General features: G+C 42.5%; 1 protein-coding gene across 7 annotated transcripts; it reads left to right on the top strand.

The window, feature by feature from the left end:
- The first annotated feature begins 40,392 nt into the window (after positions 1–40,392).
- On the top strand, positions 40,393–130,974 carry BCL11B (BCL11 transcription factor B). 7 transcript variants are annotated; one of them, XM_069858781.1, is made up of 4 exons: positions 40,393–41,297; positions 54,551–54,916; positions 82,290–82,505; positions 128,407–130,974. In XM_069858781.1, the coding sequence occupies exons 1-4, from the start codon at positions 41,240–41,242 to the stop codon at positions 130,416–130,418; spliced, it is 2,652 nt and encodes an 883-aa protein (XP_069714882.1). In that variant the 5' UTR covers positions 40,393–41,239; the 3' UTR covers positions 130,419–130,974. The 7 variants fall into 7 exon arrangements, with proteins under 7 accessions (XP_069714882.1, XP_069714881.1, XP_069714886.1 ...); XM_069858780.1 differs by having other exon boundaries at positions 54,548–54,916; XM_069858782.1 differs by lacking the exon at positions 40,393–41,297 and adding an exon at positions 43,635–43,744 and having other exon boundaries at positions 54,548–54,916.
- Positions 130,975–144,179: the final 13,205 nt, after the last annotated feature.

Genomic DNA, 144,179 nt, shown 5'->3' with positions numbered 1-144,179 from the left:
CATGGAAAATCAACACTTGTTGTGTCAGTTCAACTCAGTGCTGAGGCACACTGATGTGCCCGAGTTATACATGAATAAACAGATGATTTCAGCCACCAGGGCTACAAGTCCCTGCATTTTTCAGAAGATTTTTAACTCACTCTGAACATAAAGAGAAATCCTGCACTGTGTAGGAATGTAGTGATTAAATGCCCAAGCAAGAACTGCCTTTTTGAGTGTTTGAGCCTTAGTCCTTTCACAATCGGTTGTCATGTCCTGATTGGCAACTCTGAGCATTAATGTAATTTGAATAAACAGTACTAATAAATCAAGAGGTAAAGTAATAACAAAACCCAAAATAACTGTAAATGTCAGAAAAGATCTTCTGAATTTTCCATAGTGAACATTTATTCCACAACACTTTAGTATTCCAAGGTATTAGAATACTAAATACTTTATTTCATAGAATATACATCTGAAAGTGTTGAAAGATCAGATTCCTAGAATTCATCTATTCTCGGGCTGGATGCTAACAACATGTTAGTACTAGATTGAGGGCATTATCTGAGTTCCATGTATAGCCTGAATTCCAGACAAGACTGAAGTCAATTTTATTTATGTTTGGTCTTGGTATAATATCTTTCCATCATTCAATTGTCTTGGTCTAAACACTGCAGGAAAGTTGCTTTGAAATGAATGCCTGGGTGTCAGGGGCTAGCGAGCTAATAGTATAATTACTTTTGTTGTCTTTATTAGTTGAAATGTTTATTACAAAGGTTACTTTTTATCCAATGAAAGATGACAAGCTGGGTTTGATTGAGCACTGTTTGTTGTTTTAATATTGTTAGCTCTGTGAATGGGTTAACACACTTCTCATCTTCCAGAAGCTGAAGGCTATGAGAAATCCCAGGGGTAGCCACTCCTCAGCCCACATTTGCTGCCTTTGCCAAGGAGAGATCCCATAAGATTTCCCCCCTCCATCACTTAAGGATTGTGATGATTTTTAATGTCACTGCCTAGATGGCCTCGAGATTTTTATCTATTGCACTTACAGGTCACCTTAATATTATCTCACTCAGAGGGGAGAAAAAGTTTCTAGTGGGATAATATTAAGTTATACAGCATGACACAAGGTCAGACTGTGAGAGACAAGAATATATGAATAAAGCCAGTGGCCATGAGAGTCACCAGTGTGGAAAAAAAAAAAAAAAGAGAAAGAAGAGAAAGAGGAACAAAGAGTAAGAAGAAAAAAGTGCTAGTGGAGGAGAAAAGAAGCAAGGAGGGGGAAAGAAGTAGGAAAGATTAAAAGGGAAAAAGAAAGGATCAGGGTCAGAGTGGGTAATGGAAAGTCATGCTTCTTACCCCAACCAGCTGCATACTGTATGATTTTGGTGGCCGTGTTCATACTGAATTAGCTCCAGACTGTTACTTTTCTCTGGGACTCCATCTTTTTGAAAATACATCATCAGTACAACTCCATCCTGAAGGCATATTACGCTAATGCATCATTATTGCGATGGCTGACTGATGATGTGCTAGTGTCATACATCACCAGAGCTGTGCCTTGCTCTGATGAAATGTTGGTGTGATACATAATCAAGGAGAAGCACACAGGTCCCACTTCTAATGACTCCAGAGATGTAAGCTACCCAGAATTAAAGACAGGAATGAGCCTGGATGTGGGGAGTTGGTGATTGGGAGAGGGTGCGCGGGCGAGGACCACCAGTACCTCACCGCACAAAAAGTGGGGGAGAACACACCTCGGGGTGTTAAGGGAGATGCAGGCACTCTGGTGTCAACTGATCCAGTTACCAGGCAGTTGGGAACGAACACTGTTCCCTCTAGGAGGGCTGAAGGCTCGGCAGCTCAGCTGAAGTGCATTTACACCAATGCACGCAGCATGGGAAATAAGAAGGAAGAGCTGGAAGCTGTCGTAGGGCAAGGGGCCTATGATGTTGTTGCCATCACGGAAACGTGGTGGGACGACTCATATAACTGGAGTACGGCTATGGTGGGGTATAAGCTTTTCAGGCGGGACAGGAAGGGTAGGAGAGGAGGTGGGGTAGCCCTCTTTGTAAGGGAGGACTTGGACATCACTGAGATGGATTGTGGAGATGAGGAGGTTGAGTGCCTGTGGGTCAAAATCAGAGGAGCCCACCAGAAGGTAGATTTTGTGATGGGAGTCTGTTACAGACCACCCAACCAAGGGGAAGCAGCTGATGAGCTCTTCTATAAACAGCTGGGGTTAATCTCTAGATCAATGCCTCTCGTTCTGGTGGGAGACTTCAATCTGCCTGATATCTGCTGGGTGTACAACACAGCAGAAAGGAAGCAGTCTAGGAGGTTCCTGGAGTGCGTGGGAGATAACTTCCTTGCACAGTTGGTGAATGAACCAACCAGGGAAGGTGCCCTCCTGGACCTCCTGTTGGTGAACAGAGAAGGCCTTGTAGGGGATGTGGCGGTAGGTGGACGCCTAGGACTAAGCGACCATGAGATTATAAAATTTTCTGTTCTAGGTGAAGTGAAGAGGGTGGTTAGCAAGACAGTAACATTAAATTTCCAGAGGGCAGACTTTGATCTCTTCAGCAGGCTGGTTGGTGAAGTCTCATGGGAGACAGTACTCAAGGGCAAGGGAGCCCAGGAGGGCTGGGAGCTCTTCAAAGGGGTGGTCCTAGCAGCTCAGGAGAAAGCCATCCCCGTGGTCCGGAAAAAAAGCCGGCAGGGGAGAAAGCCAGCTTGGTTGAATAGAGAGATCTTGAGGGATATCAAGAAGAAAAGAAATGTTTATGGCCTCTGGAAGAAGGGACAGGCCTCTTGGGTGGACTACAGGAGGGAAGTGAGATTGTGTAGGGAAAAAATCAGAAGGGCTAAGGCTCAGCTAGAAATTGGATTGGCCAAGTCAGTGAAAGATAACAAAAAATCTTTCTACAAATATATAAATAATAAAAGGAGGACTAGGGAGACCATACAGTCCCTATTGGACACAGAAGGGACAACAGTAACAGGGGATGAGGAAAAGGCTGAGGTACTTAATGCCTTCTTTGCCTCAGTCTTTAGTCGTAAGGAGGGTCGTTCCGCCTGTGTACAAACCCAGGAGCTAGAGGAGCATAATGAGGCTCCCATGATCCAAGAGGAGGTGGTCAGAGCCTTGCTAGCCCGACTGGACAGTCACAAGTCTATGGGGCCGGACGGGATTCACCCTAGGGTACTGAAGGAGCTGGCGGATGTGCTGGCCAAACCCCTTTCCATCATCTTCCAACAGCCCTGGAAGACTGGGGAAGTCCCACTGGACTGGAGGCTGGCTGATGTTGTGCCCATCTACAAAAAGGGCCGCAGGGAGGACCCAGGAAACTACAGGCCTGTCAGTCTGACCTCAGTGCCAGGGAAAGTCATGGAACAGGTGATCTTGAGTGCTATCATGAAGCACATGCAAGAGAACCGGGTGATCAGGCCCAGTCAACATGGGTTCACAAAAGGCAGGTCTTGCCAGACTAACCTGATCGCCTTCTATGACAAAGTGACCCGGCTACTGGATGAGGGAAAGGCTGTGGATGTGGTCTTCCTGGACTTCAGCAAAGCCTTTGACACAGTTTCCCACAGCATTCTGCTTGAGAAACTGTCAGCCTCTGGCCTGGACAGGCGCACACTCTCCTGGGTGGAAAACTGGTTGGATGGCCGGGCCCAGAGAGTGGTGGTAAATGGTGTGAAATCCAGCTGGAGGCCAGTGACAAGTGGGGTTCCCCAGGGCTCAGTGCTGGGTCCAGCCCTGTTCAATGTCTTCATCAATGACCTGGATGAAGGCATCGAATGCACCCTTAGCAAGTTTGCGGACGACACTAAGCTGGGTGGAAGTGTCGATCTGCTGGAGGGTCGGGAGGCTCTGCAAAGGGATCTGAACAGGCTGGACCGCTGGGCAGAGTCCAATGGCATGAGGTTTAACAAGGCCAAATGCCGGGTCCTTCACTTGGGGCACAACAACCCTATGCAGTGCTACAGACTAGGAGAAGTCTGGCTAGAAAGCTGCCTGGAGGAGAGGGACCTGGGGGTGTTGGTTGACAGCCGACTGAATATGAGCCAGCAGTGTGCCCAGGTGGCCAAGAAGGCCAATGGCATCTTGGCTTGTATCAGAAACGGCGTGACCAGCAGGTCCAGGGAGGTTATCCTCCCTCTGTACTCGGCACTGGTGAGACCGCTCCTCGAATACTGTGTTCAGTTCTGGGCCCCTCACCACAAGAAGGATGTTGAGGCTCTGGAGAGAGTACAGAGAAGAGCAACAAAGCTGGTGAAAGGGCTGGAGAACAGGCCTTATGAGGAGCGGCTGAGAGAGCTGGGGTTGTTTAGCCTGGAGAAGAGGAGGCTGAGGGGTGACCTCATTGCTCTCTACAACTACCTGAAAGGACGTTGTAGAGAGGAGGGTGCTGGCCTCTTCTCCCAAGTGACAGGGGACAGGACAAGAGGGAATGGCCTCAAGCTCCGCCAGGGGAGGTTTAGGCTAGACGTTAGGAAAAAATTCTTTACAGAAAGGGTCATTGGGCACTGGAACAGGCTGCCCAGGGAGGTGGTTGAGTCACCTTCCCTGGAGGTGTTTAAGGCACGGGTGGACGAGGTGCTGAGGGATATGGTTTAGTGTTTGGTAGGAACGGTTGGACTCGGTGATCCGGTGGGTCTCTTCCAACCTGGTTATTCTGTGATTCTGTGATTCTGTGAAAGCTAAAGCCTTTGAGAAGGGCAGCCAGCTAAACTGGGGATCCCTAGGAGTCTGACAGCATCCTGAACCACTGGAGAAAACCCATGGTAGCTTTGAGTTACATTAGTGCAAGTGCCTGAAAAGCTGCCAAAATCCAGGTGCTAGGCTCGGACAAGTCATGAAAACACGTAGTAAAGAAAGGCAGCTACTATGACCCGGTGAAGGCTTGGCTGACAAGCAGATCCATAGCAAGTGAAGGGCAGGAATGGAGAAGATAGAGCAAAGAGGACACCTCTCCTCAGGTGGATGGCTGTGGCTCCTTTCCAGATAAGCATCTCTCCTCCTCTTCCTGAAACACACTCACGATGCCTCTATGACACCACCCCTACGCCCCACCCCGTGAAAGCCAGTGGCTGCCTTGACTGACAGGCTTGCGGAGTCTGGCCCTGGTCAGTGGGAAACTGCATCACCTTGTTGTTCATCTGAGTGTTTTGGGAGGGGAGTGGAAGAAGAATGGAAACTTGGCTGAATGGCAGCCTGAAACTTGGCATGAAACAATCATTTCTCGATCCCCACATGCACACTCTTCCCGTCCTGCAAAGAGTTTGCCCAACCATTTGCAAAAGCCCAAGCAGTTGATTTCTACACATCTATCTCTACCTCAGTGCTTCTTTCCAATACAGCAAATGCACCAGCCTAACCTTCCAAACTAGACTCTGGTCCTCCCTCTGCTTGTAACTCCTCAGCGCTCTGGAGCAATTTCTGCCTCTATGCCCCAGTTCTCACCAGGCAGAGTGGGAGCAGTGCCATGACCCCCCGTTAGATGCAAGAAGTTGCATGACTGAGCAAGGTCTCTGTTTCTTACATAGTAAGTCTAAAATAAGGCACTTTCCTCTCAGAGGATTGGTCTCTCACCTCAACAGATGTAATTCTACTGGGGATAAACACAAGCAATGTTCAAGCCATTGGCAATCATCATTTCATGAGCTGGATTCCCCTCTTCGTCTTTTACCATCATGTCACCTGTGTAACAGCAGATATAGAGTATGTCTGAAGTAGCTCTGTTGTTCAGAATGGAATTATTCCAGATCTACACCCACATTGCTGAGAGTTGAATTTGCTCCAGTGGTGCTAACCAAAGAGGATTTTTACCAAATAGCTCGGAAATGTAAACTGTCAAAAATTAGAAAAGGCCTCAACTCAGCATATCAAGGTATCATTTTTTTCCCTCAGTTTTGCAGAATTGCTGTGCACCTGCCATATTTCACATATCTTTTAATGGACTTAATATCCTGCTTTTTCACAAGGGAAATAATCCCATCACAAAGCTGCAACTATATTAAGGAGCACTGGTTTGCAGTGTACATCATATAAATACCAAATTGGTCTGCGTGCATGGAGTCTGACATTTAACAATGAATGTGCTGCAGCAAGAATATCTAAGGCTTTGCAAGAATGAATGAATTTTGGTACCAGTAAACAATAGTTTTGCTTTTCAAGCATGATTCCTTGTAAGTCATTGGTGGCAGTAAGATCTTCTAACATATTCATTTGTAAATTCCCTTCTAATACAGAGGGCCCCAGAATGGATCTCTGAAAGATTAGTTTCAGGTCAATTTTGAGAGAGTCACTGACAACTGGGGTTGTTCATCTGTAGGAACGACTCGCAGAGAAAGCTTTCACTGCAATACCACAAGCATGTGCTCAGCCACATACTTGAGGAGTTGACTCTTTGCAAAATAATAATTGTCTCTGGGTTTCCAACGCTTAATTTATACTTCCTGTATGTCCATAACCAAAAGCTGGAGCCACTGTCAGTGGGTCAGTGGTAACAGGACTAACAAATAACAGCCACAGGATACCTTGAGGCAAACCAGCCTTTGACAGGTTCATCCCTTCTGTTGAAGGTGGTGGGAGACAGACTTGGCCAACAGCTATGTTCCTGCCTTCCCTGCTTAAACCTGACAAAGTTCTCTTCAAGCTAATGAGAAGCCTGAAATAATTTTTTTATAAAATTGACAGTTCAGTTCAGGTAAGCACTCTGAAACGCAGATGGCTATGTGGGCTGTCCAAGTAGCTCTGGCCAGCAACAACAGGGACTGCAAAATTAATCTGAAAATATCTGCTTTTTATCCTGTCAAAAGCCCTGTAAGAACAGTAACTTCTCAGCTGATTTTCCAACACTGAGACTCACTTGGTTTACAGCTCTGCCCCTCCAGTACTGGTCAGTATCAGGAGAGACATTCAGAAAACAATGATTAAAAGTCAAGGGTTGGTGATACCCTCAGGGACACACAAAAGAGGTAGCAGAAGACAGGGCAGGCAGGAAAGTACTATAATTTTCCATACTGCACTGACACATTTACTTGGATTTAAGGTTCATTTTAGCCAATGGTTCATGTTGCTGTTTGCCAGAACACTTAGAGGTCTGCAACATTTTGATATATCCTTCATAGGTTGTGTCTATGTCCAGCAGTGTAAGAGGGCAACATGGAGTAGGTACCCAAAGGCAGCTGCTGAAGAGGTCGGAAGGCTTGTATAGCTTTTGTATCAGTGAGAAACATCTCTTGGGAAATCAATAATGCAACTTCTTTCCTTTAGATTTAATTAAAGTAACATTTCAGGCTACAATCAGAAAGCAAACACAAACAAGAAAACCATTGGCTTTCTCTTACAGCTACTATCTCCCCAGTGCACTGGAAAGTGAGGGGGAGGAATCATTCTCACATAACATGTAGAGAACAATTTTTTAATGTTGCAATTATTTCCCGTGTGCATAAAGCATCTCAGTTCTATTGTTTCTTTTCACAATCTGTTTGGGGTCATTGGTAAGCAAATCACTTTACCCCTCTAGAGGACTGTGAAACTCCAGAGAAAGCTAGAGAACTGCATGTATGTGTGCTAGTCCAAGGTTGCCACTCCTGATATTTACAGACTCCTCCATGTTCTCTGACAAACAATTTTTTTAATATGCCGCTTGAGTTTAGTTAAAAGCTCAGTCAAGACAATGCAGTTGGTATGAAACTCTACAACAGTGCACAAATTATCAAAAATATACCAAATCCTCCATGATTTTTGGCTCTCTACTAGGTAAACATCAAGGGAAATGTCAAGCCTCAGATATTTCCTCAAATTACTGCTCCCCCAAAAATCCAGACTATTGTTTCAACTCTCAGCCTTGGCTCCTGGGCTGTTGTAAGACTGAAACCGGACTGAAGATGGGCTGAGGTCTTGTTCAGCCATGGAAGATAGAGCCAAGATGGTCCTCTGTTGCCAGGGCACCATGCACCTCTTTGCTGTCCTCTTCCCAGCGTTATGAAGAGACACCTGAGTTAAAAAGCAATTCAGCGAATTCACTTTATTCTAGAACAAAGTACCCATGAGAGATGTTAGTCAGAATCTTAGTGCACTTCTGTTTACATCCATGGAAAGAAAGAGTGGGTAAAAGCCTGAATTTCTCCACATTTTGAATCTCTAACGAATTAGATTTGATTCAACGCATTTCTAACACCAACAGTGTATCATGTAGGCCCAAACCAATTAACTAATTCTACTCAAGTACTTTGTGCTTAGGAGTGTAGAATTCCTTTCCATCTTCCACGGCATTTAACATATTAACTGAATTGTAGTCATCAAATCCAAATTATTACAGTTAACCTTCAGTCTGTCTCTGCCTTCTCCGTAAGTCATGTTTGAAGATATTCCATAGATATATTAATTCCAAATGGAGGTAAATAAGTGAATGACTATGGTGTAGGTGGGATCTGTGAAAAAAAGACATCAACTGTGGAATATCTTCTGGAAAAAGTAACATATATTAATCTTTAAGATATTTATTTATAGTAGGCACACAGATATACATGTCTCCAGGGATTATTCAATCACATGTAAGTTAACCTCCCTTTCAGTAAAAGACTTTCTCAAGGAACAGAATAAGCAATTGAACGCTTAAAAATTTCCTGCTGCACTATGCAATGTCTCCTCATTTTCCAGTTTTACTACTTCGACAATTCTGAATTAGCATTTATTCATGGCAATTCTTGAAGTGTCACCAAATAAATTCTGCGCTGAAAGTCTATGCAAATGAAACTCCTCTGTGTTACCTCCCACCCCTATTTGCAAACACACTGGGGCAAAGATCTTTCTCCTTCTGCAACTTCTGTCAGTCTGGAGCTGAGACAGAGGGGTTGTGCAACAGAGCAGCTTTGTCGCGGTTCTCACTCTTGCTTTTCAAGGACAGGACCCTGAGCACCCAAAGCACCCTTGAGCACGGAAGTTCAGGACAAAGAATTTGCAGATAGATGTGGCAGTAACTCTACTACGTTTGAAAAGCAGCTACCTCTGCCGCTTTAATCTGTCAGATTTAAGACCAACTATTTGGTTTTTTTTCCTCTGTGTGAATAGCAATAGGAGTTCAGCAGGGAGGCACAACATATGAACTCGAGAGCTATTTAAATTCTGTTTTTTTTCACTAAAGGAGTGAATTTGTCCTGGTATCAGAATTAGTCTTGGAGATGAGAACAAGGGAAGCAAAGTTCAGACATGTAGTTCTTGGACATGTCATTGCCTTCTCCCCAGCAGCATCTGCTTCTGAACTGGCCCAGCTGAGACCTGTGGCCACCCTGTGCTCCTGGGTCTGTGCACCACACTGGCTTTGTATGACTATATTCATTAGCTGTTGTCCCAAGCTCAGTCACTAGTGGAGGCTACAAGTGTGAAAGCACTAACATGAAAGGTTGTTCAGACATTCCTTATCTTCCAAGCCAGGGTTTGCACATCTACAAACAAAGGCTGTAAATTGCCAGAAGCTCTTGCCAGATTTCTTGAGGAAGGCTCAATATATGCGATGGGCATGATTCAAAACATTTTGCAGTAAACATACAGGAGGCTTGGGGAAAAGCAGCAACTTTTAATATACTTTGCTTCTAAAATCTTGGTTTATTTCTTTACACAGTCAATAAACGTAGGAGGTACTACAAAAAGTAAATTTCTTGGGCAAGAGGAGAAAAAATTTCAAGGGGGTCCTAGGGAATCTGAGCTTTCCTCATCAAGAAAGAAGGTACTTTCTGAAGCCATGGATATGATGGCAGCTGTGCATGTTCCTGGGTAGAATTACAAAAAGTTGGAGCTTCAGTTTAATGACACAAGATGGGAGGAGAGGGGGGCTGGAGAACAGCATATGGGAGAATTGTTGCTTTCATCCCTTAGCAGTATCATCTAATAACACAAAATTCTCCACAAGGATTATTGGGGTTAGGACCTATAACATGGCAAAAACATCTTTCCTAACCGAAGATTATATGGAAACATGCTAAGGTGTTTGGAAGGTCTTTCTGAAAAGCGAAGCTGCACAGAAAAGCAGCAATCACCCCTGCGACGGGAGGGTATGTGTGCTTCAGGTCAGTAGTTTAAGACAGGAATAAAAAGATACTATCTTCTTTCAGAACATGTAGAAAGAATATGAATATTTAAAATGTATTTACCCACCCTGGCACCCTGGAATTTAGCCAGGTCCAAGGAGACAGCATTTTTGACACTCACATGGTCAGTATTTCAGCCTTACACCTCCTAAAGGCCCGGGCCAATGGTCTCTCTGAACAGGCAAATGGACTTGCAGCCCAACCCTGGGGAGCTCTTGCATCCCTTGTCGGATGCTTCCAAGATGAAATGCCTCTGTATTGTTTAACCAAGTAGTGAGCACATGCATCTAACCTCCCAACAGCTCCTAGCACACCTGTGCAGCCTGAGGTGACTACATAAAAGAAGCTAATAAAGCAGTGCTTACATTTCATTCATTTTATTCACCGACTCGAGATTTCAGGGATGGAACGGAGCACAGCTGGCCTTTGGATGTTAAATATGCTTCATAAGCCAACAGCAGTTCAGCACACAGGCAGAAACCTTCTTGTCTCGTGGCTCTCCACAGGCAATAGAAAGGAAGTATGTTGGCACTCTCACAGCTGGCAGTGGGGCTGGCACAGGAGAGCTGTAAATACTGTGTAGGCATGATGGTGCAAGCTGCCAGGGTGAGAGTGGGTCATCGTGCCTTGAAGGGGCTCTTAGCCACCCTCAGGTAGGCACAATGAGGAGTGTATTTCTCTTTTTCTAATTGAAGTGAAGGGCAAAGGGTAGGGTGGGAAACTGAGATGTTGAATCAGGTCTGGCCTGACATGGACAGATGCTGCTGTGAGTGGAGATGCATCTCAGGAGGCTTTGGGGCTTTTTGATGTATCACTGGACCAAGGAGTTGCCTGTAGTTTTGACCACAAAAAGCTCTGTACTCAGAGGCACTGTCTGGTGTGGGATTTCTCCCTGCCCTGACAGAGGTACCCTTGAATGCCTTCTGTCCTGTACCTGCTCTAGTGTCTGGTCTACTTACCCATTCACTTGGCAAAGGGAATCTTCCATTTCCACTCCATCCCACTTGGGAAAATGCAGCAGGGTGGGTATGAGTCTCACTGAAAGCCTCATCATCTATATATGATTTGGGCAGCTGCTACAGAGAAAAGGAGCACACGAGAAAGAGCTCTGTTATGTCCTTTGACTTTTTTTATTGGTTTGCAGATCAGAACATATTTCGTCAACTCGTTCTTCCTCAGAGTCAAAGAAATTAAAAGAGGGCAGAGGTACATCTCCTAGGGAAATGGAGGAAAGCTCAGGTAGTGTTTGTATCTAATTCTTGACATGTAATTTGCTCTTTACAACTATGTGCACGGTCCCAGTGAATTTCTGGGTTTATTAAATTATCCCCAGTTCCTCCAGGGGAACTTCCTCTAAACAGCTGTTTCCCAAAGGAGGATGACCACATGCAGGATGTGCTTGCCGTGGCCAGATGCCTCTGCTGGCTGAGTGTGATATCAGGGGCTTCCTTTCGTAGTGGAGCTTAGCCCCATCAGCTACTAAAATCAGTGTCTAGATACCCAGACCTATGGGCTGAGTGCAGACACCTCTCCAAAATCAGCTATAAACATTGAGAATGGCTGGTGTGGAGAACAACTGAGAGGTGGCAACCAAAAATGTCCTACCGTTGAACTTTAATGTCTTTATCAAAACCTTTTTTTCTCCCCAGGCATAGCCTCACATATCTTCATGAATCATGTGAATTGCCAGTTTTTTGACTCAACAGCAGAGCCTTTCTTCAGGCAATCGTACCTGCGCAGGGTTCACACTGAAGGACAAGGCAACCGAAAAGCAGTCAATACGCCACATTTCACCTAAAGTAACACATAATGTCTTCTCATCAATTATTAGTAAATTTAAGACTGTTCTGAACTTCCTTGATGGTAGATGACAGGCTGACAGACAAACAAATAGCATTATACAATCCAGTCTCTATCAGCAAATAAAAAAAAAAACCCAACAACACCCCCCCCCTCAAAAAAAACCAACCAAACCCAGAAAAACCCTAAAAGGCACTAATATTCAAAAGGGCTCAAACTGCAGGACTTGTCTCCTCATTTCAAATGCTCCCAAGGCCATGGATGCTCAAAACTGAGATTCCAGCTTGGCCTCTTGTGAAGCTGAAGTCACATGAAAAATTTGAAGCTGAATTGCTTAAATTCAATGCTTTTCTCAGACAGACGGTTCATTTGCTCCTCTCCCTTCCCTCCACCCCTCTAAGGGTAAGATAAGAGTCTTTCCTTAGAGCTTACACTGCATGCTAATCTCAGTATCACCTCCAGCTCATTAAGGAATGTTTTCACCACATTGCCCAGTCGTTTAGCAGGATTGTCCATGTGGCTGTAGAGGAGCAAATTAGGGTCTAACTTCATGACAAGGGCATTTTTCAGGCAATAATGAAAGTGTTCTCATCTGCTTCTGTTCATGGCAACCTACTAATGCATCCATACCACAATTAATTTTTTCATTATATACACGTAAGACACCTGAAGAACTTTATCATTTTAAAAAATGATTTAAAAAGCCCTTAGTGCCTCCAAGTTCTAACACTGCAAGTATTTTCCCCTGGGCACTTGATTACACTAGAAAATTGTCTTTTTAATTTGCAGAACTCAGAAATGTCAGAAGATGGCAGCAGTTCATTCATGCATTAAGCAATCCCTAAATTTCACGAACAGAACAGCTCTTCCTTAAAGTTATTTGTTATGCAACCATCTCAGAATAAAGATGTATAATTTAGTAAGCAAAATAATTTTGCTTTACCCAGATTCTACAGTCATCGAAGCTATTATTTCTCATATTATTTTGCCATTTTTTTTTTTGCTTCTATCACTGCAGTGTACAAATTTTCAGGGGGCAGGGAAAAGTACATTGTCATGGGAAGAGTTTTTAGGTGGATATTTTTAATTCCAGACATATGTTTTCAGGAACCCTAAACTTCCTTTTTTATTTTTTGTTCTATTTTACAAATATCACATAAGGAAAAAAGTCATAAGATGTTTTTGATATTTCGAAATAACACGAGCTGCTAAAAGGAGTTGGTTTTCCCCTGTTTCTACAGTAGAATGTTTTTATCTTACTCTGTGCTAATCTACATGCCTCATCATTTTCACACCATCAGCAGTGGGATATCTCTTCTCTCCGAGGATTTAATAGTGTTAATGTTGCAGTAATGACCTATATTACTAAATTTTCTCTACCTTGAGAAAATATATCATAGTACATTTAAAGCATGGCATAAAGGGTTAGCATAAATAATTAAACTAAATTACCATCATCAAAAAACAAAGCAGGCCAGCTCCAAGCTGCCTCAGAAGAAATCTAGTGTAACTCCATTGCTGTCAGTGGAATTATTCCCAACTGACACTGGCTTAAGGGATGCTTAAGAATCTGGCATCCTAGCTTTTGTAACGCAACCTCCTTGTCATTGTGTGTACACTTATTCACTTAATTCATAAAATTCAATCAATTGCAATGGGCCACCCAGCCACTGGAGTGAAGAAAAGAAAATCTATTGTATATGATATTTCTTTGATCAACTACATCTGAAAGTGTATTGCCCCCCTCCCACCCCCCAACAAAAGAATGCATCAGAGACAAGGGCTGACATTGTGGTGCTGGGAGCTGATATTTCCCTCCAGCCTCATTTGTATTGCTTTATTGACATGTTAATGATAAAGTACTTCCCCAAGTCCTATGAAGTACAGAACAAGTCAGAGAAATTAGAATAATACCTAGTCCTAATTAGAAGCCAGGTATCTGCCTGACATGCTCTCTTGTTGTATTTAGCAGCTTCAAATACTTGTACGTTGATTGATTGCCTACTTCCTTGATTGATTGATAGAGAAGCTCCACTGAGCTCATAGACACACACATGAGGGGAAGCTTTTGATGTCAATATGAACAAAGATAATGATAGACTTACAAACAATGCCAAATGCCGAGTCTATGAATTAAGCATAATGCAAATAGAAAATGTGCCTGGCGCTGTTCTAAGAGCAACGAGACTAGAAGGAAGATATGTTGTGTATGACTGAACCTCATAGCTACAGGCAAAATTGTACTGTCAGGAAGATTTGCAGGTGATGTTTCTGATTGCCTGAAGATCTCTGCACATAAGCAAGGCAAAAGAAATTAATCCAAATCCTTCCTTTGCAGGGTTTCAAACACTGTTTTGGAAATGGGCTGCTAGAGCTGGTCCATTCTGGGAGACAAAAGTTTATCCAGAAAGGAATCAGGTTAATTTTCTGTATGTGAGGATCACAAACCTACTACTATACAGGAGCTAGGGCGTTAATTGATGAGAAGCCTCAGCATGCGAAGGACAGAAATGATCAGCAAAACACAGAACCAGAGCGCTGCAGATTCCTCTCTGCATTCCCCCCATCCACCCCCAAATAAAAATATTTAACAACAAACAGAAAAACACAGAAACTTTAAGGGGCACCTTGATCCTCAAATGCTGCTGAGCCCATCTTTCTCTGCTGCCTTTGATCTGTACTCCCCTCCTCTGTTCTGCACAGCGACAAATGCACTGCACACAGGGCACAGAGTGAAGCACAGCAGGACAGATCCTTTTAGCTAGAGCTGTGCAAAATGTTCATAGCAGAGCCCCAAATCACAAGAAACTTGCCTGGCTTCAAGTTTCATTGCAAACTTGGAACTCAGACCACGTTTGTCAAAAGGTTACTGAGATTTGCTAGCCCTTTGAGAAATTTCTCTCTTTCCCTTGTGCACTTCTTTTCTTTCTTCCTCTCTCTAATCTGCCTGAATTTCTAAAACTATTTCCACAGTGTTTAGGACCTAGGAGGACTCACAGGTTTGGATTAAAAAACCTGCCAAAAGTACTCTCTCATGGTGTCAATTCAAAACCAGGTGAAAGTAAGTGATTCATTCCAAGAGAAAAAAACAAGCCATCAGCCAGCTAACGACGTCCCAGTTTCTGCAAATTTGTGAGCCATAGAATAGGTTCATCAAAGGCTTGAACCTCTTCTTTGAAAGTAATCCTACTGGTTGTCATAGTATTACTGCCAAAGCTGGATTTTTTTAACCCCAAAAGTCAAAGTGAGACATGACTGTGTAAAGCCTTTACAGACCAAGGTGAAATGAACCCCTGCAAAATGAAACAATAGTTTCACACAGCTCTGTTTTTTCAGTATTGTGTTTAGAGACTCTATAGATCAACAAATATTTGGATCACCTTGCTCTTAAACCATCCTTCACTCAAAGATCTCGTATCAATTTACAAAGACTATCTAAGCAATTCATTGACATGTGGTCCAAAAGAAAGTCACCGCTAAGGTTTGAACCCAGATCTCCTTAGAGCTTTAAACTCAAGCTCATCTGCCTTGCCGGTACAAGAGCTGTCTAGTTCTGTTTGTGCCAATGACATTTCATGATTCAGTTTGCATATTTAAAGAATAGGTGAGTGATCTCGCTCTGGACATACCTTATGTGCTCTGGTGCACATAATATCAAGTGGCATATGAATTCAGCACAGTGATGTGCACTTTTTTAGAGCTTTTTGCACGGTATCTGAAGTTATCTTCCCTTTCAGTACCTAACAAGGAGGCTGGAACTTATGTACAGAGTCAGTCAGACTTAATGGATATCTTCAGTTCAAACCAGACCTTTAAGCTGTGTATGAAGTCATCACACAGTAGTAGAATCATCATAGAATTGAATCATAGAATGGTTTGAGTTGGAAGGGACCTTAAAGGTCATCTAATTCCACCCCCACTCCTGTCGGCAGGGGCACCTCCCAGTGGTAGAAGACGCTTTTGGTTTGGTTGACCAAACACACAAATTTCAGAGAAGCTAATGCTTTCACAGATGCTCCATGAGCAAAATCACTATTAGGCTAACACATCTTGCATTCTGATACAGGTGTCAAGCTTCCTTTAGAGGCTTGGAGGGATATTTAAAGCAAAAGAAGAGAAAATATTGCCTTAAACTAGCCCAGGTTCAGTTGAGTCATTATGTTTTAATGCCCAACCCTTGTTTGTTTTCTATTTCTCTTTGGAGATCTTTTGCCATGGAAGGTTAAAGATTACTGAGATAACTAACAATAAATGTGTCTGGTGTTGTGACTTTTGACCAATAATTATAACTTGGGTTGGCTGAAATAATTCTGTATCCAATTTCATTTTGCATCCTATTACAACAAAATTGACAAGGGTGTGAATTAAAGCCTTAGCCCTGTTGATTAGTATCAAAGTGAGGATGGCCATTCATCTGAACTTTGACAACAACCAGAAGCCTTCTCTTTTATCAGCAGTGTGGACTGCAGTGCTGCAGTAATTGCCTAACTGCTCCTTTGCCCGTTACGATTCAAATGACTTGGCTTTGGAGTGGACTTGAGAAATGACTCAGAGTTTCAACAGACAGACCCCATTACTGGCTTTGTAGTAAACCAAATGCTTTCCAATATAATGTATTTTTCAAAGAAAGGCTGTGTATTGCTCTCTGTAGACCTTAGGACATATATTGAGTCACAACATCTGTACAGGTTGAATGACAACTGTGCAAACTGCTGTCTCATTCCCTGCCAGCCTGCTTCGGTCCTACACTGAATGGGTACCTGGCGTGGGGAGAAGAGCCCCTCTGCATGTAAGACCCAGCTTAACTACCGCACCTACTAGGTCTAGCGACAGGGATGCTTACACAGGAGGCAGTGCCCTCACATCCTATGTACATTAGAGGCTGCAGCTGCAGGTGGCCAGTGACACACTTCCTGGTACAGAGACTAAGATTAGGTGAGATTTGTGTAGGTGGTCAGTCATTGACAGTAGTCACAGCTTGGCTGGTCTACACTGAAAAGAAGCACCTTATAGCCATACCAATTTGTAGAGTTTTAACTAATCCCATTCTAGTGTTGGTCATGTCTGAGATGGCAATCAGTTTATTGAGAGCAGCCAGCAGAGGTGGACAGTTACGAACTACAACTCTGTTGGAATCAGTAATTTACGTAAAAAGCGTCAGTAATTCTCATCACCAAAGCATCCTGTCACTCAAGTCACGTAATCTTCACTATCTAGACTGGGAGTCAACATTCCAGTCTACCCTGGGGAGAAGCAAACTGTAGGCATTCTGAAAAAATAAACATAAATTCTTGAATATATGCTTTCTCCCATTCACAAATTTTCAGACAAAAGAGTTTGACAAAAATAAATGAATTCAGTTTCCAAAATGTCTTAGATTTCCCCAGCTGTCCTTTGTTTTTAATACAGATTAGGTTCTACCTCAACAAGAAAAGCTTTAGAAGCAGTCTTCTGCAGTCAAACATGTTTATTGAATAGATTATTATCTTTTCTACTTTAAGTAGTTTCTAGCATTTTCGTGCCACAGAGGAAGAACAACAGCAGGTTTAGTTATTAATAATATGTTGTCATGACAATTTTTTTTGCAACGTTGGAAAAAAGCTCTCAGTAGCTTTATAGGTACAGCCAACTTTCAAGGTAGCTACAGTGGCTAGTTTCTTTGGGGAGGGTGATAAGGGGTTGGACTTTCCCTCTATCAAAGTTTGAAAGATACTTTAGGATATGAACTACGGTCTTATTTTGCATTTGTAATTGTCCATTGATGTATGTGGTCCCACGAGAATTTCTCTGAGTATTGGGTATGAAGGGTAACACAGCATTTGCAATACAGTTGAGATTTCTGTTTATTTTCAAGTTCACAAATGTGGACCAATTTCAGATAGTTCTTTGAGAACTTCCTTTTTTGCCAATCTTGGTGTCAATAATTCAATGACAGAAATTCTCAGATGAAAAATATGCAGTTCTGCAGAAAGAGGTCTGTGTCAGAACAAAAATGTGCCAGAAATTTCTCTGTTTTGAAGAGAGGCATTGTCTAAGCCAAGACAGATAAGGGGGTGGTTGTGGCTTTGGGCTTTTATCATCCCTAAGCTCCTTGCCATTTTAAAGTAAAAAAATTGGATATTAGACAAATGTGACTTCAGTCCCATGAGAGAAGATGTTACATTTGTAACTATTTAGATGCTCACTACACTTGGGCCTAAGATGACTGCTAAGACATACAGGTATCCCATTTTACCCCATGGCAACAACACCACTTGAAATGGGAGGTGAAGACCACCTTTTAAACCCTTAGCTTGCTTGCTGCATACCACCTCAGCATCATGCTCTGCCCGGAGATAATCAGATGCTCCTGTCTTCCAGTGTAGTCTACTTTATACAAGAAATAAATGTCCATTGAACCAGAGGAGGAGAGACTTGTGCACATGTGAGAGGGGAGAGACACTAGCTCTGCTGCCAGAGATTAGAACACTAATGTGAAATAAGGAAGAGAGAGGTCCAAGTCTCTGGGCAAATAAATATTTTATGATCTACAATGAGTGGAAGGGCTTCTGCGAGAGATGTCTTGCTGCTGAAAACAGTGTATGGTGGATTGGATCTCTTCTCGGGGAAAATCTGGCCTTGAGCTCAGCCAGGATGGTAAGGGGAAAACAAGCCTCCTCTACCGTGTTTCATCCTTATTCAGGGCATATGTGAGATGCGTTTTTATGAGAAAAGGCTGATGTGCTTTAGGCTTCTAAAGCAGCTCCCAATTTCAAACAGAGATGGAGTCTTATCTCCTTTTGTGGGGCAGGAGTTAGATCCATTTTCTTTACCTAACAGAAATACCTGTTTCCAGAAAAAAATCAGCGCATCACAAATCGCTCCCTGCAGCCAAGAGCTGGGCATGGATGTGGCCATGAGCAGTGAGTGAAATCTCCCTAAACAAAACTGACCCCCCAAAACATCTCATATACTCACCACCCAGAGTGGGAGATGCAGGAACAGGAGCAGGACCAAGAGGCACTTTTGTGCTTGCTCAGACATGCTCTCACAACAAAACCTCTGAAATCCTTACGCCAACCACCAGCCTGTCCAGCCCTGCTGGGGTCTGACAGCAGCAAAGTCCCACAACAGGGCACCCTGGGCACACTGAGTTGTTTTCGTTGTTGTCCAGATTGGTATTGCATTGAATTTTAAACCAGACTGGCAGTTTTTATTCAATCTAAGTGAACAGTCGGTATTAAATGTACATTTTGGTATAAAATGGTGTGTCACATCCCCACCTCTGAGAACCTGGGGAGGTTGCTTTGGTTGCTTAATTTTCCTGTTTGAATGGGTAAATAGCTCCAGGAAGGACAGCACTGGACTTCAGCCTCATTTGTGCTTAGCGGAGACACAGGATCTCTACATAGGGGAGAAACACGGGAGCGAACAGTAGCAAAGAGGTATTGATAATGTGTCCAGGGAGATTTGGTGCTGAACTAGAGTATGAACTATGTAGATCTGAAGCATAACTTTTGCAGAAAAGGGCCTTTGGCCCCCTGGTGATCTCGTAAATGAAGGAAGGTTAGCATGGGACTTGGGAAAAATGCTTCTTTGTTTTCTATACCTTCAGGATGTTTGTGGAGAGAAAAGAACAGGCTCTTGTACTTCTTTGTGAGGGACGGTGTTTATATTTTATAGCAGGGCCTTGTATGCTTGTGCTTTCTGGGTATATGGGAAGGGGAGACAGAGGTCTTGCTTAAATCCTTCGTATCTGAAGGAGAACAATGCTCTACTGTCTTGGGAGAAGGGACAACTACTGTTAGATATGTGAGGGTAGGGTTTATGAGTACTGATAAGGCAGCTCAGTTTAACCTGAGTAGCCCGAAGAGTTGTATGTTATTTTGGTTTTAGCTCTGAGCTGTATGTGTGCAGATGGCTGTGCACAATTCCTGCCATCCCAGAAAACCAGGCTGCTCGTGGTGGCACTGCCTAGATATGCAGAGATGGATATGGACTGGCTTACAAGCTCCTCAGACTAGCCCTGAAATACCTGTCTTACAGTAGTTCAAGGACCTCAGAACCCAGCTATAGCCACACAACCTATGGCAGCAACAGTATTCACTGTACCCTGACACTGTGATGGCTGGTATCCCTTTGGGAAGAGACAGCTATTTCCCAACAAAACCATTCTACACCGCGAAAAAATTGTAGATCATAGTTGTGATTTTGGCGCATGTCAGAAGGGAGAGATGATGGAAATATATCTGGCAAACATGGTCTGAAATGGCTCCAGAAGAGCTAGATCTCTGCATCTATTAAAAACTTGACACGGGATACTGCTCAAACCTTGAGAAGAGGCGTGGCAGTCAGGAAGACGCTTTTGCATGTGGGTAGTGGATGCCTGGGTAATGGATGGCTGAGAGCATGCACAGTGGATAGGTGCTATACATAGAATAAAATCAGGTGGAGTGTGAGATGCATGATGCCTAAAGTGTGCTGAAGATTCCCAGTCTATGTGGCACAAAGACCTGTGGGACAGACATTACAACAAGAGGTACTCCAGCTGGGATGGAGTTGTGGGTTCCAGTAGCATTTGGAAACCTGAAATGCCGATGGTGAATGCAGCTCAGGGAGTCTCTCATCTGATTTTTCTGCCACAATTGTTTCAGGATGGCGGAGGTCCTGGCCGCAGTACAAATAGCTGTTTCTGGAGGGAGGATCAGGTTGCAGCACTGTAGCAGCTGACGCACAGAGAAGATGGCTGAGATCAGCCTGTGTTCCCATAACATATGCTTGGGCCATGAAGGATTGCAAACACAGTACCTACTGCACAGAGCAACTGTAGACATTTAAACCACTGTTGAGCTTTTATGGCTGTGTGTATTTTTACTGCTTTCCCAAGCCATGCTAGCACCATATATATTTGGGGATTAAAGCATACCTTGGGTACCTGAACACTACCAGTCGTCTTGTGGCTATGGTGTGGAGAAATGACCAGGATATATGGTTAACATTATTAATGAGTAACTCTTAGGACTGTAACACCTGCCTGTGCTGTGGCTAACTGTGCATCATGTACCATAAGGTTTGTAAGAATGAGTCATATTTTTATTAGAAATGGACAATGTCCCAGGCACACAACTGCTCCCTCCAGTCAGAAGCAAAAGCAACAAACAATAAGCATATCCCTTAAAATCACATCAGTTCCTCTTATGAAAGAGTTTAGCTCTCCCTGCACACCTTTCCTTTATTATATTTTTATCAGGAATACAAACCAACAAAATCCAGTTCAGCACTGCTGTAATGTAATGGGACGGTCTTTGCAAGCAGAGCAAGAATGCCAAAGAGGAGGTGTTGATATGTCCCCAAACGCTCCATTCCTGACTTCCTCACAGGCAGAGCCATCTCAGAAAGGCTGCCCACTGCTGAAAGAGTTAAGAACATCTTGTCAAGGATATGCAGTTATCTGGAACTTTTGTTTATACAGAGAGGCAATAAACCATTCTGCGCCTTAGACCAGTGTAAGAAGGGTCAATACAAGCCGCAGCAGTTGTATATAAATTAACCTTTTAAGTATGGCCTAATCCATAATGATTCATCGACAGGTATTATTCCAGGAGGCTGAGCTGCAACAAATCGTGGCAGTTGTAGCTAACTACAGCACCTCACAGCTGCTGAAAGCTCAGCTGCCTCTTAAGATGAGGTATCTAAGGGAACATTTTAAAAGGCTTTGACAATGTATTTCCACAATACTTGTTGGAACTAGGACGTCTCCAATGATCTTATGTTCCTGAAGTGGAATAAAAGTATGAGGAATCTGAATATATACATGAAGGATGTTTTGAAAGATTTTTTGCTTTTACTGTAGCGCTGACAGAATATGAAAAGGATGCTTCACTCCTACACACTGGAGTGGTCACCCAAGAGAGCTCATTTCTTCTCCTCACTAGGATTTAGCCAGGATAGTGCAACGAGTGTTTGAGCTGAGAAGCCTGCAGCGTATTTGCAACTGTCAGAATTAAAAGTGAAGGAAGACAAAACAACCTCTCCACTCCCACCCTCTGTCAAACATGCCTAATGAATAACTCCACATGCACTGTATCAGAAACCCCAAACGTTGACGGCGACGTGAGGCACTAATTTGTTAGTTATCATATCTGACAAATTGTCATCATGGTTCCACTCCTTCGGAGGGTGTTGTGCATGTGACCCGGGGAAGGGCTCTCAGGCTTGAGCTAATGGGTGCACGACTTGGAACAGAAGATGATGTGCCAAGATGGGAACCACAGAGTGGGCTGCCAAAAAAGAACAGTATAATTATCTGTGCATAATTCACGGCCGGAGAATAAGCTTTCCTCCAAAGTTGTCTGCTGCAGAGCTGTACCATATTCATGGCTTTTTCAGTGAGTATTCACAAAGTAGTGACAATCTGTGCAGAAATATTCACTTCTCCAAACTTTTTTTTTCCTATTGGACTAAAATAGACATTTTTATAGCACTCTGCTCTCAGGACTGGTCTGTTAAGACAAGTGGTGACTCACAGATGTATATTCGTACTTTCTTGGATAGTTATCTCTCCCCTCACCCCATCTAATCCTTTCACCAATGGGATTTGGGGAAAAAAAAAGCTCTGCAAGGAAAAGCACTAAAAATACAAACTATTGCAAGTGTATTGGCTCACTGCATCTTCAGAGTTGCTGCTATACTGTGACAACAGTGGTCCTAGTTCTCAGATTATCAGGACAAACACTCAGATGACAAGAGCCAAAGGAAAATTTCCTTTAATTCTAAGCAGTTTTAGGCAACAAAACTTGCCAGTTCAGGTTCTGTTCAGCAGAACTCAAGTTATGAATACACACCTGTCAGAGTGCACGTATATAGCCCACTACTATTTCAGCTGTTATTGGACTGTATGAGGGTTACTTGATTCTTTTAACCTCATCGGAGGTACCACATTTTCACCAGTGTTATGGAAGACGCATATTTTGTCTCAACAAAAAGTAAAAAATAATTTTCTAAACTGTGGTCCTTTTCTTGAAATAGCTTCAGCTTCCAAAAGAGAAAGCGAGTCCTTCAAATTCCTTAGCTAGTAAGTCCTTCTGGAGAAGCTCAGGGTGAAGGACTGAATGTCCTATGAAGGATATTCTGTATGGCAGGGAGAAGGCTCTTACAGATAAAGCAAAGGAGATGGAAAATGTTCCCATAATTGCTGGCAAGGAAGATGCAGATTTTGCTTGTGCACATTTCTCTTTGAAAGCTGATCCTGTTTTGTAAGGGTAGACAAGGAAGAGTTGCCAAATTTGTAGGACAACGAAGTTTGGAAAGCACTGGTAAAATATGTGGAATTTGGATTAAATTTGACAAAATGTCATATTGTTTTAAGGCTCCTCAGGGTGTCCTGAACCATTTTTGTTCCACATAGTGCAGATTTCCTCTAAAGCTTTGGCACAGCTGCCTCCATCCTGGGCTGCTTGAGTATGTTGCTGTGGCCATGCTGAAGCTGTAGGGGCCCCATCTCACAGGAATTTTCCCAAAGAATCAGTGCTGATATACCTTTGGTCTAGTGTAGGAACCACCCAAGGAAAGTCCTGGTGTGTAGGGAACTTGTGGGCATGTGCATGATGTCTGTGCCCAGGGGTGTTTTCAGGGATGTTTGGGCTAAGCTCACTGGATCCAGCTGGAGGCTGGAGGGGAAGTGCTAAGTGGACACCAGAGTTTGGATCTGGAAGTGATGTAAAGAACAAATGTGCTTTCCAGGCCCCAGCTGGCTGCTTCTGGGTTTGGGTGTGTGGGGTCATACTTGGGCACTTGTGATGTAAGCCTGCCCTATGTCACTGCCTTGTCTTCTGTTACTTTGACAATCTATAATCACAAAATGAAAAATCATGGCTGGAGAAAGATGCCCTGGTTCTGGCAGAGTGCTTCAGTCAGTGGGATAATTTATAATTTAAACACAGGCTTAACTGCTTTGCTGGATCAGGTTACAACTTTCTTGGTAGATAATGGAAAACTTTCACTTTCTGGGAACACTCTTGGAAAGATGAAACAAAGACACTTCCTCTATAAATGCTGGTAGAAGATGAATAAAGATGTGTGAGTATGCAATGAAAATGAATTTCCACTTCTTTATCATGTTCACCAAACAACTCAACATAGCAAAAAGGACCTAAGCTTACAAGAACAGTGAGGAATGAGCTCTGCAGCCTGTTAACCTGAGTAAGGAAACCATGGGGTATGGACAAGTCCTGCAGTTTGCACTCAAATAAGTGCCATTATCAGACTGACCAATAGCCCAGAGGGGCATCAGACTGGAGCTACTTGGGGGGTGTCTCCTGGAAACACACCAGAGAGAGGCTGGTGCCACACCTGAGGCTGCTCTGCTGATAAACAGATGACTTCAGTTTCCAGAGATCTCAACCCAAGAGCTGTCATCAGCATTGCATTCACTCAGAGGAAATTACAAAAAAAAAAAATCATGAAAGAAAAATACTGGAAAATCAGGTGCATACATGTAACCAGCCTCAGCATTGATCTAACATAAATGGTAGCACTCATGAGGCAGATAATCCAGCTTCTCATTGATCTTGGCAGTACTAGTAGGGGGCAATATTTGCATTTGGTTGAGTTGTTCTTGGACAAATTTTCTCCACAGTATTAATACAAAGAAGTCTTCCATTAACACTAGGAGAGCAGAGCTTTTCATTAATCTTTTCTTTTCCATTTTTTTTTTTAAAAATACATGGCCTTGTTCTCTATTCTGTTGCTGGTCTTACACTGGGATGGCTGCACTGAGCAAAGGAAAATAGCAACTACTTCAAAGGCTACAGAGAAGAGTTGGACCCTGAATATTTGCAGCAAACAGCAGAAAGAGTTTTCTCTTTTTTTTTAAGTACAAAAGAACTAGGAATTATTATCCTTCTTCTCCCTGCAAAGCAGAGTAAAATCAATATTCTTCTCTGGGTCTTTTCTCTAAGCCTCCTTCTTTCCCACATACTCTCACCTTATGCTGTCTCCATTCTGGACATATTCCACTCCTTTGATGAAGGAAGGAGGGAAAAAAACCATTATTTTTTTAAAATAATTATTTGGATGCATTTTAGGCTGAGATGAATTGCACAGTAAAGTGCCTGTTTATCTCCATGTATGACAGAGTTCAAACGCTGCAAATGTGTGGGTGTGTGACTGTACAAGTTCTGCCCGTTGCATCCAGGCGGTTCCATCACGTCTGGTCAGTTTAATCCTGCTGTCTGGTAGAGACCTTGACCCTTATTATGTTCATGCAGAGAATGAAAGAGCAAAGGATTTGCTGTCCTCACATGTCCCACCTCACCACACTGGCAGCAGCTCAGGGTACTGTGACTGACGATGCCTTGCTGGACATTTCCACCTGCCTCCTGGCAGCATGACAGTGAGACACAAGCTGCAGCACAGAAGAGTTTATCAGCACCAGGAAGCCAGTGTTTGTGGCATATCAGCATAAACAAAGAAATTGTCTTAATAGAGAACTACACCTAGAAGAATTGCAGTCCCCTCATGGGATCACACAGCATGTGGTAAATGAACCCAGGCAGTGAACCCAGAGCAAAGAAGAGCAAGTTTATAGAGCAGCAGCTAGAAAGAAAGCAAATAAGTAATGTGAAGGGAGTAAAAAGGACTCCCATATACTAGCAGGGAAGCCAGAACCAAGTCTGTATACAGAGCTGACCATGAGAGATAAGATGAGAAAATGAAAGTAAAGATTTTTACTGTCTCACTGGGAATTAAAGGACAAGAAGCAAGTGAGATGCTGTTGCCAGGAATAATGCCTGAAACACTGGAATAGCTGATAAAGGTGTTTGATTAGAATCATGACCCTGCAGACAGAATGAGACTCTGGAGAAATATTGTATCTTTTACCCCACCCCAAGAAGCAGGAACTGAGATAGACACCCTCCTTGCAGAGCTGCAAAATCTATAGCTCTGGAGATGTTAAACACTCCTTAAACGGAGCCAAGATCATCTGTAGGACACATGAGTCCCTCTTACAGAAGTATAAAAAGAGGAAATCTAGCCCTAGAGAAACACCTCCAGACAGCAGGGGAACACTAGCTATCCCAGGAAAAGGTCAAACCAATGCAGCAAAGGAAGGCAGCGAGCGGGAGGGAGCAGCCTACCAATAATACAGGCAGCAGAAGCCAGCAGAGGAGCTCTGTAGTGAAATAACAAGAAAGGCTTAAAGCAAAATGCCTGGCAAGGGCAAAGATGCAAAAGAGGAGGAGAACCAAAATGTTTGCCTCAATCTTGCAACTCCCAGGGGTGTTAAAAACCAGAAAGCCTTTCAGATACCTGCAGCGTGGCTGCAGCAGTGGGAGGGACCTCGGGGGTCCACACACTTGGTGGAACATGACCCCCAGCCTTTGAGACCCATGCCTGACCTTACATCAACAGCCAAGTCAGAGCCAGCTGGGTCACAAAGCCGCGATGTCATTGAAAGGAGCGATAAGCAGCAATTCGAACCTGGAGAAATGTGACCACATCGTGGTGATGTACAATAAAACCATCTTGAGGTCAATGGGCAAGGAAGGCTGTTGATAATAAATCCATGAAACAAGAGTTGTTATTGCTCAGAGTTTATAACAGTTGACATTCAAAATCACCACCCAGGGCAGAGCACCAGGGCAGTGCACGGCCTTCCTCTGATCACAGTACAAATCCTCAGTGCCCTCCACTTGTACGGAGACAGTCAGTCTCTGTGGGGCAGGTCCAGGATTCAAATAGGACTAAAGGGCATAGCTCTGTTCCCTGCGCTGCATCAGTAAAGATAACCTCACCCAGAGAATCTCACCAAGATACTGTCTGCACTGTGATCACAGACCTCCTGACTGCATGCCCCCGTGCATCATGTGAAAAGAGTAAAAGGGGGATAAAATATTTTATCCTGACCTGGTAGCATTTGGTCATGTCTGAATCCCTGTGCAAGGTACCAAAGAGAGATGAATCAGCTTCAGAGCTTATATGTTCTTGTTTCAGAAACTGCATTATAGAATACAGAATAGATATTATGCTGCTAATTTGTATAATCATCAAAAATGATTTCTTCAACTTGTATTTTTAAGAGATGGCTAAATTTGTGGTTTGCCTACTGTGCTAAGAACCTGGCATGTGGCCACGTGCTTTCACACGTCTCCTTGCAGACTATGGGGCAGATTCTAAAACCAGTGGTGCCATCCTACATCTGAAGCAATTCCATCTACATAAGATCAAGTGCAATCACAGTGGGACTAACTGTTTCTTTGTTTGGCATCAGGATGTATAAATATCTGACACTTCCTATGCAGGTATCTATATTTCAAAGTTAGTGACATGCTAGAATTATCAATAAAAGAAAGATAACTTACACAATAATCATCACTTCCTGACAGCTGAAATCCAGAGGAATCAGCTCTGCCCTTCTTTTAGTGAAAATGAGTAACAAAACCTTACCTATGTGAAGTTTGTCTCTCACTCCCAAAATAGCTCAGATGACCTGTGTTAAAGACTGTGTAAGAATTGTTGAGAAACAATAGAGAGGAATAGGCAGAGATTTTAAGCTGGACATTGTCTCCAATAGATATACGAAAGCACAGATGACCTAGCTTTAAAGCATGGCCTTGTTGAACATCTGCTTTTTAATTCTAATACATACTAGATAAAGCATAAAACATATATTTAAACCTGTATTTCTTTTGCAAATATAATTTTTGAAGCCAACTTGAAATAAGACATCTGTGCAACAACTGTAGATAAAAATACAGTATTTAACGCTCTTTGAAAAGTTATGCTTCACAATATTCTTCAATGAGGAATAGTGAATTTTTTGTGCTGGCAAGGTACAAGCAAGATCCAAGAAGACAATCCTTCACAGAAAGTGCTCGCACAGTATCTTGAGTACTGAGGACAGTCACTTCATTCTAGTCTAAGTAATATTTAAGCTAGAATCTAAGGGGGGAAAAAAGAGAAGTTTTTTTAAGCTGGATGCCGATGCTGGTAGTGGTTGTTACTTAGTGCACTTGCCTCTCATAAGTCCTAGCCTTGTGCTCTATCCAGCAGGATTTTGAAAGGTATGTAAGTCCCTTAAAAACGTAATTAACACCTCAGTGGAGTTTTCTAAGGGCAGAAGTTTCTGTTTGATACCTGTTTTGATAGAAATGGAAAAACACTGAGCATCTTCTGGTTTGAAGTGAAGTGGAGATAATAATAACCAAAGGAGAGGGAGGACAAGGGTAAATACAGTGAAATCACCAGGATGCAAGACAGCAGTGATAAGGATATGGGGGCTCTGCAGTGATGTGGCAATTCCCTTAGCCTGTGGCAGGAATATCTCTCACTGATTAGAGCTAATTAGGAAGGGCTAGGCTTCAGCCTTTTTTATCATCCTCAGTAAATCTGCCTTTGATGAACACTGGTTAGAGCACAGCTCTGGTTCTAAAATGGGTGTTGGATGTTCTTCCTTCACTGGTCCATTTAAATCAATTTGAGCAGCTCTCTAGGTCTGTTATGCACAATAAAGCTATTTTGGTTCCTGATGACTGATTTCTTTGGCTCTGTGAATGAGGTGAGAACACCAGTTTTGTTTCTTTTTAGCACTGCAAAGGAACTCTTGTGTAATTTTGTGAGTGCTGGAAAAAGTTTTGAGTAGAGGTAGGGAGGTGATTTGGATTCTGTATTCTACGCCTTTTATTGAGGGACCATAACTGATTCTGTGGTGAGAAAGTTCATAAATTTTGACACAAGAAACTGAGAATGTCCAGTATTGAGAAAATTATTTAGTTTTCTGCACTAGCACAGTTCAGTTAGTATACTAGCACAGATCAATTGGTTGAAAGCTGAAGCTGGATGAATTCAGGTTGGCAATAAGGTGCATTGGCTTTTTAACAGGGGAAGCAATACATTATGGGTCGTTGTGGACTTTTCCTTAAGTCAAGACTGGGTAGCTTTCTAGAATTAAAAAAGGAGCCCTGGGTTTGGTGAAGCCTGGGTGAGGTTCTGCTGTCTGCGTTATGCAGGAGGCCTATAGCCTTCAAACCAACTAATCTAAACACTCAGAGCAATGGGCACATCTCTGAAATCTGAAAAAGATGAACTACACATGCCCCAGAGACATGAGATTTGAATACCAAATACCCCAAATGGCCCATAAAATGAGCCTCCTTGGGGAATTCAAATGTTTCACGGCATTCATCAGAAAAATTAAGACCTCAAGCATATGGGAATATGCCTGTGTTGACATACGGTTAAATCTGAGCAGCACTTGGTGGTTAAATCTGAGCAGCATCCAGCAGCATACTAGTGCATGTATGCTGTGTCAGGGAGCAGAAAACACTTCTGCACAGCATCTCGCAACACAAGTGATTGGATAGCTGGAGAAGCCAAAGCCAGGTCAAAGCTGATCTGTGACAGGCCAGCCTGGGGCCTCCCATCTGCTTTCCAGCATTGAAGATCATTGCTTAACTCTGCAAGGTGAGAGGAGCATGGCTGAAATTTGACCTCTCACATGACCCATCAGGCTTTTACTGCATCTTCATTACTGTGCTCCTAAAAGCTGTGCCCCCGGAGGTGGTTTCTAGTCAGCCAAAGCCTTCGACTCTGCAGATTTCTGTCTTGGTGGATGCTGGCCAGCTGGGAATGGCTTCATACTCTTGAAAGCATATGAAGCCTGAGCTGATGCAGAAGAGCAAGATGGTAGCTGCAGGCACTTGAGATTCATGAGGTAAGCCTGAGCCCAGGGCTTGTGACTGAAGAAGCATTTGCTGTTTTAGTTCCTTTTATTGTGTTTAGTAAAATGTCCTTTTTTTCTCTGGAATGCTGAACCTTTCTGTTGGCACAGTTTGAGCTTTTGGCACATTTAATTTTCTCTTTCCCTTCTGCACTTAGGAAAAGCTCTTTTTTTTAACAGTGGACTTTTTTTTCCACAAAAAATAACACCCAAATCTTAATAAAATCTGAAGGTGGCAGCAACGAAATAATAGCAAGGCTATGGCTACAGCTTCTAAGGCAGGTTTGCATCATACAATGCTCAACTGAGTTTTTAAGGTCTCACAAATTGGCAGTTTGTGTCTGTAAGAGTCCAAGGCTGAGCTGGTAAGCCCTGCCTCTCCAACAGGATTGTTCAGCCCTGTATTGAGAAGAGTGGTGTTTGCCCCATGGCTGCCTGCAGGCAGAGGTTGCCTGCACAGAGACCACAGGCACATTCAGCCCTTGTCAGTGCATTCAAATATCCTTCTGTAAACATGAGGAAGGTCTGAGTACAGGAGTGAGAATATTCATAGGTTTTGTCTCTGGAAAGCTGGTGTACTCAGAGGCTTTTAGACATGATGGTTTTACTGTGTTCATATCTTACATCTTTTATAATATCAGCAGGATGTATCATGCTGAAACTGTAAATTGCTTTGCATGGGTTGGTCATCTCAGAACAATGTCCAGCCTGCAGCACACAGATATGCTGTACTTAGGTTCAGAGATAAGGTGTCTCTTGGTTTGTCAGAGCGGTAAAAATATTATCACTGGTGTTGCTGGCCTGTACCTGCAATCTGAAGTGCCCCTCCTCCCCTTCTCCTAGCCCCACGGCTTCTCCTCCGACTTTCCCCATAGCTAAAGGGAAATGTGGAGAAAAGTTCAGTGAAGTTCACCTACCACCACCAGGAACTGCCTGAGCAGTGTGGCCGTGATAGAGGGTGATAAAGCAACAGCTATCACCATGACTGACTGGTACGGGGTTAACCACAGTGAAATCTGTCGTGACAAATGTGTCTATTAGTTTTCATCTTGAAAATGGGCACAGAACAGTTCGATATCACAGGAAGGTGCTGCAGAGGACAGGCGATAGTAGGTCCATGCGCCTCATGGAGACTGTTTGAAGTTCCCTTCCAGACTGCCTGGTAAATCACAGACATGACAGCAATAACAGCCTTGGTGGGCCCTTTGCTTGTGTCCTCAACCACAGCAAGTCCAGAAGGCATGCGAGTGCTCTGGCTGCGGTGCCAGCGCCTGACTTCCCCCAATTAGTTGTGTGATGGTCGGTGGGACAGGAGGCTGAGGGGGTGAGCAGGTCTTCCAGGACTGCACGGTGGGGGATGATTAGGCAGGGACTGGCAGCGTGCTCCTGCTGCTGCTACTGCTCCCGTACTGTGCTTCACGAAGAGGATGCAGAGGCGTAGCAGGGAAGCAGCAGGAGAGTAGGATGCCACATGGCGAGGAGGAGGAAAAGAAAGAGGTGGAGGAGTAGGCAGAAGGGAGATTCAGTTTAACATGGCATGCCAGGCCTCCACTGCTGCTTCCCTCCCTCAGGCCTGCTCATCATGAATCTAATTTGCGCATGGGGTGAGGGGGATTTTGTTGGCATTGTTTTATTCTCATTCGATGTGCTCCTTTGCATGGCAAACACTGGTAGTGCTCATTGCTGTGCATATAGGCAAACATGGCCCTGGGTGTACATCAGTCTAAGGCCCTGATTCTGCAAACACATGAATAATCTAAAAAGCAGGAAGACTTAATAATATACTTCAAATGACATCTACTTTTGTCTTCAACTCTCTTTCCTCCCCCCTCCCAGTCTACTTTTGCTTCTGGATAGTTAATTTGAGCTCAATATGTCAATTATAACTTGCATACGGAAAACATAGTGATTTTTTTCTTTAATCTCAATTTAGAATCCAACCTAATCTACATGTATCTAGTAAAACAAATAAAATCCACTTATGCCCTGTCACAGCTAAGCTTCAATATAAGATACCTGCTCTAGCAGGAAAGGTTCAGGAAGGGTCAAACTTCGAATGGCAGTTGGTATGCGAGGGCATTGTCATTTGGAAAGATTTGTCTTAACCTAACTCAAAAGAATTTAGGTATATATTTCAGTAGATGATTGTTTGCTTTGCTTATAGGCATTAACTTGGTATCTTAAAAAATTATATTTGGGAAAGCATCTATTGAATTTTTAAGCAATTTCGTGGAAGGCAGTGCAATTACCTGCAGTTTTGAAGGAGGATCAGAAAATTCACAAAAGGTAGAGTTAGCATATACACACACACACATATATATATACACACACACATACATATGTATGTTTAAAAAAATAGATTTAAAAAACTTCCCTGAGCTTTGGTGTGGAGGCTCTAAGCAGCAGCAGACAGCTCCTTATTCTCAGTAGCTGCAACATCATTACACAAAGATACAGAGACGGGGGAGCCACTATTCAAATGTAGCCCCTCAACTTTGTGACCACAAGTGGGTTCTATTTTGGTCCCTGCTTTTGAGGCTGCTTTTGATGAAGGGATCAGAGTTTTTCAGCTCCCTGCCATTACATGCTGCTGTTGACCTCTACCTGCTTCTAGCTTTTAGAACTTTGTTTCCATTTCCATTTCTTTAGTATGAAGGTTGAGGATGGGAATCTGTATTTTTAAAACCTTAGTGCCAACTGCTGTGTGCTGTGGCTGACATTTACCTCCCTTATATTTCCTCTTGCGCTACCAGATCAGAATTGTCCTAAGTATCTGCTGGAGTATGGGCTCTGGACCCACATATGCTAGTGACCTGGGACGTAAACTGTTGTATGGCACATCCTGACTTGATCAAATCTGCAACAAAGCCTTAAGAATTATTCAGGCACCTAAAACCCACTAATTTTGGTATCAGGTAAGCCTCAAACTGACAATCAGTGCATTATTTTTTCTGTGGCATGATGCCTCCCCTTCAAAATCAGAGTATTTTCTAGACTGTTTTGTTCTTTCTTCCCCTCTGGGCAGACCACAGCTTCTGGATATCCCTGTGCTGCTATTGCATGATGCCCAGACAACGCTTCCTGTGGGCTGTTACAAATCTTTAGTCCTCTTGCATTTCATCTTATCTTCAGGCAGCCTGGGTTACAGTATGGGCCATGGAGAAGAAAGGAAAGAGTGAGATCCTGCAGTCACTAGGCATCTGCAAATTTAAGGGCTGGCAGGGGCAGGCGCGATCCTCAAGTACCATCCTCATATGATACTGGGGGGGACTTACTCAAGCTGACCCTCTGCTTGTACAGCTCAGTAGCCTAATACTGACTAACAAGAGAGGTGGTGATGCTATTGGGAGATGGATTTTTAGCAGTTGAGAGAACTGGCTTTTAGCCTTTGCAACCCTGCAGTCTTGCTTCTGTCCCACAGTGTGGCTGGGTAACCTTTCAAGGTTATGGGAACACCTTTTATATCTCCTTTTGCTCATTGCTAGGAAAAGTATCTCAATCATTACCCACCTTTACGTATCTCCTGGAGATGCAAGCGAGACACATATGCAAATAATATTATTGGCATTGTATTATCATTTTTCCCAAGGAAATCGCTGTATCCCACAAAGCAGAGCACGATTTCTTGTTTATTGTGTAATAATAGTCTTTGTGTTGTTATGGTAAGTAGGACACAGATACAGCTTTTCAGTGATGTACAGTACTCTTTCTTATCTTTAATTAAATGCTACTCCCTTGTATTGGAACATATTCTGTGATTACATGTTTACAGTCTTTAAGTAACTTACTATCAAATACACTAATGAAAACCAGTGCCCCAAAGTGACTTGTGCCTTTTGTCCTGTAATGTCCCACACCTCTCTCATTTTTTTTTATTCTTACTTTCCATTTCCAATTTAAAAATTAAAGGGTTGAATTAAACATTTTTGTATGAATTTCCTCTAACCATCTCTGCTTTTGATCTAGGGACATGTACCTATCTAGTTCTCTGCCCTTCCCCAGAACTGTAACCCCTGGGGATACCATAGAGCATAGAGATGATACAATTTAATAAAGTCACAATAAAACATCCAAGGCCTTTCATACTTTTTCACTTTCTTTAACTCAATTTATTTTTCATTTCATGGACAGAGATTTAGTCTTGGTATTAGTTTATGATTTTGCTGAAAGAATTACCGAACACATACAAAAAGGAAATATTATTTTTATTATTTATTTTGTGCCATGTATACCATAGGAAAAAAAAAAGAGTTGAAATCACTTCAGTACCGCTGTGTTTTTCATTACAAAGTTATTACATATAGAAATTACTCCAAATTATCTGAAATGAATGGAAATTATGAGGTTTAAATTCCCCAGGTTACTGCAAGCACAGCACTGGAAATTTATTTTGTCATCTTGCTGAACATAATTGCTACAACAAAATTTCTTCTATTTTACAACTGCAGCATAACTTATTTATACCAGTGTTGTTGTAATTTTACATCAATAAGTTGCATGGGAAGGAGTACACAGGTGGTAATTGAAAACAATAATTTGTAGTGGGGTCCAGGTGGAATGGTTGGCTCAGAAAATGCTTAATTTGCTGCTCCGTAAATGCTTCGCGTCTCTGTGGCCTTTGACTATGATGCTATCAAACCTCTGGTCCACCCAGAACTGAGGTGACCTGATCATCCTAAATTACATTTCAAAGTGTCAGAGGAAGTGAGAGGAACAACTGATCTATCATCATGGCACTGACCTGCAGCTTACATGCAGAAGCAAAAGTGAGGTGCCTGGGGGGGGAATGCGAAGTTGAAACTCGGAAAGCGGCAAGCACGATCCTGGAGTCAGGAGCAGCATCCTTCAGGGAACTGAGGTGGAAGAAAGACAATGCAGGTCTGAGGCATGTGGTGTGTGCACGCACATGTGTGCTCTCTGCGTGTTACAGCCAACACCAGATGCTACCCCTGGCTTTTCAGCTCAATCACCTCCACTGAGTGTGGCGGTACGTTGTCATTTGTTTGTCAAAGGGAATGCTGTTGTTTGATCATTTTCAATTAAGATGTGAGTAGTTGCCTGAGACACAAGCAATGATGTTCACATTCATACTTTACTCCATTCTTTATGAACAGGAATGTGTAATTTGGGTGCAATACACAGGCACTCCCAGGCCAGGCATCCACACTTCTCCGAACCGTAATTGTCAACAGGAATAATGAAACTGCAGAGGCTGGCACTAAATCCAGAATCTGATGAATTTCCCTGTTTGAGTTCCATTGCCCAAGTTAAAATAATAAACACAGTAATAATAATAACAACAACGACTACGATAATAGGTTACTATGGATATACTCAGGTTAAATAAAATAAAGTAGAAAAAACAGAGGGATAAAGAACAAGAATGAATGAGGCGCTGTTCTCTTCTGATGTTCAGATTCAGATTTTCATGATTCACAAAGGACAGGCTGGAACGTTTCTGTCATGAGTTCAAGTTGAAGAATTCATTGCCACATTGAGAGCTGAGAAGCCTTTGTTATTTTAAACAATCCAAAGATTTCAAATCCTCTTAAAATCATCTGAGAAGGGAAAAGGAAGAAATTGGTTGAAACTTGCTCTTGAAACCACCGGAGAGCTGTATGGATCCCAAATTTCAGGTTATACAAGTGCTGAGCATCACCTATAGAGAAGGGTTCTTTGTCACCTCCATATACAAATGGAGTTGTACATTAATCTCCCTCTCTCAAGGGACAATGTAATGTATTTGCATAATGGAGCAAGTTTTAAAAGTACTTATTCCAATGAAATTATCCCTCAGTTTCTAGGAGCTTTTCAATTGTTGTTGGGTTTTGGGGTTTTTTTGGGTTTTTTTGGTTTTTTGGGGTTTGTTTTTTTGGTGTTTTTTTTTTTTTTTTTTACAGCAAAGCTAGTGCTGGTTCACAAAACTCAACTTATTGCACCAAGCAATGATAGCATTTGTTTTCCAAAGACACAAACAATTCTTGGATTGAATTCACTAGGGAAGATGTGCCAGCTTTTTCTAAAAAACCCTCCCCAACAACAGTGGATTTTGCCCATCTTCCTTCAAATTCTTTATTTTTTTATGTAAATAAAAATCTTAACCTGGGTGTTATGTAGATGGCTGAGTAGCATCCTTAGTGGGACAGAGGAGATACAGCAGATGGGATGCTTGACTCCTATTTACTTAGAATACTTATAAAGCATGTTTCCCTCTGCCTGTTGGTGTGTACACAGATGCAGATAGTCCATCGCAGGATAAGAGAGGGTGCTGGAGAGAATTGCTGTCTGACTTGTAGGGAGACCTTCGAGTTACAAACGTAGGGGCAGGTCTTGCTCTCACTGAGGGTCCTGCAAGTGAGGATTTCAGTGAGGACACAACTGAATCTCTACTGTTGGAAAGTCTGAAGCTTAAAGAGGCCAAATTCTGCCTTGAGGAACACGCATTTTAAACTGAAGAAGGAAAACAGGGCCCAATCTTCCGTTGTATCTGATTAATGAAAACAAAACAAAACTGTTTTTCTTCTGCTCTTGCTTGCTGGTTCCATGTTTATATCTTTGAGGGGTGAGATGTAATGTTTTGATTTTGTTTATTTTAATTGAAAAATGGTGTGGAAGCAAACTGGTCCCCAGCATTTGGGCTATTATCAAGTATATTTAACACTTGGGAAGAGTTGGAAACATGAGAAAAAAAAAAACCACAAACCCCAACACTCACAAAAAACTCCCCAAGCCCCTACAGACTACTGACTAAGCAAGGGACTCCAGAGAAGGTTTAAAATATTAAGTATTGATGAAATCTCATTTTCTAAATTCATTCCTGGAAACATCAGCAAGTGATAGCTACTAAAAATGCTAAAATGTCTTGAAATGCTAAATATCTTGAAAACACAGCAAAACCTGAGTTGCTTTTGCCTTTCTCCAAAAAGTCTTGGGAATAGGGCAGGGGATAATACATTATCCTCTTAAGCCTTCATTTCACTGCACCCTCAGATATACCAGTGTCATGGAAAAGAAAATCAAATGAATAAGTGTTGCAATTTATATGTATTTGAATAGATAACAAGAACAATTTTTCTGTTTGCCAAAAATGAAAAACCCCACCAAATCATTCCTCTGATTGAGGTTCTGAAGCTCTGTTTATGGCCACAAAGTGATTTGATACAAAAAAAATTACGCATTCTGAGTTATTATATCACCCAGAAATTTGATGCCACTTAACTATGTAATTTTCAGAAATGATATAAAACCACTGCAGAAAAATATTCAGGCAAGCCCAAAAGACCTCTTTTTATCTTTTTTTATGGGTCTAAAATGAGAACTCGCAGAGATCCTTGCACTGTATGTGAAGGCTGAACTGCCACCTCGGGAGCTTTATTAATATGTATGTAAATATGATCTGGTTAGATCCTGTGTTTCTATGTCTTTTCACAAGGTGGAGCGGCTAACTAAGCCGATCAGATCAACACCCTGTGTTTATTCTATTTTTTTTTTCTTCCCAAGCAGCAACATTTAAAGATTCAAAGAGAATGAGGACAGCAGCCTCATTTATGTCAAGATTGTCTCAAACCTCCTTCCTTCCTTCCCTCTCTCCCCGCCCCTCCAACTCCCAGATCTGTATCAAAAACAATTTACTTCTAACTTAGCATGAGCGTTTTCGGTAAAGACTGGGAAGAAACTAAAATCACATCACACAGAATCTGCAGCTCCAATTTTTCTTCCACTGCAAAGTTATTTGAGCAAATGGGGAGAAAGTGGAAATGCATTCAAAACGTGTCCAAGTGACAAACCAAGCCTGCCCTCCGTGAGGATATTGGGATTTCCTCTTTATACTGAACCCACTGTTATTTATGTATCTATATCTGTGCCAAATTTTAGTTAGAAACATTGCATGATTTAAACAAACAAACAAACAAACAAACCAGAAAAGAAAGAGAAACCCAGAAGCTGAATACGTGTGTGGGGAGAGTTCTTGACTCAGCATGCCTTGCTGCATATAGGATAAAATGGAATAGTTAATATCATATTAGCTTGTTTCCTTTTACGATAAGAACAGTGTTTCTAGATGAAGACTCCTCAAATCCCTGGTATATTACGAAGGCAGAAAAGATTATTATCTTAAGACATTTTGTGCATCAGAGCGCTTTTCTCCCCCTAATTTTGAACCAGGGACTTAAACAAGCACCTTTAAGGCTAGCGAAAAGCTTGTTCTCTCCTTGCAGGTTATGCTCTCGTTTTGCCTGGATTTTTTTTCCCTTTCTTTGGGGATTTTTTTTTTTGTTGTTATTATTTTGGGGGGTTGTTTGGTGTTGTGGGGAGCTGCAGCCCCAGGTTGGCAGGCCGGCTGCAGGAGCCCAGCGCTGTGTCCTAACCCCCGGGACAGTGGAACGTGAGCCCCGGGCCCCCCTTTTCCCGGGAAGCTCCGGGACAAAGCGGGGGGATGTCGGGGCCGCCCCCGGGGCCCCCGGACCCTCTTGCGGGGCTGCAGCCAGCGGCTGGGGGGGAGGCACGACACACACAGAGTGGGTCCAGCTGCAGATGGAGGCGGGTCGAGGGATAGGTCAAGGTTAGAAAGAGCCTGCTATTGATCTGGCTTTGAACGCGAGACAGGGAGAGCGGAGAGACTAAAGGGGGAGCTGTGAGACAAGACATTAACAGCTTTCAGTGCTAATGATCACAAGTGCTAGACAGGGGAGGAAAGAGGAGACTGAGAAATCACTTTGGAATTTTTTTTATTTTTTTTTTTCCCCTATCGGGATGCATTTTTCTGAGAAAGAGGAGGAAGGGCAGGCAGGGTAGGGTCTCAACCCCCGCAGCCGGCGATGCAGTGCGGGGTCAGTCATTGCCGGCCCTTATCTACTGCGCTCAACGCCCGCTGGAAGACACCGGGTAATCAACAGATGATGCCCAGTAACTTCCCCGAGGAGCCGAGCTCCGCAGGCGCGCAGCTTCCCGCAGCCGCCGCCACCCGAACTTCGCACCCTCGAGGGTGTCAAGGGACCCCCTCCTGCTGCCCTCCGGCCTCCGGACCGCGCAAAGCCCCTCGGCCTCGAGGGGAGAAGGGATCCAAGCGGGGGAAGGAGCGAGGGCGGCCCCCGTGCCCGCTGACCCCCTTCCCTGCGAGCGCATCCCGGCCTCCGCGGGCTCGGGTGTCGGGGAAACCGGGGGCCGCGGCTCCCGTCGCTCCCCTGCCAGCCCCACGCTCAGTTTTAATTTGCAGGACCGTGCGAAACGAACCCAAAACGCGCACGGTGAAAAAAAAAAGCTTAAAAGCCGTTAATTTTTTTTTTTTAACGCGTTTGCCGTGAGTTAATAGAGGCGGAGGGCTGAGCCGGGGCACAGGAGGGCAGCTCTGGGAGCTGGGGCTGCGTGGCTGCCCCTCATCGTGCCGTCGGGCCGGGCTGCGGGGGCCCGGGGGCTGTGAGCGGGCGGGTTTGGGGGGGAAAAGGCAGATTTGCTGGAGGAGGCGAGAGCGTTACTGTTTAGCCAAATTCGACTCGAAGCTGATTAAGGGCAACGAGATGAATTCTGGTCCCCCCCCCGCAAGGCTCTCATGCGATTTAATAAAAGAAGAAAAAAAAATCATTTAATGTGGAAAGTAAATGACACGACTCCAGAGAGGCTGTCCTAGCTTGCTCCGGGTTTCTTGGGTTTTTACTCCATCTGCCTTCAAGCCCCCAGCCCTCCCCCTCCTCCCATTCCCCTCGCCCTGTCCAGACCTGGTGCTGAAAAGCTGTTTGCACCGCACAATTTCCTTGTCTAGGGGGGAAAAGAGAGAGGAAAAAAATAAATAATCGTGACAGGAGATGGGCTGGGAGAGCGGAGGCAGAGAGGAAAAAGTTGGTTTGCAAGAATCTCCCAAGTTAGAAGAGCACGCAGTTGTGGGCATTTACCTGCGTGTGAAACGGGAGGAAAAGTGCACCGAGATGCGGTCCCTGGGAACTCAGCGTCTCTCGATTCGTGGCTGAGACTTAATTCCTCCAAGGAAAATCCTCTCTGCCAGGATTTTAAGTGAAGCGGGGGGAGGGTGTGTGTGTGGGGGGGTGGGTTGGGAGAAGGTCGGAGCGCGTGTGCGGATCGGGAGTGTGAGCGCGCGTGTCCCGCTCCCATCACACTTCGGGAAGGGAGAGAGAGGAGGGAGAGGGGAAAAAAAAAAAAACCAACAAAACCCACCAAAAACAACCAACGAACCCTCTCCCCATCTCCCCAACCCACACAGATATTTGTGCTGTTGTAAAACTGTTTGAAAAAAGAAAAGCAAGGGGGAACGTGCTCGCCCGAGTTGCTGCGGCAGCGCCCGGAGGGAAGAGCAGCCCCGGCGGCTCCCGGGCACGGCCGGCGGGGAGCGGGACCCGAGCCCGGACCGGGACGAGCGGCCGCCGCGATGAGGAGCGGCGAGAGGCGGCGGCGCGGAGCGGATCGAGCGGAGCGCGGAGCCGCCACCCCCGGGCCGCCCCCGCTCGCCCCGCAGCCCCCGGCCGCCCCCCCCACCCCCCCCCTTCCCCCGCGACCCGGCGCCGGGCTCGGGCAAGTTAGCCCGTGCGGGAGGATGCGGATTTATTCGTTTTTTTTAGCCGGGAAAGCAGCGCCGCACAAAGCCCGGAGCGGCTCCCGAGCCCGGCATGTGCTTTACTTTGTGTGTGTGTGTGTGTGTGTGTGCGGTGTGTGCGGTGTGTGCGAGTGGCGTTTCTTGTTCTCTTGCAGGGTACAATGTTAAAAAGCCACCGCTAGTCGCCCCCAGTGCTCCTACTCTCTGGGTCTTTTTGTCTCTAGTGCAGATTAAACGTCACGTCCGCACTTGAACTTGAATTTTATCCCATTGTACAGAGGCAGCCCCAGCCATAGAGAGACAGAGCGCTCCCAGAGAACCAGGACTCCGCCATCTTCACATTGCAATATATAATAGTAATAGCCAGCACCAGCCCAGCTGCACTGGGGGCTCCTTCCTTCCAGTCCCGGCGCCAGGCGAGGGGGGAAGAGTGCAAAGTGGTGCAGGAGCACTGGCAATCCAAAAGCACCAGGGCAAGGCAGTGCCACTTGAGCTGGGAAAGAGGAGACACAGTTTTGGCTACCCCTTTTCAAAAAAATTTCTCTCTATATACCCAGCAAGGGTCAATCCCTGAAAAACATTTTTTTGGCATTTTTTGTGTGTGCGGGCAATCCCAATTCTAGTACTTTTTTTTTTTATATTCCTCCTTTTTTCTTTCTTTAATTTTTTTTCTTTTTTTAAATTTTTTTTTTTACCCTCCTGGTGGAAAAGTGCACTTGCCAATTTGTCAAGCACTCTGGAAAGAGGGAAAGAGAAAAGTGTCACTGGCGGTGCATATCCTCCTAAGTTCAAGAAGAGAACTGGAAGTCCAGGTGGCAGAAGCAGTGAAGAAAAGACAGAGTGTGTGAAAGAGAGAGAGAAAAAGAGCTTTTCCTGATCATCATGATGATGATTTTTAATTGAGAAGGGATCCCATCCAGTGCACCACAGCAGCAACAAAAAGGAGGCTTTTTTTTCCTTTTTTAATTTTTTTTTTTGAAAGAAGAAGAACTCGATAAAGAAGAAGAAGAAAGAGGGGGAAAAAAAAAGAGGAGGAGGATCGCCCCCCCCAACACATCCCCCCGAACCAGTGCAGCTCTCCAGGCGATGCCAGTGTAAATGCCAGGGCAATGTCCCGTCGCAAGCAGGGAAACCCTCAGCACTTGTCACAAAGAGAGATTATCACACGTAAGTTTGAACTTGGAACCAGACGGAGCCGAAATCGAGGAGTAAAATTAGGGAAGGGGAGGAAGCGGTTCGGGAAGGGGGGGGAATGGGGGGGGGGGGAGACTCCAGGAGCAACCGAAGCTGGTAAATGACTTGAGAGAGAGAGAGAGAGAGAGAAGGGAATTAAAGAGGGGAGGGGGGTGTGTGGCTAGGGGGGATGGGCTGGGGGTGGAGGGGGGGAGAAGCCCGAAGTTTGCTGTGCGTTCGCTGCGGTGCGAGGTGAGGCGGGCGGGCGGGCGGCGGGGAGCGCGGCGCGGGGAGCGGCTGCGTTTGGGGGGGGCGGCGGAGCGGGACTGATCCCCAGCTCCGGGCCGGTCGAGCCCGGCCCCAGAGCTCCATCCCCGAGGGGGCAGCGAGGAGCGGTGGGAAAAGTTGGCCGAGCGCCTCGCCTCGGCGTGACAGCCGGGCCGGAGGCGGCAGCGGGGTGGGGGGGAATCAAGGTGGGCAGCGAGGGGGGGTTGGAAAAGCGGAGCCACCGAGGAAAGGGGGGGACACACTTAACGGGGATGGCGAGGAGGCGGGGGGCCGGGCCGGCGGGGACGCGGGGCAGGTAGATGGGCAGGCAGCACCCTGCCCGCCCCAGGTGCTTGGCCGGCGGGGGGAGAGAACTCCCCTCCTAAGCGGGCAGGGGGGGCAGGCTCGGCTCCGGGGGGGCTGGAAGCAGGGCAGGGGCTGCAGAGGTGTCGGAGGCGGGGGGGGTGGGGGGAGGGGGGCGCAGGGAGAGCCGAGGCGGGGGACGGGGCTGCGGGCCGGGCAGAGACTCAGGTGCCCGGGCAGGAGCGGAGGCTGCACTTTGCCGAAGCTCCCATTGTGAAATGAAAACACACACATACTACCCCCCTCTCGTTCTTCCCCCCACCCCTCCCCCCAGGGAAGGAAAAGATACAGGGAAGGAAAAGATAAAGCAGGCGGAGGGAAGGAGGCGAGACCCCCCCCCAGCCCCCCGCCCCGGGGCTCTAGCATCCCCACTTCTCCCCGTTCCCAGCCCTGGGAGCGGGTGGAGCGGCTGCAGGCGGAGCCGGTCCCCGCTCCGCTGCCCCCCAGCTCCTGCAGCATCGGACCCGCTCAGGGGGGCTGATGCCCGGTGCGCCGTGGGGAGGTTTGGGGGGAGGGGGGGGTCCGGGATGGGGTCCCGCATCCCGCCGGGAAGGCCGGGCGGACACCACTCCCCCTGTTGCCCCCCATCACCCCCCAAAAAAAAACCCCAGAAACAACCAAAACCCCAAACCGAGCCCGCAAGTTGCGGCGCTGCGGAGGGCGGCGGCGCGCGCGGATCCAGCCCGGGGCTGAGCCTGAGCCGCGGCGGATCCGAATATTTATGTTGAGATTTTAAAGAATTTAAATAAATAAATAAAATATTCCCCCGGCTTCTCTCCCCTCCCCTGAAAGCCAAGAATAGGAGCCATCTGCCAGGAGCATTTGGTGCTTGCGAGCTCCTCTCTTTCTTTGTTACCGGTGATAAATTTCTGTTTGTAAGATTTCCTTGGGAAGCGAGATATATATGTGTAGATAATTTTTCCGCCTCCTGTGAGATCTGTGAGATATCTTTCCTTTTCGTAGCGGAGAGTTGTGTGGGGACGATTTGGGTCCAGAAATTTCAATGTCTTTTTTTTTTTTTAATTGGTGTGCGCCTTTATTTTTTAACCCGTGTTACGCCCCCCCCCCCCCCCCATCAGCTGGTGAAACACAAATGAAGATGCATCTGGTATTCGGCTCTTTCTTGCGGGGGGGGGTTGGTGTTTTTAATTCTTTGTTATTTTGGAGCCAGATTTGCATCATCATAAAAGGTGGATTCCTTCCCTCCTCCACTCCCCCCCCCTTCGTTAATTGCATTTTTGTTTTTAACCATACGGTTTGGAAATTGCGTTTCCCTTTTTGCTGTTGGATTCTTAATTTTACCCCCCCCCCCCCTTTTTTTTAAATTTCTTTTTTCTTTAAGAAAAAGCATCAACAACCTAACTCCTCTAAATCGCCCTGTGCAATTTCTCCCACTTCTTTTCGGTCTCATTTGTGAGGAGATGTGGGGTGCTGAAAGGGGGTGTGTGGAAAATCTGGTTTGTTGTGCACCTCTGAATTTGTTTAAAGGGGAGAAACATTTCTTTTCTCGCTGCTGTTGCTGCGGGGAGGGGGGAGGTGGGTCGGAGAAGAGAGCCAGGTAGGTTTGTTCTTCCCATTTGATCGCCTTTTCTGGTCGCTTTACTTGAGAAAGTAAATAATGAGGCAGGAGAGTATTAAAAGGTGCCGAGGAGCTGCGTGTACAATGGGTTTAGCGGGGAGGCTGGGGAGGAATGGAGAGAGCAGAGCGGTACGCAGCTTCTCTCCCCTCTTGTATTCATCTGTCTCTCCATCCTGAGGAAGCTGGCGGAGAAATCAGGCTGCATACTGAACAGTGGCAGAAATAAATGAAGGTATCTAGGGGAGGTGGGAGTGGGAGCTGGGGGTGGGGGGGGGCGCTGGGATTGGGGCTGGGGGAGCAGGAAGCATTTCAAAGCACAGGCTCTGAGCCTCAGCTGCTGGCTGGCAGGAAGGAGGGTTTGCAATCCCTGCACTCCCAGGGAAGGTGTCATTCTTGGATTTAAACTTATCGACTATCCTCTGTAAGGGGGAGTTTGGAAAGTAGTGGGCAGCAGAATGGGAAACTGAAACGCAATAAATTAAAAAAAAAAAAACCAACCCCAAGTCCAGCTCCCAAAGCCAGGATGAATTGATACTGTTTTCTGAAATCTTGCATTTATGTCATGTTTAGGTTGGGCTTCCACCTCTATTTCTCCCCCCCCCCTTTTTTTTTTTTTTTGGGCATCTGTCAGGAGAGTTGCATTTCAGGATAGATTGGAGGTCTGTGCCAGGCAAGGAAAGAGAGATTGGGAGAGAGGGATGGGGAGAGAGAGAGAAGGGTTTTGTGACAATGCTCATCTGGAGTTTACTGGGTTTCATGCTCTTGGTGTTCAGAGAAGCATTTAGATCCTGAGTGTAAAACAAACAAACAAACACAAAAAGCAGAGAGGCTGCAAAGTAGTTGTGCTCCAGAGTTGCAGCGTTTCTTTAGCACTGTGGTCTTTTAAGAGTGAAAACCAGAGTGGCCTATTTGTCCTTGCCAGGCTCACCCAGGCAGCCCTGTAATGCATGCATGTGCGGGACAAAAAGAGGGGAAACACACAGAGAGTGAGAAGAGCTGTTTTGGACCTTTCTTCAGTGGCAGCGGACAGAACAAACTTGGTCACTGAGCTCACTTGAATGGGTGGACAAGGCAAAAGAGACGATTATGTAGAGAAGAGGAGGCTGAGTTGTTGAGCTGCTCTGTGCAAAGAAATGCTATTTTGGTTTGATTCAAATTGCTGATTTTCCAGCTTAAGATCTTTTTATAACTTGAGAAATATGCTTTCAACCTAGCCCTGCATTCTGCATTTGAAGGAAATGTGAAAGGCAAGAGCATGTGAAAAGCTCTCTGATAGCAGTTTTGGAGAAGGCAGTAAAGCAAGAACATTTCTGTAGAGCAGCAGCAAAGATTGGGAGAGAAAAGCACAGTAAAATCATACAGTTTCAGGTAGAAAGACAGGTTTCCCAAGGAGACTCTTCTGTAACTGGTCAACAGGTTCCCTAGGAAGAATAATAATTTCCATTATCAATTTATATTTGTATGTAGTCATTAAAAAAATAATAAAGAAAAAATCCTATGATTTTTTGCATGTCAAAGTTTTGCAGATTGCTTCAAGGCACTTCCCTTAAAATGCATTTGGATGTAGTGCAATTAATGCACTTTTTCCTACAGAGAAAGACCCACAGCAATGTAATCAACTCTAATACAAAGAACATGTACTGAATGAATGAGGAATTAGAGGGGAAAATAATACTATTTTGGAGATGGCTGACTTTTTCATAATACCTGCATAGTTATGCACAAAAAAGCTTAATGTGCTTTTAGAAGATGTTAAATGTATTTGCTTTAAATAGGATAGGAAAAAGAAAAGGTTGTTAGCTGTCGACTGCCAGATTGCCTTTAATTTGAATATATTTGTATTGGACTTACAAGGTTAAAAAAAATACTGGCACATTTTAATAGTTTCTGGTCTTTTAAAGTATTGTTTAAACACTGGCGCAGAGTAACTAGATTGCAGATATAGGTTGTGCCGTCCTCTCTGGCTGATGTGCTCAGTGGGTTAAGTAGATGTACAGCGGGTGAGAAATCATTCTGCATTTTTTTTTTGCTGGTCGGCAGATGCAGCGCGTATTTTGTCAGGCTTATTTAAATATTGAGAAATAAAAGTCTTCACGATTTTACAACCTGGCTGCTTTTAATAGGAACGGTCAGAGCCCTCGTCTTGTGCAAAATGTATGTTTCTCTGCAGAACAAAGGGTTGTCTTGTGGCTTATTTGACAATAATTACGACTTAGAGGAGTGCGCACTCGAAGTGGTACAAATTATTGATATCAATTACCGACTTGAGCTGACACCTCAACGGCTCTTCCCGGGGCTGAACTTGCTGCTAGCAAATCTCCATTTTAAAAACCGCCTCTCCCAAGGTGTTCGCATCTCTCCCCTCATTTCCCACCTGGATTGCTTTGCGCTCGGCGGCGTTTGTTGATGGAAAACACCTTCCAAAATAAACTTCGCTGGCTCTTTCTCCAGCGCCCCCCCCCCAAGTCAGTGTGGCTGGTGCCCGCGGGTGCAGGTGCCGGGTCCGGCCTCTAGGGGGAGCTCGCAGCCCGCCTGATGGCCGCGATGCTGCCCGGCTGCGCTGCCCCCCGAGCGGCGGCCGCTCCCGGAGCTGCGGCTCCTGCGGGAAGAGGGTTCGCTGAGAACTTGGGAGGGTGGATTCGCATGCGAGGGGTCACACAGCGCCAGCTGAGGAGGGGGATGCGAGCGAGGCAACGCTTTTCTTAGCCAGATCGCGGCTCATTAATTGACTCGGGAGGACGCGACTTTAAAATTAGTTTTGAAGAGTGCTTGCTGTCGTCAAAAGTCGGTGTTTAAATTCCAGATTTGCTGTTGTTAGATAGTGACCAGGGCAATCATACCTGTGCACGAGTGAGTCTCTGCGTGAGGGGAAAAGAACCCCACGGAGATCAGTTAGTTTGTTCCAGTGGATGTAAAAAGACAGAGAGAGGAACCTGGAGTTCTAAGATGAGGTGCGTACAGCAATAAAGCGGGCACATTCATACATAATTTGGCGTTGATTACATGTCAGAAAACTCCATGTACCCATGGCGAGAGGATTTGATATTAAGTAGTTTACCGTACTTTGATGTTCAGGTCCTTAGAGCAAAAAATCTGCAATTCCTGAAAATGAAAATAAGCATTTTTTTTTTTTTTTTAGAGAAATAAATACAAAGTCGCATCTGTCATGTAGAAGTTGCTGCTGAGCAGCTCTCAGCTGCTGGGCTTGTGCTGTTCCCTGCTGCAGTCGGCTTGTGCATGGTGGACAGAGTTTAGCCTGGTTTCTTTCTTCCCCAAACATATAATTTTGTGGTACACACACACAAGACACTGATCAGTGGATGTTTATTTTACCCAGCCTGAGAGATTAATCAAGCTATGATATTGTTAAATTAACACTAGCATCTTCTTATTCTTAGGGTGCAATATGTGGATGCAGGTTATCCAGTGACAGGAAAGTGTGCTTTATTCTAACCTGAAAGAGAAGTAAATTAGGTCAGACAAAAGATCAGGGCTGTTATCAGCTGTACAAAACCCCTTCACTCTTGGGTAGAAGGGGCCAGCAATTTATCTGATGATTTCTCTACTTCATTTAATGTTAGAATTGAGCTATTCAGAAGCATATAGACAGCAGCCAGCTCGTTTGACAGACCGGTAAGCTGAAGAGCACAGTGCCCGGGCCGCTGCTGATGCCAGTGTTCCCTGGCCATGAGGAAAACCTTCCTTTCTCCCCTCCTGAAACCTCAGACTTTGCCGATCGTGGCGTTCCTTCCATTCCACAACTGTTAACTTACCAAGAGAAACAACGACCCCCCTCTCCCCTTACCCATCACCTCTGCCTGCCCAGCACACACCCACCCATGCTCCCCTTCCTCCTTCTTTCTTTGTCTCCTACTCATCCCACTCCTCCAGGTTTCAGCCTGGTGGAAAAGTCTCCCCACGGAGACCTGCTGCCCCCAAATGGTTCTCTATCTCCTTGACAGAGCATTTCCTTCTTTCTGGTTGCAGTTTGGTGTCTCCGGGGTTGCGTTGCAGTGGTCGGTAGCCTCCAGAAAAAGCACATGGAAAATAAATCGGGGCTGCGGGTTACTGCCTGCCTTAAAGTTAGTGATACTGTAAAAGTGCTTGGTGAAGCATCATCATTGGCTGTAGATGGATTTATATATATATGTACCTTTTTAAGAGGGAGGGAAAAGACATCAATAACTATGTGCATTGATAAATGCACGATTCATTCAGCTGCTCTTACTATAGCACCTTCCACTTGCGTGTTTATTTACTTTCTTAAAATGTATCTGGGCAGGCTGCACACCGTTCCTCGGCACCCACAGTTACAGACTCAGAGGCAGCTGTGTGTGCAGCTCGCTGTCTGCCTTCCCTCCTGAAAAGCTGTTGCTTGCTCAGTGCTGTGGACCCTTGCTGGAGCTTTAAGTAGCAGCTTCTTTTTTTTTTTTTTTTCTTTTCCAAAGGATATATAAAAAATGCCTAAAGCAGGCTATTCAAAAACAAATTAAAGCAGAGGGACACACTTCATGCGTTGCAGGCACGCGCCAGTAGAAGGGGGTTAGAAGAATATCATCATTTTACTGGCAAAAGTGACACCAGATCGGGGACTTGATTAATGGTGCAGCATTCACAGGGACTTAGTTCTGTATTTTTGACATATGCAAGTCTTTTGTGTAGTTGCTTCAGTGCAAGAAATTCTGTTTTGTTTTTTTTTTTTTTTTCCTGAAGCAGCTGATAATTTGTGTGTGCGCTGGATATATCCAAGGTGCTTTCCAAAGACTAAGCACTAGACAGCACAGTATGAAAAAAAGAATCCAAAGTTAAGGAAGAGGAAAAAAACACACTGGTTTACTTAACTTTTTTATGACCCCTTTTACTAAGCCACTGGAAGAAGCCATAAATTCGCTGAATGTTATAATGAAAATGATTCAATGAAAATGAGAAAAAACAGGCTTAACAAAACTGTATATGAACAACAGTGTGCCATACACAACTGAGAAACAGTCTCTTTTGAGCCTGGTATTTAAGAAAAGAACAGAGCTGTTGTGTGTTTAATATATGTTCAAAACTAATTGCTTAATTTTGATCGTGCCTTTTAAATCCTAGTGTAAGAATCCGTGCTTCCAATATTGTTTTCTATGCCAGTTAAAAGCCTGTACTCAAATACTGCTCTTTCTCCTTTTGTGGCATTGAGTGCTCCTTTCTCTTCTTGGTTGTTGTTTAGTTTTAAATAAAACAAATGTATTCATTGGGGAACAAAGCATGCTTTTATATCACATCATCGCACCTCATTTTATTTGCGGAAATTTATGGCTTCTGCAGTCTACAGAAGAGCCTATGCATCTTCCGCTCTCAAAAGCAGTAAATATTTTTTTATGAACATGCAGTTTACTTAAGAGGAGACATGCCACTCCCTTCTTTAACACTGTACATAGTTTCTGATGAAATAACATCTGACAAGTGTTGGACATCTGCATGGATCCTTGGATATTCTTGGCTTTTGTTCTGTTTGGGTCTGGTGTGGTTATTGTGATATTTTCCTTCTTCTCTTCCCTAAACCCTGATGTGTTGCCTGGCTCTTTGTGGCAGCACGAGGGCTTGCTTCTTCTCAGGTGTGTCCAGAGAGTTAAACTGGTTTCCAAGAGATTCGGGATACTTCTGCAAAAGGTGTCTTACTCTGGGCATTGCAGGATAGTCTTCTAACTCACAGCTGTGTGTGGAGCTTGCTAAGGCACTGGAGCGGAACAGGTTATTTCCCTCACCCTCCCTCCACCGCTGGGTCCTGTTTCCCTGGCTGTTGGTACCTGGACTGTGCCAGGGTGGTGGGCTCCATCCTGCCGCAGCAGGCAGGTGTTGGTGGGCAGCTGGTACTGGTGCCACCACCACCTGCCGTGCCATGCTGCTGTCCGGCACGCGGGGACACGGCGGGTTGGCGTGCGGTGAAGGGTGACGGAATGGCAGTGGCTTAGCAGCTGCACCGGGGCCACGCGCAGCGCAGCGGAGGTTCGCTGCTACTCTGTCCGCCTTTGTGCATTTCACACAGTCGCTTGGAAAGTGAGGGGGAGCTGCGGACCCCTGTGTTTCTGGAGCTTGTTGTCTTTTGGCAAACTCAGCCTCAGACTTTCATTTTTAAAAAAAATACTACAAACAGTTGTTTTTCAGTCCTCAGGAAAATTAAAAGTTGATGGCAGATAAGCAGTGCCTAGTACCATTGAGTGTGATGCTGATGCAATGTGTAGGCATAAGCTCAGCTCTGCATCTTGCTGCAGGGAGTTGCAAGAAAGCTCTGGAAACAGGTTATAGATAAAGTTTGACGGCAAGGAGCCGTGTTGCCCGCTTTGAGCAGCGTTAGTCTTTATGCAGCGAGGATCCTGACACCGATCTCGGCGATAACCCAGCTAGAGAGTGTGTGATTTGAGCTATTTCTGTTAAGCATGTTGATGTTACAGTAAATGTGACATGTGGGTGGTGATGGAAGGGACATAATTTTCAGGCCTGCTTTGGGCCAACACCCTGAAGAGCGAGTCACTTCTTTGTGCTCGCTCCCCAACGAGGCTGAGCTCTTTCTGGATGTGCCTTCAAGACTGCAGCGACTGTGTGCGTAGAACAGTGCACTCAGCACGCTGTGGCGCGCTTGCAGGCGGCTTCTCGTGGATGGGCGCAAGGAGCTGTGACCCATGGTGGACCCTAGGCAGTCCCAGCTTGTCCCTGAAATGAGGGACCCCTGAGGCCCTCCAGGTGGGCACAAGGGCGGGCAGTGGTGCTGGGGCAGGCAGGGCACCCACCTGTAGCAAAGGCATCGGTAGCGCTCGCCTGACCCCCCCGCCCCGTAATTGATTTGTGCAGGAGCCGACCGCAGAGGGGAGGTTTCACACGCAACGCTTTGGCCTGGCACCAAGCTGTTCTCCCTTCCCCCTTTCTCTGTCTTCCTTTGATACCATGGGACAGGAAAAATAAGGAAGAGAATAGTTTGGCAACTTTCAGATCCCTTCTTACCTTGGTTCTGGAGTGCAATAGTAAAATACAAGGAAATAAATTACTCCTGCCTGGACCCAGCCTCAGCTAAACCCCAGGAACAAGCATCCGCAGTTTTGTCCTTAGAGACCTTGGAAATGACTTTTGGTAACACATTCTTTCTCACTATTAATGGATATGATTTTTGAGACATTTGACAGGCAGGAAGTAGTTAGAATGTGCATTCACTTTAATATTGGGCATGAGAGTATTGTTTGCACGGGCCACATATGCTTTAATGATGTCACCACACTGAAGCAGGAGTGCTGGTGGTTTTGCGACAGTGCCTTTACGGAATTAAGGAGGTTGTTCACTGTGTTTTGGTGTAGCAGACAGCCAGAGAGTTTGGAGATGCTGCTTAGAGTCCAGCCCGCAAGTGTAATGCTTTTCAAAGTAAAGCAAATGATTTAGGTTGTCTGCCTGCATTAATTTCATGAAGCCGTCGAATAACAGCAGTGTCACTCATGTCCCCGTAGATCGGCCATCCCTGACTCCCTGTGCCACGACAATCCTCTTTGGAGCAATCTCCGGGTGCAGGCAAAATGCTGGGCATACCTTAACACACCTGGAAGAACCAGGGCACGAATTCTGGCTGGAAGTAGCTAATTTACATTTTTTTCCTTTTCCCACATAAGGAAGATGAGATGTTTTCCATTCTTCTTTTTCGTGTGGCTTGATTTTTTTCCTTCTTAAAAAAAAAATTAATTTAAAATAAATACTCATGAGGAAACATCCTCCTCCACCCAAACCCAGGTACCAACAAACAGAAATAAAACCACAGTGTTAAATTCAAATAATGTGAAGCGACTCATTTGAAACCCACAGACACAAAGGGAGTCAGAACTTTAGATTGAGACTGGCCTAAATTGCCCCATTGGTATTAAAAGACTCCTTAAACAGCCCAAGATCTTGGCTGTTGTATTAACCAGGCATGACCCAATGCGTTATAGGCTGGACTTGCAGGCTTTTTTCTCTTTTCCTTTGTGGGTTTTAAATCTCTCCTGTAATGTTACTTGAATGTAGGTTTTTAATGGCTTAATTGAGTTGTCAATAGGAAGCTTTTTCTTTTTTTTTTTTATTCTGAGTAAAAAAAAAATAATGCAAATTGACAGGGATAAAATGAATTTGAAGATCTATTCAGTATTTTGTTTCTCATTCTTTTATGTCTGTTTTCCCCGTCCTGAATAAGGGGATGTAATACAGCTTCTGCATTGTTGGGTGTACGGCTGATCTTATGCTTGATGATTTATTAAGCTCAAATCAGAAATAGTCAAGTAAAAATATCTATTGATAGTTTGAAACCAAATTACTACTGATCACGAGGGTTCAGTGTACCAAGAAGATGAAAAGCTGATTTTCGGTAATGTGACGACTGCCAAAATATGAAGGAATACCAGATGTTATTTTAAAAAAGTGCCATTGCAGTGTCCTTGGAAAGGGAGAGTGAGTGAATCTAAGTGAATAGGCATATGTGGATTTAACTAATATTCAAATGAACTGTTGAACTGAAAATAAATAATTTGCAACAGTTTAGCTGTTTAAACCTCCTTTACCATAGATCCCTGGTCAGGACACTTGTCAAATGCAGCAGTTTTCTGAAGAGCACAGTTTAAATCGCAGGCAAAAAAAATTAAGTCCTCATATCAAAAAGATAATAAAATTGAGATCTGTGCTTTTCTTTTTATTTGTTATATTTAAATATAAATGGCAAAATTTAGCCTTTGTCATTTGAGAGACAGACTTTAATCTGAAGGCTTTACAGGAATGTTAGATGAAACCAGTAACAAGCATTTCCCCCTTCTGCCACCTTTTTACTTTACGACCCTTGTTTCAGTTCCTGTTTTTGTGTTGTCTTTTCCAGCTCTTTGTCCCATCTCCCATGTGTGTATCTGCGTGCCTGTGTGCGTCTCTGTGTAGGGTGTTTTTTTTAATATTTTGACACAGTGCTCCCCCTTAAAAGGAATTCTTCCTAGAAATAGCATGCACATTTCTAAAGGACCCTTTTCACAGTCCTTTTCTTTTGGCTCTAAAATGATGTATATGTAATTGGTAATTAAAGGTGGAAGCTCTCTTCAATATAAACAATATTGCTCAATGTTAGATCATTAAAGGGAACCGCAGCACTAAATAATTACCTTTTGTATCGTGACACACTGTTCGCAAGCATCCGCTCCCTTCCCAGCAGTCCTTGTTCAGTGCAGGGTTATGGTTACATTTTCACTAAGTCATCTTTTCATTTTAAGCTGGTGAATTAATTACGTAGCATTGTCTTCTAACTTCTTTTAAACTTAGATTAAGGGGGGAAAAAGGTAATTAATGGTTTTCAGAATGAGCATTGTGCTGTGTATTCGGTAAGTGTGGTGTGAGTTAGGGAAACCGAAGCCTTGCTGTGCCCATCGCCTTCTTCAGGAGGACGATCCATGCTCAGGCACTTCTCTGGGGTCCCAATCCTCTTCCTGCTGGTGCTGCTGCTCTCTGCATTGCTGTCACAGAGCTCTGATGCAACTTGTAATACAGCTGGTAGATACACCGATCAATTATTTATTCTGCAAGGCAAAAATCGGGACGATTCTTTGTCTGAACTGCCTTTTTCAAAGCTCAGTCATTTTTGGTGCCAGGTAATAAATACATTTTGCCTTCTGCCTTTTTTTTTCAATTTGGCAAAGAGTGGGACAAAACTACTTTTGTTTTCAGCCAGGAGAAGAATTCAGATCTGGATTATAACATCTGTTTATCTCAGTCTCACTTCTTTGAGATATTTGTGTGACTTGCTTTCCCCAGGAAATCCATAAGCAAACCACTTGGGCTAATAAAGAACATTTTTCCTCTTATTCCTTTAATCCTGATTCGATTAGAGGGCTCACTCGCTGATTTACATAGTGTTAGTTCCTCTGTTTTGTTCAGCCCAAATCCTGTAGTCCTTGCAGAGGCAAAATAGCCTTAGGCAAAAGTCAGTGGAAATCTTGCCCTAGTAAAGACCAAGGTTTGTATGATTTGGCAGTTACACGGCAGAAAAAGAGGGGAAAAAAACCCCTCAAAACCATGTTTTTCCCCCCAAAAGATTTGTGATCTATAATTATTTTATAATGTAAGAATTATCTTCTAAATATCCATTAAAAATGCACTATGTTTTATTAATTGTGAAATGAGAAGTTACTTATTTCTTAGAAACTGATGCAAGTTGCTTAGAAATGCTTTCCCAGTCTTGGGGGGTAATAGTATGAAAACCATCAGGTCTGTCCGTGGGCAAGATTTAAACAAACTTTTATTAACCTATATAGCAACAGCAGGGTTATTTGACATTAGGAAAATAGAGTGGAAGATTTCAGGCTCAGCCAGTATTCCGGTATGTTAAAGAAATGCCTCATTCTCTTTCCTTTCGAAACCCCTTAACTTCTCGTAAGACCGTATCCTGCTTACCTTACTCGTGCAAATAGTTTGCTGTAATTCATGCTAATGGGTGGTCAGTTCACCTTCCCAGTATCTTTGGAATGGGACAAAGTGTTACTAATTTTGTATGCCACAGGGAGCCTAATTCTGCTTGTTTGGAGCACACAGCCCTTTCAAAACTCTCTGCTTTCCCCCTCTTGGAAATAGGAGGAAAGGTTCGGGTTCAGAAACTTTGCTAGATGGGGCCTTGGTGAGATGGCTGGGGATGCAGTGGGAATGAGAAGGTGGGATAAAAAGAGAAGTGTTTCAGAAAGTGACATGAGGCTTGAAAGTTTGCAAAATGGCTCTTTGCTGATATCCTCGCAGCACTGGCAGCAGTGAGAAGGAGCTGTCAGGAAAGCTATGCCAGGTCAGCCTTTCCATTTCGTTTCAGGAAGACTTTGTTGTAAAATATATTGAAATCATTCTGGAAGAGTGGAAAAGCTGAAAAATAAAATAAAGATCTAATCAGGCTTGGCTTCTTTGGGGGGATGGGGGGGGCAGGACCTCTCGTGATGCATCCTTCAGAGTCTGTGAACATTCAAAGCATTCTCTTTCTTTTCTCCTCTCATCCCTTTCCTCCCTCTTTCTCCTTGTCCATGTAAAGCAGAGGCTGACCATGTGGAACCGGCACTCCCCGACGAGGATGAGACCCTGGCAATAGCGGAGCCGGGCGGCATCAGCATCGCCACAGGTGGGACAGACCCTGACTTATTAACCTGTGGACAGTGTCAGATGAACTTCCCGCTGGGAGACATCTTGGTTTTTATAGAGCACAAGAGAAAACAGTGCAATGGCACTGGTGGTACCTGCTATGAAAAGAGCATGGATAAGAGCAGCCCTCCCCCCTCCTCACGCGCCGAGCTCAGGAAAGTGTCAGAGCCAGTGGAAATCGGGATCCAAGTCACACCCGATGAAGAAGATCGTCTTCTCACGCCTACAAAAGGAATTTGCCCCAAGCAGGAGAACATTGCAGGTACAGCATGTTTTACACTCAATCAACTGCCTAGGTAATCTTTTAACGAGAGCCCTCTAGAAAGTGCCATGAAACAGAGGCTTCAGTAACAGGTCTTTATAGCAGCCATCCATCTGGAGGATCCTCACGGCTATATAGGGCTCAGCAGGGCTGTCTACCCACGTTTCATTCTGTGTAGCTATCTGCACAGGGCCAGCTCCTGGAGAATGGGGCCTCTCAGTCCCACGGGAGAGCCAAGGGTCGGCTGTACATGTAGGAAAAAGCAGAAAGTTGGGTTCAAAAACCTTTTCTGGGGTGTCTGTAAACAGTTAGTAGTGTCAGAAGGGTAAAGAAATTTGGTGAGATGCTCAGTTCAGTCCAGTTCAGATACACTTTGTCACATGCAGATCCACTGGGAGGGTACAAATCCTGATCCTATTGAAGTCAGTGGAAAAATCATCTGGCTACAGTGGGAAGACAATTTGGTTACGAGGGCTAAAGCAGAGGTTCATTAAGTCTTTGCTTGTTCCTTCCACTGCTGTAGATGTCAGCTTCCTGATCTGTACTGCTGCCTCTGCTTTCTCTCCCGGGTCTCTGCAGATGGCTGGAGTTGAGTGGGCGACATCTCCATTCACATGCATGCCCCAAACGGGCTTTTGAATGAGGAGACAAGAGCACAAGCTAGGAAACTGGCAGGCATTTATTTTTCTAAAACTCTTGTACATGGTGCAATTTTTCTAAAAATCTTGTACGTGGTGCAGTTAGCAGCTACTCAGTGGACCCCCCCAGCTCAGAGGCGGGCAGGGGTGTGATAATGTCTACCTGGGTGAGACACTGTGCAGTGGTTTCTGCAAAGCAACCGGCATGGGACTGCTTCTGTTGTGCAGTGTGTTTCTCTGTTCTGCAGCAGTGTGTTCCTCTGCAGTGGTTAAAGAAAGGCTCTGCTCCCTGCTAGTTCATGAGGGCTTTATGAACACAGCAGGATCCCCCACTAAGAGGGCCATTTTTGTTCAAATCAACTGTATTTGATAGAGAAGACCAGTAGCAATTTGCCTTCGCTGCCACTATACTGATTTCTCTAGGAGCTGTCCTATGGGATTAGATCTGATAGTCTAGGATCCTGCCTGTAGTGGAGATGTTCCCATGAGGGGATCCTCAGAATACTTATGAGAGGCTCCTACCTTTACAACTGAAGCTTAAGTTTCCCACTTTTAGCGCTGGAGGTCTCTGAGTCAGTTCTCAGCATCCTTGATGCGTTTAGCCATCATATGCATGAGGATGTGGGCTTTGAACTGCTGCAGTCTTCAGACCTCTAGACGACTGGCCTCTTAGGAGAAGGCACATTCCACACATGTTGTCTTCTAGGAATCTTTTATGGGTGTAGTCACCATCTTAGCATGGACAACTGGTGGCAGCCTATGCTGAGGTGTCATAAGTGCCCCTACCGTAAGACGTGGCCGTGTTATTACCCTATCCTTCTCTAGCTTTCCCCATCCTTTGCAGTTGTGATTGCATTTCTTGGCAGAGATGACTTCATCAGGGTGTAGCAGCTTTGAGGGCTAGATTTTCTTCCCATTTGGTGGGAACAGAAGAGAAGTACTCAGGACTCTCCTCCAGTCTTCTGAACGCTTTCTGAATGGTGCTGAGCACTCTTGATAGCTGTTGATCTCTGCAAGCTGATGGCACTCAGCCCCTTGCAAAGGGTGCCAAGTGCTTAGTAAGGCTGGTCCAGGAGACCAATGCTGTAGTTGCAATCTAGACCTCATCTTTTACTAATCTGTGCCCAAGTGCAGTCCATAGTGAAATACCTCGATGGCTATAGCCAGGACAGAGGGTGCCATCCCATCCCAGTTTCTGGGGGTCATAACTAACATTTCTGTAATGCAGAAAATCTGCTGGGGAGAGAATGTTCACATGTGGAAAGGGCATAAAAAAACCCCAAAACCAATCTGGAGCACTTAATCTCTTTCTGACTAAACTGAATATCAAATGAAAATATGTAGGAAAGATTTTGAATTGAGAAAAATAAAAGGGTTTATCATTTGATTGGCATTTTCTCAGCAGTGCGCAGAGATAGGGACATCCACTAAACAGAGCAGTAATAATGCTTTCTCAATTAGAAGCCCGGCTCCAAGATAAAAAGGTGCAGTGTCCTTCCATATTTTTTTAATAGCAGCGGATAGTTTTCAATAGTAGGATAAAAGCCTCACATTACAGCCATGGAGGGTAGCCATGAAAAACCCACAGAAGTCATTCACTGGAAAGGCTTTAGTGGGATATACCAAACCCCTTATTTATATTTCAATAGAAAGGCTTTCTGCATTAGCCAAGAAAATCAGAATCTGCATTTAACATTAAAGGTATTTCCCAGTGAGCGGCTGTAGAGCATTGTTGTTAGATTTGTTAAAAAAAGAGACTAAATACGATTTCATAAAAGGGAAACTTAATCTCTAAGGCAGCTTTCTCCCACCCCACCACCCCCTCCCTTTATTTTTTTATTTTTTTGGTAATAATGCAACAGCCTACAGTATTTTTACTTTATATGTGACGAAAGATATTCTTAGCCTTTCTGTACTGCGACAGGAAGAATGAATTTCTTTATTCCACCAAGAAATATGTAAAATAATCCCTTAGAAGTATGGGGAGATATGTTTGTTCAAAGCATTTAAAATGTTATTTTAATCAAAGGCACAAAACACTCTACATGCTGTGTCAGCTAAAGGAGACCATTACATTTTAACAGCAAATCATGCTCTTTTTCCTCCTCCTAGCTACCCCCCCACTTTGAAACTAACTTTTTTTTTTATTAAATAAAAAGGCGAAAAAGATTAAAGAATAAAAAAACTTCAGTGGCTCAAATGTATAAAGTAATTTAATATGGTGGAAGCATTAATTATTTTAGCTTAATTGAATTCTGAGGACTGCAGTAGTTGCATTTTTGTAGACAAGCTCTGTTTATTATTTCTTTGTGTAGATTAACAGTAAAGGAAACATAGATAACTTTTAGTTATTTATTGTAAAATAAATGTGTCAATTCATGTGTAAAGCAAGCTGTTCAAAGATAATTGAGTCTTTATATTTGAAGAGGGAAACCAGAAATCACCCACTCGCCACTCTGGCTCCCTGAAATATGCTGCTACCGCTGCTACCCTCAAATAGGTTTCAGCTCCTCTCCTTGATCTTGTGTTATTTTTGTAGACCTTCTTATTTGGTTAAAATGATTTGTGCAGCCTTCTGCAGTGTGACTCAGTTGTCAAGCCTTTCAGCTTCCCATGGCTGAGTGTAGTGAGGGTACGCTGAGCTTGACTCTGCCATGGCACCTCTCTTCCCTCAGGACGTGAGGATGTCAGGATGCAGCACCCTGCCAAGTGCTTACTCTGACGCACGGCTCTCCGGATTCCTGAGGTCTTTCCTTCTCTCTTTCTTTTTGGCTTTGTTTCTTTCTTGAGAACTCTGGTCACTGGATGCCTCTTGACCATGTAACAGACCATGCGATGCTTTGAGGGAGGCAGGTAGTGCTCAGGAGTCTGCAATAATTTGCACGCGTACAATGCAGATCTCCAACTGACATTTCTCAATATCAGTAGAGACAAAGGCAAATTTATTTCTGCAATCAGCTTTTAAAGACCTTCTGATAATGAAGTCTGTCACCTTCCCCCTGACTGGTAACTTGCATATCCACACTTTTCAAGGCACTTTCACTTAGCTGTCGCTGTCCGTAAGGTGTGTGGTAGCATGTTAACTGGCACTGGGAGGACGTGTCTTGCTTAGGAGCAGACTGTTCTGTAAAGTTTTTTTTTTCAAATTGACTGACCTGTTTGGAAAGCAGTTCTGCCTCTTGTACAGAGGGTGCGATAGTATCAAACAGATGTACCAGATTGTTGCACAGCACAACACAGCCAGACCAATGAGTAGGCTCGGTGTTATCAGTTACTGCTTCTTTCACTTTCACTGCTGGCAGGTATTTTGGAAAAAATTATACCACCATTGTATGTTATACCTCTTTTTATCTTTCATATTTATCAGAGCTTGGGCGTAACTGGGTGACCTGTCCTGGCTGAAGAAAGCCCTAGGGAGGTGGCTCCTGCTGTTCTTTGAGTGATGATACCTCCTGTCCTCCTCATGGCCCTTCTGGACTCACAGACTACCAGGCAGTGCTTCAGCACGGCTTTATGAAACAATCTAGGTTAAGGAAAAAGTATCAGTGGGCTTGCTTTTAATGCTGGATGGTTTTAGAGAACACCAGCAGAGGAAATAGCCTTGGTGGGGCAGGCACCGCTCGGACCAGACCCATAAAGAGAGAACCCCACCAGCAGCAGAGGTTCATTAAAACAGCGTAGTTAATTTCTGCAAAGATGGTGCTAGGAAAGGGGAGAGAGTTGATTGGAATTCCTTATTCATCCTGTCCCAGTCGCCAGTGCTGGGCTCCATACATTATGTACTTGAACTAGATGCGCATCGTGAAAAAAGGCTCCCTGTCAGAGGCAGGATTTAACTGCAACCCCTGCTCTGTGAATGTTCATTTCAGGCTTTTGAATGGTAAAACTGCCAGTGAGAGAAACTAAATAACTTGCATGTGCTGGAAGCCAGAGATAAACACTGCCGCAGGTTGCCATGAAATAGGCTATTTGATATATTTAGAATTGTTATTTTTCTCCAAATTAAGATTAGTTAAATCCATGTGTGTTGTGTGAGTGATTGTTAACTCAATGGCATGGATTATCCTTTTTTCAAATCATGACAGCTAATTATTATTGCTGTCTACCCTGAGACATTCACTTACAATGTACCATTATGGACCCGCGCACCCATATTAACTCTAGGACTCAGACAGCCACCGTGATGCCTTCACACGTGAGGGGAGGAAAGGCGAGTTGGAACAACCCGAGGCCCGTGGCCGTGATGTCGGGCAGGTTGGGAAGAGATGCTCCGAGTGGTGTCGTGCCAGCACGGGGCACAGGGCCGTCGCCTTCCCGTGGCCACCGTGGCAGCGGGTCCTGCTGCCAGCACCTGCCCGGCCCGGTGGGTCTTGCCGGAGCGACTTGTCAAAGCACAGCCAGGATAAACACTAAGCAGGGAAGAAAGTCTGTGGTAACAGAGCCTGAGAAACTCGCGTTGCAGCTGAAATCCTTTCCGTGAGGCTTTTCCAGGCTTGTTTCTTCCCTCCCGTCTGCCAGGAGTTTCCCGAGCGCAGAGGAGTTACCTGGCCTCCTCGCTCTCCTCCTCTGCAGCTTCACCAGGTATTTAGCAACGTGTTTTGCTAATTGGTGCGGCTGAGCAGCGCGGGAGATGCGCACACGGGAGGCGTCCGGCCGCAGCTCCGCTGAGAGCGGGATTAACGAGCAAACCTCCTGCCCCCGGGGGCCTCGGCTGAGGTCCCGGCTTGGGTCTCCAGGAGAAAAACAATCCGGGCGATCCCCCCCCAGAGCCCGGGGCGAGCCTGGCTCTGCCCCGCGGGAGGGACCCGCCGCGCTCCCCTCGCCTCGAGCGCGAACCTGCTGAAATATCGACGGCTTAAAGTTTTAAGGCTGCCGATAAAGCCAAGTGGAGAGCGGCGTGGGGCTCTCCACGGACCGCGACCCCTCCTTTGAGGGGCCCTAACCCGGGGCGGTGGAGGGTGCCCGGGGGGAGCCCCAGATCTCAGCCCCCGGCTGGCAGGGGGGGTGGCGGGGCTGGAGGCAGCGGTGAGCGCCCCGCGAATCCCGGCAAGGTGACAAACCTGCCGACTGCGAGCCCCTGCTTCTCCTTGCTCGAGCTCCACCGCCTCCAGCGCCCTCTGCTCAGCCACCGGCTCTGTCCCCATCGCCATCTCCGCTTGTCTCCATCGCGTCCTGCCCGGAGTCCAGCCCCGCCATCCCTGGGAGTCGAGTGTGACATTCACCGCACCGACTTTTAAAAGCAGACTGAAAAAAAAACCAAAACAGCGAACCCGCCGAGGAATAGTATGTCCTCGATTCTCCCCGCCGGGTTCAGCTTTTTGCTTTGTTCCTCTCACCATCCTGTTTTTCAAAGTCATTTTCTGCGCCCCGCACCCAGTTAGCTGGACTCCCACCAGCTGGGATGGAGGGGGTGAGACCCAGAGGAGCATCCAGGGGTCCAGCTCCCCCCATCCCAATTTCACCTGGGTTAACTCCCCTGGAACCAGCAGTACCGAGGGGGGACCTGCCCCCAAAAGCATGGGGTGCTGAGCTATGAAATGGAAGATTGCTGCTGTTATTATTTTTTTTCGCATTGTTTACTCTCCCTTAGTTATAGTCACCTTCAGTTTTACGTGTGACAATGCTAGGCAAAACCTTTTCGACAGAAGTGCCATTTTGCAGGCTGGTGAGAGGGGATTTAAGAAGGTCATTCAGTACACGTGGCCAGAGCCTTCTTGCTCTGGGGTGGATGCGTATCAGGAATCACTCCTTAAGAGCAAAACTCACTTGTTTATAGCAGCTTGGCACTGCTGTTACCCTCTTTTAATTCAGTGGAAGACCTCTGGACGTACTTGGAGGTAGAGCCAAGCCAAAATGTCACCCAGCAAAGTGGTTTTTTTGCCTTTATTCGGGCCCTCTTGTGAGATAACTTAGGCCATGTGTGGGAAACTAGAAACCGTATACATATCTGTGATTATTATAACATGGGTAGGTTTTTTTAGACAATACTAATGGTAAATGATGAAAAGGCACTGGTCAGCCAGTCATTACTCATTTTAGTTGACGACTCTGCAACTAGCTGCTGGGAGCAAAGTAAAAGTAGTGCCCAACCGTCCTATAGGCTGCTTTGGCATTTGTGTGGATGTGACTAGTGACTAATAGCGATAGGCTTGTGCTCAATGGAGTATTGCCTGCAAGAAAGGAGTTTGTGTGCATTCGCAGGGGAATTTTGCACTGGGATATAGCTGAAAGAAAGCTGGTTGTGGAGAAGTAGTATAAAACAGAGAAGTTCCCATCTAGATAGGAAAAGTTGCTGTTTCTCTCCAATGGTGAATAAATACATAAAGGCACAGAAATGGCTCCTTGGCTTCAGCAGGACAAGCGCTGCTGTATCATGAGGCTGCCTCCTCTCATGTCTTTTCCATAGGTTGTTTTTCTTTCTCAGCCCATGTTTGAACTGTGCTGCCTATACACACAGTGACCAAATCGGCTGTGACATAAAGGTTGAACCTTTCTAGGGTTTCTTGAAGATTGGAACATTTTTCTATCATAACTGGAGAAAAAAAATCCTGTGAAGTAATCATACTTTTTGTACAAGAAAGGCTTGGATTTCTGTGTCATGTCACATAACTTCAAAGGGCATAGATTTGGGGCTGAGTTTCAGTGCTGGCTTTGGTGGCTGAATGGGAAGATGGGAGCCTGGAGGGTGAGAAATAAAGGAGAGAGGCCAGGTATAGAAATAAAACCCTGTTTCTTAGCGTGTAACCCTGGAAGCCTGGAGAAACTGGTTAGCTCTCAGCCTGGGAGACACATGCACTTGCTCCAAAGAGAGCATCCTTTTCAGCATGGTTCCTTCTCCCCGTTCCCTCCCACCTTCCAAATGGTAATTGGTGGGCTGTGCAGTAGAAATGTTATGAAAAAAAAAAGAAGAAGAAAAAGTGGGTGGGTGGGGTATCTAGGGATTTGGTGTCTAAGCTCAGGAGTTAAGCCGGAAATCCCAGAGATGTAATGAAAACAAAACGGACTTTTCACTCGCACTGTGGCATTCTGGCAGTGAGAACGCTTTCGTGAGCCAATGTTTTCATTGTAGGTTTTCTCGAGAGAAGTAGTCGAAATGAATTGTTAACCCCTTAACAGGAATGAATGTGGTAGCTGCAGTGGGGAGAGGAGAGCTGTCTTGGCTCCTAGTTGCCATGCTGGAGAGCTTGGGCGTGTGTGTATGTTTGTGTATACCAGGGAAGGTGAGGTAGACACCGCTTGTAAGGAGTTTAATCTTAATGGCAGATGTGAAGTGGTTACTGAGTGGTTGTTGTTTTTTCCTCTTTGCATGTATGCCTTTGCAGAAAGATTTGAGCGCAATCAGCACAAACCCTCTTAAACCCAACAGATCTTAAACTTACCCTTTCTTCTGGCATTTGATAGCAAATTTCTTGAACGAGAAAAGGGGGACACTGCTTGCCAGTCCTTTGGCAGGGTCATAAAAGCTGCAGATGGAAAAGACCTACCACGAACCAGATCCCAGTTTTCTTGGGAAGTGGAAGTACAAGATGCGTGTCTGTTGCAGGCATGCTATGTATATAACTTTAAATGTCCAGCAGCCTTGGACAGTGTTCAGCCTTACTGGAGTAAGCCCCTTCATTAAAAACAAGGGAGTTTGGGGAGGAAGGGAGATAGGAGTGATTAATCTAATTTACCTCAACAACCACTTTTAGTGAATAGATTGTGCATCCCTGTCCTCCATGCTCTGATTAGGCTGCATTTTATTTCGATATTTTATTTCACCTTTTGATCACGGCTGGCACTTACCATATTTCTCTCTCCACTCTCTCATTAAGGTATTTTCTCTGCACGTATTCTTGCAAGCAGTATAGAGCGTCAGCCCCCTGCTCTAGCTAAAGAGCATCTCATCTACACTTTAGCATCTTGGAAGAGCAATTAAAATCATTATACACCTTCTTCCAGCTGCCCTAGATCCTCTGGTCCGGCCCTTGCATGCAGGTTGTGGGACTTTTGGTGCTGTGCAGACTTTGAACGTAATTGCGTAGCTGCTGCAAGGGACTGTGTCTCCGCAGCTGACCTTGCTCAGCACGTCTGGCCTCTGAATAGATGTTTGCCTTCTTTCTTCCCACTTTGACAGCTCCACCCCCTCTGTCCCCCAGCCCCTCATTTTTCTCCAGCCCACTCCTTATCTGTGTACGCTGGGAAAGCACCGCGGTGGCAAGGTATCTGTAGCTGAAACTGCCTTGGCAATAAGCAGAGGCTGAGGAGAGTGTTGGTTCTCCTGCACATCTGAGGGGAAAAACAGAGAGAAAAGAGATATTGCTGAATAAATGATGGTTCTACATGTTCTACACTACTTTTGTAGTGGTCATTCAAACAAGGTGGAGTGATGGGGGAGGAGAGAAAAGGACGAGACTGCAGATGGGGATTAAATAGCCCTCTGCTTCTTTTAAGACATTTATTATTTTCAGAGTCAAACCTGTAGCCAGCTAATGTAACTGTAAAAGTCTCCTTTGAATTATTGGTGAGGCGTGCTGAAGCTTTCTATTACAGCTGATGTGCTTGTGCGCAGGCAAAATCCAGATTTGAATTTAGCACCTACTTGTTTTATTTTCTTTATTAAACCAACTCTCGGCTCATTTTTTCCTTTCTATACAAGCTTTTCGTTTCCCGTTTTCTAGAGTGCCCTATTACAGGCTCATAAAAAGAGTTAGAAACTGAAGGGAAGTTTCCTGAGCAAGAAGGAATTTCTTTTTTTTTGGCCTTTTATTTTTTTCCTCCCCCTATGGCCTGGCCTGGAGCCAACCTGTCTTTCAACAAGTCGAGAGCCATTCCAAGTTTAAATTTATAGAGCAGAGTCCAGGTTCAAGGACTGAAGCCCGCCAACAGCTCCAGCCTCTTTGTTACTGATTAATTCTGCAAGCGGTTCAGCTGGTTTGCTCACTTCTGTCCGCTCTTCACAGTACTGCAGTGCTTCCCAGCCTGCTGTCGCTGCTTCTCTCTCCCTTGCTCTTCAGCAGCTTTCCCCTTCACTGTAGAGCAAGCCCCCAAATTTGTTTTAACCCTATGCTGTTCAAGCTGCAGCACATCAGCTTTACAGTAAAATTACAAAATAACCTTTCCATATGCTTATATGCTTTTTTTCCCCCCCTCCTTTTTTTTTTTCGTTTCTTTTTTCTGCAGGTAATTTTCAATGTTTGGAGCTTCCTATTTCATTTCAGCTCATGTTAACGTTTGCTTCTTGGCATCATTTGGAACCCAAGTTCCTAGGTTTTAATTAGATTACTCAAATGCATGCAGTGGGGCATATAGTTTCTTTCAGCTTTACCTGCAAAGGATATTTCCTGTCTTGGCGAGGGGGTTTCCCTCGTGGAGGGATTTGAAAGGCAGAAGTTTTCAAGTGGTCTCAATATGGGGCCCCACAAGAATGAGTGTGGGAGGTGAGGGGGAGAAAGAGCAGGAAGGAAAAAAAGAAGAAAGAAAACCCAACAAAAGTTTGGGAAAGTACCTTGAAATGAAGATGGTCCCGATCCTGCAACAAAGTGGATGTCAAAGCATAAGCTTATTGAGGTCAATGGAGGTTTTGCTGTTGGCTTTAGTGACGCCAGGATTTCATCCTCAGTCTACACTGAGCTGTAGGTAACGCCAACGGTCCTCTCACAGTCAGCGGGATTACTGATGTGCAGAAAGTTAAGTATGTCTTGTAAGTGTTGGCAGGATTAAGATCTGTGCTGGTATTTTCAGACCAAGTGAAATGCATGTGGGAGTTTTTTAAAGAAGAAAGTGCATGGGAGTTTTTAAAAAAAGGAGAGTAGAGCCGAGCCTGACATTTTTAAGTGCCTTGGGGAAAAACCTGGGTTGCTATTAAAAATATCGGAGGACTAATGTGCTGCTAATTATGACACAATTAACTTCTTAAAAGTATTCAATTGCTAGTCCCAAGAAAATAAAAAGATGGGGATGAATTGCTAGAAATTCACGTCTCTATTTCAGTTTAAACATTTCTTTTTTATGAACTAGAAATAAAAGCAAGCCTATAGGTTTACTTTACTGTGCATCTTGGTTATTCTGCTAGGAGTCTACCTTTAAGTGGCTTATTTAAAGAATTATAAAAGGACAGCAACAAAGAAAAGAAGCTCAAACCCAGTAGCTGTCTGAGACCCTTGTATGTGCTTTTACCAAAAAACTTTTAAATTCTTGTTTAAAAATTTCTCCAAAGCTGTTACTCAGGAAATAAAAACGTGTGCTGTTTGTCTATAGCAGATTAAAAGTTTACCTTTAATGTGACAGCTTCTTAAATCTAGTGTCGGAAACTTGCCTGTGTTTTATGGTATTATGAAACAGATCTGGAGCAGAAACAATATCTTTAACTAAGAGAGAATGAGATAAAATTTGTGGATTTCTTTCTTTAATGAAATATAAGTGGAGAATGTTTCTGTGTCTGAAACTTTTTTACATACAAGTGGCCAGCACATGTAAACCCTATTTTGAAATTTAACAGTTAACCTTAAAAAATCTTAAGTTCAGCAAAATGGAGCTTCTTTTTTTTTTGGGTCTATGGACATCTCTTTGTAATGTTCTGGCAGAAGAATCTAAAGTTGTTTTTTTGTTTTTTTTTTTTTTTTCTCCAAAACATTCAGAATTTCAGCAGTGGAAAACTGATGCACACCCGAGCTCTGAGGAGGCTTGCTCTCACATCTGCCTCTGCCTGTGTGCCGATTCCCTGGGGTCCCATTTATAACAGTCTAACAAGATAGAATCTGCCTTTGAGTATCAGTAAATATGGCTAAAGATCACAAAACTGTACTCATAATTGTTCAAGACTAAAAGGCAGAATATAGTGTTTGATTAATGTTTATGGTACAGGGTTTTTTTTGTGGAAAGAAGTTAAAACAGTAGCCCCCCCACCCTCACTAAAAAAAACCCTAAGGCCTGACTCTGTCCTCCTTAAAATCCACTGAAGGAGGATATGCTTGTGCAAAGTTCATAATTTAAGATGATGCGCCTTATTTTTGATTTTGAAGTTGATCAAGGATACCTGATTGGAGCTGTTTCTTGCAAGAGTCGCATGATGTGCTTTCCTGTTCCCAGCACTAGTGCACAGGAGCAAAGGACAACTTTGCTGGCCACAAGAAACATCAGTCCCTCAGGTCAGGGGGCTTTTGACAGCAAATTGTCTTCCACTGGCCTTATCCTCCTTTTGTCTGCTCTGCGGGTGTTCCTCAATCCTTGCTGCTCCCAATCTGTCAATTAACACTCATTAGGAATATTTAAGCAGGGGGAGGTTGTGGATGCAGCAGCATCTGAGAGACCCCTAGCAATGACACCTGCTTGTGTTGGAAGGATTGATGAACCGGATTGATGAGGTCTCTGTTAGCACTGGAGTGTTGCCGCTGCTGCTCAGGCTGGAATTTGTGCCTGGCTCCCAGCAGCTTGCAGCAGGCATTACCTGGGTGGGGTGGTGCACCAGCAGCTGGGTTGTCCTCACTCCATCTGTGGGAAGCTTGGGAACTCCTATTGTCTTTCCTGTTGGGAGACTTCCCTGCTGTCTGGAAAGCTTTATTTTTTTGAGTGATAGTGGGTGGAGAATGCAATACAGATGGATCTGTTTCTCTTTCATTAGCTGTTTTAAGATACTTGTTTAAATGTATTCGCTTTGCTTTTCAATGTAAATGTCAGTGTTTCAAATATCACTGTTACCAACAACATCATGAAAACAACAAAATTAAAAAAACCCAGGTCTTTGAAAAAGCCCAGATCAGGACTTTGTTAAAATGTTGGTCTAGAAATGGCAAAGGTGACTCTGGATGTGCACAAAGAGGGGAGAAGATTTGATCCTAGTTTACATTTAGGGCAGGTCTCCCTTGGAGGCTCCTGGCAGAGCCCAGAGCTGGGGGTGGCCAGTGGCAGGGGGAGAGCTGTGGCCAGCAAGTGGGGCTGGATGCTGGTGAGGGAGTCCAGGGGATGTGCTGAGTGAGTGGCTGTGACTTTTGCAGTGAAAACTGAGTCTTTTGGGCAACAGGGTAAGGGTACACAGAGAACACCTGGAAGGGCAGATGTGTATATGCTCCATCGGAGTTTGTTTCTTACTGAGGAAACAGTGGCCTTCAGGCAAGACACTAACTGGGCTGTGCAGAACTCTGTGCTAGCAGAAATACCACCCCAGCGTGCCGTCACAGGAGAACCTTGGCACTTCTAAAATCATGCTTCAGTACCTTTGTTTCCCACTCTCCTGTCCTTACACTTCTCCCAGCCCTGGTTGTGATGCCAGTGCTGAGCAGAGCCCAAACCTCTGTACCTTGTAGACCTATGTGGTTTGATGGCTAGAGGACAGGAGACCATCAGCCCTTTCTGCAACCCTGCAATCCTGCCTTTGTTCCCAGGAGTGGAGCAAGTCCAGGAATTTTTAGTGCTCCAGGAATTTTTAGTTGCTCGTTGCTGTCAGTTTTAACCCTCCCATCTCATTGCCAGCACCAGCTTTAAACCGCCTACAGGAGATATGCAGATAGGCACTCTCATTTCTCAGATGAAGCAGAAAAGATGTGAATGGCTTGATTTTCCAAAGCGGCCGGCTTCATCTGGTGGGTGCTCAGGGCAGCCTGCTGCTCTCAGTACTCCTCTGGATAAGGCCACAAGCGCCACCATCCAAAATGACAGCAGGGAGTGGGTGATGGCAACGGGGCTGTTGCTGAGAGAGCCTGCCCTCTGCTTCCTCGCTTACAGCCCTGCCCTTTTCTGCCTGTATTGGTATTTCTGAACTAGCCCATATCCCTCTGATCTCTGTGCTGTTAGCAAGTTTCCCCCTCTCCCTAAACTCCTCAGCAAAATGGTTGGATTAAACAAATGTGAAGTTACACCTCGGCTGTCCCCTCTTGAGGTGTGCGTGCCACTGGTGAGAATGGATGGATGATGAGAGGCTTCGTGCCACTTCCTGGAGCCTCAGCAGCATTGCCACCATGGGCATGGTGCCAGAAGATGGCTTTTGCCTCATAATTGAATAAGGACTGTAATTGAATAAAGAGGTGTTCAAGGCCAGGTTGGATGGGGCCTTGGGCAGCCTAATCTAGTGGGATGAGTCCCTGCCCATGGGAGGGGTGTTGGAACTAGATCAGCTCCTTCCAACCCAAACTGTTCTATGATTCTATGGCCTAAGGAAATTTCACTTGCAAGTGTGCAATAGGACCTTTCCCTGTGCAGGAGAGATGGGAACCTCGGAGCCAGATGCCTTGGGTGAGAGCCTATTTGAGTTTGGCCAGGCTGGGATGAGGCTGGGTGCCTTTGCTGCTGCCGCTGTGGGTGCTGGCCCCAAGAGGAGCTGGGGCTCCTTTTGCACTGCATCACCACAACTGGGTGCTGAGGAAGAGCAGTAAGCAGGGGGGAAAAGGAGGAGGGGGAGAAAAGATCTGTGACAAAATCGTGTGACACCCACGTAAATATTGTTTGTATGAATTGGGTCCTTCATCTTTTGTTAGCAGCAGCTTGTTAATTAACAACAGATTAGAGCTGCTTTCTTCTGACACATGAATATATTTTGGGCTAGAAAATACTTGTACTCAATAAAACTGTGTGACTGAACAATTCAGAAAGTACCAGCGGAGCGCCGTAATGGATTCCCTTTTCATCCCCTCCCCCCCGCCTCGTCCTCCTCCTGCTCTAAATGCAAGCAGATTTCTGCAGTCTAGTGCAGAAGAGACATGTTAAACTCAGCTAAATAAATCATGTTTACTCTTGGCGTTCTTCGTAGTGAAAAATCTGTTGGCTGTTCTTACTTCCTTATTTCTCAGCATTTGCTTCCTACCTGTTTTTGAGCCTGTGCCCAGAAATAGTAGTTTTGTCAAATGAGCGGATTATGCCAACCAGCAGTTCCCTCTGCCAAGGAAGCTGCTGGATCGCAAAACCCAGTGACTTCTTTCTTATAGTGACACTGAGGTTCTCTCCCTTCCTCCTCCCCATATTAGAATATAAAATAAAAGTATTAAAATCTGGAGGAGAAAATATAACCAGATCTTGGCAGTTCAAGAACCAAGATTAGGGAAAGTGGAACTTCTATTCCAGAAGCCCTCCTTTAAGCTGTTTGTGGAGGGGAAAGCAGTGGAGATAGCAATAATAGGAACCAGACATTTTCCCTTTCTCATTATCATTCCTTGCCCTGTTCCCCCCCCCAAATGGGTGTGTGTTTTGTTTCAGCGTAGTTTTTTTTTGTGTCTACAGAGAGCTTTACAGCTAAGAGGGAGAGGTAACTAAGCCTTTGTTTTAACCAAGTTGGCTTGCAAGCTCAGCTGTTACAGGCAGTGGGTGAACTCTGGTTATTTGGGCTGATTTTGGCTCCTGACACTGCGCTCCTGGGCAGCCCCATGAGTCTCTTGTTTGAGTGAGGGCTGCCAAAGGAGCTGAATGTAGACATGAGAAAGCCGCGCACAGCTATATGTGTATATACATATATATGTGGCACGTTTGCGGTCATCAGCAGAGCTGTGTTAAGTGGAGGGGAGTGTAGCCCAGAAGGTAACTAGCTCCATTTCAATGCAGTCCTGGGTATTAAGCACTCCTCTTTGACCTCGGGTGGCAACTTCTGTAGCCTGGACCCATCTTCCTTGCTGCTGTTATCCCAGATCTCAGCAATCCCAGATGTGACTGTAACGTGGATTATGAGCCTGGTGGACTCTCGCTGTTTGGTTTGAAAATTAGAAAAAAAGATCATTTTTCCCATCAGAGCTTTGCATGTATTTACTCTTTGATCACATTGGAAGGGCCTTATCCTGTCTCCAGAGAAGCTTTAATTCTGCTTTCAGTGGTAACAGGGATCTGGCCTGTGCTGAATATTAGGATTTTAATGGCTTACTTAACACCCCGATGCTGGTACATGCACAGGGCTCTCGGCATGGGGAAGGTCCAGCTCTGGGGTTTTGCCAAGTGATGTTGCAGGCTGCAATGACTGCTGAGAGGGAGAAACGGGGATGGCCCATTTGCCATGGGTTGTTAGTATTGTCAATAACATGTCTACAGAAGCCAAATTAATTCCTTCTTCCACTTTACTAAGTCCAAGAAATGTCAGACCAGTTTCAGAACAGGGGAAAAAATAAACAGAATCAAAGTTTGCACATTATGATTCCTCTGAATTTCTGATGGGAATACCCTTGTGATAGAAATGATATTTCCATAGAGGTGCTGGCTGCCAGTTCGCTTAATTACATTAAATAGTAGTATAAACCTCGGCAGAACATAAAACTCTTGTTACAGCCAGTCATTAGAATATTGAATCATAGGGAATAATGATGCCAGTGCTAATGTGTTATAACAGTCTTTATTATATTAGTGATTGAACTGTTATTTAAAAAATAAGGTTTGTTGTAGCACTTTAGGTGTGCATGTATATTTTCTCTGATCACCTATTAGGAGACTGAAAACTGGATTTGAACTCATTATAGGGAAATAAAAGGGTTGCTTAGGGTAAGAACTACTAGATCGCTGCTTATGATTTTTCAATTTGATTCTGCTTGTCCTTAAGAAAGGTTTGTAACACTTACTTTGAAAATGCTACCTACATCTAGAAAATTAAGGTTAAAAGGACTACTTTCGTGAAACTAATTACAGGCTAGTTCAATTTTTTTAGTTGGTGACATTTTAGAGATTTTGCTTGTAATGCAAGAGGTTATAGAAAGATTTGGTTAGACTGTGATGTATGGCAATAAGCTGCCATTTGAGTATATCGACATTTTCATCAGAAACAAAACAAAAACTCACTAGCCTTTATTTTACTGGGGTGATAGGTGTGAATTTAATATCACTTCCTCATCCTGGCCATGGATGTTTGAAGGAATTCTTTAGTTTCACGTTGGTTTGTACAATATCTGTTTTGTTCACATCTGTTTATTTATTTTTCAAATACACTTTCCTAGGTTATTAACTTCAGCCTCTGTTTCAAGCAGATCTAATAATAAAAAGCCTTTTTGTGTCTTATACTTTTATCTTATGGTGAAAGATGCTATTCTGTACCAATAAATGGATCAACTGTGAGTTATGGGAGTAGTATCTGGTCCAGAAAAAATATACCTCAGAAAAAATGCATGCAGAATGATTCTTGTTTCTTGTAGTTGGATTTTCTTTTAGTTTTGTGTCATACTGAAAGGAGTAAAGGATTGTTTTTATACCGTACTTGTGTTTTACCTCTTCTGGTGTAGAGTTCGTTATCCTGTCTAATTAGCATTTGTAACAGGCCAAATTCTGCTTGGATCCAAGTCTTTGGGTGAAACTTTTCATTGTGCTATTTAGCAGCAGGATTGGGCACAGGTTTGCAACATGCTTCCAGGTACAAATGAGATGTTGGTTTATTGTTTCCCTTTTTTAACTTACAATATATGCCTAACTAGATTTCTGGATACTAGTTTATTGTTCTGCTTTCTTTCATTATTTAAAAGCTAGTTACTTTTCTAGTCTCTTTTCCATTCAGAGAGCGTTATTTGCTCAGTTGTGCTGTGTCCAGTAAAGTGATTACTGAAGCTTTAGTTAGATCCTCCAGCTTCCTCTCATTTTGGTGAGTTGTTTTACCATCTTAAGTTGATGGCTCTGCTCATTTAATTTGACAGATTCAATTATCAGGCTTGGGCCCACTTGTACACACGCAGCTGGATTGGTTTTCCCCTAAGAGATCCAAAACACAGAGGGAATCCTCATTTTATAAATCTCTGATGCTTTGTCCCTCGCTACGATCTCTTGCCCTGCTTTGCATGTTTAAATTTGCTCGGTGCTAGTGAAGTGCTTTGCTGAATGTGAATGTGCTTTGTGCACAAGGGAAAATGATAAACGTGCATGTTAATGAGAACCCGCAACTGCTGTGACATTACTTGAAGTGTAATATGTGCATTTGCACTAGTCAGGTAGACTATTTTTTCACATGGAAATTCAGCTCTTATAAAGTGCCTACACTTCCATTGCTTTTGGCAAGGGGTGAGCCAAAAGACCAGAGTTGTGATTCTCTCCCAGTGCTAATTCTGACTATAAATTGTCCATCTGTGCTTTGCAGGGACATCAGCACTGCCTCATGGTCCTCCTCCGTATTTCCAGCAGTGAAACAGTTAACAGTGCTGCTGCTTAATATATTGCTATTACAGAGTCTTTTTAGTTTCCAGGACATTTAACAAAATCAGGTGGAAGTCATTAGATGATTTTCACACATGGGGAGACTGAGGCACAGAGAGGCAGGATGAGTTCATCTGCCTCTCTTTTCCCAAGTTCTATTCCCTTCCAGGAACTGTTTTTGCTACCAAACAGCTGAAGAGTTGCTGAAGCCTCACCCTGTCTAATTCCACCACTGTTTTTTTATTTTAGTGTTGGACAGGGAAAAAAGTAAAAAATACTAGTAGAAGACAAACTTTAGAACAAGGAAGAGATACTTACTTGAGAAGCAAATCCTGCTGTTGTGTTTTCCAGAGGCTGTATTCTACCTGAGGATATGTGTCCAGTGCAGCGTCAGATGATGTGAGCAGGGCTGTCCCAAATGGCCAAGGAAGAGAAGTCTGGCTCCTGCCCATCAAGGGCTCTTCCCTGGCCACTTCACTTCCTTCATTTGAGGCTCTTGACCATGCTCTTATGGTCAAACCCACTGATTACTTGTAGCGGGGTTTCTCTCTCTAGCTGCCTGTATATATTATTTTGCCCTTTGTAAACAGCTCTTTCCATCCACCGAGTTCCTTTATTAATTCCAGGGCCTTTTAAATTGCAGCAGTTGTCTGTTGTGGTGGTTACATGTTTCAATTACATCAGGAATATTTGTTCTTATGTAAAAATATTCATGGTATAATCAGGACTAAAAATTTTAATCGCCAGAAGGATTTTTGCAACCATTGAAACTCCCCGGGACTTAATTACAAGAGTTGGGGAACAAACTTGGGAAAACTGATGAACTGTTCATTGTCAACCCTTTATGCCTTTTGGAAAACTAACTCTGCAAGTCAGGGAGATTATTGTTATTTGTTAGTTTATTGCAGCAGCTTGTGGACATTGCAGCTTAGATCAGGATACCATTGCATTTGGCACTCTGCATCCCTGGAGTGAGAGCCAGGCTCTGCTTGGAAATGCTTTGGAGCTGAACAGACCAGACAGGCAGTGAGTGGGAAGGGGAAAGCTGGGTTCTGGGATGGGATGTGCTTTTTAGCCTGGATGGCTCATGCCCCGGGGAGCACATCCTGGCTTCCTTCACAGCCCAGAGCCCCGTCTACAACACCATCCTCTTGAGATGAGAATGAAGATGAGGTATTTAATCAGGGTGAGCCAAAATGTTTCAATTTTTCCCTTAGCCTTGTGTTCAAAGCACAGACGGGGCAAGGAGCAGGTTTAGGTGGGAGGGTGGATGGGTGATTCTGCAGGAGCCGCTCATGGGGAAGCGGCTTGTAGGAATTGCTGCTGGTGCTGCACGTGGCACCTGGACACCCCCTGTGGGCTTCCCACCCTGGCCCCAGAATGAGTCCAGCGACAACCCACACCCCTGTTTCCTAAAAGTCAGGTTTTGGCACTGCATAAGCAGTCTTGCAGGCACGGCGTGGACCACTTCTGGGAATCCATATAGTCTCTTAGGAAAGTAAAAACCTCTGTAGCCTGCTCTCGCTGTCTGAACCTCCAAAAAGTCATGTGCAAATATGTGGACAACCCGACATGTGGATTTTTATGCAGTGAGAAGACTTGCATGCTTAAAACAGGGTATTTATATATATTGGGATATTTATTAGCCACAAGGGGTGTTCCAAGCTCAGTTTATTTATCTTTGTAAAGTGCTTCCAGATCTTTGCATGGAAGGCACTAGAGAAATGAAAGACATATTATTATTATTGTTATTATTGTTGTTGTTATTATTATTATTATTATTATTATTACAGCATCTAACTACTGACAGGCAACCACAGCTGCACACTCAATTCAAGCCACTTAAATTTAGGGGCTGTTTTTTACAATGTTGACTCTTAATACCTTTTCCTGTTGACTCCATATACTGAAATGTGTGTTCACCTGCCCTGCTGAAGTGTCATTATTCTCCAGAAATACATAAATGTTGTTTAGAAAGTAAGAAAATGTGGCTTAAATATTAAGTATTCACATTTATATGGTAGAACTCAACTGCCATTTAAGGAGGGCTTCAAAACAGCCAACTGTATGAACTGGTAGTTGCTTCTCTGTCATGAAAAAAAGAAAATGTATTGATTAAAATAAAACCAAGGGATCTCATAGACAAAGACATTTATGGTTTTCAAGGGTCTGATAGGAGCTACAAACAACCCAGGAAATGGAAAGCTGAGTTTCGCAGTCAAACATTGCATTAAGAACGGTTGTGCACAGCCACTGCCCTGTGCGTGTTATGTAATATTGCACTTCACCCACCCACGCACACCTAGAGACAACAAGCATCTTCAAAAGGTCTTGGCATTATTCAGAGGAAATACTCCCAGCAATACCCCTGCATAGTGTTTAACCTTATCTTTACTAATGTTTATGCATTTCTTTTTAGTTCTGTCTTCCTTCCCTTCCTTTCTCCTTTTTTTCACCCCTTTTCTCTCCTGTGGTACATCAATAGTGGGATTTTTTCTGTCTCCAAAAATGGAGCAGATATGGGGGTAAAAATCCTATTAGCTCCATGATGTGTTTTCACCGCAGCTCTGAAGGTTCCGGTCAGGGCCATTTTGTGCATTTTGTACCATTGTCCTCCTGCTGTTATTAGGTTTTTTTAAGCAGAGTTGAAATGTTACATGTGAAGACACCAGCTAATTATTAAATGGTACCTAGACAATGCTTTCTCTAGATTTTAAAATAGGAAATAATTAACCAGAGGTTTTAAAGATCTGCAGAGAAGCCGAACAGGCCTGTGAAACCCCAGGATCTAATAACAAAGAAGGTGAGTCGGTTTTCCAGTGCCCTGAGAGTTTGAAAACGTTCTTACTCTGGCTTTTGAGTAGCAGAAAGAGCTCAACCACATTTCATCCTTCTATGAGGTAGCCCTGAAGTTAACTGTTTTTCCAAAAAATGAGAAGGAAAAAACGGATGTCACTGGCTGCTAATTAGATGTATTTTAACAGTAAAGTCATTTTAGCAGCTAATATTGTTATGTGCTTCAGCATGAATCCTTAGTGAAGCTATTAAACTGTGAGAGCCTGAACTTACTAGACATTTTGTAATGTGGCTGGATTTTTGTATCCTTGTTTGGAAACCTGTGATGAGTGGAGGACCTTTCTGGCTCAAACACGAAACCCACATTTCTTACCACCTGATTACCAGGGTGGGCAGCAGAGACCTCCTTGCACCCTCCTTTTGAACTTTTTTTTTTTCCTTTTATTTCCTGGCAGTAATATTTTCTTTTTCTGTTGCGCTCCCTCCCTCCTCCCCAAGACAGTGATCAAGCTCCATGGTTTACCCTCTAGCCGAGGAAAGGGATTTGATGGCAGGGACTGATCACAGTTATTTTGGGATACTTTTGACTCATGCCTGTTGTATACAACAAGCTGGCAGTTCTCAGTAGCCGGTAGGCTCTCAGCATCAGACACACACTTGCTTTTGAAAAGCAGTAGCCCACAGCAGACAGTAGACTTAGCCATCATTTGCCTATCAGTTTCTCACCTAGGATTCTTACTTTGTAATTGCTGGGTTGGGTTTCCCAGGGTTTGGATTATTCCCCTCTTCTTATTGCACCAGTTGCTTTTATTCTCCTCCCCACTCTAAAACAAAGTGACTGATAAAATATTTAAACTGATGAAAAAGAAGGGGATTTTTCCCCCCTTTATTTACTCAGATTTGAATTGGGTTATCTGCCTATCTTGTTTATGAAATTTTGTGCTGTCTTTTCTGCACAGACTGTGACTCCCAAATCTTCCACAGCTCCATTTCCATATTCCTGCGTGCTTGTTCTTTGTTAATCACTTGGCAAGCGCTTATTTGAATATTAAAAATTTCTTTAATCATCAAAGGCAGGAGCACAGCTTCATGAATATTCATATTTTTTTCCTCCTCAGACTGGATTCTAGTTCATTACCCTGCAGTAAAGCCAAACAGTCATCAATCGCGCTCATTACAGCCGCTGGCGTTTTGATTGGCTGCCTGCTGCTGGTAGCCTGCGTCCCCCATCCTCCCGCTCTCCTCCATGAGCTGTCGTGTACCTGCCAACAACAACAACAAAAAAATATATCAACAATGCAAGAATAAATTTCTCCGGTTGAAAAACAACTTTGCAAACTTGTCAAATGGTCCTCCTCACTTTTTTTTTTTTGGTTTTACACCAAAAAATTAAAAAAAATTGGAAGGGAGAAACTTGAGCTTTAGAGATGAATATTTGTCAAGAGAGTTGACGTAAGTTTCATTTGCATAATGACTTTGTACTTCTGCATTAATAAAATTTGCATATGAAGCCATGTTAATTACTCCTGATCATGCTTTTTGCATTCATGCATAGTAATTTTCTCCGACTTGTGAGAATTAATGTCTTGGCATGGGGGGAGGAAGGGGGGGAGTTGGGGTACTGTCAAATTTCTGTGCCAGTGCCCCTCACTCATATTCTTTCTCCTTCTTGCTCGCCACATTGCTGTTCTTGATCTGTGACTCATTTAGGCATTATCATTCAGAATTCTGGAGAGAAGGAAATGTAACAATTCAAAGGGAGTCCTTGTCTGGCAAAAAAAAAAAAAAATCCTGAGCAAAATCTGACAAGAAATCCCTCCCTTCCTTGCCCTCCTTCTTCTTTCCCCAGTATGATCTTTCCATTTCCAGCTCCAGCAAAGTTTTAGTCTTAGCATCCTGAGTCAGTGCAGGGGAACTGCTCCAAAACCACTGTGTGTGCGATGGGAAGAGGCTGGTGTGCAGGTGTGTCTGGCTGGGTGCCGGACTCCATGCGTGATTGCGTATAACGGTGTGTCTGCATATACTGCACAGTCCTTCTCCCTTTTGTGGGGGATGCTGCAAGTGTCCACCACTTGCAGAGGGTGCAGGCATTGCTCTGCTAGTTGCTGTTGGAAATGTTTGTAGATCTGTGTCTCTGTACTCTCTCTGTGTGTGTGTATGTGTACACACCTGTGTATCTGCATGTTTGCTTCATCACGTTTGGTGTCTGTACGGGAAGACATGGTGCAAAGATAATAATGTCAGATGGGAACAGTCAGTATGAGGGGGTGTGATACAGATGAGACAACTTGTTTTAGGAAAAGCTCGGAAAAAAAATCTGCTGTAAAGATTAGTGAATAGATATGTCTTTCACTTTTGTATACTTCCGTTCAAAGCTGCTGCAATGGTACATGTAAAACCCATCTCAAAACATCTGCAGTACTCTCCCTGAACATGATGAGCACAGGGCAGTGACGAGGCTGCAGCCTACACTCTGAATTTGTAATGGTGCACTGTTTGAACAGATGTTTTTCTTTTTATTGAACGAGATTTTTTTAATAATGGAGCTGAGCTTTGGTCTCTAACCAGCTATTGATTGATTTTTCTTTGCCAGACAGGCAGAGGAACACACAGAGAAAAACTTAGTTTGTGCCCTGTTAAGTGTCTTACACATCTGCCTGTGCACAGTTATACACCTGGGCAAGCACACAGAATCCCCAGGAATGCACCAGCTACACAGCTACACGTGGCTGCGTTTACACACAATATGAGATGTAAAGGACGATCTCTTAAATTAATATTGGGTTCCCTGGTCTAAACCACACTGAGGTGGGACATTATGAATGCTGTTTGCAGCTCCATTTTTGTGCTTTGTTCGGGGACTTTTCTGCAGGTGTGCTAGAGGAGAATGGTGCTTTACATATACCATATCATATGGCCAGTCATGCCTAGGCTCAGGGAGAGGGGCAACAAAAGGATGCAATTTATGCCTTGATTGTGGCTTTTGTCATGTTCATCTAGGCTCTTCTGCTCATTTCCATCTTCCGGGGTTGCATCCAATTTACCTTATTTTCTTCTTTGCAAGTTTAAAAATAGCAAAGAGCAAAAAAATTACTCTTAGCAGTGTCTGGGAGTCAGCATAACCTGGGAGCTACTGCCATGTACAGGCACTGTGTATATGTTGAGCCTATTTAAAGTCTTAAGGATGAAATCCTCCTTTATCATCAGCAATGCAGATCTCTTATTTAAACGACAACGATCCCTCTGCATGTTTCACACTCATGCTACATGCAAAATTCCCCTTCACATCTATGCAGAATGAAAGCAGAATATATAAGTGAGATCTGCAGTGCTGGTGAGTGATTTCCCAGTGCTGACCCAAGAGGAAAATCGAACCTCATATATCGTGTCAGCTATGTCCAAGCCACATGGAGCTGCATGTGTGCCTGCTCGCTCCAGCCAGATTGGATGTTGCAATGCAGTTCTTGTGGTCTGTTTTCCCTTCATGCCACTTGTGACCGTAGCCTTTGTGGGAGTTGGGGGCTCACAGGAATGTTTTCTTCTTGAAACCTGTGTGCAACATGGTGTGGTTGATCAACCTCATGATTCCAGAGACTGGCTATCGTCCCTAGCCTGGTGCTGTGTGGGTTGAGCAGAAAATTCTCAGCACCACCTTAGGATATTGCTTATCTATCTACCTATTATCTGTTTATCTTTTTATCTGTTTGTTCATTTTTTCTTTGTTCATCATCTGTAGTGGTTAAGTTGAAGAACAGTAGAGCCTCCATCTTCATTTTCAGCCTTAAATAGAGCCTGTATGGGGAAAAACCCTGCAGAAGAGGAGCTGGAGAGGTAAAATGTGAACACATTCTTAGTAAACACAAGCTGAGTGTTTCTGTTATTCTTCCACATATCTAATGGTGGAGCATGCCTTTTTATCACACCTTTGCTTGAGACCAGTGGGTATGATTTCCCTCTTCTTTTGCCACTTGATCTGATTCTATAGGACTGTCTTGTTATTTGTGACATAGGAACAAACCCTAAAGTGGTAGCAAAGAGAAGGAATCATCACTTGGTTTTATGTTGCTTGTAGAAGAAGATTCAACCTCCTGCTCTTCTGTTCCCACAATCTTTGTCTCTTAGTGCTGGATTCAGGAGTGGTGATGGAACTCCCTGAGCATATACCAGAGTCTCCCTTTATCCATTCTCCTTTTCCCTTACCAGCTCTTTCCTTTCTGGCATTAGGTTAGCTATTTTATATTTCATCATATGCACATCAAAGGATAGAAAAAGACCTCCTGAGTGATACGTTCAGTTCTATCCATCCACTAGCAACTGGTTCATGTAGTCTTTCCTGGAAGTTTGTTAGGCACCTCATTGAAACAGATTGCTGATTTGCCCCCAGTACCTCTGTTGGAAGGCTCTTACAGGATCCCTTTGCCCAGATGGTTAGAAACCTTGTATTTGAAACCTTAATTTACTTTCCATACTAGAGGAGAGGTATTAGATAAGATCAGGGAAGACCTCCCTGTACCCTTTTGGCGAGCTCTTAGCATCTTCTCAGAAGCCTTAGCGCTGTGCAGATTGTGTCAAATTTGTTGCCAATGGAAAGGTGGAACCCATCAGGACTAGAGGAGAGGCTATTGCTCTCAGGGTGGTGTTGCATGCTTGACCCATGCACCTCCACATTAAAACCCTATGCAGTTGCAGTTGACGGTACATTCGGTGGGCTTCATATAGTTCCTCTGTGTGATGAGCTCCTTCAAAACCTTTAGTGTGGCACCTTGATGTGCAGAGGGCTGAGTGACTGCAGGGCCTGTGACCTTAGTCGTGGGGCCACAGACATGTCTCCGTGTAACCTGAGATATAGCTGCCTTATGGCCCCACTCTAAATCCCGATTTCAAGCTCACGGCTTTCCCAGCAAGGCCGAGTACCTAGACAGATTAACATAGCGTATGCTAGCCTAGTTATTTTCATACTATTAGGACTGTAAGATACAATTGTTAAATCATTGGAGGGCATCTTTGTTATTTTTGCTTGTTCCATGAAAAAAGCAAACTTGTTATTCGTATATGTTGCAGCAGCAGTAGTCATTCATATACACATAGAAATCCACCTGTGACATCAGTTTCCACATGCCTGGCACACAGTTCTGCCCAAAATGAGAGGTAGGTATGATCTGGGTACTAGTTATCATTGCCTGCTTTTGTAGTACTTCCAGGGAGATCAAACAGTTACAACAGCGAAGCAACTGAGCCTCTAAAATATGAAATCCTTCCTCGTCCCATAAGCCACAGAGATGGCTTCTATTTAAAACTAGTCCTCACAAAAGAGCACAAATTTTATCCTTGATGCTTGAAGCTCAAGTATTTACACAGGGAATTTAGACTCTTCACTTGTGGTTTTGGCAAAAGCTTCACACAAATGTTTTGCACTGGTGGTCTCTTAGCCATTTAAGATAAAGGACGAAATCAAATACAGTTCTTGCAGAATGGAGCACTGGATGCAGTTCCAAGAATGAAATATCCCCGTTTGCCTCACATGTGTAGCTGTCAGATCAACATGCAGGCCAAATTTCTGAATTGGGACTCTGCAAGTGGAGAGTCTTCCTTAGAACGTTGCTTTTTGCAGGGTCAAAGGGAGCAGGGGTAAATGTTCCTCCTTCCTGCTACGATGTTTGCATGTATCTGCAATGCACACACACATGCACAGAGAGAGTTGCCAGTGTTAAAACTAAAAAGCATTTGCCAGAAGTTGCTCCACAATTAAAATGCATCTTTCCTGATCTAAATACGGGGGAAACTGGGGTTTCTAATCTGCAAATGCTATTTTTTTAGTGGTGACCACTCCGCCACAGATCTTCATTTAGAAACTACCTTTGATTAGTAGCTACCCTTTATTTAATACTTAAGTGGCAGACATAGTTTTAAATGAAGGAGGTGAGATTTCAGTGGATGTAAAGTGGTGCCATTCACTCAACTTCTCTTTAAACTCTGCTACTTTGTGCCCGCCAAAAATGCGGCTCCTGCCTGATTCTGTGTATGTGTGTATGTTTCTGTTTATCTGTATTTGTGCAGGTGTACATCGATATTTAAGACTTGTATCTTAGTTTTTGCAAGCTGTGGAGCTCAGTTTGGACCAGTGCCAGGAGAAGCAAGCATTTCCAGTGGAGCAGGAGAAAACTCTTAAATACAGCTTTTAAATGGCAGGCGATTCCTAGAGGGGTTAAAAATAAATAGTATGGTTGGAGGTTACAGTATCATCTTTTAGGTACCGGGAAAAAGGTTGCTCCCTTCTTCACAGGCTCAATAGGGAAGCAGCCTGCATAATCGGGGCATGCAAAATGCACAACTGGCCACAGCTCAAGCAGGAAGGCAGCACAGCAGCTGCCAGTGCTTCCTTCTGGGAGCTCGGCTCCTGGCACCTCTCTGAAGCCATTTGAGCTCTAAGTCACAGCACTTTGTCCGGGCTGGTGTGTGGAGGCTGCTTCAGCAGTGGCTCGGCAGAAAGCTTGCCCAGTTTTGTGTCAGCTCAATGCATTAACACAGCCGTAAAACAATAATCCCCCTTTTGATTCAGTCCCTGAGCAACTGCCAGTGGCAGTGTCTGCCACCTCTGGCTCTGCTCCATGCCAGTGCCGGCTGTCCCACCCTGCTTCGCCCCTCTTCATGACCCCGAGTAGGGCCCCAGCCCAGGTTTGCAGGTCACATAGGTCTCTTCTTGCTCTTTCCCTGCCCAGTATGAGCCCAGCAGCCTCAGCTGGACCCAGAGAGACATTTAGACCAAGCATGTCGAGCGTTAGGCAGCCAGCCCCTGCCTCATCTGTTTCCCCTGATGTTGCCTCCTCTGTCCCTTCAAACTTAGATCCGACTGACAGTTTTTTCTATTGTTTTTTCTCCAGGGCCGTCCAGGCCTGCAAACCTGCCGGGGGCTCCCATAGCTGCCTCCTCCCACCCTCACACATCCGTGATCACGTCACCTCTCCGCGCACTGGCCTCCCTCCCGCCCTGCCTTAGCCTGCCCTGCTGTGGTACACGTGCAGTCTCAGTTGGCGGGACTCAGACTGAGATTCAGACTGAGACGTCAGGCACATTTGGATGTCATTGTCAGTTGTCAGGTAATAGAAACGTTTTTTTTGTTGCTATCTGAAGGTCAGTAGTGATGCCAAGTGATGTCAACTTTGCTGTGGGAGAGCTGCCTTCACTGGGTCGTGTGGGAAAGGCAGAGAAAATGCCCTTAGCTGCCTCCCTCCCCTTCCTCCTTCCCCCTCCACTCCCCACAGAATGGGGAGTGGGGAAAGGTGTACAATTCCCTCCATTTCCCTATCCCTCCCTGCCTTTTTGCCCACCTTCAGCTGTCACCAGTGGCCACTGCCAGGCCATTTGTTCCACGTTGTGAACAAATGTCTGAGACTTCTCACAGAATGTAACATCCTGGTATCAAGATTTCATCTCTCTGATCTGTTTATTTTAAGCTTAATTGGATAAGATTTAACGTCTGAGGTCTTTTGTTCCCCTCCTTTTTTTTTCCTTCCCCCAAATCATTCATATTAAAGGCTCTCCTGTGTGTCTATGTGCACGCAGGATGTATGTGCTCCATGCCATTACTTTGAGAAAATGCTCCTTGATAACTTGCCATGCATTGCTCACCTCTCCTCTGTTAGCTTTTCTTTTTCTTTATTCCTTTTGTATGCCTGACTTTTGTCACTATGAGGAGAGGAGAGTGATGTGGAAATGAGGATGCACTGAGGTAGCCAAAGAGCACATGGACATATTGTTGCCAGAACCCATCATTTCAGACACAGCAATCTCTTTGAAATCAGTGGGTATTTCTGAGCATGGCTCCATTGCAAGATTGAGTCCATGATGAACTGTGGACTGGAGAGGTGAAAATTGGGAAGGCTTAAAAGAAAACACAGCTGTGGCAAAATCTGCAACCATCTATGGAGTCTCACTGTGGTGGGCCAAACCTCTCAGCCTTCATTCATGCTAACCTGTGTGAAGTTCTAATAGGGAGTTCCCAGAATGATGCGGGAGGGCCAGAGTATTTAGAAAGACAGTAACAACTGTCATGGGTAAAGCCTTTGGAAAATGTCTTCTCACGTTCCTCGGAAGCTGGCAAAACTTCACTGTTCCCAGCTTATTCTGTCCACAAGCAGTGGTACCGCCTGGCTGCAGTATGCAGTCTCTCGTGAGAATGTCCCTGCACGTCTCTCATTGTGGTACTGAAGCGAGACAAAAAGTTTTGCAAGAAATTTAAATTTGCGTCTTGGTCTTGAATGACAGAATATTCTTTGGAGGAGGCTGAGAGCATGCTGCAGGGTCCTGTTTCAACCCTGGGTGAAGCTCAGGGTGTGTGAGGAAGGCTTCTGTGCCACCTGGGAGAGGCTCAGACAGGGTGCAGGCACTGGGCTTGCAGCAGTGCACCGCATGGTGCAGTGCAGTGAGCACTTCCAGGGGATTTGGTCAGACTTCCCATCCAAGTTGCCGCATGAGATGTCGGGGGGATGCTGTTTTAATCTGGCTCTGCTTCATCGACCTCAGCAAAGTGACCAACTGGCCTGAGACGGGTTGTTTCGACTGATGGGCTTTTCCGACTGGTGAGGGCTGGATCAGAAAGTCAGGCAGCTCCCCTTCCTCCACCCTTTCCTCCTTCCCATAACCAGTAAACTCAATTGGAATTGTTCTCAAGTTTTCCTGTTCTCTCTCTTCACTGGTGCAGTATGCACGCAGATGCCTTTGGTAAGCAGGTAGTTGTAACAGTGAACTGGATGCCCTGGTTCCCTGTTGCTTCTGATGCCAGCAGCTAGTGGGGAGGGAAGCAAGTACAACTAAAAATAGAAAAGGAAGGAAGGAATAACTTATTAAAGAACGTGGGAAGGCGAGGCTTTTGTACTTTGTGTACTTTGAGTTCTCACTTTGGAGTTGTGTGCTGCGAGTTTTCAGAATTGCCTGTTTGCTGGGAGAGCGATGCCAGCTCTGTGGAGAGAGAGACCTGTTATCATGGCTTCCTGTAATTACTGCTGCAGTCTGCAGCACTTAGAGAACAGGTTATATCAAAGTACATGCTACATGTTTATGACAGTACTTGGTCAAGTTCTGCTTGAAAGAAACATTTTCTTCCCTTGAAAAAGGAGATTATGTCTACTTAACCCTTCCTTAACTTCTGCAGTATTCACTGTATATATGCCTGCGCATGGTTTAAACCCTGTGGCAAGGGTTATGGGACCTTTCTAGCCTCTGAAATGTGTTGTTGAAATGAAAGAAAAGTGAGTTCTTTGTGTTGACTAATAATCTAGTGACGATCTCTGCATTGTGCCCTCTTTTTTAATATAGACATTTACAACGGTCACTTGCTACAGCTTTTAGTCTCTCTGACTTGATTAGCCTTTTATTCTGTCAGCCCTGTTCTTGCTTCTGAGGAACTGCTTCCTTCTTTGAACAAACCCCGTCAACTGTTCCTGCCTCTTCCTCCTTCATCATTTCTTACCTCTCCTGTTTTTCAGCATTCATTTAATTCAGGACCTGGAGTTTTTCCATGCAGTTATCAAGCAGGCTGTGACTCTGAAGGCTTGAAGTTAAAGATACTCCCAAATCTCTGCTAGGCGCTCGCAAATCTTGCCCTCAAGGATCGCAGCAGTTTTGTGCTGGAGAATCTAAACTTATGTCTGCCAGTGGGATTTGGGGTACACACATGTGAAAAGTGCATTTGGACATCTCCAACCTAGATAAGAGCGATCATCTGGAATGCCGAGTAGCATTCAATCACGCACAGGGAAAGTCATCCTGACTTTTCCAGAGCTGTTTGTGATATTTAGAAAACATGCTGCTGATACAAGTTTCTCTCACAGTAAACGATGCTGGGAAGTGCATTTTGGCATCCACTGGTCATGGTCTCCTCTGTCTTTGTCTGATGCTTTGTGTTCAGGGCACCTCAGGATGAGAAATTTGTAAGTAAAGGCCTATGTTTCTCCATGTGATTAAAAAAAATCTACCGCTGGAACAATCTCTCTCTCAGTTTATTTATTTATTTATTTACTGCCTCAGAGGCTTCTGTCTGTTGAATTGCGTTCTCCTGTTAAATGTTTTTAGTGTCTATTTAATTAGAAGTTGGAATAGAGTCATGAAATTCACAGGGTTGTGTAGCTTGGATCTAAAATATAAATGGGCAAAGCATTCATTTTGCTTTACCACTTGCCAGATTAGGGTGCTTTTTTTGAGAATATTTTTTATTTCATTTCAATGAATTGCAACTGCTCAGCGTAACTGTAAAACACAGAGTTTTTTTGCATAACAGAGACATGTAAATGATTGTTGAGAGACATAATTATGTGAAGGAAAGTATATGCCTGTATGCATGCACACATACACTGCAATGCATTTTGTGGGGCTATTTTTTCACAATACATCTTCATAAGGCTCTTTTTATGATACTGATTTATTAATATTGTACATTAAGGCTTAAATTGTCAAGGCTACCTAAGAGATTTGGATGCCCATTTCCCATTAAAGTTAAAGAGAAATGAGCTTTGAAAATCTCAGTGCAAAAATGCATGGCCCTTTACTGTGTCAACTCAAAAGGAAAAAGTCTCTGCCCTGAAGATCCTACAGTGCAAAAGCCCCAGAAATGGGATTATAATTGGCGTAAGACAAAGTGGATTGTAATGGCACAGAAAATAATTTATCTCTTATGCTTGCATTCAGATATACACCTGATCCAAAATCTTTGGACCTGGGCCCATGAGTCAGGGTTTTATATGCCTCTTTAAAGATAATTAAATCTGTCCAATACACATATTCAGCTGACCAGTGAAACTGCTTCCTTCCCACATGTAGGCTGATGGAAGGAGGTGGAAAGCAATTACCATACTTAGTTGCGTATATAAAAACAGCAAGTGGGCATGGACAGCAGTGATTAATGGACATGGCTGTGAAGTTTAAGGTCTAAAATAGAGGAAGGCATGGGGCCATAGCTCAGAAGAGTGGAACAAGCTCCTATTAATTCAAGGAATCAGCTGTATTAGTCATTAGAACGTTCTGAAAATCACACAGTCATCTTGTAAGGTTAATATCAATTTACTTGGCTACTGAAATTCTACTTACTGTGTCGTTTAACTAGTCTGGTGTTTTCTTGGTAAAGGTTAAGGTAACAGTAAAGATAAAAGCGGTACCACAAAGTAAATAATTGGTTTGAAGAGAATACTTTTTCCTCCTTCAATTATGTCACCGTATTCATTTTGTGTTGGATTTATAACTGGAGTCAGCCAATAAGAAGAGATAGATTAGACCACCCTGCTGTAAAAAGCTTGATGCAATTAATAGAGTCTGTCTAGAAAGCAGTATTATTTTAAAAAACTTTCATGTTAATGATATAGTATGCACTCAGCACATTTCTTACTAGAACAAGAAGCAAGCTTTTGTTCACTCCAGACTAGGTTTTATTAACACAGAAGGATCAATGGAAAACAAAACAGTAATCAGAGTGGAGAATGCAAATTTATCCAGCAAAAACCTCCTAACTTATCAAGTCCCAGGACGATGCCTGATATGCTACTTTTCATCTTTTGTTGAGCAGAATCTCAAAAAAAAAAAGAAAAGAATCCACTAAAACTTGATTTCTCATCAGCACTGACTGGGTGCTTTTTTAAGAGGAGAAAGAAGAATTGGGTATATGCGCCTGAGGGCAGACAAACACCTGTAGTTTCCCCCAGACTCTTTGTAAATGTGTCTTTTCATTTTGCTGCATAAAGAAGAGGTTTGCATAAACTACTGACTAACATTCAGGAGAAATGTCCCTATTAGTCATGAATACATGTATTTATTTATTTTAGTGAAATATTTAATGCATGCTATACTAGAATTGACTTTGTGGACAGAACTTAGGAGTGCAGGAACGTGTGAGAGATGCATGCACTAAAAATGGTAATGCATCAGTCTGAGTGTATGCATCCATCTTTTCATCTATCTATCAATCTATGTGTTCATCCATCTATCAAAGTATTAAAATCATATGTGACCTGTCTGTCTACACAGTGCTCTGTCTCACCAGATATTAAAATCAGATCCAAACTCAAAATAGATGAATATAATCATAAACTGATTTTTTTTGACTGAATAGTATGTTTGTCAAGGGGCAGTAAAGAGATCTTAAGACAGGAAAGAAGTGGCTAAAATCAGGGTGCTGCATGGGGCAGCAGCGCTAGCAATTTGAGTATAGCTGAGGCTTTGTTCTAGGCAGGCACCCGATCACGATAACTTCGTAAGTCCTAATTATGTCAAGTTAAGAACCAGCGGGAGCAATAGCGATATTTAAGGGTGCTTTAAAGTGGATGCCTGCCATTTCCAGACATCGCAGGCAAAAAGAAAAGCCCTTAATTGCAATATTAATGGGTGGAACTGAATCTGGTAGTCTCGGGACAAAAGGGTTCAAGGCAACATTGCCTGCAATAAAGACAGTGGCTCCAACATTGAGAGGGTTAACTCGATCGCATACCACTATGCTGAGCCCGAGAGTCTGAACTCTTCAAACGCTCCAAATGGAGAGCTAAATCAAAGAATCCTGTTTCAAATCCATCCAAGATGTTGCTGTTTTTCTCCTCTGACAGGAGAAGCATTTGGAAGTGCAGTTTCTTTCTTTTTTTATAGCTGTCTTAAAAAGGAGTTTGGATGTTTAGCACAGCTGGTGCTCATTACATTATGCACTATCAATAAAATAGCATGTGTAATTAATTTTTAATGCAGTGCTGTATGCAGCGCTTTAAAGCAGTTACTGTATGGGGAGAGCTGACACCGGTCACTGACATCAGAAATATTGAAATAGAGGGCTAGATTTTGCATTTTTAAAGGGTGTATGTGTGAGTGGGGGAAGGGTAATTCCCAGCCAGCAATTCTCTGGCCACAATAAAATTTAAAAATACAGGAACAAGATGGATGAAGGTTATTTTATAATTTGCATATTGGAATGAACGAGTGTATTTCCTTTTCGAGTTTGCCGAGCGATGGCTGGGTGAGGAGCAGGTAACTTCAGAGTATAGGTAAGCATCAGGGGACCGCACAGTGACTGATGCATCTTTGTTAAAGCATGAACAGGCTTTGATGGCTCAGGTGGGAGACAGGGCAAAAGAGGAGGTTATGAAAAAGCAAGAGAAGGACATTTCTATTCTATCTCATCAAGCAGTTTCTTTTACAGGGCTTCTTTCTTGTGCCTTGTTGTTCCCATTAGTAATAAGCCCCATTTTTTTCCCCGTAATTCAGTAAATATTTGCGAGCATCAGTAGTCAGGAAGGGAGAGAGTAGCTTGATTAGAATGAGGCACCGCTGATGGCAAGTTGCCTGCTGCTCTGACAGAAGACCTAAACAAATCACAGAGTCTTCTCTCTTCTTGGCATTTGTGCAGTACTTTCCAGAAGACACCAGCATAAATAAAGACTGCTTTAATGGGGCACAGTAGGCAAGGTTTGGGCACTACCGTAGCTTTTGGCAGCTGTTACAGCCAGCAACACCTTGGTTGTCCAAAGGAGGAGAAGACCTATTTTTGAAGTTGTAGTATGTTGTGTGTTCATATTCAGCAAAGGGACAGGCTTTCGTGTTTCTGCAGCAGAGTAATGACAGGTTACTGGTTTGCAGGCAGGCAGACTCTCCTGCTGCCACCTCCTTCCCACCTCTTCAGAGAGCTGAATGCCTCTTGGTGAATGCTTCCAAAAAAGAGAAGAAATCAACCGCAGGAAGAGAAGGAAGGAAGCAATCACCTACAAAGCAACAAAATTAGGGGTAGTGTTTGTCAGGTGCTTTGCCTTTTGATTGGGCAATGCACTGGCTTTATAAGAGCTGATTTATTTTTTTTACACACATGCACAAGGCATAAATGTTTGCAATTATTCTTTATTTCTCTCAGTAAATTGCCATTCATTTGTACATAGCATATGCTAAACAGTTCACTTGTACGGCCTCACCTGGCATATTCAGGATCGAGTTTTCTCCTGCCCCTTCAGCAGCAGTTTTTTGTCATCGTTTTTCTCCTCGCTTTCTGTCAGATACATACGGATGTGTTTGTGTGTCTGAGCCAGGAAGTGGATTGGGCTGTTCAGTTTGTGAGAACAAAGATAAATCTCTTGTGCACAAACACAACACTAAGCGTCAAAGAAAGTAGGGTGAGCCATAGGGTATGGTTTAGGTAGCTGTGATGAGGACTGCCTTTTAGTTCGCAAGCCAGAGTAGGAAAGGTGGAGGCAACAGTGATGTGCTGTGCATTTTGTAGTGAAATAGCTTCATTTTATTATATTTTTTAAAGGAATTGGATCACATATTCCTGGGGTGGCTCAAGTTTAGGCCAGAGAACTGCAAAAAATTACCTCATGTCCTTCCAGAGCTGCCTAATTCAGAGGACCTGGGTTCTTTTTTCCTTTCTATGTGCTTCATAAAAATAGATGAAAGGAAGAATTCAGTGCTCAGATGGGACGCTTTATGTTCAGAAAGAGATTTGACTCAAAGAAGCCATGCTGATGCACCTCGCATGTGCCCCACTGGGCTCCTGTGTGTTGCATGTTGTTCCTTCTTTCTGCTGAGCAGTAAACAGCTGAGCAACTGTTAGTAGCATACGTTTTTATGCTGTTTGCTTTCTTTTGGACAGGCTTTTTCCAGGCATTTTTACAGTACTTACAGAAATCTGGTATTTATTTCCCCCTTGTTTATATCTTAATCAAACCATTTCTATGGGTTCTTCTTCCAGCAACCTGCTGTAGCACGAGGTGGGGAGGCCAGGTTCAGTGAGTCAGTAAAACATGCACTTGGAAGGAAGCAGGCAAAAATCCCACATAGCGAGAGCTTACATTTTTAATGAATTCAGCTGTAAGATTCAGAGGTCCTGGGACTTCTGGAATGAGGTTAATGCAGGCACTAAGCAAGGCAATGGGGAGACATAGGCACTGGAATCACACCATAAAAAAGTGCTTTCTAAATTACCGTCTTTGCTGTTAACATAAGAAATCTCTGGTTAGAGAGAGGCCAGTTTGCACAACATACTTGCAGGTTTTATGCTTGTTTAAAATGTCACTTGGCTATTGGAGCCAATTGTAAATGTATTCTTTTCAGTTCATCCCCTGGCAGTGTGAGGGAAGCATCCTATCCTTTCTGTGTGTCAAACTGCCTCCTTACATGTCCTGTATTGACCTAGATTAGTTCACGTGAGGCTTAGATCTAAGCCTGATCTTAACATCTCTTCCATGTCTGCGTGACAAGCATGTTGCTTCCAGGGCATACTGTACTATGCCAGCAGTCCACTGAGGGATGGGTTAGGGACCGCCTGGAGATGTTTAGCTGAGCATATTTCTATGAGTTGTTTTCTGACTTCAGTGGTGTTGCACAGTTATGCCAGCTGTGAAGGTGGTCTATGGAATTCAGGCATGTACAGAGATTTGAGTAAGAATCTGGGTATTATTGGGAAATACATACTATTTAAAACTGGCCATGACATTCAAGGTGAAAAATAAAAAATCATGGAACATAGTAAAAGATGGCAGCGACACCCTTTGCCTTTGGGGAACTATTTTCTTTAGTTTTATTTTGTCCTCTCCTCTGGTTGCACAGGGGGAGAACAAGTTCATTTATTATGGCACAGACAGGCTTATAATGCAAAGTGTGTCCAAAAATCAGGTTTGAGTGTTTACGGATTGATTAATCCAAATCCTTTATAAAAATGTGTGAACTGTTGATTAAAGTGGGAATAGGATCATTGTGGTTTTGCCTACAGTGAGGAAATGCTAGTGAATAACTACATCTTTGCAAAACCTTATATGATATGATCATAAAAAAAAGACATTCTTTCTCTATTTTTTTCTGGTTTCTCCTTAAACTGAACTGAAATACCTCCATTGTTAAATTCGAGATAGAATCAAAAACTCTGTAGCCTACTGAAGCCAAACCCTTCATTATCATTATCAATACATACATAGAATAGTTGTGAAATAATCTTGTGAAATTGCTGTAAACTCCCTCCCAATTTCCTTTGTACTTTCTCTGCATGTTTTCCACGAGGAGCGGTGTGAAAGCTGCAGTGGTGCTACCCCCTGCCTCCACCACCACTGTCAACGTTCATTAGTGCAGCTGAGCACACTCATGAATGTCTGAGCTCTTCCCGTATTTAGAGTCCTCTAGCCAACAAATCTTTCCTTCTGCTCTCTCTGTTTTGAGGAAAAATCTGATAGTCAGAGTTTAAAATGGGCACTTGAGGTTTAATTTTAATTCTATGGCCTGATACCTTCCAGAGCTGTAAGGGAGAGTGAGTGTGTGTGTGAGACAGCACTGTCACTGGCATTAGGTAATTTTGCTCCTTGCCCTTTCCTGTTAAGTTTGCCATGCCATGCCTTCTGATTATAAGCTGGGATTTCTTAAATTTGTTTCCTCCTTAATAGGTAAAGATGAGTGAATGATATTTCTCACTTTCTCCTCACTCTTTCTTCACAGATATCTTTGCTCTCTGTGGCTGCCTGGGACTGCTGGGGAGGTATAACCCTGAGAGTTGCATTGCCCCAGGGTTAGATTTGCATGTAGCTCTCTCCCAGCAAGTCCCAGTGAGTCACCATCCTGCTTACTGGGCTGTCTGATGGGAGGAGGCTGCTCTGTCCGTGGCCACCCTGGCTGTGGAGCTTCTCCCCTTCTGCACCTTTACCTTCACCTGCTCTGCCCCAGACATTCATATTTCTTTCTTTTAACTTTGCCATCAGGTAGGTCCTTCATTCATTGCTGTCTCTGCCAGTCATCCCCACAGTAATAATTACAGCATTTTTTTTCTAAAAATCAAGTCCAAAGTGAATTTGCCGTTTTTTGTGGATTTTTTTAACTTCACTTTTTTTTTTTTTTAAATGGAAATGACTGCTAAAAGTAAACACAGCTTGCAACGTACAGACTTATTGGGCCAGCATGAATTTTCCTTAATAAGCTGGGGTATGTGACTGTGTGTGCGCGCACGTGTGTGTGTTTTTTTCCCCTTAAACCTTGGAGTAAGAGTGCTGTCTCTTTAAATCCTAACTCAAACTTTACTGGCGATTTTACAGAGCCTGGTTTCATTTATAGTGGAGCCAGACTTGCTGTGTGAGAGCCGTCCGCATGCTGGAATTAGTCTTAAGCTCGCTTCTGTGGCGTTGCCAAATTCCATGTTTGTGTTTTATTTAGGATTCTTTTCACGGCCAGTCGAATCTGTTCAGGCACACATAGGCAGTGTTGCGCCCCATGGAGAAAATAAGCAAGTTTGCGTTTTCTTTGGCATAGGCCATGGCCACAAAAGACTGCGGTCTAAAAAAACATTTTTTAAAAGCTATTTTAACCCATAACAGATGTATAAAGTAGGCACATGCATGCCAGCTTCCTTAGTTTTAATTAAAAAATAATTACAGCTTTAATGGGATGCTAGTGACAAATTTGGATGAATGGTGGGTGACATTATCTCAAGGCTTGCTTCAACTTGTAAATTAGTGCATTTCTCTTGGCTAGTGGTACAGATGAAATTAAATGAAGGAGCAGATTAATATTTCTTAAAGTTACATTGAACCAAATGAAAAATCAAATAAAATAAAAAGCCAAGGCCTCTTCCTCACTCTCTTGCTCAAATTCCCGTTTACATGAGATCACAGAACATGGAGGAACGGTTATTTTCCCTGGCTGATAAACAATCTGGCCAACGATAAATTTGGCTTAGCTTTGCAATGTACCTGTCCCTTTCATAATTTCACATCAGCAGCCACATTGCCAAATTATTGTGATTAATGTCAGCAGGCGCTTCTATTTATAACCACATCTAACTAGCTAATGCAGTACCTCCGAGCCAGGGAATCTTAAATATAAAACCATCCCTGTTTGCTGCATATTACAATGGTTCTCTCTCCATACCTCAGCTCTCTGGCTGCTTTTTGGACTGTGATGCTGGCTGTGATTCTTGACATCTCTAGGCTATTTTCAGTTTGGGGCTTTTAAGACTCACCAGAATTGGGCTAGATGCATGGGCTTGCACAAGTAACAACAGTTTATGTTTATGAAGAAATAAACAAAGGAGTAATAAACATGTAATGAGCTAACCCCAGATGGTATTTCTGCTCTTATTACAGTCAGGTGTATGCAAAACTAGAGAAGGGAGAGGGAAGGATTAGGAAGGGAAGCTGAGGATATCAAAGGAGGAGGAGGAGAGGTCTGATGGGTTCACTGGAAAATGTGACTTCTTCCTATGAAAGCCTCCATCCCACCCATGGACACCATGAATAGGTACTGAGAAGAGAGATGATAAAGCAGCACATTTTTTCATGGCATGTGGCAGAACCACATTTCCTGTGGACCTGCTCCTCCTGTCCTGGAGCTTTCCAGCCACAAAGGCAGCCTTGCGCAGGATGAGGTTTTCTGGGTGGGAGCATATGATCAACTTCATGATATATGGCACAGGCAGACAAGGATCATTTTTTGTGTAGATGGCCAAACTCTGCCTGCAGCTCCCAGACATTTTATTTCATTAAACTTCTCATCTGCTTAACCTTAGCTTCCCCTTATTAAAACCAACTGAAATGCTGCTGGTACATGTAGTGTAGATGGTGCTCTTCTCTTAGGCATTATCAGTTTTCTGTAACAGATATGTTATACTGTTTCCCCATCAAGAAATAAAGCAATTTTTGGAAAAAAGCAATTGAAGGAAAGACAGAGAAAGAGAGTATTGGGTATTTGGTGGATAGCTGCACACCTTTCCCATGACGAGTCCAGACTTGTCTTGTGATCTACAGATGTTTAGCTACTGATTTACACACAAATGTGACAGTGTCCCTTACCTTGCTGAAAGCTGTCTGCCACGTTAAGCTAGTGAAACTCTACAAGAGGAAGCTGCTCTGCTTGGTTTGAGCTAATCTGGAGAACTGGAGCTTCTCAGGGTGATCTGCTTGATCCTTTGGGGAAAGCAGTATCTCTCCTTGGGTGACCATTGCCTGAAGCTCAATCAAGCCAGAATCTCCAAAGACAAGATTTTTTAGGCTTTGTTTAACTGCAGCAAAAGAGAGAGATATTTTCCTTTGAGGATTTCTGTGGTAACATTTCCCTGAGCTTGAATTCCTCGTGAGTGAAAATGAAGTTCCACCATTATAAACATTAGTTGCACAGTGCAGATGAGAGTCATTTTTGCATTCATGGAATTTTTGGAAGGGAAACATTACATTCATGATAATCCTTTCAATAATACCTTATTGCTAAAATAATCCATGAGGCATTTTGGAGTAGAGCCGTCTGCTATTTGGTTAAAATTGAGACTTTGAAAATAGCACCTGAAAGCTCTTAGACCCCTGTATGTCAGTATATTAATTTTCTTTTTATGTCGCTGCACATAGGATGTTCTGGTGTCTTTTTTATTTACTCCTTAGGATTTTTTTTTGTTTAATAAATAAGGCTAATTTGATTTGTTCTGATCTGTCTCAAGTATCTAATTGCTGCTGTAGAGAATGATTAATGTCCAGTTGAAAGGATTCCACATCTATAAATGAGAATTGAAAGCAGATGTTAGTTTGATGAACGTGTGCTGCCCATTCCTTGTGTGCACTGGCTCAGAGAGCAAGCTGCTGATATATCACTATCTATCAAAAGAGAGATGTTAGATGCCAAATACAGTTCAGAGTCACACACCTATCATGAGCTGAGTGAACAGTTAACTAATTATGTATCCCAGGCAGTTTTTTCTATGCTTGTGAAATATCTATGCACAAGACAGTGTTATTCGCAAATTGTCAGAAATACTTGACAAACTCCAGTTCAGGAGAATGCACCGTGAACTGATTACATCCAGGACATTGTGTCTGAGATTTTACTGAGAGAGTAGTGTTGGTATGTTGTCTGAAGGCAGGTAAGTTCATTTTCCAGTGCTGTTGCTTGCACAGTACTGATTCTGAAGTTAATTCAACCAACACGTTTTTAAAAAAAACCCAACATATGAAGCTAATACTGTTCTCTTTTCTATTTGTGGACTGGGTAGGTGCTCAAGCTTTTCTGGCAAGCCAGACCAAATGTTTTTCAGAGTTCACTAGCCTGAGTTCATGCAGATCTGTGGAGAGCAGAGTAAAAGGAGCAAAAGACTGAATTAACAGGGCACAACATCAGGTTTTGTAGTGTCCAGTCAACTCTGACATACACCTGCATACAATAAGTGGAACAGCTTTTTAGGTAAAAGCAGGTACGAATGATCTTTTCACATGAACTCTCGAGTTTAGCAATGCATGATGCTTTACAGTCCTTTCACAAACGGTGCTCTCTCGGCCATCGGAGCACGCCTTCCCAGCCAGTGTTTAAACAGCATGTTAGCAGCCGGTGTGTGTCAGAGTGGAGGAGGAGAGGTTTTGGCTGGTGGCAGTAATTTCTGATAATGGTAGTAGGATTGTCACTGTTTCTTAAAAACAGGGCAAGCTTGCTTTTTAAAGCCTCTTTTAAAAATCTTTCCTGCACTTTTAAAATGTTTGTCAGTATTATTCTGAACAAAAGAGAATGAATAGTTAGCTTAACAGATTTAGTCACTTTTGTATTTTTTGTGAGATAGCCTTTGCATTTTTACTTTTTGTTAAATCTCTATTCAGGTAATGTCTGTGACAAGAAAGCTATTCCCCAGGTGGACAGAGGATGATGTAAAGACCAACACAAATCTTCCTTCCTGTCTATAAATTGGTCTAACTTGGGATGTGTGTATGGCAGGAGAGAGAGAGAAGAGACAGAGGAAAAGAGAGGCAGAGAGAGAAGGGGAGATGGAGTGTAAAAGGGGCAGAGAAAGGACTTAGAGTCATGGAGAAGGATAGGTACTGGCATCCCAGAGCTCAGGCTACGTCATCTTCGGAAATGTAGTCATGTAAAAACTACAGCAAAAAGAGTGCTTCCAGTGGGACCTGGTTCCCTTGGTACCTGAATAGGACTTTACATACAGCAAGCAGGTGAGAATAGAGAAGAGACTGGTTTTATGTTTAACTGGCTTTTCCACTTGGGGTGTTAACCATAACAACATTAATTAGAAATATAATTATTCCTTAAAATCCTTGGGTATTGTTTCACAGATGGTACTGAACTGAGCAGGTTCTTTTCAATTAAAATAACTACACTTTACTGGGGTAAAACCCGGCCTTTTAGATTGTTTCTGATGATATTTTTTCACCTGTATCTACCTGACTGTGCTATTTTGTCAACTGTTGCCAACTGATACTCCTCACAAAGTGTTTGGAAATATGGAAGTAGGCCAAAATGATAATAAATGATAGCCTTCACCCTATCATATTCTACTTTCAAGTTATTGAAAATCAAAACCTGCTTTTTGTCATTCTTTATTTCTCTTTCATTCTCCACTCTCTTCCTAACTTTCTTTTCTTGTAGGAAAGAAATGTCATTGATGCAAACATGAGCTGAGCTGAGCTGAGCTGAGCTGGTGAGATACTCATGTGACTGATACTGTTACCGGTCAGCCTGTAGTCCGTGGTAAACTTCATTTCTGTAGAAGAGAGACAGGACTAACGTCAAGAGATGAGGCGCAGTTTATAGTGCAGTTAGTGAAGTATGTTGCAGTTTCTGTTAGTGTAATCTCCTGACTGGTTGTTCCTGCATCATTACATGGAGTAAGAGAAAGCATCCTTGAGGAAATATATAGAAAACTATCCTTTGTAACACAGTGGCTTTCCTCATTGCAATGAACCCAGCCTGCCAAATGAACTGCAAATGTATAATATTTGCAGGACAGGACTTGTTTGCAGTATTTTATTGTTTCTGGAAGTGGTCACTTGAGCAAGCACACAAGTGCTGTGAATCAGTATTAGTTTGCTCTGGCTGCTTCTTACCAGGTTTTCCTATGAACAAAGGTGTGCCTGGCCCTGAGCAAATTGTGGAACTCCCTTGTGTTGGCAGCGGGAATGCATAAAGGGGTTAGGAGCACATACCTCAGTGCACATCAGAGGCTCAGCATCAGGAACCTCGTGTTTGCTTTGCACAGGCAGATAATCTGTGGGCCTAACATAACTGAGGGTATGGCTGTAACTTTTAATTGTGTCTAAAATCAAAGGAGAACACCGCACAGGGAGTATTCTTTGGAAGCGGCAGTTTTGGAGACCAACATCAGGCTGTCTTTACAGCTGGGAGAAAAAAAAAAAAAGCATTCCTGTGCAGGGGTCCCCAGTGATATCAGTGAAAAGGCCCTGTATCTGGCTAAAAAAGAAAAATCCAGATTGAAAAATATGATGAGTGCATTTGAGAATTTACTGTACGCTGTTATTACTATCCAGTGAAAAGTATTAATAAGTGAGTGAAATTCTTGTGTTTTATGTCCTGTTCCCTACAGTTTGGGAAATTTAAATCCAAGCCTAGTTTCTCTGTTGAATTTTTCCAGTGATCTTGGAGAGGTTTCTCAATTTCTGCACAGAAATGCTCCCATCAATTCAGTAAGGAATTCCAACTCTTCACTTTCTGATGGGAGTATTATGAGGATACAGGTGTAAAAGGTGCCTAGATAGTAAAATAATAAAAAGGTACAGAGGTATATAAAATGAGTGAGAAAAAAATTAGGCTAATTTTTGAGGGATTGCTTGTCCTGAGTTTTATTGAATGTAATGGAAATTAGACTTGAGGGCCATCGATAGTGACTGATGTTTGTCCAACTTTTACTGTGTTTAAAGTACTCACAAGTGCGTGAGAGGTACTCCTGTTACTCCTCTCTGTGGAAACAGTGGATCAAATTGTGCTCTCAGGTGCAGCAGCTGAAGATCATTGCAAATTAAGCCATTGGAAATCAATGGGGTTGCCCATTTGTAACTGAGATCAGAATTTGGCTTGGCCTTGTGTGGTGCTCTGTGTGTTAATTCTTGCATCTAAACCTGGAAGAAATGGCTTTTTTATTACAGCAGTGCTTGAAGAGACCCCAGGAAAGTAAGGTGTAAATATTAGAGGCTGCCAACAGCTAGTGGCAGTTTCAGCCTAATAAACTGGAAGTAAATAACTTGGTGATTAGCTAGAATTGGCAGGCCACTTAAACGCAGCGCTGACTGGGTATATAGCTTTCCCGTAATAGATCTGGGTAGGCTAGATGCCTGGAAGATGCATGTGAACAGGAGAACTTGTTCTGATTGTACCTTGACACTTCTGTGTGTGAATAATCTTAATGATAACAGCAACAATGACAATATGTGCTTTGTGAGAACTTTTCATTCCAAGGAGCCCAGAACACTTCTAATTTGAAGAGTGAGCAAACAATAAACAATAAAATACGAGTCATTACATACAACAAGGATAGTTTTGCGGCTCAAGTGCCGGTTTGGGAAGAGTGGAACTGGGGTTTCTTGCTGCTGCCTCCACCACACAGTCCCTCTGTGAAGCTGGCCAAGTCTTTTCCCCCTCAGTGTGTCTCTGTAATTTGGATATGGAAGGGCTAATAACATGTGAGGCTTAATCTCAGGCTTAAAGATATGCAGATAATGTAAGCAGTACACAAACCTAAACGGGATTATTGTGAATGGACTTGTATGTCCAGAGAAATTCAACCCTTGGAGAGCTGCTCTAGGAAGAAACATGATCAAATAGTGAGGAAACAAATGAACTCTTTCAGGGCAAGACAAAGTCCATGGGAGTTATCAGAAAAATCAATTGTTATTGATTCAGTGAGCATTAGATCAGGCTTCTTGCTCCCTAACTGCCATTAAGTTGTATTGCAGGAGACATGAAGGCATTTTGGCAAGGGTAGTAAGAGAGAGTTTGGCACAGTCCACTTGTTTTTGCCATTGCCATCTTCCTGTTTCACTTCTCTCTTCTTATGTCTGTGTACTGTAAGTAGCAGGAGAAGATTCTGTTTCAGTTGTCATTTGCAGCTTTTCTGAGTCCACCTTTCAGCTCTAGTACACATTCTTGATTTAAGATTTTGTTCTTCTGGATGACTTTACTTTTTCCTTTGCAGCAATGAGGTTCCTGCTGCAAGGAGGAATTCCCCTCTCCTGTGTAATAAAATGATCAAACTAGGTTGGCATTGTGTTCCCAAGGAGAAAAGGATATGAAATACTCCAACAATGCCAGGCTCCCTGACAGGATTAATACTTCACAGTATTGTGTCATTCATGCAGCCTCTACTTTTCAGTTACCCATCCCTCTTAGTCATTTCATTAGTCATTTTTTTTGGCAATGGGTGTAGCCATCTGTTTTGATTGGAAAGCACCAGGGTACAGTGGCCAGGTTTGTTACTTATGAATAGTGGCCATCATATTGACATGTGGATTCTTAGGAATTTAAGCTGTGTAAGGGTCAGAGAGTGTAGTGTTTCTTGACTCGTCTGCTCTCTGAAGTGCAGTCTTCGGTGGTTTAGAAATGGAGTGAGAAGCCTTAAAAACGCTGCAGCTTGCCTGAGATTGCATAGCATAGTTCGTCTTTGTGGTTTCTCCTGATCAGGTCTCACAGGTGAGTATGACAATTTTACAGGCAGGAAAAAAAAAAAGGCTTGGACACAGATCTCGTTAGTGAGTTCCTGGCCTCTAGAAATTGGTCTGGTCACATTGCTACATGAACAACATGCATAACGTGAATGTATGGTTGACAGTGATTTTCTTTGGGTTTGGATTAGGCCCATAATCCAGGTCAGCAGTTACGAAATTATCTTGCAGAAGATAAGAGTAGTTTGGCCCAAGGTAGTCAGAACTGAAATGCATGACAAAATTATGTCTAAAATTCCTACTTAGGACGGCTAAAACTTATGCATGGAGATGTGGGAACATTTCTGATCAAATAGGGATTTGCTTTGCTTTTAACTTCTGTTGTAACTGAGGACACACAAAATGAATTAAGAAAAGAGGTGACCTGAAAGATTTAAATACAACTAATTTTATTTTATTGAGATTAAGCTTGTGATACCTGAAGCCTGCTGGGAAGTCAAACCAGGGTTGGCTCAACAGTGTGAATCTCCAGGTTTTGAAGAAGCCAAGGATCCAGAATGGTTGCTTTATGTGGGATTTCTTCATTTCTTCAGCCTCTTGGGTGAAAGTCAGAGCTGTGTGAAGGTAGGTGTGCATGGTATTTTGCAAGCAGACACGAGCTTGTTCCACCCATGCTTCAAGACAACTGGACACAAGCCAGCCCTGCACCGGAAGCGGTACAACTGTGTGAGTGAGGATGCTGAGCCCCAGCCCTGTCTCTCTGCAGGGCTTGTTCGCTCAGGTTTGGGGTTGTACTAACCACAGCTACGTGTCCTCTGCATTGGTGCTGGCTTGTGTCTGGCCAGCTTGGAGAGCAGGCAGGGTGAGCCTTTGTCAGCCTGCCAGATACCATGTAGACATACCCTTCCTCACCCTAGGTAGCAGTTTCTCAGGCACTTAATTTTCATTGAAGTCAGCGTAAGCAAACGTTAGTCATCTTGAGTAACGGTTGCAAAGGAGGTCCTTTGTGTAACGCATGGATTTAGCAAGCTAGGCATTGACTTTGCATTACTAATGTTTGGTCTGCTTTCTCCCAGGCCTTTCCACTCTTTTGGTCACTGTCAATCCCCTTTCATGCTAGCTGCTCCGGTCCATAATTGAATCTGACTGCTGTGATACAGTTGTCAACCCTAGAGAAGTCTCTAGACTTTATTGCTACCCTCCCTCAGGGCAGTGCAGTTTGCCACCAGCCCTGAGAAGCTGGTTTGGAGTCTCCTGAATTTGTTGAGATCTTGATAGTGCATTCTGGTGTTATTGCCCTTTCTCTTCACCTTGAAGAAGGGAGTGACAATCCAGCCAGAAGAGGAGGAGTGACTTTGGCAAGATGATATTACTTCCCTTGGGAGTATAAGAAAGACTTCACCCTAGCGGGTGCAAACTATGCTTTACAAAGTAAAACAAAGAGTCCAAAAGAAGTTAGCACTGGCTCATGTTTCTAAATTGTCTGAGCTTTGATTGGTGTCTGTAATTCAAGGAATTGTAGCAGTACATTTTATGTTCCCTTTTATTGTCTGTTACTAATGCCCTAGTATTCCTTCCTGTCTGACATAGCTGAGGAAATTTGAACTTCATAGTAATATAAAAGTTGAAACTGGCCAGAAAAACTCAACTTACATCACTTTTTCAGTTGCTGGCACTGGTGTTCTGAAAAAACACCCCACATGATCTAGGTGTGAAACTATGGTCCCACAGTTTCAACGCACTAGAAACTTTGTGGTAACTTCTGTCATGTTTTTCATATGGATTTTTGTCCTAAGAATTGAGGATAATAGCAAATATTCACTTTGTATCAATTATTAAAGTTTCAAATTGTGTTTTTTTCTACTGAAATGAAACCCAAACTTAAAGATTTCTAAGAAATTCAATTGTGTGTTCAGTTTTTTTACCCAAAACCATAATACTGTGATTTAAACCTGATGGCTTCTTGGTCACTATCAAGTTTCTTTCAGCATCTTTCTTCCACATCATTTGCACTCTGACAAAGTTAAATATGGCTTTTATGATTACCAGGACAGGTCTCTGACCACTAGACAACTCTATCTCTCTCTTGCACAGTCTTTCTGATGAAACTTCACTGAAACTCAGCTCTTAACATAGGTCGTCTTAGCTGTCAAGAACCTTTGGTGAAAGTGTTCTGAGCAGCTCTAATCCACGGTATTCAAAGTTGGTTTTTTTTCAATCTGACCATTTAAATCATATCTGTAAGAGAAAATCTGTAGTGTACTGTGATAAGGAATGGGCTTTATGCATTGATTACATTGCTTGGCTGGTACATTTATCTTCCAAGAGCTTTTTTAAAGTGATAGACTTAAGAAAAACCTTCCAAATGTCTTTTGCATGTCCTGCATATTCCAGCTAGATTCCAAATAGGATCTGAAAGTCCAGACATGGGTCACTTAGCCTTGGGATGTTACAGGTGCCCTTTTTAGACCTGGGAGGAAAGCAGTGGAAACATACCTTGCAGGGTGGTGCACTTCACAGTTGGAGACATGTAACCTAATTTGTCAGCTATCACAAAACACTCATTTCATTTCCATTGCTACAGTTTTGGCTAGAACTCTTCAAACCCTGCAGGGTTCGGTTCACAAGGTTGTATGTGAACTGAACCCTGCTCTCAGGCTGAGGAAGGGTGGGCGGAGAATCAAACCTTTCAAGTTTGTTTAGAGGGATGAGTCTGAGAAATTCACACCTTCAGAACGCCTCGTCCTCTTCCTCCATTCTCATGTGCACTGAACCCTTTAGTACTCCTCACTCAGGACTAGTGATCCTGGTAATGCTTTCTCTCTATGTTTCTGGCTGTCTCTGCTGAGTCACACAAAGTGCTACACAGTGCTTTCTTCTCCTCCAGGACTTAGGTACTGCTGCTAATTAGCTCTTGCATTGTTATAAAACGTGTTAAGGATCTTCCCCTCACTGTAGTTCACCTCGTTGCAGATTTGATCTTCTCTTGGTAATTCACATGTGGAATCTCTCTCTCTACTCAAGTTTATGAGGTGTGGTTTATAATTTGTAGAAAATGTGATAGGGATACAGTTCTCAAGCTACTGAAAACAAACATCAGTTTAATATTGTTGCTTATTAATGCTGTTTGCAGCAGGATCCACATCAAAAAAAATCCCAATGCAAAATCCAGTAGGCAAAATTGTATTTATGTTCCACAATCCTGATGTGGCACAGGCAAGGATTGGATGTCATTTTTAATTCACAGTTGTGTCCCTATCACTGTCCCATTTTTGACCATACTAATCCCAACTCTGTTTCAGTGTGTTGGCCACATTCTATTCTTGCTTACATCTAGTTAATTATCAGGAATTAAATATTTGCAGTGGCAAAACATATAAAAGATGAGATAATAAAAGAACACTATTTTGTGTATGCTTTGAGTTACCTTAATGAGTATATATGTTTTTACTTCGGCTGTAGAGACATTTTAATGTGGCTTCTCTGCTTGGCACAAAGTAACTTCCTTTCTCACTACTTTCCGTAAGTGTCCTAAGAAGGAATAATCCAAGCCTCTGAGCGATTTAGCTGTATAGCCTACCTCACTTTTCTCACGGTGACCGTATAATTTTTCTGTTTAATGCAGTACAGCATATGTGGCTTTGAACATGTGGATTTTTGTGGAAGACAAACAGATTCCCACTCCCCTTGACTCCAGAAAGCAATAGCACTGAGTGGTCAAATTATTTCAGGCTCTTGTTCTAATTGTATTTGAGTGTGCCTGTGTTTCATGTCCTGTTATCATTGCAGGAAACAATCTCCCATCATTGATAGCATTTTTGGTGCTTTTTGCAAACACGAGAATGAAGAAGTAAGGGGGAGCTCTTCCACAACAAATATCGCTGCAAGCTCTGGGATCTTTTGGAAACAAACCTTTTTTTTTTTTTAAATTTATCTTCCAACATTCCTTGTTATTAAGATATTCATTCTTATAAAGGGATGTTAAATAATTAAGCCTGTGGAAGGGGCAACAAATTCTGGAATATATTTAAATAATGGAGAACATCTTTAATTTGTATATGTAAAATAATTGTGGGCTGATGGCAGGTTAAGCGTTCATATTTATTAAAATGTACTTGCCTCTCCTGTAGAGGAAGAAGGTTGTCATTTCTTATACTCTCCCTCAACATGAGCCACTTCAAGGCTTTCTTCTCTTTAGTCAAAAAGAATCCATTATGCGTTGCGGTTACTTTCCCCTGAAATACTTTGATTGCCTCATTTTGTTTTAGCTGAGAGCGCTCAAGTTGTGGAGGAAAGAGGGGTGTAGAAATTACCCAGTCTGTAACCAAATAACCTGGCCTTTAGTGCAGATGCCTAGTGATTCAGAGTATTGACAACAATCAGGAGTCTCAGGCTGTTGAAACTTCCCTTCTAATTGAACTGGGAAAGGTAAACCAGTTTCAGTGCTCTGCACGCTGTAATTGCAATAATTTAATTTAGCTATTTAACCTGTAATTCAGTGGTATTTATTAAAGAGCATAGGAGAAAATGAGGCCATTAGGAGCCAGAGATGAATACATTGAAATGAAAATGAACACTTCTAACTGCTAGTTGACCTTCGTTTTGTAGCAGTTTTTATTAGGCTGGTCACGGTAATTACTGGGACGTGAATCATGGAGAAAAGTGAATAATTCTGTAATGAACATTTTTATTCATTATCTCACATTTTCAGGAACCAGAGAAGTATCATGTAAAAGTATCTCCAATGTTCTTTTGTTAGTTTTTTTGACAAATAATGGTTTGTGGACAATAGCTGGGTGCAAAGCATCACTCCACTGTGTGAGTTCATGTCGTGCTAAATTGATGTGGCTGTGGTGCTCTGCCTGCAGTGTCTGGGGCTGTGGGGCACACTCAGGGAGACTAAGGAATTTGGATATCGAGCAGGAGTTGTAATAGTAGACATAGCACATGCTGGTCACCTGTGTTCAAACTTGGGATTGCACTTGAAACTTGGAAGTTTCAAGTTGATTGTACCAGACTCACTGGGCTTGAGTCTTTTCATTGTGCCATCAGACTGTGTACAAATAGGTCTCCCTGAAGTCAGCATCCATGGAGGCTTCCAAATGTTTTTTGTAAGTAAAGAGAGAGGTCTCTCCCAACACTATTGTGAGAACAGTGGAGTGTCCTCCATTCCCGTCCTGCTTCAGCTCACACCAGCATTTCCAATGCGAGCCTAGCTCTGGACCACATAAGCTGCATGCCCAGGGTTTGCTCCAGAGGAGGAAGGATGGAGGGAGCAGGAGTGGATGGACTCATGTCTCTGCCTTTTGCATGGCTGTTCAGGGATTCCCATCTGGCCATGGAGCAGGTGAGGGACCAGCACCCTGCAAGGAGGTAGGAGCCTGCATGCTGACCTGCACTGGCACCTGCGTGCCATGTGGCATGGACTGCTGGGCGTCCGGCCACCACAACCCTTCTAGCCACATTATTTCATTAAATCTGCTGCTTTGCTGCAGCAAATTGTTCGGGGTCAATGTCTTGGCAAGGAGGCGAACAGGCAGTGTTTAGGCAGTTGCGTTGTGATTGATGCTCTGTTTGCTGCTCTTGAACACTCTGATCATTCTTTTTATCACTCTTGTTTTCTTACTAGTGTTATTAAACCAGCCAGACTCTACAGGGACCTGACCTTCTGCACTCCTATAGTTCACAAGATCTGGAGGGGATTTTCTTTTGGTTTTGTGGTCTTTTTTTTTTTTTAATTTTTTTTAAAATTCTTACTAGTTTTGTCAATTACTGCCCAACACAACAAGATGTAAGTTTGGTGAGAGCAGTGCAGTGGGCAGAGTTACTCCTCTAATCCCTCCAGCATATCTGCATTATCCATGACGACAGTAATTCTAACATGGATGAACAGGGTGAATTTACTGACTGTAATTATTCACGCTGAAGAGGATGTTAATAGTTGCAGGTTCAAAGCTGTGTGTGCTGGAGACAATCTTTGCTAGACATTCTTTTCTCTACTTAAAAATGGCCAATAAACTAAGCATCAGTGAAGAACTCCAGCTGCACTAACCTCTTAATTTCCTGAAGCATGTATTTTCTTACTTGAAGTTTGTTGATTTTCAGCCTGACTTTGAAAATGACCATAGGTCTCATTTAACTTTAAAGTGTCCTAGTGATGCATATTCTCAAGATAGTTTCCCTAATTTGTTTCACTGTTTTCACACTGAGGCACATCTCCATCTCACTGGCAAAGCTCTCACTGGGGATAACACCAACTTGAGGCTTGGTATTCAAATGGCTGAGGCCATTCTGTATGTTTATTCTGTGGTAAAAAACAAATGGAGTTGTAAGTGGTAAGGTGTGAATATTGTCAACATTCACCTGGGGTCAGAAATTGGATGTAGGTTAAAAGCTGATATTGTAGGAATGTGCTTATGGTGAGGCACGAAGGAGCTGGGCTGACAAAAGCATGTGTGATGGTTTTCACTTGACTAATTTTCCTGCTATATCCCCTTACCTGCAAGCTACATCTTACTGTGCAGCCTAAAGTGCCACCCTGGTAAAGATGACACTATTTACACCAATTTTATTTATCTGATAGTGATTTAACTTCTATCTCACTGAAGAAAATAATCTGAATGCTTGCTGGGGACTGGAAAGCACTTGCCCTTCTTTGAAATTCAGAATGGTTGGACTCCATGATCCAAGAGGTCTTTTCCAACGTGGTGATTCTATGATTCTGTGAAATTTGGCAGTATGATCTCAGGGTGTCTTGTCAAGTCTTTTGGGGGGTGGGGGGGTGTTAGTTACCTATGACTAGTTTTTTTTAGAATACTTACACATTCTTCTAGGCCTCTGTTACTAAGTCAAGATGTATGAGTGCATGTCTGACCATCCCTGTTCAATGATCAGCCAGAAAACTTAATCTTGGGTAAATCTAATGGGGTCAAATTTTAATACTAATAGTTTTCATCTGTGTTGACTAGTTAACAATTATGGATGATACAGGAATGCTGACTAAATATTGCCAGGATACTCAAGTATTTGAGAAGGTTTAATACAGCTCAGAGTTTAAAACCAATTACCAGATTCTGGGCTGCATTTTTTTTAAAGACATCTATTTGCCTTGTTTATTCAAATGGGTAGAGCTATATGTCTGCCCATGTCTACTGTGTCCTTATATAGGCATTCTCTTTGCAATGTAAGAGTTAAAAAGCTTTACTGTGTATTTTTCTACATCTATGTCAAAGGTATCATAGTTGTGAGAGTTAAGAGACATACCTGTACAGGCAGACGTACATTCAACATACTGCTTTTATAGTCAATATATGTATTCACATATATATGTAGATATACAGTAAATATAATTTTGCCATTAAAATTTTGTTTGGAAATAAATGCCAGCCGATGATAATGGTATACTTTTTCCAGCATAGGATCTTCTTAAGCCACAGACTCTGCCACTGGGGACTGTACTACGAGATAATTGACCTCCACATGAGTTATGTGTCCTGTGTCTAAAGCAAGGGCGCACGTGGTGGCATCAGAATCAATTATCTCACAATTCATCCCCCAGCAGAAAAGGCAACTGCAGTTGGAATAGGCCCATGAAAAAGAATTAGGTATTTTAAAATGTTTTCAGTGACTTAATTCTTATAAATAATGTTATTGCAAATAAAGGTGGTGAATTAAACTGTGCTAAGTGTACATAACGATGGACTCTGTGTGAGCACTCACTAGCTGAGGATGAATTCTCATCAGGGTATCACCAATGGAGTATCACGAAGGCTGTATTAACTGGGCTGTGTCCATTGCTGCCATGCAGGTGACTGCCAAGTAGATGCATCTTAATTTCCTCTGTGGTCGTCATTCTCTTGCATGTGTCAGGGAGCAGCAAAAGTAATAGGCTGAGCTGCTAAACTGAGGGCAAAATTCTGCCTCTACTAACTGTTGCAAATGCTTGCCAGGGTAAAACCTGGAGAGAGCGAAGATATTTAACTCAGAAAATAGGGATGGCATCTCCAGTCAGAGCCTGATCACACAAATGGTCATAGCTAAACTATCTTGTACCAGAAACCCTTTGCTTGCCCACTTGCTTGGTTACAGGGTCATTTGTTGTCTATTCTGTTAGCAGGGTGAGAGGTGGGGGAACTGGATGAAAGAGGGGAGAAGTTGACATGTGCTGTTGAAAATGCAATGAGCATATTCGATCATATCTAATTCCCATTTATATTACTATGGACATCCCCACTGCCCAGATGCCCTCTCAAAGACTGAGAGCTAAGAGATTTTTTGATGCATGAATGAAGACTGGGAAGAAAGCCAGCATGCTGTTCATAGGCTTCTTCATCATTTATTACCTTCTAGTTTTAATTGTTTTCCTGCTTCTCTCAAGATATTTATCTAGGAGGAGTTGTACTATGCAATGTAGATATGTGAGGTGGCAACTGAAGATCGCTTGTTGGCTCATTGCACTATATGATAGATGGATTTTCATGAAATGGAGAAGACTATTTACATTAGTAGAAGAGGACCATTTATAAACCCTTTATGACTTAAGTGTGCAAGTTCGACTCCTATTTGTTCATTGAAGAGGTGTGGATCATATAATAATCACCACATAAATGCACTGTCTGTATCCTTATAGTAATGTAAAGCAGATCTCTCTGTATGCCACTCCTGCACCCTGTTGTGTCTGCAGGGCTACATTCATCTCTGGTAAAGGGCTCTGCTAGATTTACAATAGGGCAAAATTTAGTCTGCTTAGTTTCTGACTGGTATTTCAGCAGTGGAAAAATGAAACAGAAGCCATTAGAAGAGAGCTTGATCATAGGAGGTAAAACAAAGGGGAAGGTTGCAAAGGAGGGAAGGAAAATTAGTCAGGAAAATAGAGCAATGGAGCGTGTGTATCACAGAGTGAGAACTGAAGGGAGGAATTTGGACGTCTTGTTCCCTGGAGATTCAGTGGAGTTTCAGTGGGCAACTTTCATTTGTCAACCTCACTGTCATTTGGATTCCCTTATCAGAGCTCGGTGGCTTTGTTGCAGACAGCACCTTTGGTTACCTTTCACAGTCACCATGCTGCCTCCCAGCCCTGCTCCATCCTACTGAAATTATGTGCGTTATGGCCACAGCCTTTCCTCCTTGCAAAAGTTGCAATGGCTGTCGGGGGACAGCGCAAGGCTGAGCTGCATAGGAACTTTGTCTGTATTCTGTCAGCCTCCTGCTACAAAACCTCACACAAACACGTTGGTGTACCCAGGGGAGGGAGTACTGACATTGTGAAGCCACGTGTAATATGGCTCCAGCCTTTGCTGGTCGGTACTTTGTGTTTTCAGAGAACCCTACATTGTGTGGTAGATGTGACAAGGTCACTCCAAATCTCTGAGGAAGGTCACACCTGTAGGCTGAAGGAGTGACCGTTTTGATGTAAGTTCTCTTTGATTTGCAGAATAAAAAGATGCAAGTCACGCTTCATGGTCGGAGGGCTAGAGAATTAGGGGAGCTTTCATGCCTCTGGCCCATTTTAGCCTTCAGGAAGGCAAGGTTTACGCATTACTCCAATTTATTTTTACAAACACAGGAATGCGGTTGAGAAGAACTGTGTGTGCATTGGGCCTTGAAAGAATTGAAGGCCACTGAATGTAGGGGATCTTCGGATCTTCCTTGGTGGAGCAAGTGACTCAGGACACTGGCATTTTTTACTTGATACCTCAAACATTATTTTATTATTTCTCCCAATGTGTCAATGAACCTGAGTGTTTATTTCACCTCTTGTGAGAATGGATAGAGCTGCTTGTTTTGTCATCGTGAATGTTCATGTCATTCACTGAAGCAGTCAGGGCTTCTCTGTATGTCTAGTACCTAGCATTCAGTGTTAGTTAATTGGGAGAGTATTTGTTGACTTTGATGGGTCTGCTGAGCAGAGTCCATGTTGCCAAATTCAGTAGACAAAGCATATACACCAGATTTGTCAATTCCTCGTCCATCTTGACAAAGGGATAAATATTGACCCGAGTGTTCAGTCTTGTTTTCCTCCTATCCCCTCTCCCAGCAAAACCCAGAGAACATGTTTTATGGATAGAGCCAAATGACCAAGCATAGATAAAAATACCTTGTGCTTGTACATATGAAACGGAGTCAATTAGTCTGAGTAACAGGTCATTGTGCCTGAGAAAGCAGACATCATTAGGTCTAAAAAGATGATAATGTGTAATTTATAAATATACATCATATGCATTTCTAATGAGTTAGGAAAGAACTTTTACCGTTACATATTTTTATTGTATAATGAATGCTAAAGTGTGTGAATCTGCTTGATATAAATATACAAAAGATCTGAAGTACCCTAATAATAAATCTGTAGCTGTGTGTTGGGAAAGAGGTGCAATTCACATGACTCATGAGATATTAACAGTTTTGACCTGATCTCTGGGTGACTGATATTGATAGCACTCATTTCTAGAGTACACTGAGGCTCTCATACAGCACAGCCTCTGTTGAGGTTGGAGGGTGTATGTGCAGCTCACGCTGAGTCCAGTGTTTCTAAATGGGGCTTTTTGAGAAACTCGATTCATTTTTGTCAGTCACAACTTTAAATTTAGAAAGCAGAAAATGCTTGTTCTGCCCTGACTCTAGCAGTGCAACATTATTTTTGTTGTGTAATCTCAAGTGCTCCTTCTTGTCTGAGACACTGCTGGCTTGGGGCTTCTCTTAAGGATTCGCTAGCCTCAAACTTAGGAAATGTTTTCCTGATAATTGGCCTACACCATCACTGGCCCACTTAAATCCCATTACTTCTTGTCATACCCCAGTGTGATTCCCCAAACAATTCCTCTGCATCCTTAAAATCTGTTCCCTGTCAGACACTCCTGGATGCTTATCTGGAGCCTCCCACCAGACTCCAGCCATAAGGCAGCCTCATTTCTGTCTACTCTGTGCATGTCCAGAGCTCTTCTTGCTGCTTTGCATCCCATATCCCTCAACTGCATTTTTTTTTTTTTTTTGTAAAATTGGTGTACCGTAATGTTTTGTTTAGAAAATAACTTCTTAGTACAGTTAAGCATCTGTCCTAGGATTGATAAAGACAAAACGGTCCAGACAGAAGGTTGTCAGTTAAACCCTCCACTACCCAGCTCTTTCTGCTGGTCTCAGGGGGTCATAGAAGAAGAATCTTGATCACTGTTTGATCCAAGGACAATGACACCAAGCTATGGAAAATACTCTTCTCAATTTGTGCACTTCAGTCAGCCTGTTATGTACATGGGCCAGATTCATTCCTCAGTTTCACTGTCCCAGGGTGTTCTTGAAGTCAGAATCTGATCCACAGCAAGACTAGATGGGAAACTATTTTTCCACAGAACAATGCTCAAAGACTGTGTATAATTCTGTGCACCTTGCTAATTGGTGGGTGCTGTCAAATCGGAGGTAATTCAGAGATGAACAACAAAAGTGATTAAAATGTTGGCAGAATTGTTTCATAGGGAATGATAAAAAGAACTAAAAATACATGAGCAAGTTAAATATGATTCAAGTAACAAGGAACACTGAGGATGATTCAGTAACATGACACCTCCTGCAGCCCCCCAGTTCCAGGAGGTTTGGATTGAGGTTATGAAGTCTGTGAAGCCAATGGGGCTGCAGTATCGGCTTGATACTGTGCAACAGGTACATTTTCAGAATGAGAGCTACAGCCACGAATAATAGGTAAACTGAACTACATGTGAAATTAGCATTAGGAAAAACTTCCTGACCATCACTGATTTTCAGGTTGTAGAGTATTCTAAAGAGGTGGAAAAATGCCAAGCTTCAGCGAAGTACTTATAAACCCATCTCCTAGTATTTGGTGAATATCTCTCCTTTGTTTGAGACATTTAAACATAGATGAGATGTTAAACCTAGGCTGGGAACAGAAGAAGAAACTATTCAGTTGATCAGAGATCAAGAGCAAACAAATTAAAGGAAGGATGGTTTGGGAAGGAGCTGCCATATCTGACTTGTGTCCAATCCTGAAGTTTTCCATCTGCTGTTAGTCAGAAGTCAGTCTCCTGTGGAATCCGTATGGATTTGGCTGAAGTAAAAATTGTGTGAAAACAGAGAATGTGATTTCATTGTCCCTGTCACTAGGGAGTATTTTGCAATGGTCTGCTGCGGTGACACACTCAGGTTGTGCTTGGCCGTGCAAGCATCCCTGTTAAGTGTCCCAATTAGGCAGCAGACCTAAAGCCGATGTAGTTTTTTTGCTCATGCTGAACAGAAGTGTGAGACTCATTGCTGCAGGGTGTCGCAGAGCCTAAAAGTAGTGAGTGGCTTCGGGAAAGAACTAGGCAAAATCAGGAAGATTTGGTTAGTGGATAAGAAAATTGCTAATCTGGTCTGGATCAACCCCTGGCACTGAAAGGCTGTAAATTGTTGATTGCTAGGAACTGGGAGGTTGGGATAGGGTCTAGTTGTGAACCTTTTTCTGCCTTGATTAACGTGCTCTTTCTCTAAGCTTATGCTGGTGGCCATGGCTTAAAATGGGGTCCTGCCTGTGGGCATGACCCAAGGTTTTTATGTATCATATCTAATATGCACAAGAGCGTGATGGGATCTTGCTGATTTCACTCTGTCCTGAGAGATATCTTGAGATTCCAGCCCATGATGCCATAATTTCTCTTACAGGTTTCCTGTGTGAAGCCAACACAACATTTGGGTCTGGCTTGAACATCCTCTGCCACTAGTTTGACTAAAGGATTCTTCCAGACAGATAATCTAGGATACTTCAGGGGGTAGATTATATTAACTGATTGCCACCCTTGTTTAGTTGACTTGTTTTGGCATACCTATATATATTTACAGTGAGAAATTTTCTGTTATAGCCAGTTTTAAGCTGACAGAAATAGAGGCTACACTGGGGTTTGCACTGGTTAAAGTGAGTCTTTTTGATTAAACTGGTGCCAAATTCTGTGTGGACAAATCCTCATATTGTAACAAACCCACAGATCCTCCCTTTCCTCTGACAATCATATCAGGCTGGTGAGTCCTATGGACCCAATCTAATAGAAATGGAATTTTTACCATGCAAATCTTATTACCTAAAGTGCCAATGAAACTAATGGGATTTTGGATAGCAAAAAATACTCTGTATGTGATACATAGTTTGGAATATAAATTCGTTGTGAGGTGGGGGCCGAGGTGGGGGAGGGACAGGGATGGGGACGCAAGGAAAAGGAGCAGTTATTTGTGAATTTGGAGGCCCTGTTCCTCCCAACAACCCCAGCTTTCCTCTTGATTGCAGTGGGACAAAAGTGGTGTTTGTCATCTTGCTGAAAACACTGAGTTCCTTTGCAGAATTTGGTTTTTAAAATGCACATCTAAGTGCCTGTTTGTTTTAGAATTCAGTTGAAGGAAGGGAAAAAAAATAAAAAGCATCCTAAATGCCCCACTCCAAGGACAGACATCTAGAGGAATATATATTTTTCCAAAGGGTACCATTTTTGCTGTGGAGGTCGGCTGAATGCATCAAGAACACAGGGAGCATTTGGACATATTTTGACAATCCCCGGATTAAAAGAGAAAAGGTTGAATCTATTTAGATAACATTTTAATTTATGCTCCCCTCCAATACACAGACACATACATATGTGGTGTATGTTGTATATATGCTAGTGTCCTCAGGCTGTCAACCTGTGTGGCAGCTCCCAGGCTGAGGACAGCGTCAGCAGATAGAGCCACAGTGAAGTGCTGCAAACACTACAACCGTTAAAACTGTGTCCTCTAGTTCCTCTGTGTTGTGATAACACAGCACAGCTCACAGAGGATTCAACATCTCTTGTCATTGCTTGGGCAGAATTCCTACTGACTTCCCTGGGAGCTTCATTTATGTGTACATTCAGGCCTAAAATATTTTAAACTAAAATCTTTTTAATAACCTACATTGTTGTGCCATTTCAATGGTGATGCTGATTACTTAGTTTCCTGTCACCTTGGAAGCAATGGTGCCATAAATGATATCTTTATTTTTGTATTTATTTTAATGAAACACATGGAAAAGGCACTTTTGAAAAGTGGAGGAAAGAAGAGAAGGTCAGATAAAAACAACTGCAGTCTGATGTTCGTTTTTGTGGCATTGATAGTTATTATTCCAAAGAAAATAATGTCCTTTTTTATTTGCTTTTAACATTGCGCCCTTGGCATCTGTTCCATCCATTGTGGACTAACCTAGACTCTGTTCTCTGATGATGGGTTGAAGCGAGCACTTACTGAAGAGCATTCTCTACTTAATTACTTTTCCTTCTTCTGGAAGCTATTTTTTTTATAGTCACATGTTAATTGTGTATCAGTAGGCCTTTCTGATTAGTTGAAAACATAATGAAACCTTTGTAAACAACAGGGAGAAAGAGGAAGAGGGAAGGAGAAAGTAGAGAAAGCAGGGAAAGGGACAGGGAGAAAGAGAGGCATGAAGTGGGGGCTGGACCAGTGGCGGGGGCAGGTTGGCAACTTTTGAAAGGCAGAAATAATGCCAGTGGAAATTTCTGTTTTTTTGAATGGCAACTTCCCTCGCCCAAATTAATCAACTTGCTTAACGAGAAATGAGATGCATGGAGATGCAAATTGCTGTCGATCTCCAAAAGCAGGGTGGCAAAGGCAGCAAGTTGGAATGGTGTGGAGGGGGGCTGAGCCGCAGCTGTCCACTAACAAGTCAGTCCTATTTGTAAAGGGCACAGAGCTGAATAACGGTTTTGTTATTGGCTTTCTCTCTCTCTTAGCCATAGGTAGAAATGCTGCATTTGTTTCCTGCAACTATTTCAGAGAGATAGATGTCCTCCTCTTTCATCTCCCACAGTGGAGCCCTGTGTTACCCATGCAAACCAGACTACCCTGATGGAGCAGAAAATTTGGATGCACAAGGAACACAGGCTCAGGTGCAGGGTGTCTAACACGCAAGGTAACACTAGAATTATCAAGTTATCTGCAAACCCCTCAGAATGGGAGGAAAAATTTTAAAAAAGAAAATAAATTATACTTAGGAACCAGTTCAGTGATGATCGGAGCCCAGCCAGTGAGGATCAGATTTGGTGAATCAGCTGAATCAGAGCCCTCTTCTTGGAGATGTTTTTTCCTTTTCCTGGAAAGCTGCTCCTTAAACACAGTTCGCATTTGTTGTTTTTCAAAAGGACTATCCTCTGTTTGCAGCACTGAATTTTGAACGGGCAGAGCCTCCCCCCAAAATCCTCTGCCCCCCACCCCTTTCGGTTGCTGCTTTAAAGAGCTATGCTTATAGGGATTTTGCAGCTCTCCATGTGTTATTAGAAAACGTGTGGCTGGGATGGTTAAAAAGGGAGTGCTACTGTATGCAAGAGCAATGTTCACTGTAAGCAATCCAAGGAAATCCTGCCAAGGCAGTATATGAACAGCAGCCAAACAAAACACAGGCGCCTTTCCAGTGAAAACCAGCACACTTCTGCAAATAGAGGAAAAATTGACTTTCTGATTTGGAGTGTTTCTACAACTAAGAAGAATTACTACAGTGATTGTTCTAAAAATATTTTTCGTCAGTGCATTCTCAAAGGGGTTGGGATGCTTAGCATTGTTTAATTATGCTTCTCATAGGCGATCAATCTGGATTGTATAGAAATAAAATAGGAAGTTTTTAGGATTTCTTTTAAGCCAACATGACCATTATTTTCTACGGTGTTATAGTGGCATAAAACACCACCTATTTAAGGAGCAAAAATTTGTATTTTTATCATGGCACTTCAGGAAGTGTGATTGGAAATTCATCTTTTGCAACTTCATAGTCATAGACTGCAATTTAACCACATAATCTAAAGCAACCTCCAAGAGAACTCCTTTGCAGCTGATGGGTTTTATTTTTCAGCTGAAGCATTTTATATCTTCCTTCTTCCCTTGTCCCCCTCTCACATGTAGACTTTTACTACTTCTACTCATTTTGCTTCTTTGTTCACCCAGTCTGGGATTTTCCTTTACAGGACTTTTGAGTCCTGTAGGAACCCTTTAGTGTAAGATGTGTCTGCAGACATTCTAACATTCAAAAATGTCCATAATGATGGAAATTGAATGGGATTCCATGAATTTCATTTATTGCCAACAATAAATATGCTATTAAGAACATGTTTTACTAATCTCGGCTACATTTTTTTTCAAAGAATTCTTAATAACTGAGTTTAAGAATGCAGTCAGTTTATCTAAAGCAAGCTAAAGAAATAGGATAGATCTACAGAGAATTGTTATCCTTTTTTACTTCCAAAACACAACATAATATCAGCATAAGAAGCAGCAACAGAATTTTCAAGGATTAATTTCAGTTTCTATATTTCAAATGATGCAAACGATGCTTTAGTAGATATGCCTCCATTTATTCCTCTAAAATATTTGCAGATGAGTTCTTTAGGCTTATAATTTCTGTGAACTGAGTTCTCTTCTTTTAACTACACCACCACAAACCAGATTTATTCCTACATTGAAGGCAGTGTCTTGAGACTAACAAATCCCAATGTGGAAGACGACCCTCATCCAGAGCTTATTAAAACCAATGGGAAGATTCCTATTGACTTTGGTGGGGTTTGTATTGGGTATAGTAAACATTCAATTTCTCTCCTTCTTTTGAATTTAAGTGCTCATTGTCACAGTGACATACTTTGTACTTTAGGCAAATCTTGAAACTGCCCTAATTTACTAGATTAACTTGTGCTGTTATTTCCCGTTGAGACAAAAAATCCAGTTGGGTGAAACTGTTGTATTTGCTTCTCCCAGGATAAGATTCCAAGGTTCTACCTTTGAAAGTCTAGTTGGCGTACCTGGAAAAGGATGGACTTTTGCCCTGCATTTAGCCCCTTTTTATCCTTTGTGCATACTGCTGTATTCACAGACAGTGGTACAGAGAGTAAATAATGTATATATACACCAACCTTCCCCCCCATGTGTGAATATATAAAAATAAAAGAAAACTGGAAAAAGTAAGCATTTATGCTTTGAATGTGAGGGAAATCATCCACTATGGTCAAATTAGGACATGGAAGTTGTGGCATATGCCCTGTCAAAGCAGAGCAGCACAGTTCTGTATCCTTAAATGTTGATACATAGCAGTGAAACCAGGTGAGATCTGGCCCCAGGTGCTGCTTGCTGCATGCATTGCTGAACAATTTTTAAAGGATGCAGAATGGGTAGTTGGAGGAGGAAAAAGTAGGTCTTTATTCCTAAACAGATCTTTTTTTTTGTGAAATATCTTGTAGGTTTAATGAATGATTAAAAAAAATGATCGACTTAAGCCTTCGCGCATTCCTCTAATAGCAACTCGGCATAATCCAGTCCTGACCTGGCTCCCCGTGATGTGCAGTGTTAGTTGTCATGGAGCCCCAGTTATGCCAAGAGGGCGAAGATTTTGTTGAGACCATGAAACTCATTTCACAGGTGACTGTACATGAATGCTGAATTAAGGGTCCTTCACAGAATTACTCTGAAGGGAAGGATTGGATGCTGAAGAGGTGCTCCAAGGACTGTTTCCGCTTTCCCTGCCTGCACAGCAAGAGCCTACATGGCTTGAAAAAGAGCTTCACAGCAAAGATTCTTTTATTCATTCCTTTAAATTTAAATCTGTTTTTGAAGCATTTTATCTTCAAGTTCATAGGTTCAAATTCTGTGGTCATCAGAGATGAGGCATCAAAGTGAATTTGTAGATAATTTGGATAGTGGCCCATGCTGAAGGTGTGTGCCTTCTAAACTTAATTAGAGGTGTAGTTTGTTGCAGGTAAAAATTATTGGTACACAAGGAAGGTTTTATTTGGAAACAGCTGTAGGTTGGCAGCTGTGCCAGTCATGTCTGTTCTTCTGAGTAACGGAAGCCATGCAGCCAGGAATAGCAGTGCTTTGGTGACAAGTGTTGAGAATATTGGCTGAATCGCACTATGAAAATATTTTCGTTATTTTTATTATTACTGTTCTGCAAGTGGATTTAAGATGTGTGCCTACCTATGGCTGTGCGCACAAGCAGATGAGGTGGAGAGGGAGGGCTATTATTCTTATTTTCTTCCAATCACATCTCTTTAGCATTTTGTACATATCAGCATTCTAGCTGAGCGATTTGCTAATTGCACTGGAAGACCCACTTTAAATGCAGGAATACTGAAACTTTGAAACTGTAACATTTTGACTGGCGAGAATGACCAGTCTTCTTTTCTCTTTCGCAGTGAGCTAGTTGAAGGAAGCTGGCATTGTCAGAGTGAAAGCTCTGCAGAAGTGCCGCAGGTTTTTCATATGGAAATGTGAAATAATGGGGTGATTAAATAGAGCTGTATATTAAAGTACATCTGACATTAGAATTAGCATAATGTGCTCTAGCCCTAGGCTGAGTACTTTATTTGCCATCTGCGTCGGACCAAAATCCCCTGGGGAAGCGCTAAAATATTCTGAATAAACTCAGCCCGAGTTCTTATTGAGAGTAAAATACCATTTGTGGCACGTCGTATTGATTCGTCTTAATTGCGGTGCAGAAAAGAACATTCAGTTGCTGATGACTTTTGTACTCTGTGACAAGTCGGCTGGAGTTATTCTAACACTGCAGTTGGTTAACCTGAACAGACTGTCGTGCTCAGAGAAGGAGAAAACCTTATCTTCAGCAGCATAAACTACAGTATCATCTCCTGGCTTTACTCCTTTCTGTCTTGATGCAGCATCCATTTTTTTTTTTTCCCCCCCTATTATTCCCTGAAAACAGCAGCCAATGAACTAAAGGGGAAATGGGACTTCATTGAATCAGTCCAAGAAAATTCACATTTTTACCTAGTTATTCTCCCCAGTCTCCCTCCCCACACCTCCACCCCCTCATCTTCTTAAGAAAAACCCAGAAATATCTGACCAGCTTTCATCTAAGGGAATGAAAATCAGTGGAACTTGTCCTTAAGGATGCATCTCCACAACCATTAGTTCTAGAGATTTATTATGGATATTTTGTAAAAAGCTGTGGTTTCTCCTGTGTGTAAGACCACAGTCTTAGTCGATTGTAATGGTTTGATTTTTGTCAACTCTCCACTCAAATAGGTTGCTGAATACCTTTGAAAAAGTGCTTATAACATGCATAAAAGATAAATATTTCATCTGAAGGAAAATACTTTGATGCTCCATGCAATTCTGTAGCATTCATAAGGTCCGGTTTTTACCCTATAATTGCCTATCATTATATACAATTTACATATTCAAACATTCTCTGCAAACCTTAGTCTAGCATGTTTTTATTACAAATTCAGATCAAGGGAATAACCTTTAACTTCAGACACAAATGAGACAAATTTACAAGTGCATGTCTGCTGTTTTCTTGTGTTTTATAAATCCCTGCAGACCTGAACACTTTTGCCATAACGCCACTCAGAACAATATACATATATTACTACTTGTTTGTAGTGCTTCGGTAATGAGTCCCCTTTGTATTAGATAACCTATATAATTCAGCATCTAGGCCCTCCATAACGTCAATTATCTCCTCATAGCTAAATGTACATTCCATTAAAACAAGATTTACAGCCTTTATAATACTTCTTAGGATTGAACTGGATTTAAAGAAGCAGAGATGGGAGTTAGCATTTGTTAAAGAAGCAATGAATTAAAACAAAAATGCTATTTCATTTACTGACTATGAATAGGCACCTAATATCCTTAAGAAATAGTTGTAGTAAAATAGACTGAAGTATTCTTGGGGAAAAAAAACCAGAAAAATTTGTTTTCACCCTTTGGCTTTTTTTATTGTTTCCTTATTTACTCTTTATTTTTCCATTATATGACAGGGACAATTTCCTTTATGTATCCTCCTCTAAGTTCCTATTCAGATTACTGAGAATTCTTTCTTGGAAGATGAGAAAATGGCACCTTAGAAAAGTCCGTGGGAAAAATAAATCCCAGCACTTGCCAGTTTTCAAAATAAACCAGTTGCAGAAAACCGATTTAAAGGGAAGCTGCTGGCATATTTCATATGTTGTAGAAAAGACTGACATTATTTCAAACACATTTGAATACCTTATGCAAAGAAAAGGCCTAAAAGTGTCCTTGAGCAGTACAAGCATTTTTCATTAATGCTGTAAATGGGATCCTACTTGTTAAATCACCAGCCATGGCTAGTCCTTTGGTCTTTTCATCTCACGAGTGGGTACATTTACCCCCAGTATAACATTACCCATTTTCACTGATAGTATTTTATACAGCAGGTTTGTAAAGCGTCCTTTCTCTGTGCTAGCTGATGTTAGGTTCAGAGCAACTAACTATAAGACACAGAGCGGTTTAGATGCTAAAGGTGGAGTCAATTGAAACTGTTGTACCACAAAGGGCTAATTTAAAAGTTAACTCATTCACTATTGATCTTTTAATATTGATTTTCCTTTTTGCTTCTTACTTTTCACACTTCTTCCTTTCTCCGCTTTATAAATTGCTTTTGTATTTTAGAATTTAACACCAATTAAAAGAAGGTGTTCAGAGATGGCAAACCGGTATTTTATCTTCCATTTTAATAGTGCTTCTTGCTCAAAATCCCTGTCATGTGTTCTGATTTTTGCTATATGATTTTTTTTCTTTTTCAGCACTAAATAAAAGCACTTCTTTTACTTCTGTAGGCTGAACATTAACTTCCAGTAAGCCACAAGCTCTTTTAAGGAATGAGAAATTGGACATCCAGAAGGAAGTTGCCCAAAATGACTATTGACATTTTATACCTAAAAATATAATATCCTCATTTTGCAATGCACTAGAAATTAGACTGACCTGTACATTTGGCTAATTTATGTGAATTCGGAAGTGCAGATTTGAGATATGATTAAGTCTAGCAGAAAATGGGACTATTGAACAGAAGCTGCAGCTTCAGCCAAGGGTCACCTGTGTCCATTAAGAAGCAGGAAGCATCTGTTTGTGTTATGCATGGCTGTAGTCTGCCTGCAGCCTCCTTTTTTTTGTAAATAGAAATGTTAGGAAGGACATATAAAATGCTTCTAGGGAAAGTTTAATTAAAAAAAAATCACAATTCAGTATATTCAAATAAGACTATTTAAGATAGTTTGTGGTAATCTGGTATAGCTCATCTGGAAAAAATCGAAGTCTGCAATGGTGGACATCGGAGCTACTTTGAATTCATAGCAGGGTAATTCAAATCAGGGTTTGGCTAAGAGCATGATTTTAAGGCATCAGGGTGATATCTCTAAGTCTTTTAAGGATCCATGCTCTTTATTCTTGGAATTATGAAAGGATTTGCTAAAGATAGCCAGAATGGCAAGCTGACTTCTTAACTACGTGATTGGCACTTAACGTGTTTGGTTTTTCACTCATAATAAAATAGTTCATTTGACCAAAAAGATATTTATTATTACATGAATGATAAACAGACAATTTGCAGCCCTGCCTAATAGAAAAGGAACATGGCTGAAAACCACATATGACTGCAGAAAATAAAATAGACTCCCAAAAGTGGGGCAGCATTTAATCCACCAAAGAGAGAGTTCGGCAGTTGGCTTTAGAAAAGAAGGAATTAATAGTAAATTACTAATAGTAGTGCAATATTAATATATTTTAACATTGGTGTCAAGTAGTGCTATTGCAGATCTTTTTCAACAGGTAGAAAATGCTCTTGAGAATATTCACATCACTAATTAAAATGAGTGCTGGGAATGAGAGGGTCTTGCGGGATTTTGTAAGTTCTCTTGGCATAATGCATCTTGCATAATCTCTGTAGAGAACTTGCAGTCTCACTAGTCAGGGTAGAAACAGGATGGGGAAAGCTGTAAAATACACAGACAGTGTGTGGGAGAAGAATATTGCATGAAGTCGTGATTTCTCTTCTGTTTGAAGATGGCACTGGAGGAGTTAGGCTGTTCAAGAGGCAAGGTAGGAGAAGAGAACAGGACCTAGTATGGGAAGAAACAGGATTCTGTTACTGAGAAATAAGACTTCTGGGACACTTATCCTTTCTTTAGACACTCTTATTTTTCCATCCACATCTTGAAAACATTTCATTTTTGTTTCCCTGTCACATTCTTTTCTTTAACCGACCTCATCCTGAGATTCCCCATTTCCAGATGATGACAGGCTCTGTGGCCCCTCATGCTTGGGCTCCTGCACCTAAACCTTCATCTCCTCTTCTTGACTGAGATGCACTTCAGGTTGGCTGAGCTTTACAAGAGAGAGTGACTGTTTATCTGAGTGGAGAGTTGGAGGTGCTTAGGTTGTGAGACTGCAGGTGTTTTGCTAAGCCATAAAATGCCAGCTTTAGTTGCCAGTTGATGATTACTTCATGAATTGTTGGTGATAGTCCCTGTCACCCTCAGCAGGACATGCTGCTAGACTCTCTCTTGAACCATTTCTTTAGACAAGGCATTTTAGGATAGGATGCACTGTGTTAGCTCTGGGGATGGATAGAGAAGTTGCACTTGTTTTACATCCTCAGCTCATGTTGCCATCAAAACAATTAAAGTGAAGTGAAAGATAAAGAGGAATGGTTCCTTTGCATTTGGTGTTTAAAATGAGTGACTGACATTGGACTGGTGGTGGTGATCCTCACTCAGTCTTGGACCTTACTTTACACTTCTGTCTTTTTTACTGAGACTGTCAGTCCCTCTGAAGTGGACGTAGCAACACTTACAAACACCCCAGGGACTGCAGGAAAGGTAAACCTCTCGATACTGAGTGTGCTCAGCACATGTTTATTCAGTCATAAACATGTCTAAGTAAGTGTTCTTGCTAACTTGGATAGTTTAGAGCAGTAATATGGCTTATAAGACCTCTTTGGCAGAAAAATCTATAGTAGAGATATTTTTGCTTACCCAGTCAAGCATTGGATATGAACCAATGTAGTTCACACTGCAGATGCACACTGCAGACACCTGGAAAGTATTTGGCCCTTGTCTAGGTTACCTGTCAAACCACATATAACCATATATTTTCTTCACTGTGAAACACTAAATCTTTCCAGTATTTAATGCCCTTCTCTTTAAATGTCAGCTGGTCTTACAAGGAGACTTGTTAAACTAGTGTTCTCAATTATGGCATTTTAATTTAATAATAATTCAATTAAAGGTGTGTTTTTTTATAGAGCATCCATGCTACCTTTATTGGTATTATTAGAGTAACCATAATAATAACAAGGAGTAATTGTTTAAATGCTCATTAAAAATTGAGTGGTGGCAAAGAGAGTAATGTTGGTGGAAAGATTGTAGGAACTTGATACATGTCTGTTCCTGAGTGCTACAATAAAAGGTGTCCTTTCTTTAAAGCTTGCAAGTTTCTGCTTTTCCTGAACTCCTAAAGGTGCAGTAAAGCAGCATTAAAATTCCTTATCATTTTTATTGCTGCTGTTGTAACTTTGTAAAGGGAACCAGCAACCCTATCTGGAAAGTATTGATAGAGGTAAAGAATGGCAGTGGTTATTTGGACCTGACTGCAGGTCCTCACTGCAGTCCTGGCAGGGTTGTAGGTGGGTGATTAAAAAGTGGAGAAAGTCATTCTCTGTAACAGCTAATGGAATTATTCAGGCATGCTGAGGGGAGGATTCATAAGGCACTGGATGTCACTGTAGCCCAGCAAAAAATAATGAATTCTCAACAGTTCTTATCTCAAACTGATTATTGTTTGATGGCATCCAGAATAACAGGATATTTAAGGGAAATTTATCTCCAGGGCAAAGGTGCTCAGTATTCAGGGTATATAGAAAGTCATGTACCAACTGGGCAAGGAAGATCTGCGTATCACTAAATGATGCAAGACAGACTGCAGAGGACAGATAAGTCAGTGGATTCAGGCTGCCTGGTGCAGCGTGATGAATGTCCACAGACCCAGGCTGCTCTTGTTCTGGGCTGGGCAATCTGACCCGTCTTTTCTCACTGTAAGGGCAGAATTTGGGAGGCAGGATCTGAATTTAGTTTTGTTTTGTACTGTTCATGAAAGAGAAAAAACGCTCATTATTGCTTTGACATTTTGAACAGAACATGATCTGTCATGCAGTGATGGAGAGAACACATTTTAATATTTCTGGAAAGACCATCTTTTGTCATAATATGAAGAAAAGGCAAGAGTGTTCAATAAGTCCATAGTTTATAATTACCTGCTTAGGGAGAAGATGATAGAGAGATTTTTAATCTACCAGATAAAAAAATAACAAGGTCTAATGGCTGCAGTTGAACACAATTTGAATTGGAAACAAGACAGTTTTTTTTTTTAATACTGAAGATAGTTAACCATCACCACAGACTACTTTGATACATAGTCTTATACATATTGTCTCTCACTTGGCATTTTCAGATCAGGTTGGGAGAAAGGTGCTCAAAGACTTGAAGAAGTTCAGCTTGAAATCACTGGGATGCATGATATCTGTATGTGAGGTGCAGACTAAATTTTTTTCTGTTTTTCATGCTCTTGTAGGTAGGACAAAATATTATGATATTAAATCCCAGGAAGAAGGATTTAGATTAAGGCACTTGGGGAATGTTCATGATGGTAAAGAAGAAATGAGGTAGACATTCCATCTGGGTGGCCTTCAAAGTGGGGTAATGGAGCATCTGCTATAGATATGAATAGATGCATAGATATGGACATCCCTTGGGTCAGGAACTGGACAAGGGCAACCCTTAAGGTTTATATCCCAGCTCTCTAATTCTTTAATTTCATGGTTCTTCCTAGCCTTCAAATCAATAGTTCTGAACCTATATACCGGTATCCCAGTGGGATCCAGCCTACAAACTTGTTTCATGTCTGAACTCCAGTGGTAATATTTATTTGCCCTTAGTGCAACCTCGAATCTACTATTGACTGTTCAGGGCTTGTGGCCTGGATGTCTCATCTCAGCACATACACTGTATCTCCGAACTAATGTAAAGTTAAAAAATTATACTTGAGCCATCAGCCTTGAAACCTTGCCTAGTTACAGACTGTAGGGTTGAATCCATGTGTAATTCCTTGAACAGTACTAATGAAGTCTTGGCTTTTGCTTACTTCTAAGCACATGAATAATTTCACCAGTATCCAACAGAGCACTTCAGCCTATGCTTAAGTTTCACTGATGTTGATTACTCACATGCTCAAAGTCAAGCACATGCTAAAGTGATAAATACTGCATATGGCAAAGCCTATATAGCTAGTTGTTATAAAGTGGGTATTTAGACAGACTTCAGCACAGGTGGCAAGGGATTAAGATAGCCATATATCAAAACTGGCCTCATAACAAAGAGTTTTATAGTGTAGGTGCACTGCATTATTAAATACAAGGATCATTCTTGAGCAATACATGACTGTTTCTGGGCATGTTTAAAATATTTAGCAAGTTTTCGAATATAAAAACGTTTAGAGTGGATCTTCAAAGACTTTTTGGCATTGTTCTGTTCTTAAAAGTGAGCATCTACACTGCTCAGGGCAACTTCTAGGCAAGATAACCATGAAGTGATAATATGGAAATGAACACTTTATTTTTTTTTTTCCATTTTTTTAATGGGGAGTCTGAGGACAGTCTTTGAGGGTTGTGAAAGTTTATATATATATATGCACACACAGGCATGCAAAAACGAACACTTGTGAGGCAGCCATAGATTGGTAGCCAGGTAGCCTGCAGTCAATTTTGCTATTGTGTCGGGGTCTCCTGAAGAGGAATGTTAAGGAGCATAAAAGCTAAACAAAACAAAAAGAAAGAGAAGACTGTTTTATGACTGCCAGCTTGTAAATCTTAGAGCACTAATAGCACTAATTTGCTCTGTTTGAAAGAAAATTCAAAAGGAGCAGGATTGACTTTCCTCACTTGAATTTCACAGAGGTGAAGTTTTGGAACATGAAACAAAACAAAACATCACAAAACATCTCAGTTCCATGTAACATGTAGTAGCAAGCATCCAGCCAGCTGCCATTTTGAGGGTAATTTTTTTAATCAGCCATTTCAGTTTTAGATTGGCCTTGATCCTCAGCCTGCTCAGGAATTTTTCTCCTTACGTGTGTGCCTTTGCTGAAGTAAATGTGTTGCTGTTGTTGTCCTCGTTGTCATCTAATACACAGCTGCTTTCTTCCTCTTAGCAGCTCTTGAGCCAAGCAAGGAGAATGCGTGCACACACACTCAAACACTTTATTTTCTTAAAGAAAAAAATAACGTCACAACAAAAAAGAATGCATGCTGTGACTTTAAAAATGAAAGAATAAAACAGCTGTGGGTAATAAATCGATTAATTAGAATGGATAAAATGAAGGTGAAGGGTGCAGAGCACACTTTAATTTGAAGATATATGACCTTGTAAGATGCTGCACTTCATTTGCTATTAGATCACACTTCAGAAGGGGCTTTATTAAAATCTATTCTAGGGTGAGCTGAGGTAAAACATATTGTTAAAAAAAGCTTTTGACAGAGTATGTTATATAGTTTAGTCTGCTTCAGTGATTTCTGTCACTTTTTATACTACACATGTTGCCGTGCAAGAAAAGTTAAAGGTCTAGACATTTTCATCATATTTCTGTAAGAAACAGATATTTAAATATTTGAAGTAATAATGGAAGCATTTACTGTTGCTTTGGCTTCACAGCTAACATAAAACTCCCTAACTGCCTCAGTGCTGAGTAGATTTTTAAGGGGTAATGTATCAGTTACTTTCCGTGTTTGTATGTGGCTTTCATTAATGTCAACGGCAGTTACAGGTAATTTATCCAAGCTGAATACAGTTCCCAAACTTCTGTTCTTTCCCAACAGCAATTGTTAGAGATTAATCGAAGCAACTGGATCTGTCCTGTGTGACGCATTGTGCAGGGCTGGGGCACAGGGGCTGCGTTAGCCAGGCAGAAACGCCCACTGTGTTGCATATGTTTTTTCTTGGCTGTGGAGAGCCAGCTTCTACTAAATCGGGGTCTGGAGCTGCTATCCACAGCAATAACCCTACTAAATCAATACGAGCATGAGGAGCTGCACTGCATTTATCACCTACCTTTGTAAATAAGTCTCAATCTGATAGATGCTCCTTTCTTTACGCTTTTATGGATGTTCATTCGGTGATAAGATTAAGATAGACTGACAGGCTGATAGGTAGGCAGATAATCTTATATCCTCCTTGTATAAGGTTTTGTAGGTTTTGTTAGCAGCAGCCATTCCTGAAGCAGCCAGAAGAGGGGAATTCAGTCAGCAGTAATCCTGCTTCGCCTGGTGTGCCAGAGTTTAATTTTTTGTCTTTTTTTTTTTTTCATTTTGACTTCTCTGAGTCATTCTTCTTTACAGAGGTAGTTTTGATAACATGGTTCTGTTCTTATAAGCTCTTTCATTTTCAAGCTCAAGCAACAGGCTTTTGTAAATGGCAGCTCCCCCTGTCTAGAAAGGGGTTGTATAGCTCAGCTTTGGATCTGAGCTTCTGCAGAGGGGCTGGTATCGGTCTTTGTTCAGGTCATTATGCAGATATGGGTCAGGCGGGAAGCCTTGTTCAGGTTTTGAACTTTCCGGTAGTGCCTTTAGGTGCAGCAGGGCCATCACTAGCCAAAATATGTGCTTTCATAAACAAAGAAGCAAACAAGAAATTAATTATAGTTTTTCCAAAATGGGTAATTGTTTTTCTGGAAACCTCCCCCTCATTAAAAAAAAACCCAACCCAAAACAACAAAAAAAGCAAACAGCAGAATCCTGGACCATGATTTTCAAGTTGACACATATTTATGCATTTATCAGAGTCTTGCAGAGGCATTGAAAAAAGGAAAGGTGGTGGGGGGAGTGCTTTTTGAAGATAGCACGGAGTTTATATTGTGCCCAGGACTGGAATTTTCTAGCTAGCAAAATTATGACTGTAGTGCAGACTTGTCCACACCTGTCCTTTATGTAAAGCTGAATCAAGGTTAAAGGAATGCTTTCCACCTTTATGCAGTTGTTCAAAGAGGCTAGAAATGCAAACAGAACAATATTTTTGGCTCCAGTGAGCATTTCTGCATTGGAGGGCAGGCTCAGGCTCAGAAATTCTTGGGACCCAGTTCAAGCATGGCCCGACATTTGTTACTGTTAATTGCAAGTGTGCTGTCGGCTTTGATTACCGGATGTTTCATTTGAGTGGCTTCTTGGTGTTTTGGCAAAAAGAATGTCAAAGTGGTTTATGCAAGGGTATGTTTTCAAAGCTCCTGTTGACTTGAATAGGACTTGTGCAGCTAAATACCTACACAGTATTTTTAAAATGGAAGTGCTGGCATGACTGAAGCATGTATAAATTAAATTCAGCAAGATCTCAGGGGACTGCTGCACGAAGTACACAAAAATATAAAGTGAAAGAGTGAAAATGATACTGAAGCTCCTTGCAGGTGTCTTGTAAAACGTACCACACTGCATTTTCCTTGGGTTTTTTTTGTAGTCGTAAATCCCTTGAAACAAATTCTTTTTTGTGAAATAAACACATGAAAGGATTTGGATCCCTATATGTCATAAATGAAGGTTTTATTTGCAAGTTAGAGGATATAAACCAATATGTATGTGTAATATTTGTCATACATGTTAAGTGAATAAGTGTGGTGACTAAATGTGCTGTTCAACAGTTTATATCAGTCAATACATTGCAATTAAGTCCTTCTTTCAGAAATGCCAAGGAGGAAATCTGCTAGCAAAATAAGGTGCATGCCAACTGTAATTAAATATTCTCCACTGTATTATTTTTTGAGTGTTCTTTCTGTTTTTCTGTTATAGGTAAAGATGAGCCTTCAAGCTATATTTGCACAACATGCAAGCAGCCTTTTAATAGCGCTTGGTTCTTGCTTCAGCATGCCCAGAACACACATGGATTCCGCATCTACCTGGAAACAAGCCCTTCAAACAGTTCCCTTACTCCACGCATCACCATCCCTCCTCCTCTGGGACCAGAGACTGTTGCACAGTCCCCGCTGATGAATTTCCTTGGAGACAACAACCCTTTCAATCTTTTGCGGATGACAGGACCCATCTTGCGTGAACACCCTGGCTTTGGTGAGGGTCGGCTCCCAAACACGCCTCCACTGTTCAGCCCACCGCCTCGTCATCATCTGGATCCACATCGCCTTAGTGCCGAAGAAATGGGGTTAGTTGCCCAGCATCCCAGTGCCTTTGACAGAGTTATGCGTTTAAACCCCATGGCAATTGAGTCCCCAGCGATGGATTTCTCCAGAAGGCTTCGAGAGCTGGCAGGAAACAGTTCCACCCCTCCGCCAGTCTCACCCAGTCGTACCAACCCTATGCATCGCCTATTGAATCCTTTCCAGCCAAGTCCTAAATCACCTTTTTTGAGCACCCCGCCACTGCCTCCCATGCCCCCCAGCAGCACTACACCTCCCCAGCCTCAGGCCAAGAGCAAATCCTGTGAATTTTGTGGCAAAACATTCAAGTTCCAGAGTAACCTTATCGTGCACCGGCGCAGTCACACAGGAGAAAAGCCCTACAAGTGTCAGCTCTGTGACCACGCTTGCTCCCAAGCCAGCAAGCTAAAACGCCACATGAAAACGCATATGCATAAAGCTGGCTCCATGACGGGCAGGTCAGATGATGGACTGTCCACCACTAGTTCCCCTGAGCCAGGCACAAGTGAGCTCACTGGAGAGGGACTGAAATCCAGTGAGGCAGATTTCAGGAACGAGAGCGATCCTTCCCTGGGCCATGACAATGAAGAAGAGGAAGAAGAGGAGGAGGAGGAAGAGGAGTTAGAAAATGAGAGCCGGCCAGAGTCGAGCTTCAGTATGGACTCGGAGCTGAGTCGTAACCGAGAAAATGGCTCTAAGTCGCTGCCGGATGAGAAATCCCTTGTCCTGGGAAAAGTCATCGAGAATGTAAGTCTAGGTGCCATCCAGCAATATAATGACATGCTAGCTGAAAAACAGAAGAGGAGTAGCTTCATGAAAAGGTCTTCTGACCAGCGAGACTTGTGTCCTCGAGACCTCTGTCCAAGAGATCCAGGTGATGAAGACTCAGTGGTAGGAGAGCTGGACCGCACTGATGAAGGGACGGTCAATGGAAGAAACTTTGGCCCGGGTGAACCCTTCCCAAACTTGTTCCCCCGCAAGCCAACACCTATCACGAGCCCCAGTTTAAACAATTCCTCTAAAAGAATAAAGATAGAGAAAGATTTGGACTTGCCACCAGCAACGATAATACCTTCTGAAAACGTTTACTCCCAGTGGCTGGTAGGGTACGCAGCATCGCGGCACTTCATGAAGGATCCGTTCCTCGGATTCACAGACTCCCGACAATCCCCCTTTGCAACCTCTTCGGAGCATTCATCAGAGAATGGGAGCCTGCGTTTCTCCACCCCGCCGGGGGACATGCTGGATGGGGGGCTCTCAGGGCGCAGTGGCACGGCGAGCGGAGGCAGCACCCCCCACATCAGTGGTCCCGGCCCTGGGCGACCCAGTTCGAAGGAAGGGCGCAGGAGCGATACATGTGAGTACTGTGGCAAAGTCTTTAAGAACTGCAGCAATTTGACGGTGCACCGTCGGAGCCACACTGGAGAGCGGCCTTACAAATGCGAGCTCTGCAACTATGCATGTGCCCAGAGCAGTAAGCTGACGCGCCATATGAAAACGCATGGCCAGATAGGGAAGGAGGTCTACCGCTGCGACATTTGCCAGATGCCCTTCAGTGTTTACAGCACCCTGGAGAAACACATGAAAAAGTGGCATGGAGAACATTTGCTGACAAATGACGTCAAAATTGAGCAGGCAGAAAGAAGCTAAGGCCGCCCTCCCCCACTTCCCCCCCCAACCCCCCCTCCCCGCTAGGTTAAATTTCAGGGGTCTACGTAACATTTTATTTGTACAGTTTAAGTATTGCCAACTGAGAAAAGATGACCTAATTTGCCTCCGTAAACATAACTTAGCATAACTATGGTAGGTGCCAGACTTTGGCACTTAAAATATAACCTGTGTCTACAAAGTTCTATTAAACCTGAGGGTTGATTAAGGCAGTAAAAATTGTGGAGCCTTTTAACTGTGCAATAATTTCTGTATTTATTGGGTTTTTGTAATTTTTTGGCATGTGCAGGTACTTTTTTTTATTCTTTCTGTTTAAATTTCTTTTAAAATTTTGTTGGGTATCCCTTTTTAATTTTACCCAGTCGTAGCCTGAGATTACTTGCATTGTAGGGGTAAAACATATCTTTTTAAATTATAATTTTTGGGCCGCTGCTTTGTTGAAATTTAAGCTAAGCATGTGTAATTTCTTGTGAAGAAGCCAGCATTTGAACAGAAATCTTTCTTCTTTCCTTTTCTTTTTCTTTTCTTTTCTTTTCTTTTCTTTTCTTTTCTTTTCTTTTCTTTTCTTTTCTTTTCTTTTCTTTTCTTTTCTTTTCTTTTCTTTTCTTTTCTTTTCTTTTCTTTTCTTTTCTTTTCTTTTCTTTTCTTTTCTTTTCTTTTCTTTTCTTTTCCCTCTCTTTCTTGGTTTCCTCTTCTTAAATAACCTTGAAGATTAGGGAAAACAAAATTGTACAGCGGATAACAATCTTTAAAATTAGCACTTTCTTTTGGAATTGGATCAAATATGGAGCACTGACAATGTCGCTGATGATAGGGGCCTTTTGTAGATGGATTTCATCACTAAAGTTATGGCAACAAAAAAAGCCATAGGGGCAGAAGGAAGCTACATTCCCAAACCAGGAACAGTCTTAATTGTGCATTACTATTGGATAGTTTCTTCTTGTTCTTAAAAGCTATGGCAGCATAATGGTGCCATTTTTGTCCCTTTTTGGGGGTGTATTTCCGTCTCTCTTCCCCTCCTGCCACTCTTCTCAGAGACAGTAAGAGTACATCTTGAGTATTGTAATATTATTTTCAAAACTTGGAGCAGTCAAATGGCAAATTTTTCTTTTTGAACTGTAAAATCATAAATCTGAGGTCAGGACATCTACTTTAGTCCAGATTTGCTGTAGTTAAAATACTTATTTGAGGATGGGACAGTTTGAACTTCTCAATGTAAAGCCTCAACTCACAGGCATTTGTTTTATGAGTGGAAATATTAGAATTATCTTATATGATGTATGATGATGTTATTATAAGGAAGGAAAAAAAATCTAGTTGATTTACCTGTCTTAGCAAGATTCTGTTCCTACTGAAGTTGCTATGAGTTTTCCCTTTGACTTAATTAGGGACAGAATGGAATTGTATTCAGAGAAAAGCATTCTGACAGAAAAAAAAGTAAAGAAAATTAAAAATGCACCTAGTCTACTTTCAAATTTCAAATTTTTTAAAGCCTTTTATGACTGATATTAACAAACAACTATAATTCTGGTCAGAGATTTTGATTATGTTGACCCGCACTTTAAAGCTTTTGTTTGTGGTTAAGAGAAAAATGGCTTCTCAACAAGAAATTATATCATATTCTTCTACTTGGCCCAAAGGTGGGTTAAACTGTAAGGGAACAGCTGAGATTAAGTGTCAGTATTGCTAAGCATGGCATTCACAATACTGGCACTATAAAGAAAAATAAATAAAAATAATTTATTGGACAGTTTTTCTACTGCCATTCAATTTGACGTGAGTGCCTTGAAAACTGATCTTCCTATTTGAGTCTCTTGAGACAAATGCAAAATGTTTTTGTGAAATGAAAAGACTTTTAAAAAAAGTAAAACAAGAAAAGTACATTCTTTAGAAAAAAAAAAGCCACATTTACTTAAAAAAAATTACTGGTTGAAGATAGCGGACATGAAAATGCCATAAGACCCAATCAAATGAAGATGTATACCCAGCACAACTTCGGACATCCATTAGCTGAATTATTCTCAGCCTTTTTTTTTTTTTCAGGACAACGCTGCTTAGGAAATGGAATGGAAATGATTTACTGCTGAATTAAAACTCAAATGACACAAATTACAAGTTGTTATCATTGAATGAGAAAAAACAATTCAGGAACAACGGCTAATTTTTTTAAAAGTTAAATTTAGTGCACTCTGTCTTAAAATACGTTTACAGTATTGAATACATACAAGGGTAAAAAAGAAATTGTGTGTATGTGTGTTTGAGCAATCTTTTTTTTTTCAAAGTTTGCTTAATAGGTTATTAAAAAAAATGCCATAATGGCCATGTGTATATTGTTTTCTTTTGGTGACGGGGTTTTAGTATATATTATATATATTAAAATTTCTTGATTACTGTAAAAGTGGACCAGTATTTGTAATAATGGAGAATGCCTGGGCATTTTACAAAACCAGAAAGAAAAAAAAAAAAACCTTTTCTTTTTTCCTTGAAAATGTTGCAGTAAAATTTAAATGGTGGGTCTATAAATTTGTTCTTGTCACTGTAACTGTAAAGTCTTGAGTTTTAGTAAATTTTTTTCTGCCTTGGGTGTTGAATTTTTATTTCAAAAAATGTATAGAATCTCGTATTCGGGGATTAAAAGGTGATTGCTACACCATGTAGAAAAAGTATGTAGAAAAAAGTGCTTAATATTGTTATTGCTTTGCAGAAAAAAAAAATCACGTTTCTGACCTGTACCTATTTTTCTCTTTTTTTCTCCCCTTCCCCACTTCCCTTCCCCTTCTGGAATGGATATTGATATTGGTTGATTCATATGATGTAGGCACTTGCTGTATTTTTACTGAAGCTTGTAATTTTTTAACTGTACGCTTGTCCTTTTAAAGGGATTTAATGTACCTTTTTGTTAGTGAATTTGGAAATAAAAATAAAAACAAACAAACAGGCTGCCATAATATATTTTTTTAATTTGGCAGGATAAAATATTGCAAAAATAAAAAAAAATTTGTATGTGAAGTCCTTATTGTACAGGAAAAAAGGGGGTTGTTAGACGACCTTTGAGTAAAAGAAACAAAACAGAATAATTAAGTGCTTTTTTATTTTTAATTTTTGTTGTTGTTGTCCACAAATAATTTTAGTTGTATATATATTTTTTTGTCAGAAATGTCCTACTAAAAAGTGCTGTTCCCACAGGGCTCTAAATAACTTCAAAGTTGCCTGGACCCCTTGCATCAAGGTTTTACCCAGGTATGGTTGAACCAGGCTGGATAGTTATTGCCTATTCGTGTGAAATGAAATTCTGTTCCTGTATAGGTGTCGGGGGTGACATCCCATAGCTTCCCCACAGATTCGAGAGAGAGAGAGAGGAGACCTTTTCCCCGCTTCCAAAGAAGAAGATGTCAAACACATCTTCCCTCTCCTGGCCAAACCCTAGTCACTGTTTCCCGCACCCTGCCACCACCCTCTGGAAGAAAGTCGTTCTATAGCAAACGGTGAGAGCTGTTGCATCTGCTTTGATACAGTAGTAAAATGGGCTGCTGTTGGTACAGCTGTAACCGGGTTGAAGTAAAACTGGTCCAGGCACAGCCTTCCTCTTCCCTGTCAGAACAGGACCTATTCCGTGTACAGGTCTTGCCAGTCCATGTTATTAGCTGCTTTGCTACTCTTCACTCCTAATTTTACATTCCATAAATTTCTGAATGTTTGAGGGACTGGGATGAAATCCTGTGCCTTTTGATTTCTATCTTCTTTGCTGCTCTTTCTCTCTCTCTCTCATGCTCTCTCCCTGTTGGGTCAAGGGGAAGACAGGTGGCAGAAGAAGAACTGATGCTCTAGTGAAGGGGAGAAGGAGAAAATGCTCACCGGTCTTGCAGGAAATGACGGTAAAGCTAAAACACAACAGAACAAATGCTGGCATGCCAAATTCTTCTGCTGCTTTCTTCATTGCAGAATTGCTGGACCTATTGGAGAGGCATGGGTGTGCCAGCAGGGACAATTTGGTCCAGCTACCTAACAGATAGTTATATGTCTTCCTGACTTGAACAACCTACCCTTAATACTTCTGGACAAATTCTGGATCTCAATTAAACTTATAAATCAGGAATTATTCATCACTTTTAGTCCTGGATTACTCCAGTGTAGCTAAGGCTGGAATGCGGTCCCTCAAAGGCACATTTTCACGTTTTGGTGAAAATTCAGATCACTGGCATTCATACAAATCTAGAGTCATGTCACAGAACTCAGCAGAATTCCTTCCACATGCATTGATGTAATGAAGAATCAGGAGTTAAATGCATATTCTGAGTCCACAATTCATTAATTTAAGAAACAAGTTTACCTTTCATTTTAGTTTAAGTTGATTAGGAGCTTCAGTCTCCTTGTTTTTTTAAATTATCCGTGATAGTTAACACCAGCAGTTGTCTACTTTTGTGACTTGAATCACTGAAACTAACAATAAGTCACTCAAAAGCACAAGGGTTGTGTTTCTGCAGACTGTAGTGATAATGAAGTGGCCCTCCTTTTCTTCTTGAGTAGAAGAACTGTAGTTTACTAGGCCATAAGCACAATATAACATAAACATAAAATAGCTAGAATGCTGCCATAGTTCTCTTTACAGTTTTAATTATTATTTTAAGGTAAAATTTATTACTTCCATTATGTCTGGTCCTGCTGCAAAACTCCAGTTGATTTCCTTGGCAACAGGACAGTTCTGAGACCCTGGTTTTAGAAAGAAAATTACCAATAGTTAAGGAAAGGGTAACAAAATCAGCATTTCATCCCAGTCCTATGTAAAAGACAGTCCAAGGTTTTGTTTATCACAGGCAAACTCATTTTTATGGTGCTCTTTGTATTTTAGAACTGCAAAGCAAGGTAACGTTGATTTAAGTTGTTTGCATTTGTACCGGCAAGGCAAAATATTTTTATTACCTTTTTCTATTACTTATTGTATGAGCTTTTGTTGTTTACTTGGAGGTTTTGTCTTTTACTACAAGTTTGGAACTATTTATTATTGCTTGGTATTTGTGCTCCGTTTAAAAAACGAGAGCACTTTTTTTTTTATTATGGATAAAATGTTGAGATGGCTGGAGGTCATTTCAATATGGCTTAGTGAAATATTTATTGTTCCTTTTATTCTCTGTACAAGATTTTTGGCCTCTTTTTTTTCCCTTATTGTCACAATGTTGAGTTCAGCATGTGTCTACCATTTCATTTGTAAGCTCGTTCAAAACAACGTTTGTTCCAGTTTCAAGTTATAAAAATAAATTGGACATTTGACTTGATCTCCAAATCTTGTCTTTCTTGTTTTTTTGAAAGTGAGGGGTGGGAAGGGTGAAAAAGAAGGGACTGAAGAGTTGAAGTGTCAGTACAGATGATGGAGCTCGTGCTGTATTTTCTGTTGGTTCAAGTGGGAGTCAGTCAGGAGAGAATTCTTGTTTGTGGAGGACATGTGAGCACCTGCAAGTTGTTAAGAGGATGCTCAAGTCTTTTTGACATCCCTTGGAATTAAAAATAATGTAAAGTATTTCCTGAGTAGTGGTCTTGAGAGAAAGTGGTAGAATAATGCTTGAAAACAGTCAAAGTTCTGATGTGGAATTATGCAAATTTTGGGGCAATTAGCACAGTTTTCTGAAGACAGAGAAAAGAGCTGGTATTTCTTTCCAACCCCATAAACTTAACTGAGTGCCATATGCACCTAAGTTTGTTAAAGTGTTTTGCTTCTTGGATGCCAACATAAATTGAGACAACACTTACCAATTTAACCAGGAGTGGAATTTGGACCACAGACTGTATATTTTTGAGATGCACCAAAATGTAACTGCAACCAAGTATCTGCTCCTCCACAACAGGGGACAAAGACATGCACAGTTAAAGGCAGAATTTTGCATGATTTGCAGTTTGAGGATAAGAGCTCACAGCTACAGGCTGTCCTGATACTCTTTATCAAGCCAACCTGTTAGCAAATGCATGGAAACCTTAAATGACATAATTGTTATTCAAACCATCATTGGAAAGCTCAGGAAAGATTTGGAGTGTCAGAGACCAGATTCCGATTTCCTGGAGGACTTGGTCCAACAAACCATGTAACAGGCTTGTGATTCAAAGCAGGTGGGTAATTGAAATTCATTTCAAAGGAACTGTTCCTGTACTTTAAAGTATTTGGCTCAACTCAGAAGTCAGGAGGGGAAGCTAAGTTGTTTGTGCTACAGAAGAGCTCCTACAGACAGTCCCTTCCTGATCTCAGGCTCCCTGAATCTACAATCTAAATTTAGGTTATGTGTATAAGTGCTTTGGTGGATCAAGGCTGATATAAAAGTTATAGGCTTTGAAAAGTTGCACTCACAAAAAATCAGTGAAAATGAAGTCAGAACCCGATGCTGACAATTATATTGGGCAATAGTTCATGCTGTAATTCCCAAAATGCCATGTTCATTTTGAGAGCCTTCTGCAGTGAGCTGTAAAGACTTATGACATTTTACTTCTGAATTTTGTGCAGTTTGTATTTGAATGAGGTGTTTTTGACACTCCATAAACATGACTTCACTGTAGTGGAGCTTTACACCACTGTGTCATTTTGTCAGCTTTAAAGGTGTTGCAGGTCTTGCAGACATTGATGTAGTGGTTGCAGCCGCTGTTGTGCATCTTCACCTGTGGCTGGGAGGGTTTGAAGGCATGAGGAGATCCTTCTCTCCACTGCCTCTGCTAGGGCAGGTGGTATATGCCTGGCAAGGAGAAGCATGGATTGTCTGGAAGTAGTAATGACTTAAATCACCACTGTTGCATCTGCTAGAGCTTGTCTGTCAGAGTCCTGATTACTTACACACATTGGCATGAGGGTAAAAGCAGGATTTTTTGACAGAAGAAATGACCCTTTTGACAGAAGAAATGTGGGTAATCACACAAAAAGTCTGCAAATAACTAAATCCAAACTTATTGCAGTATCCTCAGGTTGGATACTGCTGTTTCACACATGCTTGTGTAATCCAAGAACCCTGTTACAATCAGGAAAGTAAAAGGGTGTATAAGAATCTTTGTGAAATCTAAATGAAATCAATGGATTTCACACTTCGGTATGAGGCTAGAGGTACTTTAAGTTGTCATTGTAATTATTGTAATGAAGAAATTTGTTAGAAAGATGATTTAATTTCTCAAGGGCCTCATTCATTACAGTAATCAATATTACTTCTTTGGATTCAATAGATTTGCTCCTGATTTATATAAATATACATGCAACTGGAAAAGCATACGGAAGAAAAGAAGGTTATTGGGAGTGGTCAACATGTTTTCACCAAGGAGAAATCATGCTTGACCAAACTGATAACCTTCTGTGATGTCATGGCTGGATAGGAAGATGAAGGGAGAGCAGTGGACGTTGTCTACCTCGACTTTAGCAAGGCTTTTGACACTGTCTCTCGCAACGTCCTCATAGGTAAGATTAGGAAGCATGCGTTGCATGAGTGGACAGTGAGATGAATTTAGAACTGCATGGATGGCAGAGCTCAGAGGTTTGTCATCAGTGGCACAGAGTCTAGTCAGTGGCTTATGGTCAGTGGTGTTCTCCAGGTGTCAGTACTTGGTCCAGTCTTGTTCAACATATCCAACAATGATCCGGATGAGGGAACAGAGTGTATCCTCAGCAAGAATACTAATGATGCAAAACTAGGAGGAGTGGCTGATACACTGGAAGGCTGTACTGCCATTAGGAACATAATGAATTTGAACAAAGGCTAGTGTAAGGTTCTTCACCTTTGGAGGAATAATCCCATGCACAGGTATAGGTTAGAGGCTGGCCAACTGGAAAGGAGTTCTGCAGAGAAGGGTCTGGGGGTCCTGGAAGACAACAAGTTGATGATGAGCCATCAATGGGCCTTCATGGCCAAGAAGGCCAATGATATCCTGGGGTGCCTCAAGAAGACAGTAGCAAGCAGGTCACGGGACGTTATCTTCCCCTTCTACTCTGCCCTGGTGAGATGGCACCTGAAGTACTGTGTCCAGTTCTGCGTTTGTCAGTTGAAGAAAGACAAGGAAATACTGGAGATAGTCCAATGGAGGGCCACAAAGCTGATTAGGAGACTGGAGCATCTCTCTGATGCGCAAAGGCTAAGTGAGCTTGCTCTGTTTAGCCTGGAAAAGAGAAGACTGAGTGGAAACTTTATCCATGCTTATAAATATCTAAGGGGCAAGTGTCAAGAGAATGGGGCCAGACTCTTAGAATCTGCATAGGAGTAGAATCTGCACAGGTACAAACCAGAACACAGGAAGTTTCACCTCAACATAAGGAAAAACTTCTTACTGTAAGGGTGATAAAGCACTGGAACAGACTGCCCAGGGAAGTTGTGGAGTCTTCTTCTCTGGAGATAGTCAAAACCCACCTGGACATGTTGCTGTGCAACCTCCTGTAGTGAACCTGCTGTGAGAGGGGGCTTGGATTCGATCATCTCCAGAGGTCCCCTCCAATCTCTACCATTCTGTGATTCTGTGATTCTGTGATTCTGTGACCGAATCTGGCTTAGTGGTTCTACATACAAAAATTTTACATAAATCATAAGAACATATAACAGAATAGCAGTGGCCATTGAGCTCTGCCTCCATAATTGAGGTGCTTCCACCAGAAAGTGGAGTCAAAGAGTTCCTTTTGCTCTATCAAAGGACAAACAGATACCATGTGATCTGTCTGTCCAATTGAAGCAGCTTTAAAACTGAGCACTCAAAAGGCTGTGAACAGGGCCAATAATTATATACCAAAATCATTCAGGAAATAATTCTGAATAATGAATATATTTGAGAAAATTGTGATCTATTTGCAGGCAACTGGTAAGCAAAAAAGAGACAACATTTGCCTAATAGTTGATTTGCTCTGAATTATTCTCCTAGCTCAGCTAAACACAGACCTTTAGCTTCTCAATGACAACATGCATTTCACTGTCTGACTGTTCTCTGGGATCACACATGTTAGAGATGGAAAAGACCTATTCACTATTTTTGCCTGTCCACTACCAATGCAAGATTATTCCTTTTTGTGCATTTCTCAAACAGGATGTTATGCAGAATGGACTCAAATATAATTTTATATCTAGCCATTGAACACAAATTTCGTTGATAAGAAAAGATTCTTCAGCCGGTTTTGTCACTGTCCCTTTCCCCATGAGTTTAATCACAGGATGTAACAATATGGTACTTCATTTATTGAGAGCAGACACATGCTTCAGGGCTTGGTTGAACTGTAGTTTGAGATCAAGGCAAGTTCCATAATATGTTCTAATTCTTTTTCCCGTACTAATCAGGAGCCCATTTCATTATGCAGACAATGTACTGAATTACAGATTACTTTTTCTGCACAGAAGTTAGTTGTAGGTTTCCTTTTATGTGCATCTTTATATTTATTTATTTATTTATTTATTTATTTATTTATGTGCATCTTTTTATTTATTTCTTAGTCTGACAGGATACCTGTGAAATACCTCCTGTGCAAGTGAAGACCACTTATGTATTTCATGTAGAGCTGGCAAGGGCCGGTGCTGATTATGGTAGAAGTCATAGGTATCATCAGAGAACATCAAAGTTAATGAAAATGTGAAAGAAAACAATAATGTTTAAATGATTCCTATAAGCAAATTCCAAAAATGCAAAAAATCCACATTTTTGTTAAAAAATGTTTTAAGCATAAAGAGTGGACATTCAGTGACTAACAAGTTTTATGCATGTGAGTATGCAAAAACTATGTATACACCTCTGTGTACCTAAATTCAGTTTCAAATTTCAAGTGTGCTTGTAGAAAGCTGTAGTATAATTTTGATATAATTTGAATTTCTCCTAATTAATAGACAAATGTAACCAAGCTCATTTTGGTTCATACCATTATAACCTCAAGATTGTCAGTTACCTTGGTAAAACTGATTTAAAATAGATATTACAGTGAGAAATGAATACCTTTTGCTTTCTCTCTAGAAATCACATCTGGAGTAGCCATTGCACATGGGCCATGCCCATATAACATTCTAGTAGGCATTATTAAAATCCCTACGTTTTGTGCTAGAAACCAATAGATCATAAAGAAAAATTTAGTGACTAGACAGACTAATCTGGGTCATGTGAAGTTTCCACAGTACCAAAGTACCACTACGAGGTATGTTTATAATTCTTTCTCTTACTGTATTTATTAATTTATATGAAAATTTGTAGATAACTACCTGTATGTTTGGGGAACATGGAGCTTCACTTGTTATAGTTTATGGGTCTTCCCACTGCTATGAGATATGAAGAGACAAGCAAAACAATGAGAAATTACAAAAGCCAAGCAGAGATGGAAATACTCCAGAACAAAATCTCATTATTTAATTCTCAGAGATGTGATGGTTAGAAGAATTTTTGAAATGAAGAAGAAGGCCAGAGGAATAAAGTCTTAATATGATATACTCCCGATGCAAACCATTAGCAAAACCAGGGAAAATTGATATTGTTAGCAAGAATAGTTTCTATTCAGGATGTTGCTGCAGCCATCTGATCAGGAACTGGGCACTTATCACAGTATACTTTGAATCCTTAGCAATGATGCAATACAATGTATTTTCACTGAGAAAAACACTATTTCTGCAAAATACCCCAAATGACTGACAGGACAAAATGATACAATTAGAGAATTAGAAGAGGAGAGGGAAGGAGATGCTAAAAGATATAAACAAGGAAGAAAATCATGTTTCACATGGTAATAATGTTCAGATGAAAGGAATGTGTTGGAAGATCATTGATGAATCAAGCCTGTTAGACATTTCAAAGTACCTAAGTGACATGGGAGTTCAAACCCCATTTTAGAGGTAACTTGAGTTCTAAGTCCTACTGATCTTTTAATAAGCCCTGCATTTCCAAATGCCTTTTGAAAATAAGGCAGTGATCCAAAGATACTTTAGAAAAAAATTCTTCCATCATAGATATTCTCCTCATATTCCAATATCTTAGATTATTATTTTTAATGTCTGAACATTTTGGAACATAGAGAAATTGGAATGCCTGACTCATCCTGTCTCAGTTTGTGGCTTAGCCTTATCTTTACTACAGAGGGCCATAGTACTTAACCCCTCATATTTTAGGTCTAGAAACCCAGCATAGTATCAGGGATAATGAACAATGGAGATAGAGATATATCCATGAAGATGAATTCTCTTCCTAGGTGTGGATGTGAAAGTGGGTTTTGGGTTTTTTTAGGAGCAAGTCAGAGAAGTGAATTTTCTAATTCTACGTTTTGGGGGAGCAAACCAAAATGGGATGTTGCCTACTGTAAATCAGCACTTCTCTGTTTTGCCGAGGCATCTAGGCTTACTTACTTATCATCTGAGAGTTATTTTCAAATTTGCATTGTGCACCTTGGCTTGGTAAATGTTTTTAATATCTGACATATTTTTCAAAAAGACTAAGATGTTCTTTGGATTCTAAACAAGAATTTTCTAAAGCAAGAATCATTGTAAACCAAACTGTCTTGATTGCTTTGTGATACTGAGTGTAACTTCCTAATAAGTCAGTCCTTAAGAAGAATAGTAGGAAGCAGTGGCTTTCATTGACTGTGCATGTCACAAGGAACTTCTGTGATGTATGTGAAGGATCAGCTAGCAGTATTAAGTAGCTTTTTTACCTTTTCAGAATGACCTGATCTCTCAAGAAATTTTTCCCAGAAGTATGAACTTGTCTTGATATACAGAAACTCTGGACATAAAGTTCATGTGATTTTTCCATTCTTACAAACTGTTTCTTTTGATAGCTGTGTATTCAGGCACGATTTCGTGTTACCATCTTAATCCTCATGATGAGTGATTCCTCAATGTAAAACCAGTATGTTTCTCTTCACCATGGTGTTTTCCAACAGATAAGGTTTTGGTCCTTCTTCCTCTGGCCGGACAAGACTGAGCATTGACTTCCCTAAACTGTTACAGTGAGCTATTTGTATAAGTAATTGTGCCTCAAGGGATGTGTCTTGGTTCCTGCAAAACACTCCTGGCTCAGAGGACTGGTGATCTGCTTCTGCATTTCTCCCACACGATAGCTGCTCAGGCAAAATAGGAGCTCAAGCAAAAGCTAATTCAGATCCTCTGATCACAAAGGACATTAGAACAACCAGCATACCTGCCTAGTAAAGTGTCGTTTGGCTTGCTTCTGTGTCTATAAGCCACACATCATATTTCAGTTTGTTTGAATGCCTATATGGTCCTGATTTTCTCTTCAGGGTACCTTTTCTGTTCTGAGAGAGAAAGAGACATGCAGACTGAGGAGGGTCTAAGCCAACTCTCTGAAGCAGTGAACATTCAGTGGTTAACTCTCCACAGGACAATCCTACACAGCAAACTCTCTGGGGGAACAACTCCACATGAGGAGCTCCAAACCCTAACCCTAACTCTCTGTGTGTATGGTTGTCTTCATGGAGATTCAGCCACGCAGAGTTGTGCTGCGGAGAGTTGTCCAGTGGAGAGTTGTCCACCTTGGAGAGTTGGCTGTAGAGAGTTTACTATGGAGAGTTGTGACTTTCCAGCCTAAGGGCAATAAAGCCATTTTGAAGGAGTCACTTTAAAAACAGAGCAGGTTTTAAAGGGTCACTACTGGGAGTAGGTCTGTGCTACATTTCATTAAAATCTTAAAAGCTAGGCTGGAGAAAACACTTATTGTATTTTCACACCAAACCAGGTTGGGAGAAATCAAAAGTGTGTTGAAGATTGGTGGTGCTGTTTCAAAGTGATTTTAATATCTCATGAAGTTCACTAAATGACCATTGGTCAGAAAAAAAGGGCATGAAGGATCACAAGTGACAGGGAGACAATAATATATTGTTTTAAAAAAACGCAAATGGCATGGTAGAGTGTATCAATAAAAGAGTAGCCTGAAAATGAAATGATGTACTCTGTCCACTCTGGCCAGCATTGGTGAGCACTTTGGCTATCCTGTTGTTGGTTCAGTACTTACAGTTCAAGAAAAATGTATACCAGTTGTAGGATTGTCTTGAAGGGAGAAAAGGAAATTATTTGAAGTCTACAGTATATGTTTGATGAGGGAATACTGAAATAATTTGGATAGTTTATCAGAAAAAAAGAGCAGAAGAAGGAGCCAAAGTGAAGGAGGGAGATAACTTTTCTCAAGTACGGAAAAAACATGTTGTAAAGATGTTATCCCTCTCTACAGTTTCATATACCTCCATGCTGTCTGGAAGAAGAAACATATCCACTGCACCTTCACAAGCAATTTCACCTTATGCAATTCTCATATCCTTTCCTTCACAAATCTTTCCTTTCCTCATAAATCAGTGGTCATGGATCCCTTGACTGACAACTTAAATTTTCAGTGGCAACACTTGCCTTCACCAAGTTTTTTTCAAATGCAATTAGAGACCCATGGACCAGATTCAGACCTGGTATAAGTTAATGCGACTTAATCTTTGAAAGAGTTCTTCCTTCTTCCACCAGAAGTGAATTTAGCTCTTAATTTAACTCAGAAGAAAATGCAGTTTAGCTTAATTAAATATACAGTTCAAGCAATCACAATACTGGTTTTATACTATATCAATCTATTTTAAAATATCAATGTAGGACAGTTAAAAGCACAAGGAGCAATTAATGTTTTTCCCTGGAAAATTGTGAAAGGTATCTGTCAGGTTTCATTAAGTGCATTTATTTTTTCATTTCAAATTGTCTCTCATTTGAGCAGACCACTCTTCTGGGTTAATGGCGACAGAAGAAAGCAACACTATTGTAAGCATCCTATACAGCAAATGTA

Source organism: Phaenicophaeus curvirostris, chromosome 5, assembly GCF_032191515.1.
Source record: "Phaenicophaeus curvirostris isolate KB17595 chromosome 5, BPBGC_Pcur_1.0, whole genome shotgun sequence".
NCBI lineage: Eukaryota > Metazoa > Chordata > Aves > Cuculiformes > Cuculidae > Phaenicophaeus > Phaenicophaeus curvirostris.
Note: the sequence above shows the minus strand (reverse complement) of the source record. Positions and strands in the feature narration are given on the sequence as shown.

Coding starts and splice junctions, on each gene's coding strand:
- BCL11B (XM_069858780.1), top strand. CDS start 41,240: ATGTCCCGTCGCAAGCAGGGAAACCCTCAGCACTTGTCACAAAGAGAG. Junction 54,917..82,289: donor CAAGCAGGAGAACATTGCAG/GTACAGCATGTT, acceptor TTTTTTCTCCAG/GGCCGTCCAGGCCTGCAAAC. Junction 82,506..128,406: donor ATGTCATTGTCAGTTGTCAG/GTAATAGAAACG, acceptor TTTCTGTTATAG/GTAAAGATGAGCCTTCAAGC.